A 144,179-nucleotide genomic window follows, 5' to 3' on the forward strand; every position below is an offset into this window, starting at 1 on the left:
TTATACTTCATGAGGGCTGAAGTCTTGCAGTGACAATTCACCAGGTTCAGTCTAAGCTCTGCAGTGGGAGTGGACCGGTTGCCATCACTTGGAGTGCTTGTGACTGAGCCCATCAGGTCATCGAGGAACTGGATCTTCATGCCCGTGGTTCTTTACTTAGCTCTCACACAACTTTTGTCATGAGACAAATACCTCTGTATCAGGGATTTCTCCAGGAATCCCGCTAGGCCAACACAACTTCTAATGCAACAGTAGCTCCCGTTACAGTGCCCGCCTTTCTGCACGGGACAGCTCTGAAGGCCTAGAAACGAGCACTCTGGAGGCGTGTGAAAATAGTCTGCCTGTGAGTGTCTGGGTCACCCAGCTGCTGAAGGACCAGGACTGGGGGCTTTGTCTTCTTAACCAAGGGGTGAGATGCCAAAGCCAACACTGGTTAGAAGCCCTAGGAGGTGAAAATACTCACCCACCAACGTTCTGTTACAGTTTGAGTTATTCCCCCATGGTGTATCTTAGAGTAGAGCATCCACCGATGTTCTGTTACAGTTGGGTCATTTTCCTGCCATGGTGTATCTTACAGTATCTACTGATGTTCTGTTACAGTTGGGTCATCCCCCCCACCATGGTGTATCTTAGAGTGCAAGCTTTTAATACTGGAGACTGAGGGCTCTGCAGGCACCAGGCAGCCATCCAAGCTCTCGCTGGCTCCATGCTTAGCAGCGGATTCACATCATCTCCTTGGATGCACACTGCTCACTGAATGGATTCCGATAGGTAAATGGACTTGGGCCAATCCTCGTGTGCCTTCACATTGCATAGCTTGTCATTTCACCACTGACTAACAGCACGGACGTCTGCCAAGTCTTTCCCGAGGACTTAATTCTTTCTGTGCTTGGCCCTGGGTTAAACATCAGCTCGATGTTTATGAGCCACTGGTTTCTTCGTTGGAAGTTGAGAATTCCTTCCCAGGCCAATGGAGCTGGGTAGTTCTTTGCACGCCTGCCCCTTCATCCCAAACAATTACCTGCAAATGACTAGACTTAAGGCTGCCATGGTTGAAGACGGTTGAGAGTTCAGTATGACTGTAACTCCCTGCGCAAGGAAAGTTGCTTGTGTTGTTGCATACGGATTTTATGAGATGGGTCTTGCCATGCTGTCCAGGATGACCAGAGCTCCTGGCCTCAGTTGGTTTTCCTGCCCCAACCTCGTGATTGGCTAGGACTCTGGGGAGGCCACGGGCCTGCCGCTTGCATATCACACTTAAAGGTAACAAGTAGAGGCTGGGTGCTGGCACAGCTGGTGGAGGACTTGGGGGCACACACCGTCCTGAGGTCATCCCTAGCACAAATGCCTGTAAGGTACCTGCACTCAGGAGGTAGAGGGCAGTAGACTCAGAACCTCAAGATTATCCTCAGCTGCACATGGAGTTCAAAGCCGCCCCGGGATACATGACCCTGCTTCAAATAGCAGAGGAACGATTAGAATTGCGACAAGTGTTATACTCATGATCTCAATATTTCTATGGATGTCGCCCGATCTCTGAAACACTCGTTAGTAGCACACCATCTGTATATAACTTATTTTGCATTTCTTATTATGTCATCAGATTTCTCATATACTTGAATGTGTCATTCGTATACATTTTGCATTTATTATTTCATCATGCTTCTCGTATACTTTAATGTATTAAATAAACTAATAGATATGAGTTTAATATCTCTATTCTTATAAAAAGACATATCCTTTGGACATGTTCCAAGGACCCATCTAGAGAGTTGTTAACTTAATCCAATATGTAGAAAAATATTTATTTCATTTGATTGGGAGAAATTTATAAAAAAAGAAGCAGTGATGATTTTGAAAATCTGATCAAAATAAATTGATTCAGGGAAACCGCAGTCTTTAATTTACCAAAGTGACATCAGCATGTCAAAGGCAAATACAGAGAAAGACACTATGCTTTTGTTTTAAGACAAGGTCTCTCTATGCAGTCCCAAGTGGCCTGGACACTCTTATCCTTCTGACCCAGAAAACAGAGGTTTGGGGTAAAATGTGTGACCTCAAGTCACCAAAAACCTAATAAGGACATCACAGAGCACAGGAAGATGCCATGGTAAATCTCAGGGGTTTTATTTCCTATAATAATTACCCCAAATGGCAAAGAAAAGTCCTCACAATATCCTGAACAATATTGTACAAATACAATAGAAATTGTGTATGTGTCTGTGATATGGGTGTGTATGGGTGGGTGTGTGATATGGGTGTGTGTCTGCGTGTCTGCGATGTGTGTGTGTGTGTGTGTGTGTGTGTGACGTGTGTGCAGGTGCCAGAAGGGAGGTATCAGGTCTTTTGGGGCTGTAGTTACTGGTGGTTGTGAGCACCAGATGTGGATGCTGGGAACAGAACCCTTGTCCTGTTGAGCAACAGTCAGCACTCTTGCACACTGAGCTGTCTCCCCTGACCCTGATTCCGTTCATTGTCTGATTTTTTAACAGGAAAAACCACACCTGTTAAACTGTACTTTACGTTGTAATGCTCATTTTTCAGGAAAACTTGGACATAACTCCCTTTTCTTTCTAGCAAAGTACTCACACATAAACTTTATTTCACCAAGTTCATCTGCGATAAGACCGCACCTCCTGCAATGTTTTAGGTTTGGGGTTTGGTCTTTGTTGCCATTGTCATTAGGTAAGGTGTCAGACTCCCGGTTTGTTTTGAATTCAGTACCGAGCTCCGTGGATGTCCTTGCACTCTGATCCTCCGCCCCTCCCTCTCTAAGGTTGAAATTGCAGGTCTGAATCACTGGGAAATCTCTGAATTGTTATCTCTAGATGCCCAGGCCTTTTGAGATTAAACCAACAGCAGCGCCCTATGACCCAAACACCACCCAAGACACACGAGTCTGGAAAGAACATGGATTCCTTCTTCTTCCCCTCCTCCCTCCTCCCTCCTTCCCTTCCTGCCCCTCCTCCTCCCTCCTCCTTCCTCCTCCCTCCTCCTTCCCCTTCTCCCTCCTCCTTCCCCTTCTCCTGCTTCCTCCTCCTCATTACTCCTCCCCCTTCCCCCTTATCCCTCCCCTCCCTCCTCTCCTCTCCCTCCTCCCTCCTCCCTCCTCTCCCCCTCCTTCCTCCTCCTATTCCTCCTCCTTCCTCCTTCTCCATCCTTCCTCTTCCCTCCTCCCTCCTTCTCCCTCATCCCTCCTCCCCTCCTCCCCTCCTCCCCTCCTCCCCTCCTCCCCCCTCCTCCCCCCTCCTCCTCCCTCCTCTTTCCTCTTCTTCCAATGCTTCACTCACACAAGCCTGTGCCCTCTCTGCCTATGACTCTCAGGAGTGCTAGGACCATAGTGACCACATCCGCCTCTGCATTTAGAGACAGAAAAATCTCTTACAAGTTAGCAAGATCAGAGAAAATGGAAAAACAGACTATAAGAAGACATTGAAGAGTCTTCTCTTTTTACATGGGTGCTCATGGGAAGGGCCAATAGCTCGTTTGGATTTTATTTTCCCACTATTTGTTTGGGCTCACTGCCACCAGCCCCTGGTGGCCTGGCTCTTCTGGCCTGAGCCTCTCTGACACATGGTCACACTGTCTCTGCACCACGCACAGTGTTCGGGACACGCCCTGGCCACCCCATGTCACTCCTCGAAGACCTCCCCATACTGCCACTTCTGAGGGAGCAGCAAACACTGGGGACCACTCCTGGGGTTCCCGCCCCTCCTGGGTACCTCAGTGAACGCAGCACACCGATTTTAAAGCACTGGGCTCATCAATGACCTTCTCAAGAGAGTGATGTCGTCTAAGTGAAGGCATCCCCGTTCCAGCCAGTGTAGTTCTAAGGCGTCCTAATAAAGTTAATTTATTCCTGCCCAGCCCCCAAATGCACACGGGGTCTGCGCTCTTAACTTTCTGACGATAATAAGCAAGTGTCCGAGAAATCAGGCTCCCTGCAGGAGCCCATTCCAAAAGTGCTCTCTATTTGGTGGCCCAGAGTAGCTATGCAGAGGGCCGTATACAAATCGGTAGAGCTCAGATCAAGGCGGCAACCTGTAGTGACCTCGGCTGCTGTGCTGAGGTCAATGGGCATGAGAGACTCTGGCTGATACGTTGGCACGATCATTTAATGCTGACACCATTACTGAACATCTCTTTCCCACTATATATATATATATATATATATATATATATATATATATATATATATGATGCTAAACTCTTTAATCTGGAGAGATGGTTCAGCAATGAAGAGCTGCCTACTTCTCCAGAGTACCTGAGTTCGATTCCCAGCACCACAGTGTGGCTGGCACTTTTCTATAGCTCCAATTCCCAGGGATCTAGCTTCTGAGGGCTCTGCAGTCGTTCCCAGTGAATGCAGGAAAACCATTCACTAAACATTTTTTAATGAAAGTTTTAAAGGTGGGTGGTGTCTGTCCGTGTGTATTTCCAGTGCTTCAGAGGTGGAGACAGGGATTCCATTGACTTGAACAGGCGCAAATACCTCCAATATTCACACCCTTTTGCTTCATTTTGAGACAGGGTATGGCTATGTAACCCATGTTGACTTCTAAATAGTCGCTCTCTTGCCTTAGTATCCCAAATGCTGGGAAGACTGGCCTGCAGGGCACATTTTCCCTCCTCAGCCCCGAAGCTGCACTTCCAAACTTCTCCGCCACGCGGCACCCGTCAGTCGCCCGGTGTCTGCCGCTCCGACAGGTGACAGGCTGGCAGGAAAGCCACCCGCGGTCTCCAGGGAACCCAGCTGTTTCCAGCTGGAGACTCCGCCCTCGCTGGCTGGAGCCGCCTTTTCGTCACGTGATGGCTCAGGCTTGTGCAAGATGGGACTGGGCTGTCTTCCTCTTGCAACACAGTCGTGTACGAAGTCCAAGTTTCCCTGGCCTGGCTCTGAACGGTCCCTGGGGGAAGGTGACAGACACTGGGCGGAACCTCGGGGCCGGCCGGGAAGGACGCGAGCTCCAGAGGGATCTGCCCCAAAGCTTGGCAGCAGCGGCGAAACCAGTCGCCTGGGGTGGCCAAGCTGGAGATGGAAGTGGAATTCCGTGGGTTTGGGGCCCCGGCTGCCGCACAGCGGCTCCTCCAGGCCGAGACCCCGACGCAGAATGAACAGAAGGCGGCGACCTCCCGGAGGAGCGGCCGGGCCAGGAGCGAGCTGCGCTGGTTCTCCACCGCGGTCCTGTATGCCGCCTTCCTGGGGCTGGTGAGAGCTGAGGCTGCACCCTCCCAGGCTGGGGCGTGAGCCTCCCGCAGGGGACCTGCCCTCCCCAGCTGGACTCACCTTCGCCCCCTGCACGTGCTGTGACTCTGGGCACTTCGGGCCCATCAGCTATCTCCTGGGCGCTAATTTAATCACTGCGGGTTACTGTCCGCTTGGAAATTGATTGTGCTATTTTCCAATTGCACCAAACTTCCCTGGCTTTGCCTGGGTGTGTAGCCACTGCACTCTGAACTATAAATTACTACACAATAAACTGGCTTTTCTAGCCTTTCCCCGTCTCGGTGGCCATCCACTTGGTTTTGCAAATAGGAAATGAGGCCCACAAGGAAAGGAGCTTTTTCCTGGTCTCCAGGACAGTGTTTTAGTGGTTGAGCTGGGACGTGGCTCTCTCTGCCCACGATACTATTGAACCCAGAGCTGCAGCACCTTTAATGTTACCGTAGAGCAAAATGAAGCGCTTTGGCCAAAGCCTGGAAGCTGAAATTTCCTGTTACTTGGAAATTGGGACCTGGGGGAGCTGTGGGTTGGGTTCCCCCTCTTTGAGAGACTGGCTGAAAGCGTAAGTAAGCACTGAAAAGCTCTCTGTCACCACCATAATGGATGGGTCTACACCAGTCTCCATTCACTGCACGGTTCTGCTTCTTTGTTCTTGTTTACTGTTTAAACTACAAAGGATGGCTGGATAGGGACACCCGTGCCCCACTTTGGGAGGGAAGAGCCTTGCTATATAGCTCAGGCTGGTTTCAAATTCTTCATTCTCCTGCCTCACCCTCCTGGGACTAGAATTATATTTGTGCACCACCGTGCCTGGCCCTGCTTGCATCTCCTAAGGGCTATGACACAATGGGAAAAAGAACATGATGCTATCAAGAAAATAATACCATGAAACTCAGCACAGTCCTTATGGCTGTCTCTGTGAACCAAACTGAACATAATCAAATAACCCAAACATTACATTAAAAGAGAGTTCAAATGTTTCCTATGGGTCAGAATTGCAGTTTGGGTTGTCATGGTGACTAAGAATGACAGCAGGTTGTGAAACCCACTGATGTAAAGTCTTTTTGTCATTGTTCTGGTAACACACATGGGAACCTAGAAACTCTTAGCTAGCATAACAAGAAAGTCTTTGGACAGCCAGGCTTGCAATCCACCATCCTGGGCATCTTCAAAGCATCTTAGCTGCTCCCACAGTCACTCAGCCTTTCCTTCCTCTGAGCTGTCTCCTCTGGCATTCATTCATTCATTCAGCAACAGCACCATCAGCTATTTTATTGACTCATCATCATCATCATCGCTATAAACTGAAGCCGGGGCCTTGTCCACCTGACATGCGTGTTCTCCCTGCTGAGCTTCCCAGTTCCTCGGCCTCCCTTTTCATTACTTTGTCCCTACTGGCTCTCACTATATAGCCCTGCCTGATGGAACTGGCTGTGTACACCAGGCTTGCCTCAAACTCACAGTCACCCCTGCCCCATGAGTTGTGGGATTACAGGTGCCACCACACTCAGCTTCACTACTCTTGTATAGTAGTGGTGTCAAGGGGATGTTAGGTACAGCATTCCGGTTTACTCAGCACCACCCGCAAGCCCACAACACTGGCAAGAAGATGCGAAGCTAAATTCTGTTCACTAATGGATGCCATGAATGCTCTCATCCACCGAGTGCTTCCCGCCCTTCTGATTTCCTAAAGCACACCTTCCATTTCCCCAACTTAAATCTTAGCTGGAAGTGCTACAACAGCACCACCTGGTGTCCAGAGTGAGTACAGTCCGGGAATCAGGTTAGGATTTTTCTTCAGTGGAAGCCATCCTGTTTGCCCAACTGTTGGAACTAATTTTGGACGCTGGCCGCTTTGGTGTGATTGTGGGAAAATGGAAAACAGCTCAGAAGGCAGGAGAGAGCCAGGTCAAACAGCAAGTTCTCAGCGATGCAAAGGCTGGGGAGAGTGGAGAAATCCCCATAGACCAGTCTTGGGCCTTGGAGTTTGGAAATCCTGGGGCATCTGAGCAGAACCCAGTTAAATTTGTTGGCTTCTAGGCTTATGTAGCTCTCGAACATGGCCCAGTGGAAAACATATTTAATGCTCCTGTAGCGTGAAGTAACGCTCCATATTTAGTGGAAAGACAACTTCCTGGACTTGGTGGTCACAGAGATCATTCGTGGCCCTGGGTGCTTGAGATCTACCTCCTGCCTCACTCTCCTGCTCACTTAGGACTACATATGTGGCCGATGTCCCAGGCTCTTTCATACACTTAAAGATTCAAACATGATTACGACTTATAGTTGGACTGTTACATCCCTGTGAATCTCTGTGACTTCTGAAATATTAACACATTGACACAAATGCAACTCAAAGAGATTTTAACATTGCCTGTTTGACCATGATCCCCATGTTATTTATCAAACACAACCAATTAGCTATTTCTCTATTTTTAGCAATAAAGCACATGTTTTTGAGATGAACCAGGAGAATTACTGAAAGACCCCAAATTAATTCAGGGTAAAGGAAAAATATCATTTAATTTGAATAAGGTCATAAAATATCAAAAGTTTAACACATTTGATCAACATATAATTGTGGGTGATAGTGAAAAATACTCTTCTATTAACCAAAGTGGTATTAGTGGTCAATCTAATTTTTAAACATTCTGTAAAAGTGCACTATCTCCCGGTAGTAAAGAACTCAGTTTCTTAAGTGGTTTTTACAATCATCACGAGCACAGCATGAAACACAGGAAATTGTGTTGGACGTTTCCTATGACTCTGTTCCATGGGCCCAATCACCTCAAATGTAACAATAACAAAATATCTTTCACATTTCCCATTGAGCACCATCTAACACACCAGGAAACGAGAAGACCAAATTCTAGTTTTACAGTTTGCCTTACTTAGAGCTAATGCTCAGTTTCTAGAAAATCTTAAAAACTGTTCCTCTGCTGTCGGCCAGTTTGTCCACACGGAAAGTTGTTTTCCCAAGCTCTTCTATCACAGGCCTTCCTACAATGTTCTTTCTCTTTCTACTTTGGCCATCTTGTTCGCAGTTTAGAATAATAGACCTACTTGAGGACAAAAGGGAATTCATTTTCCTTCTTCCCACTTTTCAGTGTTCCTTCCTGTCCTGGTGACATTTCTATTGCCATGACCATGACCAAGGCAGCTTATAAAAGTGTGTGTGCAGGGCTTACAGTTTCAGAGAGCTGGAGTCCCTGACCATTGGCCAAGAGAGCATGGCAGCAGTCAGACGAGCATGGGCATAGAGCAGTTGCTAAGAGAGAGAGAGAGAGAGAGAGAGAGAGAGAGAGAGAGAGGGAGAGGGAGAGAGAGAGAGAACACCAGGAATGCCTTAGGCTTATAAAACCCAAGGGACAGTCAACATCACCTGCTGTGCTTTTCTAGTGGAGTTTCCACCCCAGAGATGACACTACAGGCTTCACGCACCTGTATCCATGGCACCAATGGCAGCCCCAAACTCAGACATGGTCATGATCAGTAAGACTGCTGTCTTGCAGAAAGGGATGAGATGAAGGCCCACTGCCGTGGCCACCATTGACACTCCTGGAGAAAGGTAAAAGCATCAGCTGTAGGAGCAGGGAACATTCACTGCCTTGCAGTGGTTGGGTCCCAGCTGCCACAGTGGGCAGCTCACAACAGCCTAAAACTCCAGCTCTGGAGGAATCTTACACCCCAGGCCTCCTCAGGCAACGGCACTCATGTGCACATGCCCACACATGCATACACAGAGATGCAATTATAAACAACTTCAAAATTAAATTTTAAATAATGCATGACATGAACTTTTAAAACCGAGACCCTTACAAGACAATATGTGTCTTAGAAAGGTTAACCTCAGAACACAGTGATACTTCTTTATAGGGAAAATGGGGTAGTTTTTGTGCTAAAGCCTATGATCAGTTCAAAAACGGGATGAGGAAATAGGACAAACCTGAACAGAAGAGAGCTCTGTGGAAGGCTGCGGACACATGACCATGTTTGCTGAGATTAGAGAGGAGCTAACCACAAATTTTCCTAAAAATTGAGCAGTGGTATCTAAAGTTCACCAGAACACTACAATTTCATTCCTGCTGTTAAAACATTAATAAGGTTTTCTTAGCATGCTGCCTGGCCCTTTCGGTGTTTGGAACATGAGCAAGTTAGTTCTAGGCCATACAGCCTCCTTTCCCCTGTCAGCATGGCTGGGGCTTAACAGGATCCTGTGGAGGATTTAATTTAAACTCGGGGTCCTTGGCCTAGAAAACAGGGAACCTGTTCTCACTGTGCTCACACTTTCCCTATTAAGATGTTGTTCACATGAAGAACCCCAGTCCTCTGTAAAAGAGCTAAGTTAAGGCAACACCTTGAGTATTTGCATTTGCCTTTGAAGTGCTAAGGTCACTGGGCTGAAGAGACAGTCTGTCACCTGTGATATGATCTTCAATATGTGTTTTAAGCCTTTGAAACTTTGCTGGATTTCCCCAAATCAAATCAGAGTAAATATTTTTTCTGTTAAATTTTAAGTGCATGTGTGTTTTGCCTGCATATATGTCTGTGTACCACATACATGTCTGGTGCTCTCAGAGGCCAGAAGACAGTGCTAGATCACCTGGAACTGGAGTTACAGACGTGTAAGTCTGACATGTAACATGTATCACATCTGAGCTGCCTGTGGACATGAAATCAAATACAGGCAGTGCTCCTAACTTGGGGCCACCTCTCCAGTCCCCACATATGTTTCTAGACCATGAATTAAACAATTTTCAGGTTTCCCCAATGGATCCTTGGAACATTTCAAAACGACAATTCTCTTTTTAAAAGAAGGCAAATTAGATTAATTGGGCTTGTTATACTAAATTACATGGAAAACATTGCTAAAAGTAAGTTATGCTATAATTTTCAGTTATTTTTATAGGGGTGTGTTATTGTCAATGTGTCTCAGAAATCATATAACATTCATAAAAATAACAGTCCTAGTAGAACAGCATCAATCATATTCCTAACTTATTTCTAAGTGTTATATGCAAGACTCAGACAGAAAGGCCCAGTCTATGTCCTAGCTAACCAGGAGGCTGATGGGAGGATCAATCCAGAGCTCAAGGTTTGGTCATCATTGGCAACAAAAGATCCACCTCCTAAAAGTTGTAGGTCATGAACATAAACAACCTTTCTTGCCAAGTGCATCACTGTTTCAGCTCTGATCAGGTCTTTGCCCAAGGTCATACAAGCCAGAGCCTCTGTCAAGTTCAGGATTCTGTGACTTTAAGACCCTTCCATTGGCCTTCATAGGAATTCTCAGACTTCTCGTGAAGAAGCCAGTGGCTCATAAACAGCAAGCTGATGTTTAACCCAGCAGTAAGCACAATAAGAACTAAGTACCCAGGAAATGACTTGGCAGATTTTCATGCTAAGTAGCCAGTGGTGAAATTATTAAACTATGTGGTTTGAATGATCTCCACAAGGTTGATCCAAGTCTAATCACCCACCATAATCAATTTAATGAACAATTTCAGGCACCTGACGTGGAATAGCAAAGCTGGTGTTTGGGGATGGAAATCCATTGTGAAGTTTGGGTTGGGGAGCTTGGATGTCTGCCTGGCACTCGCTGAGTCTTTAAAGCTTGCAACAGCAAGAGCCCTGCACGCTAAGACCCATCGAGTAGAGTGCAATGACCCAAACATAACCACGCATAACCAAGCTTCGGTGGGTGGGTATGAAAGAGGGCTCCTAAGCAATGTCTGGTTTGTCAAACCCTCCCTTAATTTTGGTTGAGACAATAAAAGCCATAAGTGATATGTTCCCTGAAGCTTTATGCTTTAAACCGTGTGGGTGGATTTGTCCACTTGATGCCCACAGATGGTAATTTCTGGAACAATCTTTTCCCACACAGCAAGGCTGGAGTGTTATAGCTGTGATTATTAGAAAATTTACTTTCCATAAACCTGGTGTGATGATACAGTCCTAGGATCTTGCATTTGGGAGGTGGAGGTAAGAGATCAAACACTGAGTGTCATTGTTGGCTACAGAGTGAACGGGAGCCAGCCTGGGCCATGTTAACCTGTCTCAAAAGGAAAATGTGCTCTTGAACCAAATCCATAACTTCAGTCCTAGTTATACCAATTGGTGGCAACTGTATCTACTCCCACTGAACAGCATAGACCAAGCCCTTGTGAAAAATCACTTCAAGGGGGTATCTGTTGGGACTGGAAAGATTAAGGGTCAAGTGCTTGATGCCCTTGCAGAGGACCTAGGTTCAGTTCTCAGCACCCACACAGGATGGGTCATTGTTTCCTGTAACTCCAGTTCCCAGAGATGTGACACCCTCTTCTGGACTCCAAGGAGCCCCTGCATACATGATATACATAAATGCTTAGAACAAGAAAAATAAATGGTGTTTTTAAAAAGACAACTGTACCCTACTGATAGAAACTCACGTAATTCCACGAGGTTTTTTTATTTTTGTTTTTATTTGTTTGTTTTTATCTGCAGCAAAACTTTCAGGCTGCCAGGCTTTTACCTGTGTCTCTTAATAGAAGGGACTGTACCTGTCTGCTCAAATTGTGCCTGTGCTGGGGACCCTAAGAAAGAGCTGATCAGGGACATTTCTTCCCAAAAACAGACACCAATGTAATTATGGGTCACTTCACTAAGATCATGGAGAGATCTTCTCTGTCAATGCAAAAGCCTTATCATTTTTCCTTTTCTCCTAGTACCTGGTGTCCCTGTCCCTCCCTTTCCTGGGAGGGAAATTCCTGGTCCCATAGTGTGTGGATACAGCAAAAGCTAATGCTGCTGTGTTAGAAACCAGAGCGATGCTGGGGTGGGAGCTAGGGGCTCCCCCAGCAGGGGACAACATTACCATTGCCAGTGCTGTCCTCATGTCCAGGGAGCCCTCATCACCCTGCAAAGGGCGGGAAGCTCTCCTGACTGCTGGAAAGCCCTTGCTTCCTGCACTCTCTGGAATGACAACACCACCTTCTCAATGAGTAACCTAGTCCCTTCAAAAGCAGAGAACGGGGCTGGAGGGAGGCCCTGGCAGTTAAGAGCACTTGCTGCTGTGAAGGGAACTTAGACCCGGGTCCCAGCACCCACATGGTGACTCACAATGGTCTGTGACCCAGGCTCTTCTGGTCCCAGTGGGCACCTAGCAGGGACCAGCTAGCTCTTATCTGCAAGCTCCAGCATTGAGGGTGTCGAGCTTTTGAGTGTTTCTATTTACTGGTTGTCTAAGTTCATGTGGCTCCTGTTACCAGACCACCTGAGAAAATGGAGACCTCTGTGTCCCCACCAGCGCAGAGCAGCAAGGAGCTGCTGTGGTTCTAGAGTGATTCTCTGACTGCCGAGCCTGGGGTCCACACTCAGCCCTCACGATATTCGTTATGGTGAACCGTGTTCCACTGCTGAGAACTTTCTACAGTCCCCTGCTTGCCCTGGAGTGGGGTGTAGGAGCTGTTGAAGGTGCAAAAACAATTTAATGTTTGTGCAAGGAGAATATCAAAAGTTACAGCTCACCCAACAAATGCTGTTCAATGATTAAGTGCATGTTTCCAGGCTAGTTACGGCCATGGTGCAATCCCATACCATGTCAGAACAGAGAAGGCGTGGCCCTGTGCTGATGACCCGTGCTGTGTGCTTTCCCATGTAAATTAAAAGAGTTTGGAGTAGACTCTCAAACAAGAGAGATTTCTGACGCTATGTCCTGATTTTTCCAGATCAGAGAGATGGCTCAGCAGGGGCCTGAATTCAGTCCCCGGAACCCACAAAGTAGAAGGGATTGGACACCCTAATGTTGTCCTCTGACCTCCAGGAGCACACTGTGGTGCAAGCACACACACACACACACACACACTAAATTATAAACTGTATCCTAAAATCTAGGCCTGTGGATGCCTTTCTGTTTCCTTAAAGGATGAGCCAATCTGGGGGAATCAGACCTTATCCCAGAAACAACGGGCTGTTGCTTGTTGGTGTAGCATCCCAGACCTTTGCTCCAGAGTGTGCAGGGCTCAGCATGGAGGGGCATAAACAGTACGAGGGGCAGGCCTTTGCCTACTGCTTAGCTTCTTACGCCCAGAGTGTGGGTCAGCAGCCAGACCGTGCTTCGCGCTTCAGTGAACTTCCCATAGATTTGGACACTTTTGGAAACTTTAGGGCTCTTGAACCATAAGCACAGTGAAGATGCAGATGCCTGTGAAGCAGCCAATGCTGCCTGTCAGCTAATGGGAGCTTTGAGGCTGGAGTAGATCATTTTAGATTTAAAGGAAAGATAGCTTGCCAACTTTGAATGACTTTCAAAAGTTATTGGGAGATATTCAGTGGCTACGGCCCTATTTAAAATTGTCTGTGGGAGATCTTGATCCCTTCCGTGAGAGTCTCAAGGGGAGTAGTAATCCTAACTACCCCAGGGATCTCACAGTTGCTGTCAGACAAGCGCTGGCTCCGGCCGAATGTGCCCGTGGCTCCTTGAAAACATGCCTTCAAAAAAATAAATAAGAGGGAATGATATCCCCAATCACCACATAACGCATTAAGTCACACACTCTCCATTTCACGTGTTTTGAATACGGATGCCCAAAAGCAATCTGCTGCAGATAGATTTCGGCACTAGAGTGACTTTTCCACAAGCAAAATGGAAAGAATCTTGCAACGGATTGTGGAAGGCACCCAGCCTGTTTTAATATGGGGTCGAGGGCATGCTTGTGGGTTTTTACAGGAAGACAATGAGGCTCCGTGGCTGCCTGAATGTTTGGTGTGGTGTGTGGAGCAAGGAGTCTCAGGCCTGATGATCCGCTGCAGGCTGGTGCTCCCCCAGATGATTAGGAGTGAGGTTTGCTGAAGCTATGTTCCTGACCCTCTGATGTCATCTCTCTGCAGTCTGAGAAGGGGAGAATGACGATGGCTAACGATTCCCAACTTCATCATAAAGCTGCTGCACCAACTCCCCAGGCCTCTGTGAATTTTAATTATTCTGGATCCTGGATCCGGGTAAGGATGAAATGTCTGGCACTTTATTCACATTATATCTTGGGACATGGAACTCATTTTTGCCAGTATAGTATTCATCTGTTTTTGAAAATAGAAGGCCTGGAAAACAGGTGCCTCAGAGACTTCCCTTCTATGGAAAGAGACTCATTGGACCATCAAACACTATTATGAAGGCCATATGTAGCTAAAGCTTCTCTTCAATATATTATCACTGGAATTCAGAACGAGGTGCTAGACTGGTCAAGAAAACAAATCGGAGGTACTGAAGGGACCCCCCCCCAAACTGATGGGGAGGGAAGGGGATAAAAGTTGTGCTGCTGGTATTGGTCACTCAGGGACGGTAGCAGCTCAAATTTGTCTTTGGAAGTGAGAAGCAGCAATGCATTGGACGTTGAGAAAAAGAAAAAGTTCAATAGTGTGGAATTACTCACACCTCACCCACCACAACCCTTTGATTGGATCAAAGTTATTGAAGGGACCAGACCCTCACCTGGCCCCTGCTTTAGCAGCCATGACAGGCTGCAGAAAAGACCCAGCAAGATGTCGGCCTCTAACTCAGCAACACGTGCTGAGTTTCCTGACCTTGCCCAAGATAGCCTCCATGTGCCAAGGAACCAATCAGAAGTTAGCTGGCGGCTTTGGATGTGCTTTATAGCAACAGTGGCATAAGGAGCATAGCAACCGCCCTGGGAGGGCCTAGGGGCCATAGCAACCAGCTGACCAATCAACACAAGACAGGTGGCCCAAGTCCGGAAGTGCACCAATCCTGAGACTGTTGCGGACTCCAGACACACCCCTTGCTCCACCCCAATAAATTCCCTGCCCCACAATCCCTCCTGGTCCTTCTGGCTCCACCAGCTGTGTGGGATGGACTGAGGAACTGAGTTAATACAGTTAACTCAGTTATTTGGTTGAAGAAACCTTTGCTTTTGCGTCTGGGAGTCGTCGAACTTGGCTTAACCGTTATGAGAATTGTAATCTAGCCAATTATGTGCCCGTTGTTGATAATCATGCTAGAACTGGAGTATTCACCATTTAATATGTGTAACCACTATTGTTCATATTGAAAGTATTAATGGATGGGGGAAAAAGCCAGAGCTCAATCTGGGAGGAACGTGGCATGATGCAGTCTTTTGATTTTTATTCAGCTAAAACTGCTGGAGACATTCTGGACCAATTTTAAAAGGACATTCCATTTTGTTCATCCTTTACTCTTTTATTAGGGGGTATTGTGGCCATAGGGGCATGTTATTGCTTAGCATTCTCCAGTCGCTTGCAAGCTCTCAGTGGAAAGTTGTCTCGGAGGTATATGGTGTCAAGCTATGTACCTTCCCTTGACCCTTAATAAGCAGAGGCTGGTAGTGAAAGACAAGTAAGATCTTTTTGCCTCATGCCAACTTAAGATAAGGCATACATGATACATGGCAGAGTGTGTGTATCAACAACAGTTAAGTCTGGAAGGTTGGAAAGGACAACCTAGACAGACACAGTTGTCTGTCCTGTGGCAGAGACGTGCCATTACTAATCAGATTGAGAAGGGAAACTGGAGGTCCCCAGAAGTGGCCCCGCTCCATCTTGACTTAAGGTCAGAGAGATAGAGTTCATTATTGCTCCTTCAAGGGTAAACCACAGTGTGTTTGACCTAAGGTGTGGCTATTCTATGTCTTGCCTACATCAGGATATTTGGCCTAAGGTGTAGCCAATGGATGCCTTACCTAAAGAACAGGATATTTGGTTCAGGGTGTAGTTACTCATATTCTGGGTGTGAAGGAGGTGATTACATTTGTCTGTTCCTTGTGTCACGGTAAGGAAGCCTCTTGTTTCCCCCTCCCCTTTTGATTGGCGTACATAAGAACTTGGAGCAATAAACTTGGGACTGATCACAGTATTTCCTGAATGCCCTCCCAACTCTATCTTCTGATTCTTGTCTATTTCTTTCCTTTATCCCCATTCCTCCTCAAGCACAGACCAGATAAATTGGCTGTACAGAACAAGAATGAATTCAGGACCTGGCCGGGGGTAGGGGGTGGGGGGTGTCTTTTAGCTTTTTTATTAAGGCAGGAATAGTTTGTTTAGACTTTTCCTTGTCATTAAGGGACCACAACAGGGCAAAAGAAGTCAATTTGTAAGAAGTTTTTCTCGTCTGGAAGTTAAACTAAAAACTAAGGAATTAAATCTTACAAATCTTGGGAAATTTTTGTAACGGTGTTAATTTCAAGGCATCAATCAAGTACCTGTTAATTTTTTAAATATTTATTTCTTAATTATGTGTATGGATGTGTTGCAGAGAGGGGATGTACATATGCCCAAAGATGTCAGGCAGTGTTGGAGGCCAGCTAGTCTACAGAGTGAGTTCCAGGGCAGCCAGGGCTACACAGACAGGTCCTGTCTTGGGGGCGGGGATTGCCTGATGTAAAGAAGTATCCCAGTTTGGTGAGGTGGTACACACCTGTAATCCCAGCATTTTGAGAGTGAGGCAGAAAGATCATGGATTTAGGGTCATCCTCAGCTACATGTCGAGTTTGAGGCCAGCCTGAGCTACATGGGGCTCTACCTCAAAAAACAAAACAAAATCCTCTGTTTTCCTGAGGAAAATTACTAATTTGGTAAGTTCCACAGGGAGCACAGCCCCATCAACACTGAATTTCACCCGAAGTCCTACATGCATTAGGATTAAGAACTGGCCTGAAGCATGGCAGAGGATACCAGCACTGAGTCTGAAGCCCACACTAAGACACAAAACCAAACTAGAGTATAAGTGCTTCAAAAAGAGAAGGGACTTTTAAAGTTTTTGACAGCAAACTGAAAATTAGCACTAAGTTTTTACCAAATGTCGACACTATTGTGGTATCATCTAATTAAACTTTCAAAATACAGTTCATTGGACTGCAATGGCCAGAAATGGGCAAAGGAAGTAGACGAGCAATGATAAAAATGCCCCTCCCACACGTGACGCCCATAGCTACTGATGCAGACGCTCCTGCAACTTTACTTTGTATAAAGGAAGTACAAAAATGGACTCTTCCAGGCTCTTCTTTTCAATAGGTATTGCAAGAGCTAAATGCTAACAAGCTGGCATTTAGAAGACATTCCTTGGACTCTTTAATCAAGTTTCTACTTTATTTACATTTGGAAGTGCTGATCTAAACGGTTCTACTATTTATAAAATTCCAGGAGTCATTGGGACATTGGGATAAAAACCCGACAGATCAAGAAGGCAGCAGAGGCATGAACAGCTGACCCTCTCTCTCCACACTTCCCAGATGCAAAGGGTCCCAGGCTCTCGCTAAGCCCCTTCCCTCTGCTTGCCTGTGCCCCTCTGTCATACTGAGCCCTCCAAAGTCTCTGCAACATGAACATATTGAAAGATTTTAGTTTGCAGAGCAAGAATGTGGGAAAGGGGAATAGTTCTTGTAAGCAGAATATAGAAAATCACAAAGAATGGGCGTGGACATGGGTGGAAAGATCAGGAATTATGAGAACAAGAAAGGTTACTATGGTGATGGGGCTAATGGTTATATGCTAGGCTGATCTTGTTAAATAGGGCTAGTTACTGAATCATCAAACCTTTGTGGAATAACTGAAGGCTCTAAATGTACAGCCAAGAGAAAGCCAGAGTATGAAAGAAGTTTCTCACAGGTCTTGGCCTACAACAAGCAAATAGGCCCCCAACCCTGGAACAAATGATTCCAGATGAACAGCCCTGTCTGGGTCACTCATGGCCAATGGACAGTCTAGGGACTTTCCAAGTCATTCTATGGTTTATCCTTGAAGAAGAACAGGTCACACCTGGGTGATCTCTCAAACATGAGATCATACTTTGTAATCAATCACCATGCATGTATGCTGATCTGTGGTTTGTCTCTATAAAAAGAACCTGGACCCTTTGGGGTGTGTGCAGCTTTCCCCCGAGATTGCTGACACCCGAGTGCAGACGTTCAGTAAACACCTCTTGCTTGTTGTATCTCCTGGTTTTGGTGTTTGTGTTGCGGGGCTCTCCCATCGGCCCATCAGGACCCCGGAATTAGGGTCTCACAATATGAGAGTTTTATCCTTTATGAGGTGACTGACCATTAATTTGCATGTCTTAAAAAATTATCTTCAACAGCTTATACTAAGTTAGTAGTTTTTATAAGATTAGAATTTTACAGCTTTATCTCCGTTTGAGCCTTTAAAAACTAAGTTTCCGAGTTGTAGCTCTTTTGGTATTAAAAACAAAACTTTAAATCATGACTACAGTCCATATGGAGACTGGCAACTGTGCTTTCCTGAACCTTTCACGGTGCGTTAACAGAATATCAGAGTTCCTTATGTGATTCATTTTTCAAAATAGCCAAAGCTTAAAAGGCAATGGCATTCAGTCTTAAATCAGTCTCTGTTAGCCCAAATAGACCTTAGGTAAGGGAGACCTTTGGACCTTTGCCAGACCGCTTGGGGCGCTGTCTTGAGGAGCCCCCACTTTCAAGGGTTAACTGTTTGATGCTCAAAGCTGTGGCCCTAAGTTTTGCCTCTTATTAATGTATTTTAAGATGACATATCAATAAAGACATCATAATAAAATATCTTGTAAGTTTAAAGTGTCCCATTGCCTTATAAGTTTAAATATTTTTAAAAGCTGTTCTGTAAAAATACCCAGTTTTTCACTTAAATTTTTTTGTAAAACTCCAAATTTTCTATTTAAGAAGTTTAAAATCTCTCAACTGTGTGCCCCTGAAATGACAAAATAAAGGACCTTTTTATTTCATGATGGAAGACAGAGGACACAAACCACAGTCTGCACAGGGCAAAGCCAAGTTCCAACAGTGCAAACAACTCACTGTTCAATATCTGGGATTCATTCACAATCCTTTGGGTTTTCCCTAGAGTCATGGATCACCTCTCTGGCCCCGCCCCTCAGCAGCAATTGGGGCTGCCATTTGGTCCCAGCTGGCTCCATTTCATTGTGGCAGGTGTTTCTGCTGACTATCACGAGGTACCAGCATGTCCAAAACTGCTAGGGTTCCCCATTGCAACTGGGCTCTCCTCAGGAATGCTAGCCCTGCTATACAGTGCCAAGATAAGACCCTGTCACGCCGTTAAAACAAATACCAGCCAGTTACATTATAAATTCCAGCTGCCAACAAGGTTCGTTCTTGTATATGAACTCTTGGAAGCAGCTTTAATACCTTATTAAACAAGCATTACTGTGCCTAAGAGTAAAACATTAAACAAAATGCCTCTAGCTGTAAGCTCCTTGCCTGAGGACAGATAATTCCTGAAATGCTGGAGGCTGCTGTTTATGGAACATAACAAGCCATGTTTTTTCACTCCCTAAACACGTTTATTTGACCCGTCTGCACCAGAGGTACTTGAACATATGTAGGCAGGATGTAGGAGGAGGCCAACAGCTGGCTAAAACCGGCTATGACTGCCCAAGAGGAAACTATGTCCTGGAGCCCATAGTATTTGTGGTGATCTCAGCTGTCAATAACAAAACGCCCTTTAATGGCTCACAGTGTCCATCAATCTGGTTTTCCTCATGTCCTCTAATGCAGCCTTTGTCTCAAGGAGGAATGAGTAATTACATTACTGTGTTCCTGTAGCACTCAAACTGGATCTTCCTGCCCCCATGTGTCACAGCCTCCTTAGCCACACTGTCGGAGGCAATATTTGGAAATAAAACTATTTCCGAATTCAAGCAGTTCAGTGGTAGAATACTCCCTGGTTATCATAGGTTCCCGACTGCCAGATAGCAGCCAGGCTACAGGGAAGCAAACCGCAGACACTGTGACTTGTCTCCACGTGGGAAGAGGACCTACTGGTGTTCGTGGACATGAAAGAAACAAGCCAGCACAGGTGGCGCTTTTAATCCATGCAATTATGAAGTGGCCACGAGCTGAGAGAAACCCTCAAAAGAGCTCAGTTTGTCAGAGACGTAACTGATGTGTTTTTGTAGTCCTGCTGTTGAGCCATTAAGTTGGGAAATGCAAGGCTGGGGGAGTCAAGAAAGAGGGGCTATGCCAGCATACAGTTAGGAGCTGTGGCCAGCAGAGTATGGAGGGGTTCAAAACGGAGGTGTCTGGCTGGGCACAGTAGTACAAGCTTGTATTCCCAGCGTCTCCCATTCTGAGGCAGGATACTCAGAGATAGAGCCCACGAGCATCGCAGGGAAAACCTGTCTCAAAACAGCAACCCTACCCCAGAGGGATGTGTGTCAAAAGTTAGGTTCTGATGCAATCCCAATCTTCAGATGATCGTGATACAGGAAAGGAGGCCTGAAACCAGGAGAACCAGGTAGGTTTGGAGTTTTGGAAGCCTGATTGACAGGTGAAGAGTTGATCCAAGGGACCACATGCTGCTGTGCCCAAATTCTGAACCCCAAAACCATCCCCAAGAGACCTGTTCCGATGCAAAAGCAAAGAGTCTTTTATCATTTAATGAGTTAACTGTCTTTAACTAGGGGCCCTTCCTCACTGTGGATGGTGTGAGAAGTGCTCTAAGGGACCTCGAGGTGGAGGAGGGGGTTTATGGGGCAGAATAAGGGAAGTGTTTAGGTGTCTGCAACAGTCTCAGGACTGGTCAGCTTCTGGTCTTGGGCAACCTGTGCTTTGTTGATTGGTCAACTGGTTGTTATGGCCTTTAGGCCCTCCCAAGACGGTTGCTATGCTCTGCCCTGTTACCATAAAGCACATCCGGAACCGCCAGCTAATTCTGATTGTTTCCTTGCCACATGGAAGGTATCTGACCTCCTAGTGACTGGGGCAGGTCCTGCAAGGTCAGAAGGCGGGAAATTCAGAACACGTGCTGAGTCGGGGGTCTATGTCTTGCTGGTCTTTTCTGCAGCCTGCCATGGCTGCTAAAGCAGGGGCTGAGTGAGGGTCTGGTCCCCTCACGTGCTACTCCCTGGAATAAGTGCTGGGATTGGGCGCAGCCAGGGGCGCACTGCTTAGCATGGGCAAAATCCTCAGCACTTACACCTTTCAACATTTAGACCGCATTGAGGCCTTTCCCTCCCCCCGGAAAATGGCAATATCCAAACACACTAGGAAAACACAGCATAAAACAGACTGTTCATCTCCTCCTGCCCCTGGGAATTCCATAAATACAATCACAAGGTCTTAAAGGAATTTGCTAAAAAACTTTATTGCATTTACTGAGAATATCACAATTCCCCATAGTAAAATGACTGTATCCTCCAAATTACAAAGTATTCTTCATTGAAAAGGTTTTTGTTAACTATATATTAAATATATAAATCACATTTTAAAAAATCAGTTATAAAGTATATGATTTTAAAAGAAACAGAATTTTTCAAAAGTAGGAAAATACCCATGCTGGTCAATCCCAGAGTGACACTTTTACCCAGTTAGCTATACGTGTACACCTATGGGAAAACTGATACCTTCTGCTGGGGGAGGGGGAGGGGGAGGGGAAGGAGGGAGGGGGAAGTGAAAGGGGTCCAGGGGTCCAGGAGAGTCCTGCTCCCAAGGAACACTAGGTTCATATGGAATATTTGGTTTTGCTAGGAGAGTTTTGACTTTCAAAACATATAAAATAATTAAAGTTTTCAGATAAACATTAAGATAAAATAAGTAGACAAGAGAATGCCAGATGCCAAGAAATACTTAAAACACGAGAGCTTCTTCTCAGTACTGCAAAGTCAATCTGTTGTAGCTATAACCTCCAAGCTGAAATAAATCGATGGGAGAAGCTGGTAGGATGCAAAGCTATTTAGCGCAGTATGGTACCTTTAAATCATGGGTCCTCTGACTATCCTAGCTAGACTCTACATCAGAGGCTGCTGCTGGAGCAACTCTGGAGGTGATGAGCAAGGCGCCAGCCTTCCTTGCACTCATAACCCAAGACCATTAACAGTGGACCCAGCATGCGACGCTGGGAGTGGAGAGCACGGCCTTTCTGGGCAAAACCGCAACGGTGGCGGTGAGAAGTTTCTCATTCTTATCGGACAGTCTGTGAAAGCAATCAAGACTACAGGAACCCAGACACTGTCGTCACAAGCATGGCACTGGCCCAGGTTCAATGTTAGAGTCTGGGTTGTGTCTAAGAGATGAGCAATGATTCCTTCTTTCTCTCCTCCTCCCTTCCTTTCTTTCCTTAAAGGATCAATTTATTTTTATTTTAAGTATATTGCTGTTTTGCCTGCATGGATGTCTGTGTGAGGATGTCAGATCCCCTGGAACTGGAGTTACGGGAGGTTGTAAATCACCATGTGAGAGCTGGGAAGAGGACTCTGGTCCTTTGCAAGAGCACTAAGTTCTCTTAACCACTGAGCCATCTTTCCAGCCCCTGAAAAATGAGGTTCCCCCCCCCCAATTACAAAACAGAAAAACAAAACAAACTGAGAAATTAACTCATTATCCAAATTTCTATGACTCAAGAACCTGACTTTAGGCTGGAAAACAGATAAAAAGCTTAAATGTTCAAAATATCTCCTTAATCAAATCCAACTGAAGTTATGCATGCCTTTTTCCTTTTCGTTTTTACTTCTTGACTTGAGTCTGGGGCTTTGGCATGCCAGGCAAGCACTCTAACACTGGGCAGTATCCCTAATCCACAAGTGTTTAAAATAGCTCGCTCTGTGCTAACCCTGATGGGGATTTCTCTATAACATTATTCTCTTGTGAGACCATGTTCACTACAAAGGCCTAATTTGGCAATCATTTTCTTGTGAATAAAACTTAAATCACTGTTAACAGAAGTCAGATACTTCCACGTATTTGAACTCAGTGATAGCTTCATAGGCAAAATTTCTCATCTGTACGTACAAAATACGTGTATGAGTTTGCTGGGTGTACACATTCTCATTGTCTTATGTGTATTTAGAAAGAAAAAAATATATATTTTGGAGCTGGAGATGTGGCTAGACAGTTAAGAGCACTTGGTTGCAAAGGACCTGAGCTCTGTTCCCAGCCCTCACAGGGTGGTTCACAACCTCCTGTAACTCCAGTTCTGGGAGGATACAGTGCCCTCTCCTAACCTCTGCAAGCACTACATGCATGTGGAACACACATCCGTGCAGGAAAAACACCCATACAAAAAATAAATAAATCTTTTTACTTAAAAAAAACTATTTAAAAAGGAATAAGAAGTTTAATAGCAACCCTGATCTAATTTTTAGTAGAGGCACCAGTACAGTCCTGTGCATTGAGAGGGGTTAAAATGTAACACAAGAACAAATGCTAGGTCCTTAAGGCAGCGTTGCAGCACAGACCATTATGAAAGTCACCTTCACCCAGTAGGGCAGGTCACAAGAAGTCTTATGTGTTCAACAGAGAACCTGAGAGAGAACGCAGTTAGGCGTGGTGGCATATGCCAGCATTAAGAAGGCAGAGGCCAGTCTGGTCTACACAGTGATTTCTATGGCATCCAGAGCTACACAGGGAGACCATGTACCAGAGGAGAGATAGCATTCACTCCTCTACCAGAGGTCTGGAGCTCAGATCCCAGCACCCACATGGAAGCTACTCACAGCGCCAAGAACTCTAGCTCCCAGGGATGCCATGGCCCACTCTGGCCTCTGTGGGTACAAACACATACATGCATGCACACATAAATCTTTACAAGTAATTTAACGAGTTGTCCAGAGTTACTGATCTGCTGGAAAATGACATACTGTAGAATAATTAACCTTCCCACTGGCTTCACAGCTCTATCTAACATGGCTTCTCGACATTACTTTGTGTTGAGAGTCCCTATCATATGCAAGCAGCTTCATGACTGTCCCGTCAAGGCACTCTTCTTCCAGAACTCGCTGAAACTAAAAGACATCTAAATTAGACTTATTTAGAAACCTCAGAAGTTAGGGTTGGGGCTTTCAGGTAACACCTACGCTGTTAGACTTGGTGGAAGTGTTTTGTAAACCTCGAGCAAGACAAATCCATGTGCTGCTTGGGAAAGCACCTCTCCTCTCCCATGTGTTAACTTCCCGTGCCTGAACTCAACACTCAAGGAGACGGAGGCCCGAGTACAGTACACAGCACTAACCCAGCAGTGGGGAGCCACAGGCAGGTGGCCTCAGCGAGTTCAAGGCCAGCCTGGTCTACACAGTGAGTTCTAGGACAGCCAAGGCTACACACAGAAACACTGTCTCCAAAAACAAAAACAAAAACAAAAAAACCCCTAAAAAACAAAAAGCAAACAAGCAACAACAGAAACCACTCAAGGAGACAGACAGGAGGGTAGTGAGCTCTAGGCCACCCTGATCCAAATAGTGAGACCCTGCTTCAAAAATAAAACAGCAACCAAGTTTGAAAGGCAAACATTTTTCAGATTTTTACAGTGTGAGCTTTCCATTTTAGAGCAACTTTCTGCAAAATTACAGGCAGATTGATGCCTGTCTTAGCCCCTGTGATGAGGATACAGCTTAGAGGGCCACCCTTACATAAGACCCTATAATTGTTCTTTCAAAACTCAAAGCAACAAATCCTGCTTGGATGTTTTATACGGGCAGGCTTAATTACCTTAGTTGTGTGTTTTTATTAACTTTTAACGATTTCTTCTTAACCATGTGTGTGTATATGCCTGCGTGTATGTATGTGCTCCACGTGCACGCAGGAGCTCAGGAAAGCTCAGTAGGTCTCCTGGAACTGGAGTTGCACGCAGCTGTGAGCAGGCATGTGGTTGCTTGGAACTGAACTTGGGTAGTCTCCGAGAGCAGTAAATACTCTCAAATGTGAGCCAACTCTCGAGCACCTTAGCTTTTACAAGTCCTGATAACGAAGTATTTCAGGCAGCTGAGGGGGAATAAGTAAAAGGCATGGTAATCAGCGTGCTTAAGTTATTTCTAAATGTTTAATATAAGGACATGAAAGACAACCCAGCACTTGGGAGGCTGAGGCTGGCACGTCTTTGTGAGCTCCGTGTGTGCATCCCCTCCTAAAAGAGAACATTTTAAAAACAAATTGCCAAAGTTCCTTCAATTTAAAACAAAAAAGCAACAGGTAGTAAGGTAGTAGCGAGCCGAACCCAGGCACAGCTGCACACATCCATGACTCCCCCACTTAGGAAGCTGAAGCAGGAGGACCTCAAGTTCCTCCTGGGCCACACAGCAAGACTGTTTCCAAAAAACCTAAAGGAGCTCTGTGAGTTCAAGGCCAGCTTAGGCTTCTTAGAGAAACCTTGTCTTAAAAAATAAAATTTTTTTTTTTTTTTTTTTTTTTTTTTTTTTTGGCTGCATTATGGCGACACACCCGTGTGACCTCCACGTCTGAATCAACAGAACAGAGCTGAAGGCAAGTCTGATCTACTTAGACTCCATGACATAATAAATAAATAATAAATAAATTACCCGCATGAAATAAATTGTACACTTAGCATGTAGGCTGTTATCTTCTACCACAGGGAGAAGGCTGCTACTAAGAGCAAAATTCACTGGATTTTCCAGCTTTCAGGTGATGACCTCTCTGCCCTTTGCCCTCTGCCCTCCACTTACAAGTTTGTATTCTCTCCAGGTAGCCCCATGCCCAGCTAGATGGAGAGAGGAAGGACTGCCTTTTCAAACGGCATGAGAGGGAGAGCCGGGTAGTGAGACAGTAAAATTGTTTCTCACCTTCCAGATAACTTAGAGGGACCCTGGACGTGCTTAGGGGAAGATTCACTCTTCACATGAACAAGCAAGTTACATTCGACTATGACTTAATATCATCGAAGCTAATGATCTAAAGACACTTCGCGTTTTAGCCTTCAAAGTTCTAAAATATAATTTCAAAGACATAGGAATGTGTTCCTGTTTCTACAAATGAGTAATGGGTCATGGCCCGGCTTTGGCTTTAATTTTAGGTCTTCAGAGCTAATACCTTGCTTCCTACAGTCTAGACATGACTGGGGGAGGGTGGGGAGATTAATAAGGAGCGTACGGCAGATAAATACCACATTGATGTTTTTGTCAAAGAACTGTGCCAACAAGATCCTATCGGTTGATTACAATGGCGTCTCCTCAGTCCGCTCGAGTCGAGTCTGCGATGTCTAGACAATGAAAGCACCGGCCACCATGCTTTGCAATGTGGCCGTGTCACTGGGACGTGTAAACACACAAGTGTAAACTTTTGCTAAAAACTTTTTTGAAAATTTAGGAATTGTTTCCTTTTGTATTTAACCTTTTAGAACAATTAATTCCACAAGTCAGTTTGAACAATTACTTCTACCAGACATCTTTCTAATGGAGAAAAGAGTCCTGTACTACTTCCAGTCTGTGCCCATTATGACAGCTGACAACATACTGAGTAAGACACTTACAATACAGTGCTGATAGATCCAGAAGTCAGAAAAGCTCGTTAAAATTGCCAGGGTACCTTTTATACATTCTATTTTACTTTATTGTTTACACAAAATCAGAAATTTGGGGTGTTTCTGGCTATTGGAGTAAAACGCACTACAAACCAAAGGGAGAAAGGTTAGTAGAGGAAATGCCCGCTGGCTGCCTGTGAGAAGGGCCTTCATCTCCATCCTGGCTGTTTACCCGCGTCTGCTCCCAGCAGGTCCTTGGTACAGGTGCATGTCAGAATCTCCCAATTTTATAGCTTAAATCACTTAACAGACTTGAGGTTTACATCGGCCTGCTGTTATCAGGATCCAGGCTTAACTTTTGCAAAAAGTTCCAAAATGCATGAAAAACTAAAACACTGAAACTAAAAACACCAAATGGAGCAACCAACAAAGTACTTCAGGTACACTACATGTGTCTGCGCCAGCCACACGGCATCCAGTATCCACGGCATCCAGAATCCACGGCATCCACGGCTGCCTGTTACTGAGATAGCTTTGAATGCTCAAGTTTGACTTCCAGGTACATTTGCCTGTAACAGTCTCTTCCCCATCCCTAGAAATATCAAAGCTATTTGGGGAGAGAAAATGGTTCTGGTAGTAATAAAGGTTCCATTTTCTATTTGTGCTGTTCCAAGGATGATTAAAAAAATAAGAAATTTGCCATTCATATAAAAGAGAAACTTCAAAAGCAAATCCAGTCAGGTAGAGGTACACACGGCATTAAATAATAGAGTCAGATTGTTTTTTGTAGATCCCAGAGGAGCTCGAGAGTAGCGAGTTCTGTTTCTCCAGCATCTTCTCCCCTCCAGTATTCTTACTGGCCTCCCTTTGCTTCTTGCTATGGATCCAGGGGATTAAACAAAGCACAGCGCCGCCAAGAAAGGGAGGGATTCCAGCAAGGTAGAAGGCCACATTATAGGAGCCCAGCTTGTCATGAAGTAACCCTGGAAAGGGAGACAGCAGCTATCACAAGGGGAGAACATGTCTGGCTCCCAGCTCAGTCACGCTGACGGAGGCCCAGCTCAGATAACAGATTTGAAACGTAAACCTTTTGCTGATATGAGAAAGGAAAAAATATCTATCTAAAATGTTACCACAGAACACAAGTCATACCAAAATATTACATGTGGAAAGTATTTGCAGCTAAGCTTTGGCATTCCCAAAGCCCCTCAGAGGCCACCTAGGATATGCAAATGCATGGCTCTTGTCTCAGCTGAGGGTGGGCCAGAGCATCCAGATCCATCGCCTCTAAAATATCTATACCTCCATTAGATCTTATTAGACTTAAACAAGAAGCTACTTTAAACTGTAATACAATACATGAAAAGTTATAAACCCAAGAGTTGGGATAAAAAAGGGAAGAAAAAAAGCAACTGATAGATTATGTGTGTGTATATTCATGCATGTCTGCTGGGTAGTGGTGGCACACACCTACCTTTAATCCCATCACACAGAAGACAGAGAAAGGCAGGCAGATCTCTGAGTTCAAGGCCAGCCTGGTCTATAGAGTAAGTTCCAAGGCAGCCAGGACTACACAGAGAGTTCTAAGATACATGGAAAGACCCTATCTCAAAATAAAAAGAAAGCTCTAAAGTATATGTTTGGTATTTGATGGATCCTTAGGCTCTGCTTCTGGAAAATATTATTTTACTTCTAAATTTTTAAAAGTCTAGGACTCCGAGCTCTCAGTTTCTTTTTTGCTTTGTTTTATGTGTGTGTTTGAACTCTTATTGTGCAATGTCAAATTATCTAAAATATTCAGGGAACATATTGAACTGAACATATAAGCAACTTCATTTAATGCATTGCTAAGGATGTCTCCAGTGACACACCAACGTATGTACATATAAATGAATATGTACACTTATTTTGGATCTAAACATAAAATACACAGCATCTCTAAATATGCAATGTTCCTGTCTTCAGAAACCAAATGTCTCACATTTCATCCTGTGGATACTGACAGACAGGTTTTACTGTAATACTATACTGACCTCTGAGCCACTGAGGAAGTGTGGGTGGTAATTCTCCTGGCAGTTGCTCTGTGTAGCTACAGTAATTTCCTGCACCCTACCCCTTACCCCTGGTCTGTGAGCAGTTACTAAAATGCTTTCATCAATTGCCTGTATGTCCGGGGCCTCCCAAACAAAGCCAAGTGAACAACCTGAGAAGAGAGGAAGGAACGGAGACTTCTACCGCGATGTGGTTCCAGAGATAAGAATGAATTAGGCTGAATTTCCACTGAGCTTCTTATATCAAACACAGATGATTGTATGTAATGGAAATTTTATCCTAATTGTATTGAAAACTGATCTTCCCCCACTAGTGCCCAAGTAAGGCATCACACCATCATTTATAAGGCTCCCAAAGGTAGGATCCACTTAACACGGAGGTAGCCATTTAAAAGTGAACAGTAGGGTGGCACTTAGCTGAACTTACAGTGCTCTGTGACCATTACACGGCTATATTTACTTCCAAACATTCCATCATGCTGAGAAGAAACGCCATCCCTACTGAGTGGCCACTGTCCGACCCTCCCCTTCAGGCTCTGGCAATCACTAATCTGCTCTCTGTGTCTACGGAGATGTCGGCTACTTCATACAAATGGAATCATACAATCTGTGACCTTTTATATTTGGCTTTGGTCACTTAGCATAATGTTTGTGACATCTGTTCACCTGAGAGCATGTATCAGTCAGTGTTCCTATCATATATGTGTCCCTAGCATGTAACAGTCAGTGTCCCTAACATGTAACAGTCAGTGTCCCTGTCATGTATGTGTCCCTGTCATATATGTGTCCCTGTCATGTAACAGTCAGTGTTCCTATCATATATGTGTCCCTAGCATGTATCAGTCAGTGTTCCTATCATATATGTGTCCCTAGCATGTAACAGTGTCCCTAGCATGTAACAGTCGGTGTCCCTGTCATGTATGTGTCCCTGTCATGTATGTGTCCCTGTCATATATGTGTCCCTGTCATGTATGTGTCCCTGTCATGTATCAGTCGGTGTCCCTGTCATGTATGTGTCCCTGTCATGTATGTGTCCCTGTCATATATGTGTCCCTGTCATGTATGTGTCCCTGTCATGTATGTGTCCCTGTCATGTATCAGTCGGTGTCCCTGTCATGTATGTGTCCCTGTCATATATGTGTCCCTGTCATGTAACAGCCGGTGTTCCTATCATATATGTGTCCCTGTCATGTATAAGTGTCACTATCTCATTACTTTTATGTCTGAATAATATTCATCCCTGCCTATCACATGGGTAATATATTTTGTTTGTGTCTACTTTTTGGTTATTGACTGACTGTGGTCAGTCTCATTATGTAGCCCCAGGTGCCCTGGAACTCACCATGGTAGAGTGATGTCTTGAACTTGCAGCTCTTCTCCTACCTCAGCCTCCTGAGTACTGCGATTACAGGTGCGCACCACCATGCCCAATCACATTGTTTTTACATTCATGGACTGCTATGATCCTTCCACTAAATGTAATTTTTCTTCAGCCATTTCTCAGGGGATATGCTTTTTATGTAAAAGTAGTATATGCTTAGAAATCTATCAAAATCTTCATTTTTATGTTTACATTTGTGTAACATATACTAACAGAGCTGAAAAAGTAGAGGCTAAATGCATAGCTCAATGGGAGGGTACATACTTAGTGCATCCCATGCTCAAGTTCAATGTCCAGTACTCCCCAACAAGTAGTATTTGTGGGGACTGTAGCTCAGTAGTAAATGATTGCTTAGCAGGTACAAGGCCCTGGACTTAATAACCGCTTTATTTACCTGCGACTGGAGGACCTACAGTCATGGGAATAGACATGAATCCAAGTAAAAATCCAATTGCTTGGGAGGCATCCTGCGGGCCGACCAGTTCAAAGGCAATGGGAGCCATGATAGAAATGAAGCATCCATCAAAGAGACCCATGATGAGGCAGACAGCAATGAGCCCCACAAAGGCGTTGCACAGGGGGATCATCATGGACATCAGACCGATGAAGAAAAAGGACAGCACCTAGGACAGAAGACTCCATGTCAGCATCGCTCTGAGGACGCTTACTCTCCCTTCCTCGTGATCACATGGGATCAGGTCCCCGAGAGCACCTTGTATTCTCTTACTATTTTCATTAGGGAACAAGTACGTAACCATTTTATACAGCGATTTTCCTTCCCAGCCTACACATTCTTTAGTGTATTCCTTTGCTCTAGATAGTATAAGGGTTGGAGATTTTTGCACCTGGGTCAATGTTGTTAGCCCACATTCACTCATCAAGTCCTTGATGATTTTTTTAATGAAGCCATTACCCTTTGTAATACTGCAGATTGTATGAGAGCACTTAGGTACCAAGGTTCAGAAATCTACTTTGAGCCATCAAACATCTTATGCTTAGGGCAGCTCATTCAACCAAACTCCCTATTTTGCCTTCCACTTAATAAGTATTGTGCTATACAGAGATTTTCACGATGAATGAGGCATGATTCTTCCTCTTAGGTTCTGGAGAGGAGGACATTTAAATAAAAAGTATAAATGAAATGTTTTAGAGGATGCCATCGTCATATATGTAAAACAGAGTGGGCGCAAAAATGGGGAGAGAAGGATCAGTGACGTCTAAGGAAATAATTAACGCTGTCTGACTGGCTGGGTGTGGGGGGATACTCATAGCTAACTCCAGGAAATGGAGGCTGGACAATCGACAGTTTAAGGCCAGCCTGGGCTCTATAGTGAAAGCCTGTCTCAAAACTAAAATAGAGAGACAGACAGGTCAGTGAGTACATGTTCTTGCCACCAAAGCTCAGAACCCAAGTTCCAGGCCCAGGACCCTATGGTAAAAGGAGAGAAACAATTCCTGAAAGTTGTCTTCAGCTCTGGAGAACCCTGAATGAGAAGAAAGTTCATGCGAACAGCTGCTCCCACTGCTATGCTTAGAACTCTGGAAGGACAACGTTATCCCTGTTTTACACGCAGGAAATAGTGATGGGAAAAGTTAAATAACACATTCAAGGCACACAGACAGAGCTAGCCTAGAACTCGTGATCCTCACGAGCAGCTGCTCGGAGGGACAGATGTTCCTGCCGGGTGCCCTCCAGTGACACGGTGGGTCAGCCAGCAGAGATGAGAAACAAGCAGAAGCCGTGGGCATTACTGTGTCTATCTTGTGGTCTCTCTGGGCCCTCCTGGAATGCTTCTGGAAACAGCTGTCCTGATTTGCTTCTCTATTGCTGTGATAAACACCATGACAAAAGCAACCTGGGAGGGAAAGTCCTTCTAGCTTACACTCCAGGTAACACCAATGTGTGCATTTAAAGCTCCTCGACGAGCTACAGAAAAGCAGGAGGCACTGGACCTTCTGGCCCCTAGGTACCGCCAGCTTGACTTAGCACGCTCAGAGCTGGAAAGTTGCAGGCAGTGTGCTATGTGGCTGAGCCCCAAAATCTTCACTAGCTACGGCTCTGAGTCCTGAACCTTCAGGATGGAGAGCTTGGGAAAGGGTGCATGCTAGAAGAATGTGAGATTGTGGGTCTAAGTCTCGAGCTCAGGGGCTTTAAAAGACTGGCTTACACCAGTCTGCACACCAGCCACTTCTGTCTTTCTCTGCGGTCCCCTTTCGGGGACTCAGCGGCTTCATTTCCACTAGATTCCTCTGGATTTGTTGTTATAAGCAGGGCCTTGTTTCCTGTACTAAGAGAAGCCAAGCAGGAGCTCAGGCATGCACCTGGAGGCAGGACCAGAGCTGGGGACGGCTGAATGCTGCTTGCTGGCCTGCTCTCCTCCAGCTTGCTTAGCCCAAGCCCAGCGGCCTAGGTATGGCGCCTCCCACAGGGGACTGGGCCCTCCTGCATCAATCACTAATCAAGAAAATGCGCCACAGGCCATTCTGATGATGGCAATTACCTCAGCTGAGGCCCCTTCTTCCCAGGCAACATCATCGCACCAAACTTGTTAGTGTGTATCCGAGAATGTACTCACAAGCTAGGGGCTACCAGGGTGCACACTGCGGGAGTGGGGTGGGACTCGGGAATGGAAGTCTTCAGGTGGGTAAAATGCCACGTGAGCAGTCAGGCCCTTTGCAGCCTCGTGAACACTGGTGTGCTGAGCAGGTGAAGGGTTAATCAAAAACGCGGACAGTTTCTGAAGACGCCCGAACCTGACCTTCGGAACAGCAGCTGTCAGCTTCAGCAGAAGTTGTCCATGGACACAGCAGTAAGGAACGCACTTGAAAATGGTCACAAGCCAGGTCGGCTACTTCTCCGACACCATTGTGTCATATAGCCGAGTATGTTTTTTCAGCACTAAAATTGGGCTTTATAGTAAAATTATGATTGGTTTAAGACTATGAGCTGGCTGTTTGAAAAAAAATCTGGTACTTCATACTGAAATTTGGGGTGGGAGGGGCTAGTGTGGTGGGTCACTATGTAGTCTTGATGCTATCATAATTGTATATCTAAAGTGTCATGGGTACCAAAATGGCCGAGAATAGATTTTTCTGGCCCTGAACACGCAGTCTTCCTGCCTCCATCTCCAAGGGTGGAGACTGTAGGCACCACCACACCTGGGTCCACACTAACTCTCTGACAGGATAAGGTCTTCCATTTTCCTGTTTTTAAAACGTTGAAAAATCTTTTTTCCCTCTGACCCAGCTTCAGTGAAAGCACAAGTGTAATTTCACAGGCTTGAGTAATGATTGGGCTTGAAGGAACCAGTGTTAAGTAGGAGGCTGGGTCCATCTTAGTTAGGGTTCTATTACAGTGGTGAAACACCATGACCAAAAGCAACGTGGGGAGGAGAGGATTCATTGCAGCTTACAGTTCGTCATCAAAGTCAGAGCAGGAGCTGAAGCACAGGCCATGGAAGGAGCTGCCTACTGCCATGGCTTGCTCAGCCTGCTTTCTTATTCAACCCAGAACCACCAGCCCAGGCGTGGGACGGCTCACATCAATCATTAACCAAGGAAACGCCTGAAAGATGTACCTATAGGTCAAGACACAGGGCATATTCTCAACTGAGAGTCCTCTTCCCTCAATGACCTAGCTTGTATCAAGTCACCAAAACTAAGCAACACAACCAGCCTCTAGCCCTCTAGGACCCTGAACAAGCAGAAGATTTTCTGATGCTCCAGGCAAAAAGGCCAAAATGTCATCAAAATGTGGAAATGGAGATGTCTAAAAGGTATCAAGAGAGCAAAGAGTTAAGGAGATTTTTAATCAAAAGGATAACCATGCTCTGTCACCCTGTGATGCCTCTTCTATATTAAGACGTACTGAGAAAGGGCACCAGAAGCCATAGTTACACTCTTGGACTTCGCATCCCCCAGAAGAGTGGGCTAAATTAAACCTCTAGTCTCTGCTTAAGAAGGGGGAGGCAGAGGTAAAGGGCTGGGGAAGACAAAACCTGCTAGACGTGATTACAGATATATTTTTGTCCTGTCCTTAACTCTGAAAGGAGATAAACATAAACAGCCTTAGAAACATTTGCAATCAGACAAACTCCAGGAAATCTAAACCACCCTAATTAAATCGTGGTTTTTTTGTGCTTGGCCTGACTGAAAAAGACCACGCCATATCTCCCAGGCTGATCTTGAACTCATTCTTAGATGCTTTCATCTCCTGAGTGATAGGGGTCATACATGACAACTGTCATGCCTGGTTCAAATCCAGTGCCCTTGTGGTAAAATCACAGACCAAATTTCCAGCCACCTCACCATAGTTATAAAAGAAATCACTCCCTCCCTCCCTCCCTCCCTCTCCCCCCCCCCCACACACACCTTATTTCTCTTCCTATTTTGTCCCATACTAGTTTCTATCAGGAAAACCAGCTCTGGGGTTTAAACTTGCCACACTGACAGCCAGTGGGTACCTGGCACTTAACAGCCTCATTCAGTATTTGGCACTAACTCAATTTTGCTTAATTGCAAATGTTTCATGGAACAATTAATGCAATGAGATCCAGACACTTTAATTTTAGCAGTTTCCCTGATTTCTCTACTTTTCACCTCCTCAAAACTTTTGTTCTTTATCAGTTTTTCATTTGTTTGCTTGTTTTTTTTTTTTTTTTTTTTTTTTTTGAAGAATCTCTGTTTTGTACCCACCGTAACTACAATAACAAGTTGGTCAGAACATAACTGCTGTGAGGAATAAATGCTTGTCCCTTATGAATTGGAATACCTGGATCACTGCCTCCTCCTGTATCAGACATAAAGACCGCATACTGATCTGTCAGGACCAGAACCCAGTTTGAAGGAGAAATAATTTTCCATTACACAACCTTTTTCTCTTTTCTGGGGAGATAACACAGGCCCAGCCTACTCAAGACATTGGACTCAAGAGGGAAGCTAAGCTACACATGAATAAACATAAGGAATTCTTGGAGGCAGAAATATAACTGGGCACAGTTAAATTCAAATGCTGCCTTTAATACACTTACTCAACATTTCCAGGGTTCTCAGCCTCCAGCCAGGACCTAGGGCAGACAGCAGCTCTGTCCTGTGCACCCTGCTCTGACTGACTGGGACGATGACCTGCGGTCAGGAGAGCAGCATTCGTTCCTACAGTGGCCTCACAGGACATGGACAGAACTGGACACACCACAGTGCCAGTCTAAAGGAGACTGTGGGGCCTCTGATCCCTTATTCAGGCTGGGGTACGGCTAAGTGTTTGGTCACTGTCTTAAAATATTCAGTAAGGTCCACACCTTCATGTAAAGTACTAGCAGTAAGAAGATGAGACAGAGCTCAGTATCACTGAGAGTTCAGTCTCTTTCAACAGAAAAGAACGTTCACACATGAAGAGGGCATGAACACCACCTTTTTTCCTTAATTGTATGTGTAACCCACGAACACATTCCTCTAGCAATTCACATTTTGGAGAATGTCCACAGTAATACACGACAGGTTCCCTTCAATCCTCCGCCCTCAGCCTGTATTGTACTCCAGTCCCGGGCATTTTTGCCCACACATATGTGGGAGCTGTCTCTACACACAGACATGATGTCCATGTGAGGGGCTAGAAGGCGGACAGATGGGAGAGGAATCCTATCTGGGTAATGATGGTGTTGAACATCCAAGACGGCTGGACTCTTCCTCAGCCTCCAGAGCTGAGACAAAAGCCTGGCATCTTAAAAACAAAGACTCGATGGCTTTTTTTCCTCCTCCCTGGAGGGCCCTCAGCTGGTGGACTGGCTTAACAAGTACACAGCAGATCAGGACATGTTTACACAACACTTGTGGGCCAATCAGCCATCAATCATAAATTAGGGAAGGAAGACCCTTCACAAACTTAAAAACCCCAGGCCTGGTTAGAGAGAGAAGTTAGTGGCCCCTAACAGCCACAGGATACACCAAAGTATGTTCTTGACTCTTCACTGGCTTCGCTGAAACAGTCACCTCTTCTGTCACTGAGCAGGTGCTACTGGGCGTCACAGACATCTCTACGTCCGCATGAACAAGCTCAGGCACCAGTCATCGTGCTTCACAACTGTAATCCCAGTACCAGCAAGTCTAAGGCAGGAGGGTTACATACAGTGAGCTTGAGGCTAGCTTGAGCTCCATAGTAAATTGAAGTCTACATAGCAAGGTCCTGCCTCAAAAATAACAAGCTGTCATCACAGCCAACAAGATCAGAAAGGAACCAGAAAACAAGAAGCATAGGACAGCAGCGGCTCTCTCCCACACTTTTATGTCCTTCCCTGTGACTGATCACACACACACATACACGCACACACGCACACACACACACACACACACACACACACACACACACACACACACACCATAAAAACATGCCAATCTTCTCCAGCACAGGAAATCCATCCCTTGGCTCTGAAGCCCTGGATAATTGGCTCTCTCAGCTTCTTCCACACCAGTCTTCCTTGTCCACGTCCAAATGCATCAAGATTTTCCCAGCTACAAAGTGTTCTGGAACTCAGGGGCCTTGTCTATCCAGTTTGTGGCCCTCCCCCTGGGCTCTAGCACCGAAGAAGTATTCAGTTGTTTTGACAATCTGAAAGCCGAAGGGCATCAATACAACAGATATCCACCAGAGGGCACCTTGACATTAGAAAACAAAACTAAATATCTAAATGGTCAGTGTATTTACAAGGAGGTATCATAAAGGACAGAATGATTATCACATAATAAACAAATACTTCCATTGTTGTATGTGACACAGGGTCTCACTCTGAAGCCCAGGCTGGGCTCATGCTTATGGCAACCCTACCTTATAAGTACTGGATTACAGGTGTGAGCTACCATGCCCAGGGGTGATCGTGTGTGTGGGGGGGGGGGGGGGCACAGAACACATGTGGACAGCTTAGAGTATGGTTCTTTCCTTCTACCTTTCCGGTTCTGGGTATGAAACTCAGTTCATCAGGCTTCTCAGGCACACAGCTTTGCTCAGTGAACTACTTTGAAGGCCCTGCATACCTACATGTTGTTTTCAAGACACAGTTTCTCTATGTAGCCATGGCTGTCTTGGAATTCACTACATAGACCAGGCTGGCCTCGAATTCAGATACCTGCCTGCCTCTGCCTTCTGAGTGCTGGGAGTAAGGAGTGTACCACTGTGCCTAGCTTGGCTCTACATGTTAAAAAGGAGTACATAAATAGCAGCAAGGGTCTCGATCTTACTCGCAGCACTGGTGGGAGGAGAATGAAGCATGCTGGGGCAGCATTCACTTCTAGCTGTGTAACAGGCTCTGGCCGTGACTGTCGCCCTGGACCCCACGGCCTGTGTGTGGAAGCAAAGAACTATTCCTTCCTTGAAGGGCCGGGCCAGGACTGGAGATGGTACACGCGGAGCAGGTAGCTCATCAAAGTGTTCGGTAGATGGTGCTTGTCGTTACCTGCAGCCACTAATAGACACCTGTTCCTCGCAGTTTCGTCAAATCCACCCTTCAAGAGTCGGCTCACACAGCCTCCCATGATTTATCTCCAAATCTTCCCCCTACCATCCTTTTGGATAGAGCTGTCTACACTCCCATTTACTAGTCTGTGTCATCACCTCACTCACTAGCTCCTGGTGTAGCTGGCCCTGCTGGCCCAGAAGCACTCCATCCCCAGGGTTCCCACCAACCATGTCACTTCCTTTCAGCACAGGAACGCTTTACCCAAGCTCAACCTGCACGTTTTACAGGCACCACTAGTGTGGCAGAGACAGGGTTTGTCTTCCGTGGATTGACTGAGTTACTGATCTCATGAGCTAATGAAACCAGCTCCACCATTAGCCAAGCAACAGATCTCAGGCACAAACGGCCCCACCTGGCACCTGTTCTCTGTGTCTCTACTGTTTGGTCCCCACGCCTTGGCCTGGACATCAGCAGTTTCCAGCCAGCATCAGCTCAGCCTAGCACTGTCTCTAAAGAACGTCTCAGTTTAGGACACTTTCACCACCCCAGAAAGAAACCATCACCTTTCCCCAAACCCGACACCCGCGGACTTACCTTCCTGATGACTGTCCTACTCTAGAAAATTTAGAAACCATTCTAGAAAATGGAAACCATTCAACATGTGGCCTTTTGTGACTGCCTCTTTACCCCAGTCTCTCCTTCCCATTACCAATCTGACATTTATAAAACCCTGCTCATTTCAGTCCGTCCCTTGCTTAAAACCTCCAATGACTTGGGGGAGACCGAAGAGTAAACTCACGCCTTTCATCTTTCTGTTCACTGTTGGGTTTTTGGAAAGGGAGTGTTTCTCTGTAGCCCCATCTAGGCTGGAACTTGCCCTGTAGAGCAGGCTGGCCTTGAACTTGTGCTGACAGTCTTGCCTCTATGGTGTGAGGATCATAGGCATATCCCACAATGTGTGGGAGCTCATCGTCTTTTGTGTCCATTCCGTCTCTTCCTAACCCGGCCCCTCCCGCTGCCATCCCCCGCTGCCATCCCCCATTCCTCCTTAATGTCAGACAGCCAGCGTCCCCAGCCCATGAGCTTCCCCTGCTTAGCACAGTCTTCTGTTTCTTCCTTTTGTCTGTCTCTCTGCATCCAGCCATCTACCTACCCATTTTTAGAAACCTGCCAGTTTTTGTGATGCTGGGGAAAGATAGGGCCTTGTTCATGTAAGGCAAGCTGTCCGTTCCTGAGTGACGCCGGCTCCTGTCTCTAGACTCTTTAGACCCTCACTCGTGATTCCGATCTTCCCCAAGGGACAGTTATTTCACTGTCCCTTGGTGTGGTGTGGTGTGATACGTACCATCCATGCCCCCACAGCACCTTCAGCTACTAACTCAGGGCCACAGACTGCGTTGAACTCTGCAGCATCTAGCAAGCTACAGAGCTCTGGCATGAAATACCCACTCACCTGCCTGTTGATGGCCAACAGTAACCTTTAATTAGCATCGGTTTAAGCACACTCCATGACACCTAGTAGACACTTTGCAACGAAGCAGCTCAAAAGTTAAAAACATACACCCAAATTTCAAAACAGAGTGTAAATGGCATTAGATCTGTACTTGACTGATAACTCTCCCAAAAATACAGATGTTTGAGGAAACACAACAGGAACAAACATTCTGGTTTAGTAGCGTTGCCTAACAAAACAGAAAAGATTACTATTTGACTGTCAGTCCCTAATATTTAAGACTCAACTTCATAACTGATTACTTTGTATTAAAAACCCGTCTGCAGAGGTTATATTCTAGAAAGCACTTCACACTTTTATAGCATATATGCATATAGTGCATTTGGGCAAGTACACAACCAGGGGCAAGGAACCAGGCCTGCTAGGGAAAGAACGTGAGTGTGTGTCCCTGCAGGGAAGCCTCCGTCTGTGGGGAGGGAGGCCTAGAGTCCCTGCAGGGAGCCTCTGTCTGTGGGGAGGAGAGCCTAGAGTCCCTGCAGGAAGCCTCCGTCTGTGGGGAGGGGAGCCTAGAGTCCCTGCAGGGAAGCCTCCGTCTGTGGGGAGGAAGGCCTAGAGTCCCTGCAGGAAGCCTCCGTCTGTGGGGAGGGGAGCCTAGAGTCCCTGCAGGGAAGCCTCCGTCTGTGGGGAGGAAGGCCTAGAGTCCCTGCAGGGAAGCCTCCGTCTGTGGGGAGGAGAGCCTAGAGTCCCTGCAGGGAAGCCTCCGTCTGTGGGGAGGAGAGCCTAGAGTCCCTGCAGGGAAGCCTCCGTCTGTGGGGAGGAGAGCCTAGAGTCCCTGCAGGGAAGCCTCCGTCTGTGGGGAGGGAGGCCTAGAGTCCCTGCAGGGAAGCCTCCGTCTGTGGGGAGGGGAGCCTACAGTCCCTGCAGGGAAGACTCCGTCTGTGGGAGGAGAGCCTACAGTACCTGCAGGTAAACCTTCTTCATTCCGGGCACGTAGTCTGCGATGCGGCCAAAGAGCAGGCGCCCGACCCCAGAAGTGATGCCAATGCACATGAAGAGGACCTCCTTGTTGCTTTCATCCTGAAACCTCTCCTTCACGTAGTTCATCTGCAGGTGGAGAAAAAGGAAACCACGCTGAACATGGCAGGGACATCTCACAAGGTTTGACACAGGCACCATTAAAGGTCCAGTGTGTTCTGTCTACACTGTCACTCCAATGCCCCTTCAGGACTAACACTTAAAAACTCCCGCTGCAACAATGTTCTAGGAGAACAGAGAAGAACTCTATCTTAATTTAACTTACACCGAAGGGGTTTTGTGAGTGGTGGCGGCACACACCTCTAATCCCAGCCCTGGAAGAAACAGGGCAGGGTTGAGATTGCAAGGGCAGCCTGGGCTACATAGTCCATTCCAGGGAAGCCTAGATAACGCAGCAAGACCTTGACTCAGAAAATCCTATAATTGTTTTTTCAGTAAACAGGTCACATTAACAATGAGCCATTCATCAGATAAGAACAGAGACCTGGAAGACGACTAACGGTCATCTTTGGAGGTTTATCTAATGGGGGACCCTTGAAATAAGTCCCAGAGCTTCCTGAGCGGCACTGCAAGGCTCCTGGGTGGCATGCCAACACATATAGATACACAAAGAGCTTACAGTGGTCAAATCGCTTAGCCCTCCACATCCAAGTACTGTTTCTAACCTATCAACCCTAGGGCTGAGTTACTTTTTCTATCTCAGGGACCGTTGTAAGGTTAAGGAAAGTGTCTACATAGAGAACTAAGAGTTAGGCAGGTCCCAAAGCACCTGCCAAGCATGTGTGATGCCCCAGGTTCAACCACCCCCTCAGAAAAACGACTTGCAGGCAGTTAAGGATCAGATACTATCGCTGGCCATCCTTTTTACAATGAGCTTTTTGAATGCTGGCTGTGTTGAAGTAGAAGATGGGTGACAGGAATAAAGGGTCTTTGCCTCCCCTTAAAGTCCTGTGAAAACAGTGTCCTCAGTTACCTCTGGGCCACATAGCTTGTTTGACTTTCCCATAATGATCCTAGCATCCAGTGGACTTTTATGAGACTGCAAGCAAACTTTCCACCACGCTCCATACCCCAAATACCTAGCGTGGGAGGGGGGGGGGCCTCTTTAGGAGGCAGATCCCTCCTTAAGTTACTTCCTTTTAACTTTCTTTTCTCTGCTTTCCATTTCTTAAAACCCAGTTGTATATTTTTACAACATCTCATCTCTTTTCATTAAAAATTGGCTACTGGGGCTGGAGGAATGGCTGAGCAGTTACGGGTGCTGCCTGCTCTTGCGGAGGACTTGGGTTTGACTTCCAGCACTCACATGGCAGCTCACAGCTGTGTCTAACCCCAGTCCCAGGTGGTTCACCCCCTCTTCTGGCCTCTGTAGGCATGCAGATAGTACACAGACACACATGCAGGCAAGACACCCACACACGTAACAATAACTAAAATGTTTAATTTAAAATGGTAATTTTTCTAACTTCTGTTTTCACGATGCTTCAGAATAACTTTCCTAGGTAGGACTTAAATCTCACAAATCCTGTCTTCAAAAGTTGCTTATTACTGCATTTTATACCCTGTCTGGTATTGAAAGGTCTCCATAATCTGTTACTAATCTATCTTTTTATGTTGATTAACTACTGGTCCTTGGCTCTGAAGTAGAAAATTCAAATGTTTACTGAGCCTGTAAAAAGAGAGGCAGATGTAGGCACACATTCCAGAAGACTGTTACTACCCATGTTGTTGACCCTCCCTCCCCGCCTTGCTTTAAAAAAAAATTAAAATTTAGAAGAAATATGAGATCTGGATGTTGTGTAGAAATGTTGGCACCTAACGTGAATTCCGGTGCCACACAAGCCAAACAGAATATGCTGCAAACTGCATTAGGCCAGCTTTGATCTCAGCCCTAATCCCATCCAGCTCCGCAGGGAAGCGGTGTTCACAGGGTGCACCCTCTTAGGCTCTGCAGCTTCTCGGTATGGCTGAACAGCGTCGTCGTTGGCACCTTCGGTTTTGCATGGGTTCTACCCAGCCTTGTTAAGTTCTCTGGGTATTCTTTTCCACGTCAAACCAACCATCACCCATTTGCCTATTTCAAAGGCACCTCAAGGTCAACGCAGCTCGCACCGCCTGGATTCATCTACTCTTTAATTTGCCCTCCTACATTTTGGCTAACAATACTAATGGCTCACCAACCGCAGTAAAAACCCAGTAACTGACTTAGATTACTGGTTCCTCTCTTCAAATCAGATTGCCGCCAAACTGTAAGATTTTCTGGCTAAGTGATTCATACATATTTCCTTTGGTCTGTGTTCAGATTCTTGTCTCTCCTTACCTGGGCCACTATAGCAAGCTTCTAACACACTTCTTGTTTGAGACCCAGACTCCTAAATCTCCCAAATTCAAGATTAACTCCCTTCTAGGCTGACTTCCTCCTTAGGGTTCATCGCCTTTATACTTAAAGTTCAAACTTCTACTTTGCTAGTGTAGCTGACCTCCAGCTGCCCTTTAGATACACCATACTCACACTGTAACAGCAACTGAGCCCTAAAATGACAGGTCTAAGCTGAGATGCACTGTGAGTACAAACATGCAGAGAACCAGAAGACATCGAGGAGCACAAGGCACGCGAAGAGGCCTGATATTTAGTGCCTGTTACAACGATAATTCAGCTATATAGCTAAGTACTAACTTCATCTCTTTTTTTGCTTTTTTCCTTTACAATAGCCAACAAACTTTTGTGGTTTTAAAGTACAAAGTGGCTTGAACTGTGTTTCCTGATGAATTCACTGATAGTGGCAAGCCCAGTCAACCACTGCCGAACAGACCAGGAACTTCCAGGTAACGCTGAAGGAGCTCACCCTGGAGGAGAATGGCCACTCAAGATAAATGTGCTATGGCCCTGTGTGTCGAAGCATTCTCTAGAACTGAAAGCATCCAGGGGAGCTCTGCCTTCTCCACCCCATGTAAAGGGCAAAGCCAGGGCCTCTGGGTGCCAAGCAAATGGTGTATCCAGCTGCATGGCCAGCTGTCACTGTAGCTTTCACAGAAACACCCTTTAGTACCTGGAAGACTGAATTTATCAGTTGTGCTTTTAAAGAAACTAAGAACACTAGCCTGACAAATTTATATTTCTATCATTCTTTGAGTTTTGTCCCTTTCCCAATCTGTTTTGTAATCTTTATAAGAAATAATACAATGAAATATTTGAGTTTTTTTTTCAAGAGGCTAGATAATATGAGTGTGAATGTGCTAGAAGGTACACAAAATAAGTTCATGACGATGCCAGGATGAAACACACTGTTTTGTACAATGAATACACACTAATAACTTTAAATTGGTGAAACTAAAATCATGCTTTAATTGGAAAGTTAATTCTTTAATAATAAAGGACACTATTTCATCAAATTTGTGTCACTGTCACTTAAATAAAGCCAGAGCATCAGCTTCTAGAACTTACCTCCACATGCTCCATCACAACTTGACAACAAAGGTATGTTTGGTTATTAGGTGAGGGAGCGTGCAGGACAGGTGATCCCGCTCTGCCTGCCTGGTCTCAGAGCCCTCCCTCACTGAGGCTGCAGTACCAGGTAGGTTTGGCTTGAACCTCCAGGGTGACTGCTGTCTGGCTTATGACCTTCTGCCATCTCCCAGCCTCTGGATACCAGCACGTGCTGCTTAATACAAAGCATGGCATGGGGCCAGACTGGTTATTTCTAATACTCATGTAGGCAGAGACAGGAAAATGGGGCAGATACTTTCATATTTAACCTCACTCATTTATTAAACAAACAGCCTACTGTTTATCAGGGGACATTATTTTTAGATCAGTTGTTTAAAATGAACTTCATTGGGACGAAGAGGTGAAATAGATAGAATAGACTTAATCAGTGATGCCAATAAGCAAACCTTCTTTCTGAAAAGGGGTCTCACTATCTGGTGCAACCAGGGTTTCAAGTTTCTAACCCTGCTACCTTCCACACTTGGCCCAAAACAAAAACAAAAACAAAACAAACCCAACAACAACAACACTTATTTATTGTGTGTGCATGTACGGGGGTGTGAACACATAGCACTGCATATGTGTGGAGGTCCGAGGACAACTTTCAATAGTAAGTTGTCTCCTGCCACCATGTGGGTTGTGGGATGGAATTCAGGTCATCAGGCTTGGTGACAAGTCCCTTTATCTGGTGAGTCGTCCCCTGGACTCCACACTGGTTTTTTTCCTGTAGACTTTACCAGAAAGCCTAAGTATCTTTAGGGCAGAAACATATCTTTTCTTGAGATCTCAAGTTTAATTTGGACCTGAATACCTCTGGAAATATCTTGAACATCACCTGCTCATACACATTGTTCCATCACTCAAACAACAGCAGCTTTTGCTGACCACAGAGGTTGTTTTTACAGTGTATGAAACTTACTGTTTGATAGCCAGAGATAAGCGAGAACTCGCGGCCTAGAATATGGGCTCACTCTACATCAGTGTACCAACAGGGCTGCCCACTCCAGTTTCCCTCCCCTTCGCCTGCCACCGCCATCTTAACTGAATGGTGGGCATTTTTCTCATCAGACAATCTACCTTTTTTTTTCCCTGAAGGGGACAATGGCAGCAACCTATGAAAGCCACTCATCTACAGTCATTACACCTCTCCTGCAAGAGATGGGGACAGAGGGCGCCCTCCTCGGAGAAAACACGGTCGAGGGCTTTGGTTCTGAGATTCAGTCAATGAAAGCCATGTACAACCCGGCGGCGCTACAGTGACATACAGAAGTTGCAGATATCTGCAAACACCCATGCCACGGGTCGGAAAGGTCCAAACAATTTCCTTATTTGTGTTGTTTAGCTATTAGACAAGATCACTAGCTATCGCTGACCCCCTACACACACACACACACACACACACACACACACACGCGCGCGCGCACACACACGCGCGCGCACACACGCACTTACACGCACACACGCACACACGCACACACACGCACACACGCGCGCGCACACACACGCGCGCACACACACACGTGTGCACACACGCACACGCACACACACGCACACACACACACATGCATGTAAGGCAGTGAGTGCCTTTCTCTTGCCTACACTCTCCCATATAATGGTTACAGAGCGTGCCGTGCAAAGAACAAAGGAATTTTTAGGGTCTATGAGCTAGACCACGCACTGATGAAGAAGGGAGTGGCTGGAGGCCTTCAAGACAGAAAAAGCAATCTGGACAGTGGACTTGGATAACAACTGACTGACTGTGGAGTAGGAGGTAAGGAGACAGGACAGGAGACGCTCCAGTGAGACACTTCAGGGTGTGAGCGGTGAAAGAATCGCCACTGAAAAATACAGCACAAAGATAAAACCCAAATTCTCCAGTCTTTATCATCTACAGCTGATGCTCCTCACTGCGATCTCTGCAGAGATAAAGAAGATTCTGGCCACCTGTCACCTTCTGCCATTTTTGTGCAATTGTGATTCCTTGAACATCTATTTTGCCCTTGATCTTGAGATACCATCAAACTAGAGAGAATGGGTAAGCATGTGCAGCCCTTAATTCCTAAACTAAGTTCTTCGCTGGGCAGGGCCTGTGTCTGTAGTTTGCACAGCATTAAAACTTGGCTAACAAATGCTATGTAATTCTGGGGGTGATTCTGGAATTTAAATTGGCTTTGACCTCCTATCTTCTTCTAATAGGGTTCCCATTTCTCCTCACTTCTATCCACACCAGACAGCAGCATCATGAGCCTGCTGCTTCTTGCTTGCGTGTAGTTGAGAGTAATTTCTAAAAATATACCCATCCTGCCGGATGGTGGCACAGGCCTCTATCTCAGCCCGAGGGAAAGACAGAGGCAACAGAACAGACACCACTTGGAGGCCAGCTTTGTCTCCTTAGTGAATTTCAGCCGGTTGTGGGTGTCGTCCCCGTATTAAAAACCCAGAACGTAGAGCTGAAGACGTGTCATCCCCGTATTAAAAACCCAGAATGTAGAGCTGAAGACATGGCTCGGGGTTTAAGAGCACTTGTTGCTCTTGCAGAAGACCTGAGTCCAGGCCTCAGCACCCACACAATGGCTCACAACTCAGTAACTCCAGTCCCAGGGGATCTGACATCGTCTTCTGACCTCTCAGGTAGCAGGGTATACAAGCGGTGCCTAACACACATGCAAGAAAGACACTCATACACATAAAATGAGCGAATCTAACAAATAGACAAATTTTAAACTAAAAAACATTAACATATGTGTGTTTATCTCCACCCAAAATGTTAAAAAGCTAGCTCATAACTCTAGAAGACCAATCAGTATAAATAAATATATTTTCTTTTTAACTGAATTAGGCAGGGAGGGAGACAGGATTCTATTACATGGTCCAAGCTAACCTCAAACTCGAATTCTTCTGCTTCCCAATTTTCAGGCCCCTTTAACAGGCAAAGCCCAGGAGAGAACCTGGCCCCTTTAAAACACAAAACAAAACTAATCAAAACGTGCATCTTCAAAAGGGCGTAGAGAGCCTGGTGAAGCTGTTAATAGTTAATCTCAGAATTGGTCACAAAGCAAAACTTCACGCTACCCTTTGACTTCAAGCCTGGATCATCGGGGACCTGGATGGAAAAGCTTAGCGTTTCCTTTTACAAACGTGTTTTCTCTGCCTCTGGTTTTGCCTTTTTGAAAGGGAACTTTAACAGTAAATGAGAAAGGAAGTTTGGCAAGACCAGTACATACCAGCTAGCCTTGTGAAGTGGTTACAAAGGTGGGGCTCGGTAAATTGCAGGGTTCTACGCTGACAAAACTAAGCCTTTTATACCAAAACATAGAACATCATGGGCAGAATAGAGCCACGGATCTGATAAGTCACAAAATGTCATTTCAGTCTGTTAAATCAGATCCACCATACTTTGAGATTCATACACAGAGGAGCTGGGAGGGAAAGCCGTCTGTCCGCACTGGCTGGCTGTGTGTTTGAGGACTAACATCTTTGGTTGCCCAGGAGGGGCTTTCAGGTTCAGGGTACCTAAGTGCTTCCTCAGCAGCTGGCTGGGACGGAAGCTGACCTTTGGCCTACCGGACTCTAGGAGGCATCACTGCTGATTGTGTTTGTTTTCTTAAACAACCACACTTTCCATTTCATTAAGATGGGTTTCCATGGTATTGATAAGGACACAGCACCATTAAGACAGGAAAAACAAATGGAGAAAAAAAAAAAAAAGAACCTTTCTGGAATACAGATTACTTAGTAGACACCAACGGGTAAAAAACAAAAAAAAGAGAGTTGGTTTTTTTTTTCTTTTAAGTCTAATTTTGAAAACATTTTCTGCCTAAAAATTCTCCTAAAAGCATTTGCTATTTTCCTCCTGCTAATCTTTAAAAACTAACTTCCTGTGGGTTAAAATATATATATATATATATATATATATATATATATATATATATATATATAATTTGACAGCATCATTTAGATAAGATCAAGATTTTGTAAACTTTCTGGTTGAATTACTTACTGAAACCAGTTGGTATTCATAAGTTGCTAGCCTCTATTTTGAGGTATCGCTCATTGGGGTCTGCTTGCTTAGCATTTGAAATGCTCAAGGGCCCATCTCCAGCACTGCCGGTAAATGATAAATACTTTTCTCTGATGTCAGAGGTTCAGCATTTTTATTTTTTAACCTTGTGTAGTGCCTGGGAGTGTAGCTCATTTGGTAGAGTATTTCCTGGCCTGCATGAGGCCTTGAGCTCTATTCCCAGCACCTGTAATCCTAGCACTTGGGAGGTAGAGCGACCAGTAGGTTGGGGATTGGAGGGCATCTCCTGCTACACAGTCCCAGACCAGGTTGAGATACAGGAGACCTTGTCTCAGTAATAACATGAAAAAATGCAGTATGTGTAAAGGCAATTAATTCGGGAAAGGAAGGGAGGCCGCACGTCCCAACATCACAGTCACAGGACTGCTGTGAAGATGAGCGTGGTGTATGGTTAGACAGTAGAGGAGAAGGGTGGGACCAGGCACCATGTGACCCTAGTCCTGAGCAGTCCTAACCCCGGGGTCAGAGAAGACCCTGGAGCCGAAGAGTGGAGTGGGGAAAGGAAACCCTGAGAAACACAGTTAGGCTTGAGACATCAACAAGAAGCTAACAATTTTCCTGAGGAAAATCTGTAAGGACAAAGCCAGGGTTTGTGAAAAACCCTAACAGCAGCGTCTTGGAAAGACAACCAGTGCTCACACAGACACAAAATAATCAGGTAGGCTGGAGACCTAGATTCACTGAAGACATTACAATGAGCACAAATTCAATCATTAATGAACAGTAGCGTTCTGTTATTTGGGGGCTGTGGGGCTTTTTAAAGATTCAGATTTCCTATGTGGCTTTGAACCCATGACTCCCATCTTAACCTCCTGAGTACCGAAATCCCAGCTGTGTGCCAAAATGTCTGGCTATGTGGAAACTCCATTTTTTCTCAAGACAGGGTTTCCTCTGTATAACAAAGGAACGAGTTGTCTACAAAGTGAGTCCCTGGTGTCCTTTGCAAGCAAGGCTGGCCTTGCATTTACAGGGATCTGCCTGCATCTACAACCCAAGTCCAGGAATAAAGGCGTGCAGCTCCACCACCCAGCAATGGCAACATTTTCAATTGCACGGTTGTGTGCTTGGGGCAAGAAGAACACAGACATCTTAGGCTACTTGATGGTCTGCAGTCACGCTGGTTCTTCTGGAAGAACTGGGAACAGGTACAAGGCCCATATATCTTTTGCCATCTTTTTTTAAAAAGACATGCATTCGTTTTGGTGTTGCTGTGTGTTGTGTGCACACGCTGCAGCACACATGTAGCAGTCATAGCACTACTTTGAAGTAGTATTTTTCTCTGCTCACCTTTCTGTATGGTCTGGGGAGCAAATCCAGGTCAGTGGGTTTGTGTAGCAAGCACACTTACTCTCTGATCCGTCTCACTGGTCCCATTTGTATATCTTTAAAATGCTCTAAATTTAGAACTAATCTAGACCTTACTAACTTCCTTCTCTATAAGATAGAGGTAAAAACTTTAACACCTTCGGAGAGGGTGTGGGTTATATATCAAAGACTAAAGAAAAACTTGTGAAAAAAAAAACCTGGAGTATTATTAAAATGTAAAATCATCCTAAGTAGAGGTATTCATAGGCCTTGTATTTTAGCAGTGCAAAGAGCCTATGTATAAGCTCGACCTTTTTAATTAGTACCAGGCACATATTAGGCGGCGTCTGCAGCAACAAACGGGAGAGTTTGACCTACTGCTGTGGGCATCCATCGTCCCTTGCTGAGCCTTCTTCCCACGGCCCCACAAAAGTCCCCGGGATATTTGTGCAGACAAACCCAGTCTTCACCAGCCTTTCCCAGACTTACATTAAATACACTAGACAATTCAAGGGTTGAACAGAATTACTCTACTGCAGTGTTTCAATTTAAGACCAATCAGTTTAAAACACTTGCACATTTCTTTTTCCCCTACAAATTTTTAATCTTTTAGAGATCAGAACCTACTTCCTACAGATAATCTCATACCAGAGTAATCTAAGTAATATCTCTAATAACTTCTGTAGAAATAGCTGCATGTGTGTGTATATATATATATATATATATATATATCATATCAACCATAATTTGGAGCACATGACAAACTTCTCCTGCCTTTCCAATAGTAGCCAGTCTGTTTTAATTTTTACATTTACTTATTTTTGTTTATTTAAGACAGGGTCTGATGTGGCCTTGAATTGCTGACCCCTGATTCCACCTCCCAGATGCTGGGATAACAGGCATGTTCAATCACACCTGGTAACAGCTTTCATCTGTAAGCAATGTTTTCTAGAGTCCTCCTTTATTAATCAATCATGCCTTCCCTTCCTACCAATTTCCTTTTCTGTACATTATTTTATTTTCAAAAATAATCCTTTTTGCTGTTTGTTTGTTTTTCAAGACACAGTTTCTGTGTGTAGCCCTAGCTGTCTTAGATTCTCTCTGTAGACCAGGCTGGCCTCAAACTCACAGAAATCCTCCTGCCTCTGCCTCCCGAGTGCTGGGATTAAAGGTGTGTGCCACCACACTTGGCCAAAATGCTCTTTTTAAAAATACCTAGCCTAACTTGTTGTGATGAATGTTTTGTGAATACGTAAGTTCACCACAGAAGCCAAGGAGTAAGACCCTGACTCTTCCGGGAGGAGAGTCCTGGTGAGTGCCGTCAGCGTCATTACACCAAAAGACACAGGCAAAGTAGCACTGACCTGGAAAGCCAACTGCGGCAGAGGCCGAGATCTGGAGGAAAATAAATGCAAGGTTAGGAGAGCCGGGAGGCAAAGGAGGCACAGACAGCACTGAGGACTGAGGAACGCAGGGCAAAGCAAGGAGCCATTCGTGTAATAAGCAACAGGCAATGAGCAGTCCCAGCGCATTTTTAGCAGAGCTGGCACTCACGGAGAAAGACGCGATGCTTGGATCCTGGAGCTAATGTAGGTAAGACCAGAATCTCAACATTCAGGTTTATAATACACCAGGAAAAAAAATTAAGTTGGATAAAAGTTTTTGACCAGTGGCTGGCTTTAAAGACAGACTTCAGAAATTCTATGTCCTAGGCTTCCCAAGTCCGCCATCTGCTAACACCACACACTCAAGAGATGTCTCTGAGCAACACTAGAGCTACCTCCATTAGAGGCACTGCATCCGTTCACGCTCCATATCCCCACACCTGGAATGCTGTGGCACACGGCAGGCACTCGGCATTTGTTCAACGCATGAGTGCTTGAATCTGTTGAACCAAATTGTGATTAAAAACAAGTCACATGAGAACAAGACAAATGGCACTGACAGAATGGGAAACGTAATCTAAGGCTATTTAAACCCATTCTAGTACAGGACAGAACCTGCAACCTGTGATAAACCCGTTCTAGTGTAGGATGGAACCTGCACCCTGTGAGTAAAGGGAACCGTTCTCTGTGCCTCAAGGCCCTCATCATTAGTGAGAAAAACAGGGGAAGCATGCAGCCCTCAGAAGGCTACTTCCTGGGCGGGGCCAAGGCAGGGCCAGAAAATGTAACCACAGCCAGGCTTAAGAGCAGGTACACAACTTTAATCCCAGAAGTAAGGGGGAGGCATGGGGGACCTCTGTGAGTTGGAGGCTACCCTCGGCTACTCAGTGAGTTGCAGGACAGCCAGAAATTCATACAGATATTGTCTCACAAAAAACAAGGGAGGGAGGAAGGGAGAGAGGGAGGGAGGAAGGGAGAGAGGGAGGGAGGAAGGGAGAGAGGGAGGGAGGGAGGGAGGGAGGGAGGGAGGGAGGGAGGGAGGGAGGGAGGGAGGGAGGGAGGGAGAAGGAAGTGGAGAAGACAGGAGAGGGGGCCTTACAACTGTCCCTGATGTGCAGGAACCATTAGTTTAAAGGATTGTGCTAGGCTAGCAAGATGGCTAGTGGTTTTAAAAAAAGTGCTTGTCTGATGACAAGAGCTTGGTCCCCAGAACCCACAGCGGAAAGAGAAAACTAACTCCCAAAAGATGTGCTCTGACCTGCACATGCATGGATGCATGATGCGAGCATGCAACAGACACCCAATGATGAAGGAACAAAGCAAGCAACTAAAATAGATGAGTCCTACTGTGGGCCTTCTTTCTCTGGAAAGATCTGTCACACAACAACTGAGTCCTGAATAAATCCAGGGGAGAAGAAGGAGGCAACAGCTCAACCCTGAAGAGCAGGACTCTGACCGTGCTAGCCAGGACAGGACGAACGGACAACTCCATCCCTTACAACCCTGCACATTTAAACTTTAGGCTATAAAAAGGTTCAGTTTCTCCCCACAGATTAAAAAAAAAATACATTTGGTCCCATTCTTGTACGAGACTTTTGGCAAGTAGTTTAGCTTTCGGTGCCTGTGTTCCTTTCCTGCCTTACACACACACTCGTATGGCCTGTACAATTCCTATATCACTGTTATGCATTTCTGACAAGCATTTATATGTCATTTAAGTGCCACACTTCAGAATGCTTAGCTTAATTCTTGGCTCCTCACACCCAGTGTGGCAACCCTGAGCACATCGCCTAACCAACCCCGTTCTCCTCTGGTCACCAGGGAAGCCCTGGTGCTGTGCACACATTTCAACAGGGTGGAAACGCTAACAAAAACACAGACTTAAAAGACAAATGTGGAAAAACAGTATCAATCAGGGCTACGTTTGTTTGAAGAGACCATCGGCTTAAAGCAAATCCTTGCATGGCTCTGAGAACAGACACGCAGAATTAACGAAATTGTGCTCTGAAGCCTGCACGCTGCAGCTGCTCTTGCCATGTTATGCCAAGAATCCAGTCAACTGATGTGGCTGCAGACAGCTGGCTTGCATGGCTCCGAATTGAGCTCTTTTCCAGTCTGTTAGGAGAGAATGTAAAGTCCTGTGATAAGGGAGCAGCCAAGGAGAGCAGGATGGAGAGGGACAAACCATAAACATATGGCTGGGGCTAGCAGCGTTTAAACCGCCCTTGGGTGTCAGTGTGGCTCACTGTGGTGTCAGTGTGGCTCACTGTGGCTCAAACCCCTTCGGCTCTGTACTCCTCAGAGTTAGTGATGCTGACTGCAAGAGCTTCTCAGAAAGTCTGTCCTGCAGCTTGGAAGATAAGGGTAAACTGGTATAAGCATGTCTCAGCTTAAGCAACCTTAGCCTCCTGTACATCAGGCAAAAGCCAGTCATCAAGCAGAGCCTTGCAAAGGAGAGATGCTTCAAATTAGGATTTCTATCCCTGTTAACCCTGTACCATAAAAATCCATTTTCAGCTTAAATAAAAAGATATCAAAGGATCCTTACCTTATAAGCACAATTTAGGTTCATAAGACTTAAACAAACCAATGGAAGGGTTTGAGGGATGAACACATATCTATATTACAGTTGAAATCTGTTACTATCCAGACGCATGGTACATTTTACCAAACGAAGTTAAATGCAGATAAAGAAAATAAAACCCTGGTGAAATCACTGATTAGCACGGGGTAGAGAAGTTATTTTCCCAGCTAACTCTACACTAATTCCATATGGGCCTTGGGTAAATGTATGTGACTCCAAACTGAGGCCATTTACTGTTTTTCATTTTTTACAATAGTTACTTGTTAATCAAATGCAGGCTATGTATCTTACTATAAACTTGTACTGCCCACTTTTGTTTTGTTATGGTCAATATTTTTGTAGCTCACAAAAGAACAGGAAGTGCTATGGTTCATATTCTGCTTATCATGGCTATGAACAGTAACTTTTATATGGACCTAATTTTCTCATATTCAAAAGAACTGCCCATCAGAGGAGAAAATCCAGGGGTTAGGAGTAAGGTCACAGGTCCTCTTACTCCTGTCACTTTAGACATGAGAGGGCAGGCGTCTGCAAGGCAAATAAAGCAGCGTCAGGCTAGTGTGGCTGGAAAGGGAGGGAACATGGGTCTTGCCAGTGTGTGACCTCAGTCTGAGCATAACTCCGTCAATGTCCCCAGAGAAGTGCAGCTTTACAGGCCCACCCACTTCCTCAGCTCTATGCTGATTGTGTGTTCATTGTGCTTGCTGTATGCTTTATGAAAATGTCTCATACAATCCATTCTTTGTGACCCGAATCTCCCTCTAGGGAACCATGAAAAGATGAAAGATTGCGTGTTTCTCCTGCTTGCATGGCTCCGCCATACATGATCTGGCTGCAGCTGAGTGGGCAGAATTTCTGGGCTCCTCAAGTCTCCCGGTCATGCAACACCCATGGCACACCCTGGTAACATCTGGCACCATCACAATCAGAAAGGCGTCTTTTGAAGAACCTCGTGCCCCACTTATGGGCTTGTTTGCCTTGAAAGTTGGTTCTAGTTTGAAAGTACAACTTGTTTATTCCCAATTACACGTGGACTTGGGAATCTATTTAATTGCCTGAGCAGGCAAATGATCTACAATTTATCTTGCAGCACACAAATGGGCTATCTCCACCAGGTCAAAGTTTCTGTTGGAACTATCTGCCTCAAACCAATCCAATTATATATTAACACACATTTTTCTTTAAAAAAAAAAAAAAAGACAAATGCTGGTTACCCATGATGCATGCCTATAACCCCGGTATTTGGAAGGATGAATGAAGATTAAGAATTTGAAACCAAGTCAGGCGTGGTGGCACACAAGTTGAATCCCAGCACTGGGGAGGCAGAGGCAGGCAGATCACTGTGAGTTGGAAGTCAGCCTGGTCAACAGAGTGAGTTCCAGGACAGCCAAGGCTCTGTAAAGAGACCCTGCCTCTAACAAACAAACAAACCACCTGAAACCAGCCAGTAAGATCTTGTCTCAAAACACTGTGTAAAATAGCTAGTGAATGATATACATGATATATTGCAGATTTTCTACATATAAGTCAATCATCTTGATAAAGAATTTTGTGAGTTCAAAGCCTAAAAATAACTCAACCCGATGACCAGCATTTTAGAGCGAAGGGAACTGGTACTGAATCGCTGGGTTTCAAAGTGAGGAGAATGAGAGATGATGACAGCAACTGATAATGACAACTAAATTGTTGTCTTCATACTTAGGATGGACCAGCTCATGCCAGTAAGAAAAGTCACACGTGAAGAGTCATCAGTCTAACATAGCCCAAGTGAGGCTGGTCTGTGCCATGCTACAATTCCACACCCAAGATCTATTCTTACTGACACCATCTTGGACTCTGTGAGAGTTTTAACGGTCTGAAGACACAGCTCCTTTAGAGACAGAAATGCCTTGCATTGTCTTGTAGTTGCAGCCTAGACATATAAAGTGAGGGTCAGAGAAACAGGCATCACCTCTGCCCTCCCATGAACTGGGTAGGGAAGAAATCTTCACCTGTGGCCAAGGTAGGAAGTGGTAGATGAAGGAAGTCATGAACCTGGCAGGCAGGTCAGCAGAGACTCCAGTGGTAGGCAAAGCCAGATCACGGAGAACCTTGGAAGCCACACTAAGGTCATTAGATGTTTTTATTCCTTTTAGGATTATATATGACATATATTTTTAATCAAAAAAGAAAACTAAGTGAGAAAGTTATAGGCATACCAAAACCATCCCTTGGAGGTAAATGCTAAAAGGGATTTTGATCAAAAATCCCTCATTTAAACCACTGCATCAGAATGAACTTCTTATAAATTCTCTCCGAAGTTAACTACAGAGAGTAGGAAGTACAGCTATTAACACGTACACAGTGGAGGAAAGTGTTAATCCTGCAACTACTGCCCTCATGGGCATCGACAGCACTTGCTAATTCTCCTATAATAACATCAAGAGCCATTCTCAAAGTTGCTATTAGCATTCTGCTATGAAAAGCACAGCCAAGCTAATGTCAACTCACAAATATAACCCAGTACCTATAAAACAAAAAATACCATTAGTGGCAGCTTATTGCCTTATACAAGGCAACCATGACAAAGGAATTAAAACATTTTTAGGACCTATGTGGCAGACCATACAGTTTAAACACAATAATAGTTTAAGAATAATCTGTGTGTGCATCGTATAGCAACTCAGCAAGTGGTGGAAAACCCTGATGAAAGAAACGGAAGGATGGGGCCATCAAGATGCCAGCAGCAAAGATGCCTGCAGCATGGGTGACAGTGTGAGTTCAATCCCAGGGACCCACAGATAGAAGAGCTAATTCCGCCAAGTTATCCTTTGACCTCTACACAAAGGTGGCCTGGGCAAGAGTGTTGATACTGATGATAGTGAGGAGTGGTCAGATTCCGGATGTGCTGACTCTATCCCGGGCGGGATGGGCAAGGAGGAGGAGCTAAGGAACAATGGAGATCTGAGGCCTGACTCTCTGGAAGGACAGATGAGGACAGTCGGGAGCAGAGCAAGTTTGGGGCAGTGAGTTCAGGACTGCGTGGCTATTCACAGTATGTCTGAAACAGGCAGCAGCTGCGCAAATGCCGATACTTAAGTGAGCGTTTGCACAAACAGCTCTGGTGAAAACTCAGTAAAGGGTGTAGGCTAGAGATGCCAGAGTCATGTGTATTGTATGACTTCAGGAGACTAGATGAAACTCCCAGGGGACACACACCAAAAGGATCAGAGGACAGGGCTTGGGACATGCTCATGATAGGAGGAGGGCGGGGGGGAGCCCAGCAAAGAAACCATGAAATGGCAAGGTTCCCGTGTTGCCATTTGGGGAGCGTGAGGTTCACACACCTCTAACTCTGGAGGCAAGGAAGGAAGATTGGCAAAGGTCAACCTGAGCTACAGACTGTCTCAAAGCAGGGGAGTGTCCTCCAGTAAGAGCCAAACGCAGGTTGGCAAAGCCGATTAACAGACTCATATTCCAACAAGAACTAATTCGGTGCCTTTCCAGACACCCTGAAAAGGGGCTGTCAGGTCAGGGCTATCTGCTACTAGTGCAGGCCTAGTCCTTCCCCAGACCTGCTCACCTCCAGCCCAGCTGCCCCCTCAACTGGGCTGGAAAGGGAGCAATACAAAGAATTCAGAAACCAAAGTTTTCTTAAATCCAGGCATGCTGCCTACTCCTCATCACCATTCCTTGGCTCAATTACTTTCTGAACTGCGCACAGGAGCCCAAAAAGGACTTGTGGTGTACTTATTAGCTGACCCTCTAGGCTGCTGTTACTTTCACCAAAACTTTTAACTAAAGACAAATTACAGATATCCCTACACGGACCAAAAGGTTTATTAAAAAAAAAAAAAAAAAAGCAAGTGGCAAGTGCACACAAAAGAAGATCCGAGCAAATGTCACTTTTGTTTGTCACTGAAACGTAATGAGAAAGCGGAGGAAACAGGCAGCACCTTTGAGTACATTTCGCTAAAGACAAGTCCCTTGATGATGCGCTTTCTCATTTCGGTATACACAGGCTGCATTTCGACATTTAAGAAAACAATATAAACTGCTTGGGCCCTGGAACCCTAATTTCCCATAAAACTTTAAGGGCCGTCTCTCATTTAAAACTTCCCTATCATTTCTCACACTCTTCTCCAAAGAGAATTCCTGTTTCTCCAGAAGTAGCCCACAACTAGATACAATGTTTCTTTGTTAACCACGTAATTGCTGCGTCCTCTGTTGAGAATTATTACACCGTCATTACACTAGCTTTTCCCTGAATACGATCAGCAAGCGGCTTCTAGAAGTGACCCATCCCACCTTCTCTACTGCGAAAGGGTTCGCAGATGCTGACTGAAGGGCAGAGTACAGCCCCTCCCCTCCCACATGTGGGATCCAGGCATCCAACGCAGCCGTCAGGCATGGCGGCAAGTGCCTTTCTCCACTGAGTCATGTCACCCACACCACAAATCTTACCTTGATCCAATGTGTTCCGAGACTTTAGTCATTCTTTTAGAAAGTGCTTTTGTTCAGGGTTTTTAAAATGCTGACACATGCCATCATGTGTGTTTAACAGTTCTTGTTTGAAAGACCTTTAATTCCCGGAGTCTGTGTGAGGCGGAAGTCGACCTGACCTGCCTTGCTCTTGTAGCCCCCCTGTGTGGTCTGATGACACGTATTACAAACAGAGCATACTCACCAAGTGGACGTAAGGCACAAAGTATCCAAAAAGTGCAAGCGGTATCCCTGCAGCCCACACTGCATAAGCTGTCACCTTGAAGATGGCAAGATTGAAAAATTTTTTTGGAGGACTAAACTTTCTCCTGGAGAAGAAGGAGAATCTGCTGCTCCCGCTCTCTGTCTCTTTGGCAGTGGGAACAAGAGGTCGGTAAGTAAAGCCAGCCAGAAAGAGAACGAACATGAAGACGCAGAGGACCCTCAGGGTGAAAAAGAGGCCCACCCTGTTGGTCAGACTCCCTAAGAGCCAAGGGAGCAGGATTGTGAAGGCGCTGCTGCCTGCCGTGACGATGCCGTTAACTAGTCCGAGGCGCTTCTTGAAGTAGTGTCCCAAAATAACCAGTGAGGGCTGGTACGCAAAGGAGCAGCCGCAGGCAAATATGATCCCATAGGTAAGGTACAGAGGCTCGATGGAGCTGCATAAAGACGAAAGAGACAGAAAGCAGCTTTAATCTTCCTTACGGTACTTAGTAAAATAAAACCCGAGTAGGGGGTGGAGAGACAGCTCAAGGGTTAGGAGCATCCGCTGCTCTCCCAGAGGACCCAGACTTGGTTCCCAGCACCCACATGGCAGCTCACAACCACTGTAACTCCAATCCCGGAGGATCTCACGGCCTCTGTGGGCACTAGGCATGTACATGCTGCACATACACACATGTATTTAAACATACATACACATGAAATAACATTAAATAACTCTTAAAAGGAACTCCCTTAGTAAAAATACATCTTGTCAACGTGTTTTCTGAAAATAAAAATGGGGGAGGTTTTAATAAATCAAGAATATAGCAGTAAAATATTTTAATTTAGTCTGAATGTACCAAAATACGACCATTAAGGTTATCAGTGGCTCTGCTACCCTTTGCCTACCAAGGACTTCTGGTGAACCATACACACACAGCTCAGAAATAAAGACTGCTGCCAGGAAGGCACAATAAAATCTTGTTCAACAGTACTTTTAAATTACAGTTTAACTATGCACACACATTATTTTTATGGCACTTCTCCAGGTGCTTACTAAGCAATATAGTCAGAGAAAAGGCTACGTCTGCCTGGTGCTGTCTTCTCGGTGTTGTATCGAGGACACTTGAATTCCAGGGCAGCTGTGCCCCCACTGTCCCACAGCTGTCAACCAACCTTCGCCCCTACTGCGTTCTTCCCAGCACTGTGCAGGGGAAGAAGAAATCATATTCAGATTGCACTAAGACTGAATTAAGTGTGTTCAGCAGTGAGTCCAGTCTGCAAGCCTTTAAAGTAACATATTACTGATGTTTCAGAAGAACACACGCATTTTTAATTTAATCAAATAGCTGTACATCTCTTAGGAAGGTGAAGGGCCGTGTGCTTGGAAACAAGTAAGGTAAGGGCTAAAAGAAAACAAGTTAAAAGCTCTCTTCTTGTTCTTTCTTCTTTTTTTCAAAGTCCAATTCAAAAGGCTATTTATCAGCAGATAAAGCTGGCTAATAATTAAATTTTGGACAATAGTGATCACTTACCAATATACTGAGGGAATCACAAGGAACTCGACCCTGATAAAATGAGGACCGTTGGCATCCTCTGAGCCGCCCTTCCCCCCACTAAGCCACACGGAGCCCGACTTCCCGTGTCACTCCCAGACTCCCAGAACTCCCATCTCACTAGTCACTGCATCCTACTCTTGTTGTTTGTTTGTTTGTTTGTGTTTGCTTTGCTTTGCTTTTTCAAGACAGGGTCTCTCTGTGTAGCCCTGGCTGTCTTGGAACCCGCTCTGTAGCCCAGGTTGGCCTTGAACTCACAGAGATCCTCCTGCCTCTGCCTCCTGAGTGCTGGGGTTAAAGCATATGCCACCACAGCCTGCTCAAATCTCCATTCAACAGACACATTAAACAGAAACTTGGTGGGAAAGTATTGAAAAATATTTGTATTTCAAATTACTCACAGTATGCATAAAGTAATACTTCCATCCCTATCCCCAGTAAGAACTACATAGAACAAATAATGCTTTGTTTCAAAATACGCTTCAATTGTAATCATTTTACATGATGTTATGGGTTCTTTTCCTGTGTGGACATCTGTGCATCATGTGTGTCCCTGGTGCCCATGGATCCCTGGGACTGGAATCACAGACAGTTGTGAACCATCATGTGGGTGCTGGGACTTGAACCCAGGTCCTCTGGAAGAGCAGCCAGTGCTCTGAATCGCTGAGCCATGGCTCCAGCCGGTGCTTCATTCTTTTGAGTTGGAGGAAGTTGCCTGTCCTGGTTTTAGGTCTCTCGCTGTATGGCAGAGATTAACCTTGAGTTCACTCTGTACCACATTCTCCACATAAGCAGTTTCCTAAATAACTGCAAGTTCTCAAATTCTCAAAATTTAAAAAAAAAAATGTGATATTTATGTACTTTTCTCTACCTCCCTCAAAATATATATTAAAAATAGTTTTGATGACATTATTATCACACACATCAGGTGCTACAGTTACTCCTCAATGTGGAGACAATAAACCAGACAGCCATGAACATAAATCAGAAGCATTCTTTTGACATGATTTGAAATCTCACGTACTGGGCGTGAGTGGTTTCACGTCTATCTGTCACTGTCCTCGCAGAACTTCTGCCCTCATGACAACAGCTGGTTTCAGTGGCTGACATCTAACTGCAGTGGAAGGCAGTGAGGCTGCACGATCATCATCATGTGCACAAGGATTCCGAGCGGGGGCGCTGATGGGCATGACCCAGTGGGCCAGAGAGAGAAGGCTTCCTAAGAAGGCCCAACTGGAATCACTAGAAAGCCGGGCCCGCTACCTCACGCTGGTAACTTACACCAGCTTTCTCCATGTGTTGTGTGACAGCCTTCGAGTGGCAGGTTAAAGAAACTGAGTCATGTGACGCTGGTATGTATGTATGTATGTATGTATGTATGTATGTATGTCAATGTGGCCTCAAGAATTGCTTTTCCTGGACTCTGAGATGTGGAGGTGGGCGAAAGAGAGGGACAAACTAGGTTACAATATAAAATTTCTTTCACTAGCCAAAAAAGTTTGAAACACAAATGCTTGGAGAGAGAGAGAGGGAGAGAGAGAGAGAGTGTGCGTGTGCGCGTGCGCGTGCGTGTGTGCGCGTGTGTGTGTGTGCGTGCGTGTGCGTGTGCGTGTGATTTCCTACTAAAACACAAAACGGGCTCTGTGGTGCCTCAGTTCCTCTCTGGGCCTCAGCAAGGGGCAGAGCCATGGGTTCAGCTAAGCAGTACCTGGAGAATTCCAAACAAACTCCTTTCCTTTTTAAGTCAATAGTCTGGAAGCGATCAGAAAGGCTCTTTAAACATGAAAACCTGTTTGCTAGTGAGAAGTGCAACTTGAAAGAACTTGAATAAAATTTTAAGTGGAGAAGTACAGAAGCTAAGTGCCTACTTCACATGGAGGAAGGGGCGTGCGGGCGTGCGTGCGGGCGTGCGTGTGTGTGTGTGTGTGTGTAGGAAGTGAAGTGCAAATGGCTAAGGATTCTGCTGACTAAATATAAAAAAAAAAATCTTAAAATAAACAGGGCCGATATTACAAGCTAGGTGTCTTCTTAACCCGACCCATGGCTAAACCCTGTTTTTCGTAAGGAAGCATGAGGGCAGGCAGGGAAGTGCCCGAGGTGGGAAGTGAGCACTAGCCACTCTCCAAGGTCTTGGGGCATCTGCCTGCCTGCTCCCTCCTGCGACCCACCCCAACGGGACACCTGTGTTCCTCTAACTGGAGGGCCGCAGCTGCTTCCCACTGCCCTGTGTCCTTGGGCGGCACAGGGCTTTGGAGGCCTGCATCTCTTCTAACAGAAGGCACATATGACATTAAGTCTTAAAGTGGACACTGTTGACAGTACGCTTAGTCTCTCAAGCCACCGGGAGTGTTCTCTCAAACATGGACACTTTAGACTTTGATGTTTTCTTTAGGTCCCATAATTCTGTGTCTATGAAAGACAATCATTGGCAATTCAGGAAATGGATTTCTATCTTGGATGCTAAAACCATCTATAAGAGAGGAATAGGATTAAAAATTAAAAGACGGAACTTAATTTAAAAAAAGTTTTAAAGTGTATTTAACCACTTCATCTTGCCATTAAATAGTTTAATATGTTCTTTTCATTTTTTATTATTTTTTTAAAGCACAGACTGGAGATCTCTATTTGGGTTGGCACTGATTTAGAAGATCTTATTCTCATCAATAAAATAATTTTCCTATTAAGCTTATTAATTAAAATTTTCACTTAGATATTACTTAGAAATCAGTTACTCCTTAAAAACATCACTTAGACCAGGTAGTGGTGGCCCACACCTTTAATCCCAGCATTCAGGAGGCAGAGGCAGGTGGATCTCTGTGAGTTCAAGGCCAGCCTGGTCTACAGAGCGAGTTCCAGGACAGCTAGAGCTACACAGAGAAACCCTGTCTCAGAAAAAAAATATATATGTACATACACATGTATGTATGTATATATGTATGTATATGTGTGTGTCTGTATTTGTGTGTAGTATATGCATGTGTGTATATGTGTATGTGTATGTATATGTGTGTATATGCATGTGTATGTATGTGTGTATGTGTGTATATATATGCATATATGTATGTATATGTATGTGTGTATGTGTATATATGTATGTATATGTATATGCATGTATGTACATATATGTGTGTATGTATAATGCATGTGTGTATATGCATGTGGGTATGTATATGTATGCATATGTATATGCATGTGTGTGTATGTGTGTGTATATGCATGTGTGTGTGCGCACATGTGTGTCTATGTATGTCATTTAGAACCCTTGAGATCTGAGACGGTAGTGACTTTAAACTGAAGCCACAGCTTTAGATAACTCATAGCTATAACTTGATTCCTTTAGGAGTTTTATGTAACTCCTAAACTGGCCACTGCGAGCAAATACGTTTCAGTGTCCCGTCTCAGCTGTGCTGCCATGAGCGACAATTCTGATCTCCAATTGACGGCGTTTTAAACAGCAAAGACTCTGGAAAGTATTTAACAGCTCTTCAAGAGCAGTGGGAAGCAGCCACATCCTTACCTTACGAAAGAACTGGACATGAGTCCGATGAACCCCACGGCAGCACCCACGACAGCTGTTTTCCGGCAGCCAAACATGTCTGTGAAGACGCTGGCTATGGGGCAGCAGAAGAAGATCATGCCCATGGACAGCGAGCCAACCCACGCTGGAAAAGAAGAGACAGCCTTACAACACGGCAAACTAACTCAGCCCACCCGTTTAGTCGGGGAGAGCACTGGTACACGGATAACCAGAGGGCATGCCACAGCAGCTGCAGTCCTCAGCCAGCGGTGACTCATAACACAGCTATGCTTAATTGAATTCTTGAAAGGTGTGTGCTTTTCAATTAATTAGACATTCCTCTATGGCCTTGTCTAATTCATATCTGTGGTCGTAAGCAATTTCTAATCTCTGAAACAAATTGCATTAGATAAAAAAAATTAAAAATTAAAAAAAAAGTTGAGCTTAGTAGAGCAAACCTATGCTTCTAGCACTTAGGAAGCAAACACAGAAGAAAAATGAGCTTAAGTCTGCTTGGGTGACATAATAAGACACACAACATACACACACACACATATGCACATACACACTCACACACATACACACACACATATCCACATACACACTCATATGTGTGTCAAATGCAAAAGAAAATGGCTGCTGAAATCAGGGTAGTGGTTATAACTCTTCACTTTAGAATGTCCTTTTCTTTTTTTAAGACAGGTTCTCACGCACCCCAATTCTGCAGTCTCAACAAGCCTTCCAGACTCCTGGAACTACAGATGTGAGCAGCATGTCGGCTGTGATGAATTCGAGTAGATCACTATCCTTCTGTTACAAACAGTTAAGGGACAGTTAAGCAGTGTGTGATTGTCTGTATAGCGTCTGGGCTAGGTTTTTGGCTTTTGTCCTAGAGACTGACTTATGTATCGCAGATTATTTCTGACCTGGACAGTCACTACAGGACATTTGTTTTACCTATGATTTATAAAGCTGTTATTTTCTTTTCTTCTCTGCAAGTATGTTATTTTCTAAACTTTAAAAAAAAAAAGGTAGTGGCTATGAAAAGTCATAGTTTCTGCTTCTGATTCTGTAAAAAAACAAAAGCAGAAAGCATTAGCATTAGGTACAAATACTCCTAACAGTATATCAGAGAACTAAGTGATCTGTCATCAAGCCTGGACACTCTTCTAAAAACAAGCTAATAGGACCTACACGAATGCAGCTATACAACAAGCCCTTTAATAAAGTTGTCCCTGAGAGGTCACGCCCCTTCTGAGTTGGTTTAAATATCTTGGAAACTGACTGGACAGACACCTTCCCAGAATTACTGAGGATTGGGAAAAGTGTAAGTGAACCTCAGTGCCCAGGCACCACACTTCCTAATCTAGAAGCTCTTGCAATGGTAAGACTAGGTGATCCATGAGAACACGGCCCACAGAATCAACCACGAAGGGCCTGTAGTGGCTCACAGACTGGAAGCAACAAACATGGGCCCTGAGCTATTCCTTTCGGTTGTGGACTCCCAACAGCAGGAGCAGGACTGTCTCTGACCCTCCCTCCTGCTGGGTTTCCTCATCCACCCTTGACATGCGGGTTGATTGTCTTGCTGTAACTTGTTAGACTGTGTTCAGTAGAAATCCCCGGGAGGTGGTGGAGGAGGAGTGGGTCTGGGGAAGAGAGGAGGTTACGGAGTGGAGGGAGGGGAAACTGAGGCAGAGACGTAATGTATGAGAGAGAGAAAGAATGGAGGTGATCTCTAGCTCCATCCAGCTCTGAAAATTCCCTGCCTGTGTTTCTCTATTTCCTTAACAGAGGCATGAAAACCAAATCCTGTAAAAGACCCTTTCTTAGTACTAGGTCTAAATGAAGCTTGGCCATATTGATAACTTCACCCTTTTTTATTTCATGCACTTTAAGTCATCCTTAAGTTATGTGCTTAATATACTTAAATAGCCAGAAAGAAGAGCGCAGTCCCACAAGGACACAAGTGTTCTTTCTAACCCACAGACCATCTCTCCAGCCTGGGCTGTATCCTTGCAGCCATCAGCACTATGCTGAAGAGAACATCTCCAGAGGATACGGAGAGCAACCAACACGAATCCAAACTAACCGAACAGGACATCACAGGACAGTCTGCCAGACTGTCGGTGAACCTGCCCATCCAAGCCAAGGCCTAAACCAAGAAAGACATCTGCTAAGGATGAGCCTAGAGCGGCCATTAGCAGAGGCTCTGCCGGAGGGAAGCCGCTGGCTGGAAAGATGGGAATGGTGGCTCACCTGCAGTCTAACCCTTAGGTGGCTGAAGAAGGACTGCTGTGAGTTCAAGTTCAGCCAGAGCTACATAGATGCTGTCTTTAAAAAAAAAAAAAACTCATCAGTAATAATTTAACCCCATTCAAAATATCTTGGTAATCCACACTTGAGAAATTTACTGGCTAGATGTGGTGGTGCTCGCCTTTAATTCCAGCACACAGGAGGCTGAAGCAGGAGGATCACTATGAGTGTGTGGCTAGCCTGATTTACACAGTAAGTTCAAAGACAATGTCTGAAAAAGCAAGTAAATAAGACAACAACAAAAGAAACAATATACTATCAAAGCCCAGCAGAATAGGACACTACCATCCATTCCCAGATAAGGCGCCTAGATAATCAAGGTACTACCATCAAATAGTACAGCACACCAAGAAATCTAAGTGTATACGTTACATGTAGTGCTCACTAGTAAAAATGCAACCTGCCCCCAAAAAACTAAATGAAAACAACATAACCACAAACAAAATCTGGCAAAAGTCTTTGACTACTGTGGATTTGGGGGGGAAATACATAGTTTTATCTTTTCTAAAAATATATATTATCTTTCACAATAGAAAATTTTTTTTTGAAAATTAGAAAGCATACCTTCCAGCTGATTCTGCAAGAATACATTCAAAAGAAAGCCAAAAACTGAAAAAATAAGTATTAAATAGTCCTAACAGTCATTATTTTGCACTAAAGGAATGAGTCATCTGAAAGGACATGGTGTCTCTGCCAAACATGAAAACTTACAGGCTTACACATTTATGAAATAGCACCCACGCAAGATATAATTGTATAGTCTGCTGAGCACCCTCTTAGCGCCCGTCTGTGGAGGAAACGGTTTCCTCTGTCACTGGATGAGCACTTGAGCAGATCCCTGTGGTCTTTTTGTCCGTGCTAAGACAACAGAAAGCCTGCAGCCAAGCCAGCTGACACGCCAGTCTCTGTTTAGTAACTGAATATTTTCTAGGCACGGGGACGACAGGCAGAACTGGGACCAGCTGCTTCCCATCCCTTCCCATCCTGAGTTCCCTCCAAGGCGGGAGCGATGAGGCTGGGGGAAGGAGAGCAAGGAAGGACATGATGCTTCAATAGTGCTACCCAAGGACAGTGGATGCTGCTGGGAGTCTGTGTGGGCTCTGCCTCTGGGCGCCTCTTGGCTGGAGCATTCCTGGCAGCTTTCAGCTGTCGTAAACAAGATTGTGGTGGTCTCACTGCCCCTCTAGGCGTCTATTTGGGCTGGAGTCACGACTGTTAAGGAGCTACCTCTCACCTACTCAGCCTCCTCTGACCTGTGGGAAGCACACAAATCCTTTCAAATCCCAAGCCAGCCACCTCCTGTACAGCTCTTGCATTGGGGCTGCTGGCCAGCAATAGCTCTCTCCTTGCTGGATATTTTTAATTGATTTATTCCTTGTGTGTGGGCATCTTACCTGTGTGTGTGTTTGTACCTCATGTACATCCCGTGCCTGAGGAGGCCGGAAGAGAGATACCCTTGGGCTGGAGTTACAGTCAGTTGTGAGCTGCCTTGTGGTTGCCGGGAATCAAACTTGTGTCCTTTGGAAGAGCAGCCAGTGAGTGCTCTTACCCACGGAGGCCTCTCTGCAGCCCCTCCTTGTTGGGGTTTCCAGGGGCTGTCTCAGCCCTCTGTGCCCTCTCCCCTCCCTCCAGGGACGGAGCTACATTTCACCCTAAAGACTGTGCCATATGTCGGTACAAGAGCATGTCCCTGTTCTTCCACGCGTGAGGTAAAAGCCTCAGCACGGAGTTCAGACGAGCCTCGCGAAATGCTTTTCCTCTCAAGAATCCTTCTACGGGTTTTCAGTACTATTTTAAAGCTTCCCCCCAACCCCTGACCACCTACCAAATGGAATAGGCGCTGCCAGAATTTCAGTACAATGTTCAGTTGAAACAATAACTGGCAATTGATGATGTTATGGCAATCTAATCAAATTGAAGAACAATTAAATATTTGAGTGAATAACCATTTGCTATCGGAAACTCATAAAATGTCCATTTTCTGTGAAGTTCCAACGTGTTGGCTGAAGAGTCCAAGCACTGGGTCTCGCAATGCAGCTCAGTGGGTAAAGTGCTTTCCTGTCATGGACCAGGCCCTGGATTCGAACCCCAGGACTGCGTAAACCAGACACCAGTGGTGGTGTCTGTATTAGATTCTAGCCCTCAGTATGTAGCTAGTGTGAGACCCACCCGAGCAACCTAAGGAAGGCTCTGTCTCAACAAAATAAAGCAGAGCTCTAGGTCAGGAGCTGGGGCGTGGGGGGAGGGTGGCACCAGCATCTCGGCCAGCCTGGTCTACAAAGTCCCAGAGCAGCCAGAGCTACAGAGAGAGACCCTGTCTCAAAACAGAGAGAGATTTCTGCCGTTTCCTTGATTTTATAGGGTTTGGCATTTTCTCCTCACATTTTGCATTGTTTTTTTGTAGTTTATTCTTTCCTGTGGTTTTGTGGATGGATCTGTTTTTTTGTTTTTTTGTTTTGTTTTGTTTTGTTTCCCTCTCTTTAGTCTGAAAGATTCTTCAAGTATTTTCTGTAGCGCTTACTTTGTTGTCATTAGTTTCTTTAGTCTAATTTTAGTCTATTAAAATGAAAAGGCTTTATTTTTCCTTCAATTATCACTGAGATCAACAATTAATAAATGGGACCTCCCTGAAACCGAGAAGCTTCTGTAAGGCAAAAGACACAGTCAATAAGACAAAACGACAGCCCACAGAATGGGAAAAGATCTGACAGAGGGCTGATTCCAAAATATATAAAGAACTCAAAAAACTAGTCACCAAAACACCAAATAATTCAATTAAAAAGTGGGGCACAGAACTAAACAGCAAGACCTTGTCTCAAAGGAGGGAGGCAGGGAGGGAGGGAGGGAGAAGGGGAAAGAATTATAAAAGCAAAGTGTGACTTAGGTATGAAATAACAACCACAATGTTTTGTCCATAATATCAAGATTCTGTAAGTAGTTAACTTCAAAGTAATACTGGCCCTGTTCAAATCTCAACAGCTGTCATTGTTGCAGTGGTTGGGGAGGGACCTGAGGCTGTGTCACCTAAGCAAGTGTGGTGTCACCAGACTACATCCTCAGGCCCTTTTCCTTCTGAAACAAGACCTGGCCCAAAACTTGCAATATAGGCCAGAAAGGCCTCAAATTTACAATCCATGCCAAGTAGCTGGGGTTGCAGCAGGCATGTGTACCACGGTCACCTTTAAAATGAACTGAAGTTTTAGTTTGCAGTGGTTTTGATCACACGCAGATGTGAGTGCTCCCGGCTGGAGGTGATGGCTCCTTGCCTGAGGAGGGCCACCAGGAGAACTGGAGGACTAACATTTCCGCTACTTTATAACCATTCACATCCCAGGGAAGGTGCTGGGCTAGAGCAACATTGCTCTAAGTATAGATTTCTGAACGTATATATTACCCCAAAAATATGAATAACAAGGTTTGAGGTTTTAAAAAGAGAAATCACACTACATCAAACCTCCACCAACTCCCAAGCCTCTATGGCTCATATTTATACATCAGTACACATAGTCTTGTTTGGGGGAAATTTTTTTCACTTGTAATCTAGATCTACAGTCCAGACTTCTGCAAACCTCATTTATTTATTAAGATTCATTCCTCTAAGAGAAACAAATGGTTTAACCCTATGACTGCATACAGCGGAAGCGACACTCCCTCAGTACTCTTCTGTGAGGTCAGGGAGTTAAGTCACAGTTGGGTCCCATTACAGGCGCCACCCTCACAATATGCTCACTTCATTGTAATAGAGACCAGCCAGTGTGGTTCAACAACAGAGTATTCACAGCGCAGGGCCGAAATCTGCACAGAGCTCTACCAAGAAGCTCACACTCATGTGCCGAGCCTCCTCCTCAGGCATTATTGTATGTATGTTGCCTCTTTAAATTAAAAAAAAAAAAAAAGGTTCCACTGAAGACACAGACACTGATATCTGAAGACGGCTCAGCCACTGAGAGCTCTTGCAGAGGACATGGGTTCAGTTCCCAGCACCGCACTGGGGCAGCTCACAAGCACCTGTGACTCCAAATCCAGGGGAGTCATTGCACATATTTGATACGATACAGGAAAACGGGCACACACACACACGAATAAAAATGAGTTTTTAAAAATCTTAAGATGATTTTTTTAATGTGCTAGAGATATAGTTCAACAGTTAAGAGCACCCACCGGCTGCTCTTGCAGAGAACCTGAGTTTAATTCCCAGCACCCTCATGGTAAGTGGCTCACAACCATCTGTAACTTCTGCTCCAGGGAACCCCATGTCCTCTCCTGACCTGCCTGGGAACCAAGCACATACATGATATATACAGATAGACTGATTGACTGACTGACTTAATAAAATAAATTACATAAAGCTGATTTAAAAACTGAAAAAGTACAAAGCATTGTGTTCAGTCATGTGTGGACTTTTGGTATGGTGCCCTCACTTCAGTCAGGTGACAGGAGCCTGCGCACTCAGGTGCTGTGTGACCCTGCCCTCCCCTCCCCCACCCCCACCCCCACCCCCACGCCCCACTCCCAGTGTTCTGAGCATGCTGTGGGCTGCTGCGTCCTGAGCATGCTGTCTGGGCGTCACTGGCAGACACCACAGCTGCGGGATGGACTCCACTGCTGCTTCTGCCACAAGGACAATCACAAGTTCACTGTCCCTCATTCCTTCCTATACGCGAAGGAGATAGCACCTTACTTCCTTAGGGGATTGGGGCTCTCGCCTGTAACCCTCTCCTCTATTATTCTATTATATGTCTGTTGTCAGTGGTTTATAATAACCACATGGCACGATGGTCTGTCTGCACTAAAGGTTATTTCCACCTGGTTTGAACATCACATTCCAGATCTTATTTTTGATTGTTTTGGGATGTGTTTTCTGATACTGAAAACCACATCAAATCCCTGTGGAATAAGGTAACAGATTAATACACATATAGTCTTATTACTACATATACTTAATTTTTGAAATAGTAACTGGACTGATGTCCATACAGTGAGTGGGAAATACACAATTTTTGCTGAACATCATTTCTTCGGATGACTCTGAGACTTACTTTAAACTGTCCACTATCGAGAAAAGGCCCTCCGTGCCATGACGCGGTGTCTAAAGCACGAGTGAAAGCCTAACTGATAGAGATCAGAACGCTAAAAACATACTCGGGGCGTACTCGTAAGGGAAATGAAATCCAACATTAAGAGAGACCCTGCCACATTGGCAGATGCCGTGTGGTGCCACCCTCAGCCTTCAACAGCCCCGGGTGAAGTAGCCATGGCTTGGTGATTAAGCAATTTGCCTAAGCGTGCTCAAAAGTGTAAGCAGAAGCCTCTGATTTACTACCTGGCCCAAAGCCCTGCTCTGTGCATTCCGGCACTCCTCATAAACAACTGTGTTGCTTTTATAACTTCTGGTCAGCACACCTCAGCTGACAACTAGAAAGCAGTATAAATAAATACACACATAATCCTTTTAATATCAGGCTTTAATCTTTGAAATTACAACAGGATTGATGACTAAGAGTGGGAAAGTGGTTAACGGGAAATTTTTCAACTGAGTTTTTACATAAGCACTGAAAAACATTCTCCAAACGGAATAGTCCATTGCTCTCCCACTAAATGCTCATTTCTCTATCGCTTTAAGAAGTATTTTAAATTCTCAAACATCAAGATAAACAGCTGCTGGGCCAGCAAGAAGGAAGAGCTGTCAAGCCTGACTGCCTGCCTGATTCCAATCCCCAAGACCCTCCCCTGTGGTGGAAGGGAGACCCAACTCCTGCAGGTTGTCCTCTGACCTCCACACGCACACCGTGGCTCATCCAGGGCTCCTGCACGTGTATGCGCACGTGCGCGCGCGCACGCACACACACACACACACACACACACACACACACACACAACACGTGCGCACGCACACACTGGCAGGAATGGGGAGAGGGGGCTGACAACTTATCTCTCCAAATTCTCCAAATCTAACATTTTTAATGCTACACTACACCTTAAATATATCTCTCTGTATTATTCTTCACATCCTCTGTGAATACAAAAAGTATCAACCCTAACTAACTCTTCAATCTTTGAAAGGGAAGCTACACTGGATTCCTAATGCCTTACTGCCCTACCTTTCTCAAAGAGGGCTAAATCTAAACCGTTTCCTTTGTCCAAGGTACAATGCACCTCCTTCCCTCCAAAAACATGCTCTGCAAAGACACACACATACCACACACACTCACACACACCACACACACACACACACTGATACACACTCACCACACACTGATACACACTCACCACACACACTGATACACACATACACACACACAAAGTTAGTACACATAAAACTGAAAACACTTAACAGCAAGTTATTAATCATTAGAAATTCAAATACAATGAAAAGCCTTAATTCCACAGAAGTTTTCTTTAAACTTTTCAATATAGCCTTATTCTGCTTTGTGACTTACAAAATAAGGTCATATGTAGTGATGAAAATTTTCTAAATTATGTCTAATAAAAAATATTGGATGGAATGGAGCTAAGGCTAAGAGCTGAAAAACAGCAAAAGTCCCACTTGCCAGATTTTGAGCCACCACCTTCATCCCCTTGGCAAGTATAGAATGACTACAGTGTGTGTACCAGCACTCATCCAGCTCTCAGAAGATAGAGGAGATAACATGGATGCCAAGCTTTGCCCACAAAGAGGTGTATTCTATGGAGGGACAAAAGCTAAGAATAAAAATGATACCATGGTTGACAAAGCTGATACCCAAACCCCATTATACACAAAAGGCTGAAATTGATTAAATAAATAAATAAGCTTCAAAAGTAAAAGACTAGATTGTTACATTCAGAATTCAGTGAACTCAATGGACAGTTATAAATGGGAAGGGAATATTTCACGATGTTGGTCATGCGAGAAACATGACCCCGCTGGGTACTGGGGTCTTAAATGCCTAATCTCATACATCTCTAGTCAGGAAAAGCAAGCAGGACAGCGAGCAGTGTGGTAACCGTGTTACGGGACTCTTAGGAAGGGCGCAGCCCAGCCGTGGGAAGACAGGGGCAGCCAGATACTCTTTCCTCTGGGTACCACCCAAACTGTCTTGAAGGATAAACAGACTTCCTCAGGCAAAGAATGGAGGGAAGAAGACCGGAAGGAGGCTGTCGTTGAGAGAAGGGAACAGCCTGCCTGCAAGTGGTCTAACGTTGTGTCAGAGTCACAAGCACAGCCATGCTTGGTCAACCTGGGAATGGCGTGATCAAGTGGGAACTTGACTCTGGTTTTGGAGAACAGAGTATTCACATGGGAAACTGGGGGGATCGGAAGGCCCCATCAAGTGATAGGTAGTGACAATGATCCAAATTCAGAATCAGTAAGGTGCCAAGAGCCTGGACTCATCGGTAAGAGAGCCGAGAGCTCTGAAGATTCACTAGGAAGAAGCACATGATGAACAGTCAGGGAACGTGGCAATGGCAGTGACAGGCAGAGTCTAAGAACAAAGGAAACAAGCAGACCCAGGCATGGGGTAAGGGGAGATGTGCTCTGTTTGCAAATAAAGGCGACTGACTCGGTACCCTGAACATAAAGCAGACATCTCTTCCTAAAACTGGCTCAGAGCAAGATTCCTAGGTGCTGGGAGCACACCCTGCAGAAGTATGAAGAGTTGGCACAAATCCCCACCATATACAGAAAGCCAGGAATAGCCACGCATACCTGCAACCCCAGTGTGATGGGTGGAGGCTGTGGCAGAGGGCGGCACAGGGCAAAGACATGAGCATCAACTATCTGGGGCTTGCTGGCTGTTAGCCCAGCCACAGATTCAGTGAAAGACTGTCTCGGGGGGACACAGCAGAGAATTAACAACAGACACTGGATAGCCTCCTCTCTCCAGTTCCCATGTGCCCAGAGGCAGACAGATGTGCAGACAGACAACATAAACACATACATAATTAAAATAATTCTAATGCTAAAGATATCTTCAGTTAATAAAGTACCAGAGTTGGATCCCAAGACCAATGTAAAGAAGGCATGTGGGATGACAGACGCATGCTTTTATAGTCTCAGTACTAAGTAAGTGGACGCAGATGGCTCCCCAAGCTCACCGGTGACCCAGCCTAGTCTAGGAGGTGAGCGGCAGGCTCAAAACAAGGCAAAATCCTAAAGAATGATATCTGAAGTTACACACACACACACACACACACACACACACACACACACGTACGTACGTACGTGCACACGCATTCAAATTCTTGCTTAATTTTTTAAACTTTTATACGTACAGGTGTTCTGTCTGCATGCATGCCTGTGTACCATGTGCATGCAAATGCCTACAGTGACCAGGAGAGGGCGTTAGAGTCTCTGGAACTGTGAGTCACCAAGTGGGTGTCAGGAACTGAACCTGGGTCCTCTCCAAGAGCAGTAAGTGTTCTTAACCCCAGTGCCACCTCTCTGACCCTTCAAAGGTTATATATACGTGTGCGTGTGTTTGTGCGCGCGCGCGCGTGTGTGTGTGTGTGTGTGTGTGTGTGTACATGAGAATTTTATGAATTCCTGTATTTTGAGTGGCTGCTGTTGTTCAGCTAGGTTGTGTGCTATTTTTAACTAATTCCTCATCTATTTGATGTATATGGATGCTTTGTCTTCACGTATGTCTGTGTACCATGCCCATGCCTGGTACCCGTACAGGCCAGAAAAGGGCATCAGAACCCTGAAACTAGAGTTATGGACAGCTGTGAGCTGCCTTGTGAGTACTGGGAATTGAACCTGTGTCCTCAGAAAAAGCAGCCAGTGGTCCTAACCACTAAGCCATCTCTCCAGCCCCTTGTCTTGCTTTGGGCCTGGAAGTCACCATGCAGACAGGGTGGCCTTGAACTTGTGCTGCTCCCCTGCCTCTCTCTGCCTTGCAAGGGCTAGAATACAGGTGTGGTTACCATGCCCAGAGAATTTCTCTATTCTAAACAAATTTGAGCAGAAGTCAGCCAGAAACAGTCTGAGTGTTGCCGGGTTTGGCTACTACTTGCTGGGAGGAACCCCTTTCAAAGGAGGCAGAGAAATGCAACACAGATAATTTTCCTGAAAAAAGTATAGTTTGGGGTATTATAAATTTTTAGAGGCAGCACAATCAGTTCCTATGTTGTGGAAAAGCACAATTTGAGCCAGGAAAACAACTATCCTGATATTGTGCGAGTAGAGATCTGTAACACGGAACCTCCCTCATTGGCTGGCCTCTGACCCAGTCAGGGACTTCCCATCAGAGCCAATGCAGCCGCTACCCCACAGTCTAGTGACTGCTCTGGGGTAAAGGACCTGGCTTACTGGTGCCTTTGGTAGAAGAAGCTGAGTCTGCTTACCCAGCTTCTCTTACTGGGCTTCTCTTGTCTCTCACAGTGGCCTGTCCTTTGGGGGTTCAAATTCCGTTCTTCCCCATATCACAAGCATGCTGGGCAAGGCCTGGGAGGAAGGGTTACAGTTGGCCAGCTCACCATTAACTGTCACACCAGCCTCTTCCATAGGATGAAGAAGGAGATACTGATGTCCCCAGACAAAGCTGGTGATGGCAATTGGAATTTATTTAAAATACTATGTCAGGCAGAGTCTAGATGCTTCCTATTAAGTGCCTTAGCCTGTTTTGTGCTCCAATAATAGGACAACATGGACTGGCAGCCAGGGCCATCCCAGAGAGACAGTATCTAAAACCCCAGAAGAGTGTAATAGATGAGCTTTAGGGAAATAAATCAACCATAGCATTAAGTCACCCCCCCCCCCGTCCAGGTGAGGAAACTTAGGAACTAAGATTTTAAACCATTCACCAAGTGCTGCGTGTAGGAAGGCTTCTATGTGATGTGAGCGCCTCACTGGGTGTGCAGCAGCCTTTTGACTGCTTTAATCCAACAGTCACTAGCCTGCTGTGAGGGCGGGGAAAGAGTGCACAAGAGTCAGCGCTTCGTCCCATTCAAGGGCGGCTGTACAAGTCCAAGTTCAAAATTCAAAATATAGACATATTGGCATACTATTTTAAAATATAAAGATACGAAGTAGGAAGATACCCATGAGAAACAAATGAGTTAAAAAGCCATTGCCTCTCTGACAGGGATGCCAAAGAGGTGGAGCCTGGCAGGGGAACGGCACTCTTGCGTTACAAGCACTCCAGAAAGCTGATCTTTACACTACAGGGGTATGCAAACCAATAACCATGGAACGTAACTCTAGCGGGCAGGAGAGACAGAGCTCAGAGGTCAAGGGCACTTAGTGCTCTCAAAGGATCCAGACCCACAATGAGTGGTCCTCAAACGCTTCCAGCTCCAAGGAGTCCAACCCCACCTTCTGGATTCCATGAGCATCAGCATGCGCACGCGCACACACACACACACACACACAAAGACACACACATATGCATCACACTAAGTAAAATTAATTTTATAAGAAAACGGACACAAACATTAGTGTAATTGATCAAGGTATACGGTAACCAAGTCTTTAAAACCGCATGAACACAGCCATGACTACCTAGCAAATAGCAATAGGGAACATGACTGCTAAGGGCCATAGAAATCTGTCTCAAGATTGGAAACTATGATCACAATTCCTAGGAACAGACTGAATTTGTAGATACAAGACACAGGCAGATGTCCTAAGGCAAGTTAGCGCATAGCTTCTCAGACGGCAGGTGTGGGAGGCAGCAGAAATTTCATGCTCATAACTAGTCTGTCTTAGCCATAATCATAGTTTAATTACTACCTGGCCAGAACACTAGAGAGCCAAAAGGAATTATCCCTGTAGTAATGAGGGTATTTACAAGGCTAAATTAGTAGCACGGGAAACTAGAAAAAGCCTGACTGTAATGATAGACTGCTTTGTGCCATTTCAGAAAACCGTAAAGCTTTATTTTTCTGTTCCTTCATAACAGCACGTGCTACTTAAAATTTCAGAGGGAATATTACACCTTACAGGGCTCAGGGGGCTAACGAGGTTGCTCAAGGCAGCTACAATGTTCTCCCTTCAAGAGGGTGGGGAGGGCCACTTACTTTCAAAGGGTTTACCAGAGTACAAGTAATGGCAATAGGGTTAGGACAAAATCCAAGATAAACTTTCTGTTAATCTCAAACCACTGTCCTTCCGTACCCCGACACAGAGCCCAGTAACATTTCTTAAGTGCTAGTTATGTTCCAAACACTATTTCAGGGCTGTAAATGCACTTGTTGTCAAAGGCAGTGCAGCTTATAACATCTGAACATCCCTGCAGCCCCACAATGCTTTCTCGATAGAGTTGTTCACAATCACTTATGCCCCTATGCATTCCTGCACATGCATACGTTTTATACCGCGCTCTACGTACACGGTAGGATGATAAATTACCATTGCTTGTGAGCCTGACAGACACCATTAACAGCTCCTAAACTTGGTGTGAAGCGGGAGAGCGGATCCGTGAACTCACTCTGAACTGCTTTTTATTTTCCTTTCCTTTTTGGCTTTCTGAGAAATCCTCCTGCCTCAACTCCCATGGGCTGAAGTAGTAATGGGCAGGCAGGCAGGCCTGAAACCAAGCCCATCGGAAACGCTCACTTTGCTTACAGGTGGCTTTTCAGAGATTTGTGGCAGGCAAAGCTCCTGGATTCCTCCCTGAGGCAACTCGAAAGGGAGAGGAGGACAATGGATTTAATGCCAGTGTTGTCAGATCTTAAAGAAACCCAAGAAAAAGATATCCAAAAGGAAAACACCTAAGGACCAGGCACACAGCCATCGGCTCTACACATACAGCTGTCGCTAAGTGTTTGCAGCGACCCTGCAAACAAGGAGAAATGGCTACACCTCACCGGCAAGATAGGCAAGGTTCACAGCGATTGAATAATTCTCCAAATAGCCGCAGAGCTAGTTAGTAAGAGACCAGGCGCAGTCAGGTCTCTGAAGATACACTCACCAAATAGATAAATGTACTGATTTATCGGTTGCCGAGGAAAGAATTTTTCCTAAGCAAACAATCCCAGTGAAGAAAACAACTACGTTAGTGGTTCAAGACCAGAAATTACAGTCTTAGTTCTAATATCATGCTTCCCAGGACAAAATGCTCCTGCCACCCCCACAAAGGCAACCATTCACTCACTGCAATTCTTACTAACCACAATTGTCTGAGTTCTACACATACTTAACAATGTATTACTTTTATTATTAGACAAAACGTCTGCAGTGTCTTGGGCGTCACCATAAGCAGGTGGAGCTTTCTTTGCATATTCCTGGGATAGCGTTATCAGGGTCCTTCTTTGCTTAGAGAAACCACGATGAGAGAAAGCAACTGATAAGCAACCCTGTCAGGGTGCAAAGACAGCCGTAATCCAGACTGTCTTCTTAGCTGCTTACATTTCCAACTCTCTATTCTATACCCTGAGCTGGAATCAGGGTGCTGTGAAGCGTGAGCACCTGCAGTCAGAACAACCCCAAAACCCATGTAAAAAGCCAGGTGTGGCCACATGCACACCTGTAAGCCCAGCTGTGGGTGGAGCGTGAGGACCTGCAGTCAGAACAATCCCCCAAACCCATGTAAAAGCCAGGTGTGGCCACATGCACACCTGTAAGCCCAGCTGTGGGTGGAGCGTGAGGACCTGCAGTCAGAACAATCCCCCAAACCCATGTAAAAGCCAGGTGTGGCCACATGCACACCTGTAAGCCCAGCTGTGGGTGGAGCGTGAGGACCTGCAGTCAGAACAACCCCCAAACCCATGTAAAAGCCAGGTGTGGCCACATGCACACCTGTAAGCCCAGCTGTGGGTGGGGGAATGGGAACAGGAGAGCCACTGGGACTCCAGGTCCAGTGAGAGACCCTGTCTCCTGGGAACAAGGTGGAGCAATAGGGCAGGACATGTGCATGTATACATGTATAGGTGTGCACACTCACACATGCTCACGGCAGGAAAAACGAGTCCATTATCACAGCAGGTCTGTTCAGAGAAAAACAGCAGGTGAGGACAGCTAAACAGAGCCCTGCTCTAAGGCACAGAGTGGCCTGTACGCACTGGGAAGTAGCAGTAGTTAAAGTAAGGGCCCTTTCTGTATGGTGAGCCTGCAGCCTTCCCAGCCAGGTTAATACCTCAAGGCCACTCTACCCACAGCACCAAAGAGACTGGTACTAAGGATACCAGTGGTCATCCAATAGTGGTCATCCAACTGGAGCTCCCCGAAAACATACAGGTCATCCCCATCCCTAGTAAGCATTTTTACACGAAAACACATAGGAGATGGCAATGGTAGAAGACAGATTCACTGAAGACAACGAAAGCAACATCTTCCGGGGTCACATGCATAATGACTACGATTGCTTTGAGGTCTGCAGATACAGCAGAATACAGCCCTGAGTACATCATGCCCTGGGTTTCACCCCAACTCACACACACACACACACACCAGCACAAACCCTGACTTTTACTGGTGTTGTACAGAATTAACAAGATTTCTACTGTCTTCCTGCTTTTCGCTGGTTACCCTGTCATATCCAAAGGCCCAGGAGAAAAAGTTGGAATTGGAACCAGGCAAAATGGCGCATCAGATGGAGGAAGGCACAGCCACCAAACCTGACCACCCAGTTCCACCCATGGAGCCCACAGAGAAGCGACTCAGTGACATATCATACATGCACATGCATGTGTTCATGCTACATACACACATACATACACACTTTAAATATTAAGAAAAACAAACTTAGAGATAGTGTGGATAAGGGAAGCTGTCAGTGACGTCCTGAACACGGGATCTCATGCGAAGGGTCCCATCACGGAAGCATTTGAATCCTTTGTGGCCAGTACACAATGGGTCTGTTTGAAACTCTAAAACCACCATTAGCTAAACTAAATTTACATGCAGAGTAACCATTTTGGCACAATATAGTATTTATTGACAAGCATTCTGTTCTTGCACCCTGATAAAATTATTAAGCATAAAGCCATTGACAAGACCAAACTGCTGATAATTCTGAGAAGCTGTGTAGCTTTGCCTGTTGTTAAAGTTTAACCACAATTAAAACATGCTCCGGGGGACCTGCCTCCTCTTCTCTAAGAACCCACCAGCCCGTTAGTAACACACTCAATCACTGTATTTTTCCATTTCCCTCGGCTGTCCTGGAAGCCTGACAGACTGTCTGGCAAGATGAACGTTCCAGTGTCCAAATACACAGCTGTTCCTTCCAAGGCCACATCCAAAACTGACGTGGGCTGCCTGTGAGCATCACCCAATCAATTATTAATGCCTTGTAACCTTTGCATAGCCCAATCTTTTCCTTTGCACCGGAGACTGCTTAACTCCAAAGTCTGTTATCTTAAAAAAATGCCAAATGGAAAATAAGTAGCTATCTCATGACCACTTATAAATGACAGACATACAGGCAAAGGGGAACTGGAAATGAATATTTAAGATGTCACGGTAAAGATTTTTCTTGATTCGAAGATCTACTACTGTTAATAAAAACAAAACAAAACTGAAGAGGGTAACCACGGTTTGTCATCTCAAAGGCCCTACTACAATAGACAACACACTTGCTGTGAGGAAGGCAAATACAGTTCCCTGCTGGACAGACAGCCTTCTGTAATGCTTCAGCTCTGTGGCCTACAGGCAACCCTCAGAACGTATGTGTACAGTGTGTTGCTATAGAATTTACTTCTATATTTCTTCTATTTATCGATTCAGAAATGTTTTGTGGAGAGGGAGTGGCTTCGAGGCAGGATTTCTCTGTGTAGCTCTGTAGAGCAGGCTGTCCTTGAACTCACAGAGATCCACCCACCTCTGTCTCCCAAAGAGTGCTGGGATTAAAGGCGTGCACCACCAACACCCGCCTCAAAAGTATTTTTAAGGGGCTACAGTTATGGCTCTGTTAAGAGCATTACATGTTCTTGCATAGGGTTCAGTTCCCAGCAACTCCGGCGTTTATGACCACCCATAACTCCAGTCCCAGGGGATCAGATCGAGCGCCCTCTTCCAGCCTCCCCGGCTACCCGCTCCCCGGCTACCCGCTCCCCGGCTACCCGCTCCCCGGCTACCCGCTCCCTGGCTACCCGCTCCCCGGCTACCCGCTCCCCGGCTACCCGCTCCCCGGCTACCCGCTCCTCGACTATCCGGCACATGTGCCATACACTTACTACACAAGCAGGCAAAACATTCACATATAACAGAAATAAAAGTAAGTAATTCTTTAACGTCTTAAACTTTATCTATTATTATTGTGTGAGTGGGGAACAGGCATGGCATGGCAGGCCTGCACAGGTCAGAGGACAAGTGTCAATCAGCTCTCTACTTCCAGGCATCAACTCATTTCTTCACGCTTCCATTCCCCTGCTAAGCCATCTCAGCAGCCATCGTCACCATCATTATTTTTAAGACAGTCCCATGTCCTCATGTAACCCAGACTCACTCTGCAGCCAGGGAGACTCTGAACCCCTGGCCTCCCCTCACCCGGCATGCACGTTGTGGGATTAAAGGCTGGCGTGCAGAAGCTGATGTTTCCTCAAATAAGCCAGCTGTTACTCCATCAGGCAGGCTTCCTTCTCCACAAGGGAGAACATCATTCCTCCTTATCAGATCATTAAGTAACCAATAAAAGTTATTGAACATATGATTGTGAAGAACAACTAAGAACATGTCCTCTAATAGACGGTTAAACAGTTTTGAAGGCGGCTATCACTGACCAGCTGTCAGACCTAAGAAAGATGAATCCACCTTGCTTTCTTTATTGTTAAGTGGGAACCGATAGATGGGAGAATAATGGGTTACAAGAGCTTAGAACCAACGCATAGTAAGCACTCAGTAAATTCTTGTTACTGTAATAATTGCACAAACCATTGCCAGGTGAATTGGTGGATTCTAATGTCTAAACTTACAGGGTGATTCAAAGACGCAAACTTCTAAGAGAACTCATGGTGTCCTGTCCCTCGCACATCTGGCGGAGATGGGAAAGCCTCAGAGCAAAGGCGGCGGCAGGACACCCTGCGTATGTGCACCTGGTGGTCAAGGAGAGACGCGCATGGTCCAGCCGCCACTGGCCTTGAGCAGCTGGGAGTCATGGGGTCAACTGTGACCCTTGTCTTCATATACTAAGTGATCTTGCTTTTTCCTGTCACTCCCCTACTACCTAATCCCTATTTTGTAATCAAGGTTCAGATATTGTCTGTTTACCTCCCCACCCTAGGCCACTTTATGCGGAGAGAGCAAACAGATCCATTCACAGATAGTAAGAGCCTTAAGTTATTTCACACATGACTATTGAGAATGCGTGGTAACTATCATCGATTATCAGATCAGTGCGCAAGCAGACAAGCAGGAATGCTGAGCTCGTGCTAACTGTTGATCAGGCACACACGGACGCCTCTGCACGGCATCAGAAGAAACATGCCTGCTGTGTGTTTGCTCCTTCACCGCCCCAGGCCTAGTGTCTGCTCAACTGGGGCTCAAAATGATCGTGCAGAAGAAAGCCCAACTTCCTACTGTAGCCGAGAAGCCCCACACCATCTAGTCTCTACTCTTAACTGCTGAGCTATTTTACATGCCCCTGTTTCCACCATAAAGTCCTCTTTATTCTTCACCATTGTTTCAATCCCAGGATTGGAGCTACAGCTCAGTTGGCAGAGTACCTGCCCTACAAACATGAGAACTCAGCATAGTGGCAGAACTGGGCATGGTGGCAGATGCTTGTAATCTCAGCACTGTGGAAGCAGAAGCCAGCAGATCCGTGGGGTCCACTTGCCAACCAGCCAAGACTAATGAGTAAGCCCCGGGGTAGGATAGGGCTGCAGGGATGGCTCGGGAGTTAAGAGCACCCAGGTTTGGTTCCCAGGACCACGTGGTGGCCCCTGACGCATTCTTCTGGCCTCTGCACCAGACACACATTAGAAAATAAACAAGTCATAGCCAGTAAGTGTCTCAGAAGTAAAGGTGTTTGCACCAAGCCCGGACTCAATCCCCCAGACCCACCCACGCGATGGGCAGAATTGACTCTTAGGAGTTGTTGCCTCCTGACGTTCACACCTGTGCAGTGGCACACACAGCACTCACACACACACAGAACTTAGATAAAAGTGCTCAGGGCTGCTGGTCATTGGTGGAGCTGGGCTGGGGACAGGGATGGGCACCTCAACCCCCCACACACACACTCAGGAGAGGAGCCAGGAGAATCGAAAGGTCACGGTGGGCCTTAACTACACAGCAAGTTGGAGGATTGCCTGGGTTATATGAGACCCTGTGTCTCAAAGAAGCAAAACAAAACAAAAACTCGGTAGAGCTCATCTTACAGTCTGGTTCATATAATCCCTATAAAATACAACATGTATTCCCAATCACACTGTTATACTACCTCCAAGTCTGCTTTCTTCATGTGACACAAAAACAACCATGTCATCTCACTCGACGGGTTTATTACGAGAAGCATATATGTAAAAACAAATTGGAAAGTGCTATGTAGATGTATTACAACATCCTAAAATAGCCGCAGACTGCCTACCATGAATCTAAGTAGGTCAAGAAGAAATGTGGTAATCAACAAATTTATCTCGTGCCTCATCTCCGGCACGGCTGTCAGCAATGGCATTAATCTGACACTCCTATACATATTTCAGCTAAGTTACTATGTATTCTTCCCACCCACCCTTCACCTGCAACTGTGTAAGTCCACAGTGGATCAGCACCCACTAGAAAGAAGCCCCACCAGGCATGGTGATGCACGCCTTTATTACCAGCACTACAAAGACAGAGGCAGGCAGATCTCTGTGAGTTTGGGACCAGCTTAGTCTACATTGTGAATTCAGGACAGCCAGGGCAACACAGTAAAACCTGTAAGGGGAAGGAAGAGGAAGAGGAGGAGGCCAGGGACCACTGAGCACCATCCCCAGCACACACACAAAAGTAGACATGGTAGTAGTACATGTCTGTTCACAGCATCACACACACACACACACACACACACACACGCACGCACGCACACACATACTCACACGCGTGCGTGCGCGCGTGTGCGCACACACACACATGCATGCACTAAATACAGAGAAAGGACTTCCTGCTGGTAAAGTCAAGCTCACCTGTGCAGGGTACATCGCCCGGCTTGCTCCCCATTCTTCACATGCACAGTCTTCAAAAGTCTCAAACCATTTCCCTAAGACTTTATTATCAGTAAAACAGGTAAGTGATCCCCAACCGCAAGTCTAAATAATGCACGGGTGCTTTTAACCCTGACGTTCAGGGCAAACACCTCAAACACACAAGCACACGGCATGAAATGCATCTGTGTCTGAGTGAAGTCAGCACTAACTCACGCTTCTCGCCGCCGCTACGCCTGTCGTCTCTAAGAGCTAAGGTGAGCACAACAGACCAGCATCACCACAGCAGAAGGCAGGATCCTGTGGAAGTGAAGGCTTGCCTCCTAACTTCTCTAAAGATCTGTTTCACCTAGTCAATCTGAACCTTAGCTTCCGCATGTTTACAGAAAATAATGACTTTAATATCACAAAAGATAATTTAGCAGGATAAAGTACAAAGACTTCTTTTTTTATTAAGCAACTGAGTCAGTTCTAACAAATATTCAGTACACATAATAGCTGATATTCAAGAAGGTTGTAAAGGACACTTACAAATGTCAAGAAGATCACATTCTTAATAGCTAGAGAAACCTAGAGCTGGAGGGATCTCAAGACCACTGTGATGAGACACAGAGAACAGTCTGCTGGTGAAAGAATCCTCCTGAACACATTTTCATAATTTAATAGCAAACATGTCATTTTTCTGCAAACTTCACCAACACACGTCTATTAAAACCTGCTACCACTTCTAAAGAGGTTTATTCCCAAATATCCCCATCACTGATAGAGAGAGGCTAAGCACTTACCGGTAATTTAATAACATTGTTCATAAAGTTGGCTATGTTTAAGGACAGAAGAAGAACTTCAGGTTAAAACAAGTTTCTTAACAGATTTCGCGTATTAGTCACTGGAACTAAAAATTAGACTTGCAGTTAAAATTAATTTTATTGACAAAATTTAAGCTATTTTAATAAAATCCTTTCCTGATTAAATTATTTTCGCAACTGTATTTACAATCCTAGCACACCTGTATTGAGGCTGAGTTTAGCCATGTTTAAAGATGTGCCATTCATGGAAAGAACGTCGCCCAAATTCCCAAATATTGTGTATAAATGTTTGTTTTAATTTAATTGGACTTTGTTATATAAAATTAAATAAACAAAAGTTAAAAAAAAAAAAAAAAAAAAAAAAAAAAAAGATGTGCCATTCAGCCATGAGCACCTGATTCAGTCTTACTATCAAACCCTGGATGACAGACTCAACTCTGGCAGCTGTTAATGGACGAAGGAGTAACGAACAGTTGGTAAGCAGAACTTATAGACATTTGCTTTTCCTGTAAAATGTCTATAAAGAGCATTTCTACTTTCATAGTTTTAGAGATGTATTTTTATATCACACTAAAGACTAACTAAGCAGGTACACTACTGCTCAAGAGACTGAGGTAAGAAGAGCAAGGATTTGTGGCCAGCCTTGGCTACACAGCAAGCCTAGCTTATGAAAACTAGAATTGGTCAGTGTAGAGTGCTTGCTTAGCATGTACTGGGTTTGATCCCTAGCACCAAAAAGAGCACCCTGTCAGGAGCCAAATTGAGTGCAATTTGGCCTACATGGTGAGGCCCAGGCCAGACAGGGCTACACAGCAAGACTGTCTCAACAGAGCAAAATAAAATGATCTTTTGAAGATCACACCGAAAATTATTGTTGCCTGTCATTCCCACTCAATACCTAAGCCAGATAATGTCATAAGGACTTCACAAGGCAGAAGTGTTCTTCGGCACTCAGTAAGGGCTGAAAACACAGGGTCTATTCCATCACCCAAACCTGAGTTACTTCTAGCCAAATAAAGCCCACTATTCATCAGGGCCCACCCACCACCCTCCTCTGATATCACAGAATCACCCTGGATTTCCAGCCTCCTTCTCAGGCCTTCACAGGGTTGGCAGGCTCTATACTGCCCACTCAGCTACCCCGGGAGTACACACCTGCACCCAGCCCCCATCCTGCTTGCAGCGCTGGCTTTCTTGATCCTTCTAGGACCACCCCCCCCCAATCTGGGGATCCCTGGGGAAGGCTAAGGGAGGACTGAAAGCTATTGGCTTTCTCGTCTCTAACCCTCAGGACTTCCTGCAGAAGAGCACTCAGACTTATGCTGCCCTTCAGCAGAGCCCTTACTCAGTACTCAGAGATCTCAGTGTCTCGGTGCAGTGGACACAAAGTCAGACAGTTATAGCTGACAGGCTCAGCAACAAGCCAAACAGCAAGCGAAAGCTCTCAACCAAAGGGTTTCCCGTGGTCAGTCCTAAGTTAGACTCTGAAGAAGGCATCCCATACCAGAGCAAGACCCTTTAAGGGAGCAACCGCAGAGTTCCGCTGACACATCCTTCAGTGTGGATGTGAATTACACAGGGAAATAAATAATTGATCCGGAAAGCAATGCGAGGATGATAGGGAAAAGGTTCTTTTACACTCTACTAGACTTCTCCCAAGCTTGGAAGCAGCCTTGCTGTTAGGGTTACCGTGCACAGTTAAACATGAGTGAATTATTTCTGACCGAGAAGACGGGATGGATAAGGGCAGAAAAGCAAAAGCTCCAAAAACAGGTTCCTATTGAACACGGCAGCCATCAGCCCGATGGGATGATGGCAGATGGGCAGATAGGATAAAACAGAAAAGCTCATGAGAATAAAACCATACACAGGAAGTAATAAGATCCAGATCACACTTGGCTCCTAGATGCAGCTGATCTTTCTAAAATGAAAGTTAACAATGCAACATGCAAGACAAGTGTAAAGCCATCTTACAGAGTGGGGAATCTCACTGTCCAGATGGATGGATGGCCCTTGGTAATGAGGACAAGCGGGGGTGGGGATAAATATCAGCACAGTACCCAGTGACCGTGATGCCCACCTCTCCCACTTGACACAGTCCTCTCTAGGGAAGCAGGGAGCTGGAGCCGAGCTGAGGGAGGGAGGGACAGAGCCCTCACCTGAGCCACGGGCTGGTGTGCACAAAGGACCTCACACCCTGGCAGCTTCAATCGTCAGGACTTCGCCCTTGCCGGCCCACTGTGGAGAGAGGCGTTCTCATGGGCAGGCCAAGCCATTTTTAAAGCCTGTCCTGTCTGGAAAACCCATGACCCAGGGCCAGCCACAGTCAGGAGTCCTTTCAGAATGACAGCCACCAATGGTTCCATCCTAGTTCACTTATTTGCATTCGTGTGTGCTTGTTTGTCTGAAGGACGGTTCGTGCCAGGGTGTAGCTGAGGAAGTCAGGACAATTTTCGAGAGTCATTCTCCCCTTCCGCCATGTGGGTTCTAGGAATTGCACTCAAGGTCATCAGGTTTGGCGGCAGGAACCTTCGCTTGCTGAGCCAACTCACCAGCCACCGGCTTGGTTTGTTGCAGTACTGGAGACTAGACCCGTGGGAAGCGCTTTACCACTGAGCTGTATCCCTGGCTCTGCGGTCCATCTTTAAAATCCCAAAGCTTGTTGGTCTTTGACTATGAAGCTGTCTTAGAGTTTCTATTACTGTAATGAAACACCATGACCAAAAAACAAGTTGGGAAGGAAAGGGTTTATTTGGCTTAGACTTCCTTGTCTCTGCTCATCATCAAAGGAAGTCAGATCAGGGATTGCAACAGAGCAGGAGTCTGAAGGCAGGAGCTGATGCAGAGGCCATGGAGGGGTGCTGCTTACTGGCTTGCTCCTCATAGTTTGCTCACCCCGCTTTCTTATAGAACCCAGGACCACCAGCCCAGGGTGGCGGTGCCCACAGTGAGCTGGGCCCTCCCACATGAATCACTAAGAAATGCCCTTCAGGCTTTTGTGCAGTCTGATCTTCTGGAGGCATTTTCTTAATTGAGGTTCTTAATTGAGCCTTCCTCTCAGATGGCTTTAGCTTCTGTCAGGTGACATAAAACTGTCCAGTACAGTTCGCAGCTAAGGTGAGTTCCCAAGAAGGCCAAGAAGTAGACTAAAAGTTAATAGGGTTCCAGGCTGCCAATGAGGGGTGAACAGGATAACTGTTACAGAGGAGGGCTTTGATGGGTGGTTTTCATTGTCAATCTGACACAATCTAGAATCACAATTTAAGAGAGAGAGAGAGAGAGAGAGAGAGAGAGAGAGAGAGAGGAAGAAAGGAACCTGCCCAGAGCAAATTAGCCTGTGGGGGATTTTCTTACTGAGTTATTAACTGTGGGGCCCATCAGACTGTGAGTGGCAGCTCCCCATGGGCTAGGTCCAGGACTGAATGAAGAGGTGCAGGATTATTGATGTTTAATAAGGACCAGGAGGAACAAGTAGGCCGAACAGATGTTTATTCAGGGAGAAACAACTCACAGCATAGACAGATGAACACCAGCAGGTTCCTGGTCCCAAGGATGTCTCTGGATGCTCTCCTGTCCCTGTGCTCCCAGAGCCCCCTCCTCAGCCTTAGTCCCCCCAGGTCCCGCCCCACCTCCACCCCAATGGGCGTGGCCTATGCCACAGGTGCCGACCAGGTGAAAATCTCACTGCAGAGGATGGCATGGATCAAGGGCGCACAGCACACAGCACAATCATTGCTCTCAGGTCCTGAGTGTGGGTGTCATGTGACCAGCTCCCTCGCCTCATGACTTCCCTGTAAATTGCTGTTGTCAGGGCATTTTATCACAGCAACAGAAAAGAAACTAAAGTACTCAAAACCAACAATAGGGCTGTTTTTCAATGGGGGAGGATCAGGAGGGGCTGGCATAGTGGCGTGCACCTTTAATCCCAGCACTCCAAAGGCAGAGGCACGCAGATCTGGGTAAATTCGGGGACAGCCAGAATGACATAGTGAGATCCTGACTCAAAATAACAACAACAAAGGTTCACAGACTCCCAAAGTCAAAAACAGGGAAGTCAAAGGTCACAAGGAAAGGAAAGACACTCAGCTCTGGTTAGAAAGAAATCTTAGTGTTATGTTCTCACTTGAGAACAGCATCCTTAGGCTAAAGCAGTTCTAGAAGAAAATGCCACACACACCAGGGTTATAATATACGTGGTATGACGCCGCTGGCCAAATTGCACACAATCCATTTATCCTATATCACATTTCATGCATCTTTCCATGACCTAACTACTAAGGGAGTTTAATGAGTCATTCTGAAACACATCAATACAGCGCCTGGCAATATTGTGCAGGGGTCACAGACATAGAAAAGTGTTAATTATCAGCATAAATTCCACCATCTCCTTTGTGCTGTGCGAGCAGGTTTTATACACCACGGTAAGACCACTCGTGTGTGCAGTCACTGAAACTACAGTATACAGATCTCACTCACAGTGTGTACCTCAAACCACCCAGCAGGAAAATCTCAATGGCACTAAGATGTTGGGAGGAGGTAGAGAAGACACTTCTCAGTTTTAGCCACTGACTGGTCTATGCACTCCTTTGAATGCAAGGGTATTCCTGAGAAAAGTGTAGCTCCTCCCGGGGTTATGAGGAGTATTACATTTGTTTCTGCTGCCTTTGTTAACAAGGCAAAGATGTGTTACAGGGGTCAGGAGGCTGAATCAGCAGCTAGCTGACAGGAAGCAGTGGGGGGAACTAAGTGTAGTGAGGGTTCTTTAGTGCTAGCTGAGCAGAAGGGTGGCCCTTTTCTCGGGAGACGAGGGCTCCAGGGGCCAGCTACCCAGTCACACAACAGCCATGGAGTAAGAAGGAAGAGAGGTACATAGAATAAGTGTCTGCGCATTGACTTGGACTGGGTGGCAGTTCCCCCAAAGAGAAAAAAAAAACAAAAAACAAAACAACAAAACTCTTTCACACTGGAGCTGGGAGGGTGCATCAGTACCACAGCTACCCAGCAAGTACATGCTGAGGCAACCCACAGACCAGCCCTCCAGACCACTCTACTAAATGTACAAACACAACTGTCCACTAACACTCCCACAAGACCAAGAGGTCCTAGCATCCTTGACGGCCCCGCCCCAGAGGAAGGCGGAAGATGTCATTAGAGCACAAACTTCCTCCTCCCTCTTCACCCCATGTGGAAGGTACAGGAGACATGAGGTAGAAATTAGGAAACACCCTATAATGACATTGATGGCTTCCTTAAATGCCATTCTAGAGCCTTCATCCAGTAGCTGATGGAAGCAGAAGCAGAGATTCACAGCCAAGCACTGAGCCAAAGTCCTGGAATCCAGTTGACGACAGGGAAGAGTGATGAGCAAAGGGGTCCAGACCACAGAAACAGCTGACCTGAGCAAGTGGGAGCTCACAACAGCTGGGAAATCTGCATAACACTGAACCAAGCCCCCGAACGTGGGGATCATTTGGGGGGCTTGGGCCGTCTGTGGGGCCACTGGCAGTGGATCCAGTATTTATCCCCAGTGCATGAACTGGCTTTTTGGAGCCCATTCCCTATGGAGGGACATTCCCTTTGCCTGGATAGGAGGGGAGGGTGGGGGAGGGTCTCAGTCCTGCCCCAAATGATGTGGCAGACTTTGATGACCGCCCATGGGAGGCCTCACCCTGTCTGAGGAGTGGATGGGAGGTGAGATGGGAAGATGGTGGGGGGAGTGGGAGACTGGGAGAGAGACAAAAATAAGATTGTTTTTAATTTAAATAAAAATTAATTAAAAATAGAAAAGAAGATGACACCAGGAAGCATCAGCCAGATGGGAAACTAACACCAAAAGTCCTTCCTAAGTCGCAGGAGCACACCTACCAGCTCAGGCTCCACTGCCCCCGGGCTTTATTACACACCAAGATCAGGGATAGAGTTAATAATTGTCAGGCACGGCGGCACCTTTGATCATCCTGCCTCTGGGGAAGCAGAGGCGAGTGGATCTCTGAGAGTAGGGTCAGCCTGGTCTACATAGTGAGTACCACAAAAAAAAAAAAAAAAACAGACTCAGGGTCAAGATGTTGGGGCAAGCAAGATGTTTCAGTGGATAAAGCTTCCTCCTACTAAGCCTGATGACCAGAGTTAATTCCCAAGACCCACATGGTGGAAGGAAAAAGCCCACTCCCAAAACCTGGACTGTAGACACCATTATCATTGAGGCAACCCTACCGTGCCCGAATACTCTCCCCACCCCACCCCTCTCTCTCTCTTACACTCACACACTCACTCACACACACACTCACACACACCACACACTCACACACACCACACACTCACACACACTGACACACCACACACTCACACACACTCACACACACCACACACTCACACACCACACACTCACACACCACACACTCACACACCACACACTCACTCACACACACACACTCACACACACCACATACTCACACACCACACACTCACACACACTCACACACACTCACACACACTCACACACACACACACACACCATAAGTAAATATGGATGAAGAATTGCAAGAAGCCAGAGAAATGTCTCGGTGGTTAAAGAACACTACACATGATCTCATTTCTTACATTTCTTCTTTGGGGAACTGCTCGCAAATGTCTTGTGTCTATTTTTGTTTGGGGCAATAGTCCCTATAACTTAACTTCCTAATGGCAGCTAAAAACCATGGCCCTGAGGTTAAAGCTACTTGGCATGATCTCTCTTTCCAAAGTGCAAAAGAGGGAAGTAGAGCCGGAGTCCTGAGACAAGGCCACTAATGAGTCCCAACAAGGGCAGAGCTGGACTGGGCAAGGCAGCGAAGGTCTGCAAGTCTTCAGGGTGTTTGCTGTCTCTTCCTGTCCTCCCTCAGCTCATTACCAGCTCCCACTGCTACGGTGGTAACATGAAGCGTGGGATGTATATGCTTTGATAGTCAGAAATCAGCGCTGAACCCAAAACCAAAGCAAGAAGTTTACGAGAAATGGTACTTCGTGTCCTCAAAGTGTTCGATTTCTATAAAAATGACAAAATTAGTTAAGATTCTACCATCTCAGGGTCAGACCTTGGCTCTGTTGAGGATGATAATGGCATTATCACAAACAAATAGCTTCAAAGCAAATACCCAAATATTGACTAAAGTAGATCCAGTTCAAAAGCTTGGTTTATTTGGTAATGCAGAAGAATAAGCCAATCACGTTGGCCCTGATCCTCCCACTTTTTTACCAATCCTCTTCAATATTCTAGCTTCCCCGCAATTGTGTGAGGCCAACTCCCTTCTACAGGACAAAATTAAATAGCCAGTGTGTGCATTGCTAAATAAAGCAATTCTGGCTCTAAAGTACTTTCATTTTAACTTCAAAGGGGTCACTATTAGTTTTCCAGTACCCTCCACTCTACCAACTGCCATTTTCAAAAGGAAAAATCTGATTTATCTTTAAAAGAGCTGGCTCCCAAAAAAAAAAAAAAAAAAAAAACTAAATATAATATTTTTAAATAGTGAGGAGGGAAATCCTTCCTCTCAAACTGCTATTTAAAAATTTTCCCATAGCCCCTTTTTATGCACATTTTTAGAATTTAGTCATGTGATGTATACAGCCTGTGGTGCTACATGGCAACTTTACCATTTACAGTTACAGCACAGAACGTAAGGAAGATTGAAGATTGACCATCTCTGTATTTTAAGGCATTCAAAGAGTTTGACTTTTTATAATGGAATTGTGAACATCCTTAGGTGGTTATTTAGCCTTTTCTTTCTTACAGTTCATTAGGAAGCAAGACTGTGGACCTAATGATGTGACTACATTCAATATTTTAAAGTAGGTCTTGCCAAGCATTTTGATTAAGTACTATTAAGCAAGCTGTGATAGTTCATGACTATACTCAGCACATGGGAGGCTCAGGCAAGAGGACTGCTGTGCCTTTAAGGCAAGCCTGGGCTACAGAGTAAGACCTGTCCTTACAACAGTAACAAAGAAGCTGGAGTGATGACTACACTGTCCAGAGAACTTGCCACTCATCTAGAGGGACTGGATTCGGTGCCCAGCACCCACACGGCTGGTGTACCTATGACTCCAGTTCCAGGGAGTCCAACAACCTCTTCTGTTCTCCACAAGCATTGTACTCATCTTGTTTACCCATACACATAAAATAACAATAATAAACCACATCTATTAAGTACCTAAGTGTGAAAGCTAGAAGGATATTATGAGAATATACAAAATATTCCTTTTCCATGGGTAGAAAGTGAGGGTCCCTGAAGTACTGGTGAACAATCACCCCCTCTTCAGCTCCTTAATTCCTTGCTGCTTTAGGAATACATCGAGCATCCCCTACACCCATCAGATGGAGATAGGAAGATAGCACTGCAGACCTCTGGAGGTTTTCATAAAGGCATCAAAAGAAAGATCTGTGCTGGGCACGATGGCATGCCAATAATCGCAGCACAATGGAACTGAGGCAGGAGATGGAGCTTGAGGCCAGCCTGTTCGGTATAAAGAGCCAGGTGTGGAAGGAAGCTTTCTAATATACAATATACAGAAAGCTATAAGCAGCCACCAGCTGACCTGGCTGACTGTCCGATCTTTGCTTGGCCATGCTTGTTTTAAATTCCTTACAAAACAAAGTCCTTTGCACAGCCCTGTCCACTCTTCCCCCTTCTGTTTTCATCGAGCTAGCCACATTTGCATGCTAAATACTATTTTTATGCATGAGTCGATGCTTTTTATCCAAAGCATCAGTAGTGTACTTACTTCAGTTCTAACATTACACTTTTCATGACAGCATCACTAAAATGTGAGTTCATTTTACAATACACAGCAAGGGTTAGGTCAGTTTGTCAATCTTCCCCTTATCAGCAGTGTACAGCAGCATCTTAATGCCAGTAACCTTTTACAGTCTTTGAAATATGGCAAAATTGCCTTACATGGCGCTCTCTCTCACTCTCTCTCTCTCTCCCTCCCTCCCCCCCCTCCCTCCCTCCCTCCCTCCCTCCCTCCCTCTCTCTCTCTCTCTCTCTCTCTCTCTCTCTCTCTCTCTCTCTCTCTCTCGGATTTTTGACCAGGCTGGCCTCGAACTCACACATTCTCTCTTAACCTTACATCAACTGTACATATTAGACCATCTGATCAACTCTCAGAGCACAGCTTAAGAGAAGGCACAATTTAGGAAGTGGCTTTACTAGAGATACACGGATCTAATTGTGTTTGCATTCCCAACCCTTGTTCTTATCTCTAATCAATTGTCAAGCCTGTGCCATTCTCTTAAACTCTGCTATTCAACGCCATAGACAAATTTAAAAGACTTGCATCTCTCAGCATCCTGGTCCTCAGGAAGCCTACACACATTCTCTCTCCCTCTCCAGGGTCCTCTTGCAAACATCCAGATTATTCTAGACTCCTTAATCTCATACCTTAGTGCAATAGCCTCACAAACCTTACTCTACTAATTACCCTCATGATAACTTCACTTTATTCCTCTCTACAGTTCCTTCTCTTTGTGCTGTGAATTCCTTTTGTTTGTTTTCTATTATTGTTAGAGTCTTGCTTGAACTTTCAATCCTCCTGCCTCAGCTTCTCAAGTCGCTGGGATTATAGTCCTGCATTACCAATTCCAGATCCTGGGTCTTTAAAAAAAGTGAAATGAAATCTATGCCAGGAGTTGTGGTACAAATCTCTAATCCCAACACTCAGGAGACAAACACAAGTGGATCTCTATGAGTTGAAGCCAGTCTGGTCTTCAGACAGGCTATGTGGAGAGACCCTGTCTCAAAATAAAAAATAAAAGTATGAACTCTGGGGCCCGTGAGAAAGAAAGCTCAGTGGTAAAAGCTACCAAGCCTGACAACCTGGATCCAATCCCTGGGCCCAACTAATACAAAGAACAGACTCCTACAAGTTGTTCTCTGGCCGCCTCACATGCATCATGTCATGAGCCCATGCAGCCATGTGTGCACACTTGAGTATGCATACACACACAATAGATAGATGATAGATAGGTAGATGATAGATAGAGATCGATAGATAGATAGGTGGTAGATAGAAGATAGATAGATGATAGATAGATAGATAGATAGATAGATAGATAGATAGATAGATGATAGATAGAAGATAGATAGACAGACAGACAAACAGACAGACAGACAGACAGACAGACAGAAGATAGCTAGATAGATAGAAGATAGATACATAGATAGATGATAGTTGGGTGGATAGGTAGGTAGGATGTAACTTTAAATTTTATCTTTGATTCTTTACATGTTTATGTGACACTGAACATTCCAGTAAGAGGCCATGAAGTGGATTTCAAGGGAAGAGGGCCAGAACGCATAAGGCATGAGTGCAGAGGAATAATGGGACAGAAGGGGCTGATGGGATTGGGAATGGGGGCAGGGTAGATGCTGAGTGAGAGCAAGCTCAGCTTGTCTGCATGAGCGGCACATGCCCAATCTGCTAAACCACGCCTCTAGCCTATAAATTCTGCCATATTTCCTGAACCCTTATCAAAGCACCCTTGGGCAGATAAAGTATTATCAAAATAGTACTGTGATTGTGATTGTGTGAGTGGGCCTGTAATTCTACTTGCATGGCAGTTTTATATACTCTGAGGTACAAAGGTTTTTAAGAGACTGGAGAGATAGCTCAAGAGTTAAGAGCATTTGGTGTTGCAGAGGACCTGGGTTCGATCCTCAGCACCCACATGACAGCTAACAACCATCTGTAACTCCAGTTCCTAGGGATCTGGTGCCCTCTTCTGACCTTAGTGGCTATCAAGCACATATGGTGTACACAGACATACATGCAGGCAAACACACATAATATAAAATGAATACACCTATTTTTAAGTAGTGAGAGTTTTTAGTAACCGGCTGTATGGAGACCTCAAACCCTAAAGCATGCCGGTCTTCTTTTGAGAAGCTGTACCCCACGGGAAGACCGGGGCAAGGGCTTTCTCCTTAATTTCCTTTATGACTGGATGGTATTCTTCCCTTGACTCCCATTCTGACCCTGGCATAAACAAACACAGTATTTAAACAAAAGTGACTCCAAAATTAATGTGCAAATAAGCAGAATTACTGCCGAAAAAACTTCCAATCTATAGCTAAGTGAAGTATTAACTTTTCTAATTTACTGAGATAGTGTCTCTCTATAACCCAGGCTTGCCTGAAACTCACTATATAGTCCAGTCTGGTACGGAATGTATAATCTTTTAGGCCCTGCCTCCCACTGGGATTACATGTGTGCTGCCATGTGTAGTCATGGATCTGGGCAGGGTGGCAGAAGTTTATAATCCCAGCACTTGGCAAGATGAGGCAGGATGATTACCAACAATTTGAGCCCAATCCAGGTCAGTATAAGCTACACTACATAGTGAGAAGCTCTCTCTAAAACATAACAAACAAAATAGTAAGCCTCACACCCTCTACCCTGAGAGCAGCTTTGTTAACCCTAAACTAGAGGTAAGCCTCTGACTCTGGTTAAGCCCCACAATCTCACACATTAATGTACTTCTGTTAGCACTCCAGTTTCCAGAGTAAAGGAACGGCCATGCTATGAGGCAGGAAGGAAGGGAAAGCTGAAGGGGAAATTATTTCTAGTCACTTACTATTAGGTTTAGGAAAGATGATCAATTCTGACAGCTCTACTAGCTCACTGACTTGCTTTCCAAAAAAAAAAAAAAAGAGAGAGAGAGGAATATTTCCAGGTCAGTGGAATAAGTATCTCAAGATTAGTGGCCAATGATTAATTTATCCTCTTAAGTGACCATAAATAATGGGGATTACATCGCTTTGACATTTTCCCATTATCCGTTCTTAGTTGCCACCAGACACCCAAAGCCATCATGATGAATTAAGAGGAAAGGGACATACTAATTTCATTAAAGATTACTTCTACCAAAATTTCTTGCAAAATTAGTCTGCATTTTAAATAGGTCAGTATTTGTTTCCCAATCAAAGATGAGAGAGAGAGAGAGAGAGAGAGAAATCTACTACATAACAAACTAATTATGATAGCAGTCACCTAACAGTTAGCACTAAAATCTTAGCCACTGACTTTTGCTATCTCTCTGTAAAAAAGGAACCCACAGCCCCTCCGTCTGTCTGACTCCAGAGGAAAATGCTTTAAGCTGGCTTCCCATACGCACTAGAGTTTATATTTACTAGTCAGAAAACCTCGCCTTCATCCCTCCCAGCAAGCACAGTAGTGGAGGGACATGAACACTGCCGAATGCCGATATTTGCCTTCATACAGACTCACTCAATGATGGAAATGACGGACAGGGGGCATCGCCACTTACAAAATGCGGACAAGGGAAATGGTGGGGTGGCTTTGTGGGTAATGGCCAAACCTGATGGCCTGAGTTTGGTCCCTGGAACCCCCGAAGCGGAAGGAGAGAATCAGCTCCCACGGGCTGCCCTCTGACTCCCACATGCACAAACAAGGTGACGTGTGCACACCCACACACAGACACAAAAAGAATAAATTTAATTTTAAAAAAGGCAAATGTTCTGGTTGCACAACTCCCAAGTCCCTCCATGCGCCCCGCTGTGACTTCCTCCAGGGCCACTGTACTTCCAGCACCTTCCGTTCAGCTACAGTCACAAGAGAGCAACTCAGGACTTGAGTCCAAGAGATTACAACACAACATGAGTCAACACTCTTCACCCAATGCCGGGTGCCAGGCCAGTGTGCTCAGTCACACAAGCGCTGGGCATATCGTCAAGCATCTCCAAGTGCTCTGAGTCTAGGTCTGCTTTGCCTCCCTGCTCACTGTCTGACAGGAAACTAAGTCAGAATTTATGGGAATGTAGCCAAGCAACCAGTTACTATCTCAGTTACAACTGGTACATTCTCAGCCAGAAATTTACACCTTCTTCCCATTCAAGTTCCAGTGTCTGCATGAGCAGATGCAAATTGTGCTCGCTTGCTTGCTTGCTTGCTTGCTTGCTTGCTTGCTTGCTTGCTTGCTTGCTTGCTTGCTTGCTTGCGGGTGTCTGTTCCGTTGGGTTTGGGTTGTGGCTTTGGCTTTGGTTTTGGAAGACAGGAGCACAGGCCCCGTCTATAACGGAACTCTTCATCCCTGATTTTCGGTCTCTACTGCTGGCCTCAGCTTCACTCTCCAGCTCGAAAACTGCATTTCCGGCCGTCTCAGGGCTCTGTTGTGCTTTTCAGACACTGCAAACTTATGACCTTTTGCTTAAAACCCTCCTGCCTCACCTCAGGGTTTTAGGATTAGACGGTTAAGCAACCATGCCCAGCCTCATTTATAGCTCTCTGTAACATCACCTCCTTAAATCCCTCTGCCCTTTAATGGTATTCCACGTGGCAAATATTCAAGCCAGTGCCAGACGCGGTAACACAGCAAAGCGAGGCAGAGGCAGGGGGATCTCTGCGAGTTCAAGCCTAGCCTGGTCTACAAAGCAAGTTCCAGGACAGCCAGGGCTGTTACATACAGAAACTCTGTCTCAAAAACCTAAAAGAAAAAAATTGAAACCAGCCCTTTCCCTGGCAACTGCCCCTCCTCATTCCCAGTCCCTCCCCAGGTCCCCTCCCTCCTACTAATAGTTCCTCTAGTCTTGCTGACATAATCTAGGGATCCCAGTACAGAATAGAATTGTGGAATCCTTTCAAAAATTACTCAGACACAGTTCAACACATAACATTAACATTTCTCTAAAAAAAAAAAAGTTTTAATGTTTTTGAGCAGGCATGGTGTGCACACCTTTGATCCCAGCACTCGGGAGGCAGAGGCAGGCGGATTTCTGTGCGTCTGAGGTCAGTCTGGTCCACAAAGTGAATTCTGGGACAGCCAGGGATGTTACACAAAGAAACCCGGCCTCAAAAAGAAGAAGCTTTTGAGACAGGTTCTTACTGTGTAGCTTAAACTACATAGATCAAGCTGGCCTTGAATTCACAGACATCAAATTGCATCTACTTCCCAAGTACTGGGATTATAGGTGCACACCCCCTTGCCTGGCTAATCTTTTTTCAAAGGCACATACATATAGAGCTAAAGAGATGGTTCAGTGATTAACAGAAAGTACTACTATTCCAGAGGACTGAGTTCAGTCCCGGCACCCAGGTCGGGTGGCTCACAACTTCCTTTAACTCCAGCTCCAAGAGGATCACATCTTTGACCCCCAACATGACCTCACACGCACATACCTACAGACAAGCGCGCACGCACACGCGCGCGCGCGCGCACACACACACACAACATTAAAAATAAAATCCCAAAAAACTTCACATACACCGAAATCTTAGATTTTACAACACTATACCTTTTCAATAGACTATGGCCACTGTCTAATCTAGAGGCCATATGGATTTTAGACATAAAGCAAAGGATCACCAGCCTATAATTCACACCACCAAGGAAACTAGGATACAAGGAGGATTCTAAGAGATTCACACAAGGTCCCTCACAGAAGGGGAAAGGGACAAGATCTCCTGAGCACATGGGGAGTGGGGGGGAGGGGCAGTGAGTGGAGAGGGAACTAGGAGAAAGAGAAGGGGAGGAGAGGAAAGCATGTAAGACCAGGAAGATTGAGTCAGGAGAGAAATAGACAAGAGGAGAGAGAGAGAGAGAGAGAGAGAGAGAGAGAGAGAGAGAGAGAGAGAGAGAGAGAGAGAGAGCATAAAAGAGGGAGCCATTATAGGTCTGAAGAGAAAACTGAACCTAAAGAAATGTCCAGAGACCTACAAGACTGACTCCAACTAACAATTTGAGCAACAATGGAAAGTCTACCATTAATGCCCTTCCCTGATAATGAGATCAACCACTAACTTACCCACTATCATGGATCCCGCATCTAGTAGCTGTTGGAAACAGAAGCAAACACCTACAACTAAACACTGAGTTGAACTGGAATCCAGATGCAGAGAGAGGACAAGACCACACTGCAGAAACACATAGAGACAGCTGACCTGGACAAGGAGGAGCTAACGGGCTCCCATACTGATAGCTGGGAATCCAGCATGGGACTCCCCTGAACATGAGTCTCAGTTAGGAGGCCTGGGCAGTCTAAGGGACCTCAGACAGTGGAACCAGGATGTATTCCTGGTGTACTTTGGGAGCGCATTCCCCATTAAAGGTTACTCCCTTAACCTAGAGGCAGGAGGGAGGGCCTAGTCCCTACTCCAAATGACTTGACAGATTTTTTGATCCCTCTAGGAAGACATCACCCTCCCTGTGGAGTGGGGGGGGGGGATGGAGGAGGGTGGGGGGGCATGGGAGAGTGGGAGAGAGGGAGGGAGGGAGAGGGAACTGGGATCGATATGTAAAATAAGAAAAATAAATAAAAAGAAAAAAAGTGATGCCTTCGTGAAGCCTTCGTCAGTCGGCTCAAGAAACCCCATACCTTGCATTGTTCTTGGAATGAGCAGCACAGGTATTCTCATCACTTCTCAGAGGCCTGGGACCAAGCACACTCACTTTGGCTTTGCATCATACAAGTGCATCGCTCCTATCATAAAGTGGGCAAGGGCGCCAAAATCAAGTAAGTGAATAAAGACATTTTCACAGAGTCCCAGGGGAAGCTGAAGAAAAGCTAACAGCTCGGAGGGCAGAGACACAGCAGCTCCTGCAGACCTGAGCTTCTCAAGCCCCACAGTCTTCAGGAAGACATAAAGTCTTCAGGACCAGGTCTCTAAAGGGTTAACTCTCATCCCTATGCTCAGCTCCAAGAAAGGTCTTGTCAAGGCGTCTGGGCAGACAGAGCTGAGAAAAGAGAATGAGGAGGAGGAGTAACACGTGCCTGCAACTCAAACAGCCTGGAGAGGCCTAGTTTAACAACCTCAGGGTACAGTACCACCCTGAATGGAGCTATTAACCTCTGGAACAGACAAATACCTACCTAAGGAAGATGTGCTGACCAACAATTCAAAAGAAGAAAGTAAACACACATATATTTGTGTTTCTTTTTGTGTGTTTTTGTTCTTTTTTAATTCTAAATTCTGGGGTTGAGGATTCAGCTCTAACAAGCATGGGCATTGGGCTTGGACCCATGTAACAAAGTGGGGAATCACATGCATGGAGGGAGGGAGGGAGGGAGGGAGGGAGGGAGGGAGGGAGGGAGGGAGGGAGGGAGGGAAAGGAAAAGGAAACTAAATCTCTAATTTATCATCTACAATTTTGAAATTCTAAATTTAAAGTTTCTAAAATGAGCTGGTGCTAGAAAGATAGCTCAGCAAGTGAGAGCTTACTGTTCTTGCAAAGGACCTGGGCTGAGTTCCCAGCACCCACAGACACAGAGTTTGAGGCCAGCCTGGGCTGCATGAAATTATGATTGAAACACACACGCGTGCGCACACGCACACACACACGCTCTCACACACGCACGCGCACACACACACACGCTCTCACACATGCACGCACACACACACACACACACGCTCTCACACACGCACGCGCGCACACACACACACGGGGAGGAGGGTGCACAAATGAGCCACTCATTTCATTCCAGCACTTTCAAGGCAGAGGCTGACAGATTTCTGTGAGTTCCAGAACAGCCTGGTCTACAGAGTTCCAAGACAACAAGGACTAAATAAAAATGCCCTGTCTCAAAAAACAAACAAAAAATATAAAACTAACTAAACAAATTTAGTTCCTTTACCAGTTCCAACCTATTGCGCAATGAACAATTCTCTAGCAAGAGGCAAAATACTTAAACATTTCATTAAATCATAGCCCCATGGATTAGTCTTTTATGCAGTCCTACAAAGCAGCTTTTCCTTAAAGCAAGCTCACTGTCATTAATAACCAAAGGGCTGGGCGGAGAACAGTAACTTTCTACACCATTTGTACAAAAACAATTAAGCTTTCCAGATGCCGTCATTAGAAATCCCACATGAAACTTATATGATGCCATCATTAGAAATCCCACATGAAACTTAAATAAAAGTCAAAACTAAGTAAAAATAATATAGCACATGAAAAGGTTTTACTATTAGAAGTCATAGCCTGGGGCCTAGAATACACAGTTCAGTGGTGGACACCGGACCTGGAAACACACTCTACACAATGAGTTCAATCCACAGCAAGAAGAAAAGTCACCTGGATGATTCAACTAGGTGTTAATGCTTATCTGTTCAGAAACTCAACATTAACAAACGGTTTTCTGTGTTTGTGTTTGTTTGAGACAGGGTTTCTCTGTGTAGCCTTGGCTGTTCTAGAACTCACTCTGTAGACCAGGCTGGCCTTGAATTCAGAGATCTGCCCGCCTCTACCTCCCAAGTGCTGGGATTAAAGGCGTGCACCACCACTTCCTGAACTGTGGTTTTCTGTTTTTGTTTTCTTTTCTTTTTTGAGACAAAGCCTCAGCACATAACCCTAGCTGGCCTGAGACTGTCCACACAGACCAGGTTAGCCTCGAACTTGTGGCACTTCTGCCTTGGTCCCTGGCATGCTGTGGTTATAGGCTGGAGCCGACCACTTCTGCCATAACTAACTGTTGTTAATTATTTTTTCAACCTTTGTTTTTATTTTACGTGTTTTAAGTGTGTTGCCCGTTTGTATGTGTGTACACTATGTGCATGCAGTGCCTACAGAGACCAGGAGAGGCGTGGGGTCTCCTGGGACCGGAGCTCTGATGGGCGTGAGCAGCTCCGGTCCTCTGCAAGAGCAACAAGACCTCTTAGCGTCTGAGCCACCACTCCAGGCCCTGCTTTTCTTTTTTGTAGGAGATAACAGAACTGGAGTTTAAATCCAACCTCTGTGTGTAACAGAAATAAACTTCAGCTCTCCGGACTGTTGGAGAACATTGCTGAAGTAATGTTCTTGGCGGCGGGAGGAAGGGAGGTACTAGCTGAAGTGTGATCACATTAGAACATTTCCCTGACCTTTTTGGGAGAATGGGGAGGAGGCGGTGTCTCATGCTCTAACCCTGAATTTGCTATGTAGTCCATGCTAACCTGAGGCTAGCCTCAAACTCAAAGTAGCCTGCTTCTCTCTCCCAAGTGCTGGAATTAATGATGTAAACTGCCAGACTTGATTCATTTCCATGACTTTTTACATAATGTAGCTAATTATCTTTTGCTTAGATTTAACTACCCAGGGCATACCTTGACAGTTTTTACTAATCTGCTGTTGTTGCTGTTGCCGAGTTGCAGGGGGTAGAAGCCAGAGTGCCAGGACCTCCCGCACACTGAGCAAACGCTATAGGGTGTTACCGGGCTACATTCCCAGGCCTGCCAATTAACGGCCAACTCCACGATAGTCTCGAGTCGGGAGACTATAGTAAGATACATCAACATTCCAGAGAGACACAAAGACTGAATTCAATATTGCATTCTGTAGTTACAGGAAAATGAAAGGAGAATCCGAATTGTTTCCATAACACAGCCGGGAATGAAGCCTGACAGAGCTGTGCCTGTGCCATGCAGAGGCAGGGCTTCCACGCCCGAGTCCCAGGGGTGCTCACAAGTGAGGTAAGGGAACTGCCTTGGAAGGCGAGCACAGACATTTTCAAGAGCGTGAGATGTTTATGTCTACTGAAAGGAAGAAGGTGGACAGACACACGGCTTTAGTCTGTATTATATCAAACCTGTAGCTCACAAATATTCCTGTGATTAAAACCAGTGAGAGGAAGCCGGGCAGCGCTGGCGCACGCCTTTAATCCCAGCACTCGGGAAACAGTTGGGTCTCTGTGAGTTCGAGGCCAGCCTGGTCTACAGTGCTACAGAGAAACCCTGTCTTGAAACAAAATTTTAAAAAATAAAACAGTGAAATCAAGAAGACTTTTGACTTGGGAATGAGGCGGTCACTGCCTCCGTTCCTTAGTTCTGGTTTCTCCATGCAAGGGAGAAGTGACTTTTGCTGTTAATAAAGACACTGTGTGCTCAGCGGTGTCTGGGGCCCTCTCCCCATCACTGCAGGCTCTGACAGGCTGCCTCTTATGTGTGCTAGGTCTGCACAGTTCTCAGGTGTACTGGAGTTGCCCATTCTGACTCTGCCAAATAAAACACCCAGAGTTCCTGCGTGGGTGGTACCAGGCTAGGCAGGTGCAAGCTGACTTTTCCAGTTATGTTCAGAGCTTAGTTTGTTTTTGTTGAGATTTGTTTAATTTGAATATGAGGTCAGATTTTTTTTGGGGGGGATGAGCTATCATGACTCTGGGTGGAATTCTCTTCCAAAAACGGCTTCAAGGGCTTCTGATGTTGAAGCAGAAAACACTATTGAGGATTTTGATAAAAATACAAGTAAATATGTAGAAAACAGTATTGAAAAGGGGGGGGGGGATAACTATATAAGTACAAAAAAAAAAAAGCCAGTAGTTAAAATGATACTCTTAATTCCAACTTAGCAGACATGAACACTGCTGCCCAACCCAAACCCTGCGGCCTGCGGCCCCCTTATCTATAGACTGACACGGGACAGGTCTATTCCAAGAAAGTAAGCCAGAGGTGGTGACACATGTATAGTTGAGATATGAAAGAAATCCAAACAGCAGGATCATGGGCCAGGAGTTTGAGATCAGCCTGGGTAACACCACAAGGTCCTGTCAGAAAATAAATGACAATCTGAAAGAAGGTAGCACATAAAAGCCTTGTCTTTGTGGCAAAGGGCTATACAAATTATCACTGAAATAAATTTGGACTATCTTTAAAATGCCTTTCATATTCTAAGCATGGTAGTACATGCCTGTAATCTTGCCACTCAGGAGTCAGAGGCAGAACAACACAAGGCCTTGTCACAATAATAATAATAATAACAATAACAATAATAATAATAATTTAATTCCTTTTGCAGATTGCTAGTTAACTTTGAATAAGGTGAAATTGGCTTCCTGAAATCTGTCTTCTACTTCAAGTTTAATTCATAATTCGCTTGAATTTAATCTCAAATCTCCAAAATGCAGTAGCCCCTGCCATCCCAAGTGCTTAAAATGTAACCACGGTTGCACAAAGTTGCAGGGTTGTGCATAAAGAATGAAGGCACACTAAGGAGAGGAGCAGAGCACACACTGGGACAGAGACAAAGGTGACGTGCAAGACTTCCAACTTAGCAGAACACGGGAGCAAGAACGGAGGGCTGAGTCAGGCATGGAGGCAGAAGAGGCAGGTGGGTCTCTGCATTTGAGACAAGCCAGCCCTACACAGTGAGTTAGTTCTAAGCCAGCCAGGGCTACACAGGGAGAGCCTTCCTCAAAAATATCAGCAAGAAAGGAGGCAGGCAAGGGCAGAGGGTCAGGCAAGGGCCGTAACCTGCAGACGTCGTCAGGAATCAGGATTGTTTCTCTACAAGTGAAGTGCGCCTCTAATGATGGCATTTCAGCAGGAAAACTTCTACACTCCATGAAGGGACTCTGACAAAGACGTGAAGGCATGGGATGGAGGCAAAGGGGGGAATTTAGAAAGGAAGGGTATAAAATACAAGTGGAAGGGAGCCGCATGAAGTCTGGGTGTCAGACTCCTGTGTCACCGTGACCTAATCCCTGAGAAAAAGAACCTAAAGGAGGATTCAGGTTGGCTTGTGGTTATAGAGGTGTTAACCCATGGTGGGGAGTCTGGAGGAGCCCAGCAGTACACGACACAGAGGCCAGAAAGCAAAGAAATGGGGTAGAGGGAGGGACTGAAGGCAGGGAGCCACCCTCAAGGGCACACCCCTAGAGACCTACTTACCACAGGGGCCAACACCCTTCACCACCCCCAACTATGCCTCAATACGACCCGTCATAGAGTAATCCTCCATTATGCCGGAGCTCCCATGATCTTAGGGACACAATCACGCCATGCATGTCTGACTTAAGGGCTAGAAGTGCTCTACACTATGAGAATTCATGTCTGTGTGCAAAAGCTCTGGTTTTTCTGGGCTAAGTTTTTCTGGGCTGGCTAAAAGGCAGATTCACTTTAGTTGAGTGTGACATACCTTTGTACCCAAATGGAACTGTCCAGAAATTGTAAATATTCATCTTAACTTTAGAAATAATGGTCCCAACAAAGTAACTGGAGTCATAGAGTGTGTAAAACACCCAGGCAGTCAGGAAGAGTGAAGTACATAGCTGTAGATTTAGTCTCAAGAAATGGCAGCATGCTCAACAAGGGCAAACGTAAAGACACAGCAAGCCACGTCAAGACCTCAGAGCTAGAGCTGTAAGTGCAGCAGCAGAACCTTCCGCAGCATGTGCACAGCCCGGGTTTCATCTCCAGCACTGAGCCCAGAACACAACTTATTCTAAGGGAACCTCAAACCTCTCCTAAAATAAGTCGGTTTGCTTTCAGTTTGGCAGTTAAAATGGAAGAAATGAAATGACATATATGTATGTACATGTATGTGTATGTATGTAGTGTCTCACTACATGGGCCTGGCTTACCTTAACCCTTCCTTCTGCCTCTACCCCCAAGCACCAGGGCCATAGGTGTCCACTATCAGGATTAGCCCCATAGTCATCATCTCTTTCCGGAGTCACGTTTGCGCTCTGCTGACTTATGCACTAATACTTCAGATGAACTGTCGCCACAGTGAGTCTTCTACATCATAGAACATGAACATGGAAACCATGGACCGCTGTTACAGCAAGAGACTACAGGAACACAAACGGGGCCCTTTTTACTGTAATCAGCTCATCAAAGCAGCCATACTTCCTTTGGTATGATAGCAGCGTTTGGTCATACAGGCAGCGTCCCTCACCACAGCAGCAGGATTAACTCTGACTCCCTCAGTCAAAGGCTTTGACAGTCTAAGTGCCTAGTAATTAGGTGTAACACAAACTACTGTGGCTCTGGGCCCTAGGAAACCAACCCGAGGAGAGCTCCAAGGCAGGTCCTCTCTGGCTTTCCAGTGTCTCACGCTTTCCCCTAAGGCTAACTATTACAGCTTGAATTCTCTCCCTCAATTGAAGCGCTTTTCCTCAAAGCCAGCCACAAAAGCAGAAAAACTAATCCTCTAACAGCCGCCACCAGTCACAGGTTCTGTATAAGAGCCCTCTGTAGGGAACTTCTTGGACCTATCATGCTTGGTCCCTGCGCTGCAACTGAAGAATGGAGAGCCATGTGGCCAGACAAGCCGGCAGGTTTCCCTTTCAGTCTGCCACCCTTAGACTGGCGATCCCCCTATTGTTCACAGTGTTTGTACACAGTTGATCAGGCTTCGCCAATCCTAAGAATTAAAATGGCACAGTCAACTTTGGGTGGCAATCTGAAGGCTTCCACGCCACATGAATCTATGACCAAATAAATGTGCTTTTCTCTGGTTACTCGGTGTACTGTCAGTTCAATTCAGTAAATTTTGGAAGGGAAAGTATAGACTCTGTAGAACACACCAATGTAAGTGTAAATGTGAAAACTTGGGGTTTGGCCCTAACTAGCTCGAAGTTCCAGACAGCAACGTGGGTAATGGGGTGATGTAACATGTTTCACCTCTAAATGCTACCCAAGTCCCACTCAGTGGTGCAACTGCCTAAAGAATACACTTTTACCGTAAAGGGAAGGTGATGAAACATTAAAGGATACAGACAGAGAGCCACCCTTTCCACATCTTTTTGACAGCTGTTCTTAAATAACTTAATGTTGACTTACATTTTAAATAACCTAGAGAGAAGCATAAGGTGTGGTGTTTCCCAGCCTTAGACACAGACCTCCACTTTCAAGAAAGGCCACTGAAGAGCATGTTTGTGAGGCCATGGAAATGGCTCCATGGGTAAAAGCACTTGTTGCTCAAGCCTGAAGACCTAAGCTCAGATCACTGGGACCCATGTAAACACTGATAGTGAGAGCCAACACCAGAGACACACCTTGGCATGAGTCCACTCATATACACACACACATACACACCCACTCACTCACATGCACATACACTCACACAGACACACACATACTCACACACACACATACTCACCACACACACTCACACATACACACACACATACACGCACGCTCACTCACATGCACATACACTCACACAGACACACACAATCACACACATACACATACTCACCACACACACTCACACATACACATACATACACGCACGCTCACTCACATGCACATACACACACACTCACACAGACACACACACATACACATATTCACCACACACACTCACACATATACATACACACACATACACACACACACATACATGCACACCCACTCACTCACATGCACATACACATACACTCACACAGACACACACACTCACACACACATACACATACTCACCACACACACTCACACACACACACATACACACCCACTCACTCACATGCACATACACATACACTCACACAGACACACACACACATACTCACCACACACTCACACATACACACACATACACACACATACACACACTCACACATACACACACTCACACACACATACACATACTCACCACACACACTCACACATACACTCACACACACACATACACACCCACTCACTCACATGCACATACACATACACTCACACAGACACACACACATACTCACCACACACTCACACATACACACACATACACACACACTCACACATACACACACTCACACACACATACACATACTCACCACACACACTCACACATACACTCACACACACACATACACACCCACTCACTCACATGCACATACACATACACTCACACACTCACACACACATACACATACTCACCACACACACTCACGCATACACTCACACAGACACACACACTCACACACACATACACATACTCACCACACACACTCACACATACACACACTCACGCACACTCACACATACACATACACACACTCACACATACACATACTCACACACACACACATGCACACTCACACACACACCCTCCAACCTGCACAGACATACCATGGCATGTATGTACACTTGTACATACATGTACTCACTCTCACACACACACACATTCCCAAGAATACTTAAAACACACACATTGGGGGAATTATTGAAAGAAGCCAAACCTTTGGTTCAAAAACAGTAATTTCTTCAAAAGGTTAGCATTGATGCTAGCCTAAATACAAATTCTAAAAACATATCTATTTTTAGTAGTTTTAAAAAGCAATCAAGTACACCACTAAAATATCTGCCTTTCCCCAGGAAGAAAACAGCAGGAAAGATTAATACCCTTGCTTGATTCCAAAGAGCGTCCCATGTTACCACATGAGAAGACAGAGTGCTAGACTTAGCAGGTCCATGGTTTTCCAGAGCCCAACAGTTAAAACAATAGTCCGGACAACTGTGGTACCCACCTTCCTTTTCAGAGTGTCTGACTCCCTTCCACCCATGGACACAGGTAACCTTGCCATGGAAAAGACATCTCAAGCTGTGAGTCCTACCAGGACCCCTTCCGACAAGCACTGAATATGAAACATTGTCATCAGCACCTGGGCATCAGCACGCTGTATGTTTTATTGACTTACTGCCCTACTTGGAGCTCAGCTAGCATCCCCATTCCAATGCCTCAGTTTCACAGAGACTTTGATAACCAGAGAGAAAGACTATCAGTTGAATTCCCCAGTTCCTACCATGTACTTAAATTCCCTTAGAACCTCAGGCTTGAGAATAGGATTGAGGGTCTCCGCGGTGCATACGTCTCAGGGGAGAGTCCTAACACTTTCCCTGGCATGCTCATTTGTATTTCAACAGATCCTAGACTCTGAGGATAGCTGGCATGGTTTCTTCCTGGGTCACTAGCTCCAAAACATTTGCACAACAGTACAAGAAAAGGGAGCCGGGGTGAGCCGGAGGAGGGTAGGGCAGCGGGGTAGGGGGTTACAACCAAACAAGTGTGAAACTCGCGTATATGTTATTGGGAGTAAATCTCATCAGGCCCTTTTGTGAGGATTTTGGCTAGGTCACACACTATTTAAGAATTAAGAGCTGGCCATGGGGGTGCACACCTTTAATCCCAGCACTCAGAAGGGAGGGGGTGTCTCTGAGTTTGAAGCCAGCCTGGTCTCCAGAATGAGTCCCATTGCAGCCAGGGCTACACAGAAAAACCCTGTCTCAAAACAAAACAAAACAAACAACAACTCCCCTCCCAAAAAAAAAAAAAAAAAAAAGAAAGAAAGAAAAGAATTAAGGTAGTCTTGAAGAGGCGGAGCATTCTGGAGGCAGAGGTAGAGACTACCCCGAGCTACACAGTGAGATCCTTCCTCAAAAAGACAAAACAAGATACTCTTAAGGAGAGGGTCGCACAGCCAGGAAGAGCTTCCCTGCTACGGTTCAGTCTAAGCAGAAATTTACATGAATGCCACTTAAAAAGTAGATTTTTCTGTGGAAGTGCATTTCAAAAATCATTTGACAAGACATAAACAATGGCCACTGTTTACTGTCTGAAAAGAAACAAGAGTCTTTTTTATTTTAAGACAGGGTCTCTTGTAGACCATGGAGGCTTCAAACTTGCTTGGAAGCTGAAGGTCATATGACCTTGTCCTCCTGATCCTCCTGCCCATGCTTCAGAGTGCTGGCAGATGCCACCAGGCCTGACTTCATGCAACGCTGTGCTGTACACTGCCTGAGTACTGCTCCACCAACCCAGCTAAGTCCCTAGCCTTTCAGAAGCACCGTATAGACAGGGAAAGGTCAAATTCACTAAGTGCTATCTCGCCGGTGCAGTATATCTACAGTTTGTCCTAAAGTCAGACAAACCTGACGTTGACATCTTGCTTTAGCTGAAACCCTTGTGAGCCCAAGTCTGAAAAGAAAGCCCAACTCTTGGGGCTGCCAAAAGATGAAAAAAGAAATGGGATGCATGAAGCTCTTGGACACAGACATGCAAAACAGTTTGTGTTTGCTATGTGCCTTCATATCTATCCTGCTGTAGTGTACAGGGTTACCTTCTGAAATTTCAGTTAAAACTAAGAACTTTTTTTTTTTTTTTTTTTTTTTTTTGGGTCTGGCTTTTAGAGACAGTGTTTCTCTGTGTAGCCATGCTGTTCTGGAACTAACTCTTGTAAATCAGGGGAGCTTTATATACACAGAGATCCACCTGCCTCTGCCTCCCAAGTGCTGGGATTAAAGTCCTTTGCCACCACTACCTGGCTTAAGACTAAGAAAGTTTTTTAACATACTGTTCCTAACTGGTTGACCTGCCCAACACAGTGACTTCAACAGCCACTTAAGGAACAGAATTGCCCCATTAATATGAGACATCATTATTCACACAGAAAGAGTGTACAATACTCAGTGCATCAGCTTTTAAAGTATTTTTCTAAATTTGAAAAGCAGTCTGGATGTCTGTTAAGGGACGAGAGCATAAAGCACAATGTGTTCACATAATGAAAACCTCCTTAACCTTAGAGGGTCATGCCCAGAACCCTGAGTCCCACCTAGCAAAGGAGAATGAAAGAAAAAGTGATTTCAAAAACTTCCACACCACCTGTCCTTACAATTTGTAGTAATTACAATTCTGCTTATAGTCTTTGTGTGCACACCGAAAATCTAAGCAATATGCACTCTAAAAGCAGAAACTAACAAAAAACAAAAAACAACTATTGTGTGAGGCAGTGGTGGAAGCCCTATAATCCCATCACTTGGGAGGCAGAGGCAAGTGGATCTCTGAGTTTGAGGACAGTCTGGTCTATGTATTAAGTTCTAGGCCAGCCAGGACTACATAGTGAGACCGAGTTGTTGTTTTAAAAGACAGAATGTTCTTGTAACTCCAACTGAGGCAAGAGGGTCTTGAGTCCAAGGCCAGGCTGAGCAGAGAGAAACACAGAAATTATCGATCTTTTGAAATTTCCCAAAAGGCCGTACGTAGTAGCCTGATTTAGCAATGAGTATCACTCAGTCTTGAAGTCGGGTGGTGAGTTCTATCGTCACCCTGCTCCTCACCACGACACTTCATTTCACCGACTTTCCGTTTTCTCACCCAAACAGAGCTGACAGCACCTGCCTTGCAGCATGAGATGAAATAATGAAAAAAAAAAAAAAATCTTAAGCGGAAGACCGTAGACTTGGGTATTGCATAATCAGTCAAGAACTCGGGCAAAAGCACTTGGTGAAAATGCGGAGTCTGCACCTTTTGCATTTTATTTTCACGAGATAGAATAAAGAAAAAGAACAACACCACAACACCGCAGGAGGTGCAACCCTTTATCTTCCTAACCCCACGTGGCTGCCTCCTGTACCTTCTATATTTAGAACACAGTGTAGAGACACATCCGACTATCACTTTTGATGAGCTGCCTTTTGGGGCTTCCCTGCGTGACCTTGGGATCCACTTTTCCACCTTGCCAATCTCCCGCGCCTGGCCGCGCCGCACCCACCCGAACACACACATCCTTCTGCAGCAGCACAGTAAGCGGATAACCACGCCACCGTGGCGGTCACACACACACACGCACACACACGCACGCACGCACGCAAGCAGCCTGTAAAAACGACAGTGCAGTGTTGTTGGTGCCGGAACGTTCCGTTTGCTTTCCAACACTTAGAGGAAAGTACTGTGGCTTCTTGGCGCCCACTACGCCGAAAGAAGCCTAGGGCTGGTACAAGTCTGCAACTCGCTTCCAAACGCGCGATCCTTGCACGCTGCATACAAAGCCCAGCACACGCGGAAGCCCCAAGCTGCAGGCTGCAAGTGCCAGGGGTCAGACGCACGGCTCGCACCCGGCCCCCACCCCCTGCACCAGGGACGCACCAAGCTCCCGCGCTGTGTGTCCCCGCCCCGCGTGTCCCCTCGGCCCGCCGCAGCGCCCCACCTGTCTTGAAGGCCATGTTGTCGCTGTCCTTGGCCCGGAAGGTGTCCTGCATGGACACGAAGAGCACCCCGTAGGCGTTCTGGATGCCGAACACCGACCCGTTGCACCACATGGCCGCCAGCATCACCAGCCAGCCCCAGCCGCCCTCGGGGGGCACGGGGGGCTCCTCGCCCGTTGACCTCGCCAGCTCCACCTCCACCTTCTCTGCGGACGCGTCGGGGCCGTCCGAGGGTCCCGGGCCGGGCAGCGGAGCGTCATCCGAGGGCGCGGGCTCGGGCGGCTGCGCCTGGCTCGTCCCCCGTGCGGCGGCGGCCACGGGCTCCTCCTGGGACGGCACCATGGCCGCAGGCGGCCCCGTCGGGCGGGCGCAAGGTCCCCGGGGTGGCTCGCGGAGGCTGCGAGGGCCGGCCGGGAGCACGACGGAGGCCGAGGCGGGCGGGCGGGCGGGCGGGCGGGCGGGCGGGCGGGCGGGCGGGCGGGCGGGCGGCGGGAGGACCTGGCTCGCCGGCCGCCCCGCACACCTGACAGTGGGCCGCCCGCCGCCGCGTCTTAAAAGCGCCCCGCCCGCGCCGCGCCGGCCGGGGGCGTGGCCAGAGGCGGGCCGCAGCCCCCGAGCCCGCCGGTGATTGGGCCTCGGAGGGCAGGGGCCCCGCCCCGCGGCCCAGCCCACCGAGTGCGCGCGCACGCGCGCGTTTGCGGCGGTCAGACGAGCTACCTGGTGTCTGTCCGCCCCTGCCCCCGAACTTGGGAATCGTCTCCTCCTCCACGTGGGCTGTGAGGGTCGTGGGTCGCCCGCCCTGGGCCTTTAGAGCCACTGGCACACAGTCACAGGTGACACTTGCTAGACTTTTTGTTTGCTGTCCTTCCTGGGCTAACTATAATGTAGGAGAGTCCTTACACCGCACACCTACCGAAAAGAAAGGCAATTCGAGAATCAGAGGACTTGTTTAGTTACTTACTTAAGTTCCATTCTCTTCCGTGAAAATACAGTTTGTTTTGAACACTTGGCACGCTGAAGATGCTCACTTTGGAACACAGACAGACTGTGATTCTAAATTTTTCAGCTAGCGAATATTTTTGACAGGCAGCTAGAAAGCAATGCTTTTCAACTACACAAGCTGTTCTCTCTCTCTCTCTTTCTCTGCCCCTCTCCCTTTCCCTCTCTCTGCCTCTCTCTTTGTTTCTCTCCCTCTCTCTCTCTGCCCCCTCTCTCACACACACAGTGAACTGGCCCTCATACTCCACTCCTCTGGCCCCCTGAAACATGGCATGCCAACATATCCTCTTAATTCCTCTGATATTTATATTCCTCACACCAAACAAAACCAAAATATGCTAGTTACTTAGGTGCCTACCAGTTGTGGTGGGATTCACAGTAACTTCAACAATCACGTGCGTGCTTCTCTCCATCCTAAACAAAGTGGGGTGCAGCGGTGTTAAAATTCAGGGGCCTCGCAATCTATTCTTCAAAACACTAAAGAATAGTGTCTACAGAAAACATGTCTGAGCTGACCTCTGTATTAGTCACAAGATTTCAGTGGACAAGGACAAGCAGAGAGCATGCCGAACAGAACCGGGGTGGGGGTGGGGGAGGGGGGGCGGAAGACCAAGCAAAGCATAGTTATGAGGAGTCTGGGAATGTAAGCCCACATGTGGGTTGCTTTGGAGAGTAAGTTAGAATAGTGCAATAGCTCAGATATATAAAAACCCATCTTTGGTGTCTCTGTCGCTGTCCTGTTGCCAAGGAGAGACACAATGGCCAAGGCAATGCGGGTGGAGTATAAGCTCTGTAATAGAAGGCTGACTAACATAAATAGCAAACGGAGAGACAGGTATGGTGTTGCTCACCCATCATCCCAGCACCTAGAGGTGAAAGCAGAAAGATCAGTACTTCAAGTTACTAATTGGGAGCTTGCTGACAGTTTCAGAGGCTCAGTCCGTTGTCGTCATGGGGGGGGGGGCACAGGGACACACATGGTTCTGGAGCAGTAGCTGAGGGCTACACTCTGATCACTGGCTTTTGAAACCTCAAAGACCACCCTCAGGGACACACCTCCTCCAACAAGGCCACACCTCCTAACCCTTCTAACCATTTCAAGCCATTTACTCCCTAGATCAAGCGTTCAATGAGCCTTTGGGTGCCGTTCTTACCAAATCACCACATTTGGTAAGGTTTAATACTCACTGTAAGAATTAGTGGCTCTGATGGGAAGTGTGGAAATGTTAAAAGGTGGGGCCTTGCTCTGGTAATTTTGTCAATGTATCGCAAGCCAGGGTCATCTGGGAAAGGACATTTCAGTAGAGAAAAGGCTCCCACCGTATTAGCCAGTCTGTGAATATTGTCTTCACTGGTAACTGATGTGGGAGGGGAGGGCTCAGGTCCCTGTGGGTGGGGGCACCCTGGGCAGGGGCTCCTGGATGATATAAGAAAGCAGGATGAAAGCTGGGTGGTGGTGGCCCACGTCTTTAGTCCCAGCACTGGGAAGGCAGAGGCAGGTGAATCTCTGTGAGTTCAAGACCAGCCTGGTCTACAGAGAAAGTTCCAGGACAGGCTCCAAAGCAATACAGAGAAACCCTGTCTTGGAAGAGAAAGAGAGAGAGGAAGAAGGAAGAGAGAGAGAGAGTAAGTGGAAAGGAAGGAAGGAAGGCATGGCTTCTGCTTCAGTCCCTGCCTCCAGACACCTGCCTTGAGTTCCTGCTCTTGACTCCCCTTCATGATGAAGCTAAGCTGTAAAATAAAATAAAATGATTCCTCTGCAAATTGCTTTTGATCACAGCGTTTATCACACAATAGAAAACAAACTAGAACAGGACTAGTGGCGGATCTTGGGTGATTGGAGACTTGCTCTCTGAGAAGACTGAGGATCTGGTCTCTTCTCTTCCCGAGTTCACTCCGGGCCACAGACAGATGGAGTTCCTCTGCCACACCTACCCATCATAACGCACTGCCTTGCCAAAGACATAGAAGTACTGTGACCACCCAACCATGGACTGACGTTTATAGACCTGTGAGCCGAATAATCCTTTCTCCTTTTAAACTTGATCCTCTTCGGTATTTGCTGCTATAATAGAAAGCTAACTAACATAAATAGTAAAGGAGAGCCAGGTATGGTATTGCACACTCATCATCCCAGTGCCTGGAGGTAGAAGCAGAAAGGTCAGTACTTCAAGGTCATCCATAACTGCTTTGCAAGTTTGAGACTACCCTGGGCTACATGAGACCCAGTATCAAAGAAAAAGTAAGCTAAGGAATAGTCACATCAGTTCACAAGAAGAATGTGAAGGTTGTTATAGCAGGACTGCCAAAAATAAGGAAGCAAAATGTAGTGGCACACACCTATAATTCCAGCACTTGAGAAACTGAGGCAGGAAGATCACAAGTTCAAGACCAACCTAGAGTAACAGCCAGGCCTTATCTCAAAATAAGATACACACACATACACACACACACACACACACACACACACACACACACACACACACATTGATTAAGCTGTCTACCAACCCTAAAAGTTAAGTTTCAGTCATGTTACACAATACAGGCTGTTTTGATGCTCTTTTAATGACTATTTTAAATCAAAAAGCCAAATGTGGCCTTGAGCTTCTTCAATGTCTATGGAGAAGTTTCTAAATCAGTCTTTCCATGATGCACTCTATAAATCATAACATCAGAATACCACTGTAATGGTGATTCTTTGGTAAGAGTGAGTGATCCTGAACATCTGTGAAGTAATATAATTTACACACACACACACACACACACATACACACAAACACACTACCCAGAAGCCTTACAGTAAACAACTTGGTTAAAAACAGGTGCATGAAGTCCATGGGTGGTGGCTCACACCTTTGATCCCAGTACTTCAGGAACAGAGGCAGACATATCTCTATAAGTTCAAAGTCAGCCTGGTCTACATAATGAGTTCCCGGACAGACAGACAGAGCTATGTAGAGAAACCCTGTCTTAAAATTGAGTGGTTGATTAATTAACTAGTTAAAGCATGCTTGGGGCTGAGGCTAGAGCCCCAGCTTAGTTGGAGAGCACCTGCCTAGTATATGTGAGATCCTGAAGAACCACAGAGACAAAAAGATCTTGAAAAATAAGCAAGTACAAAACAAAACAAGTCCACAGAAGGGACCGGGTATGTGGAGTATTTGCTTTGCTTGTGTAAAGCTCTGGGTTCAAGCAAAACAAAACAAAATGCACAGAGTTCTTGAACATTGGTATTGCACAAAGGATAAATGTGGTATTTGTACCAAAAAAAAAAAAAATCCTTGTTTCAGAAACAAAACTGAATTAACTCTGGTTTCTATTTCCTTGATCTTATCCCAAAATCCCCTCAACCTGCCAATCTTTTAGTGTACCCCTCAGCTTCCCGAAGTTCCAACTAATCCATTGAGGCCTGTCTTTCATATGCCTCTTTGCTGCCTCTCCCAAATACATCCCTGCGGATGCTAGCTCTAGAAGATCATTTAACTAACCCTTTGTTCTCCATCCTAGAAGCTGGCTCCTGATGATTCCTCTTCTCATGGACCATCATGCTCTCCTAACTCGCCAAGCTGCCAGCAAACGGCGATTCCACCAACCCATCCTCCATCCTGTGCCTCCTCCAATCCTCTTCTCCAGCCTGAAGGCTTGCTCCTCACTTGGAGCCCTGTATACACACCGCCAAGCCTTCTGAAGACCCTGTCTCTAAAACGGCCCCATGCTATGGTTTGGGGGTGTCTCCTAAAGTTTACACGTTATAAACATCATCCTCAGTTCAAGAATGCAGAGAAGTGGGACCTTCAAGAAGTAATTAGATCGGCCTTAACCAGAGGGTTCGCGCCTGTTGTGGGGGAGGACCCTGATAGCAGGCTGACTCATGTCCCTCCCCTCCCCATCTCTCAGGTGATGCAAGGGTAAACAAGCACTATCTTGCGCTTTTGTCCTCTGCCAAGGGATGAAAGGGCAAGAAGATTCACACTAGACGCTGGCTCCTCGGTCTAGGACTTCCCAACTTATAGCACTATAAATAAATTTCTGTTCTTTACAACTGAATACGCTTTTATAGAATTATAAAATAATTAAGTTGCTTCCTTTCCCCTTTGTCTGAATGATGAAACTTTTTTCCCAGCGTGAGGGTTGAACCTAGGGCCTGGCATATTCTAGGCAAGTGCTAAGCCGTATGGCCAGTCTTTTAAAAGACTCCTTTCCTGTTCTGAAACAGGGTCCTGATAAGTGTCCCAGTCAGTGTTCTGATGCTGTGAAGAGACACCGTGATCACCAGTGTCATCGTAGCGGGGAGCACAGGCATGCAGGCAGACATGATGCCAGAGAAGTAGCTGAGCAGTCTATCTAGATCTGCAGACACCACCACCTCCCATGACACACTTCCTCCAACAAGGCCACACCTACTCTAACTAGGCCACTCCTCCTAATTCCTCTCAAGTAGTGCCACTCTCTGGTGACCACATATTCAAATCTGTGAGACTATAGGGGCCATTCTTGTTCCAAGCCACAGTAAGTTTCCCAGAGTGACTTTGGATTTTCAACTTTCTTTACTTGGACTCCCAAGTAGTTGAGATTACAGGCCTGTGCCATCACACCTGACTTAGATAACGAAGTCCTCACCTCAGAAGTTCAATTTTAAAATAGAATCCACCACTCTGCAAACTTCATGGACCCTTTCTTCTAGGCTTCCATACTTTGCTTATAGAAATCTTCTGTTAGGGCTGGAGAAATGGCTCGGAGGTTAAGAGCACTGGCTGTTCTTTCAAAGGTCCTAAGTTCAATTCCCAGCAACCATATGGTGGCTCACAACCATCCATAATGAGATCTAGTGCCCTCTTCCGACATGCAGGCAGGCAGAATGCTGTATGTATAATTAATAAATAAATCTTTAAAAAAAAAAAAAGAAAGAAAAAGAAATCTTCTGTTAGCAGAGTGGTATTCAACTCCCTTAACAAGAACAGAAATTTTCAGATAGGGCAGATCATATCCTGGAAACCTTACAAAGTATAAATTCTCCACAGTCAAACAAACTGGATGGGGTTGAAGAATAACCTGAAGAACTTCAAGAGTCCCCTGGAAGTGTAGATCTATGGTGGCGTACTTGTCTAGCGTTGCCAGGCTCTGGATTCTTCCCCTATTGTTAAAATGGAAACGAATACCAAACATGGTAGCACAGTCTTTAAGCCCAGCACTTGGGCGGCAAAGGCAGATGAGTCTAAGGCCAACCTGATCAACTCAGCAAGTTCCAAGACAGCCAGGGCTACACAGAAAGACCTGTCTCAAACAAAAAGAGAGAGAAATATATATATAAAGATAATATATACAAATTTATATGAAACTGAAGGCAATCCACATCTTCAGATGGAATACTCTCAATAGTTTTCACCAACATAAGTTTTTTGTTTTTGTTTTTGTTTTAGTTTTTGAGGCAGGGTCATACTATATATAGTCCTGGAACTCATTGTGTGGAGCAGGGTGGTGTCAAACTCACAGAGATCTGCTTGCCTCTGCCTTCCAAGTACTGTAATTAGAGGTGTTTACTACATGGACTGGATATGTTAGTTTTATAGTTACAAAAGTGACCCAGTGTATTGTAGCAGATAACGTAAAAAGCAATAGAGGTAAACAGGTCTATCACAGAGCCACTCAAGTATCCTTACTTCACCTTCTGTTGTTGTTGTTTTAAAACAGGGTTTCTCTGGGCAACAGCCCTGGATGTAGAAAAAAGTTTCTGTCCCGCCGGGCCCTGCTGCCCTTTAGCCCCAAATAAGCACCAAGAGACTTATTAATTATTAAACTGTTGGCTGATAACTTAGGCTTCTTATTGGCTAGCTCTGTCTTAATTATTGACCCATTTTTATTAGTCAGTGTATTGCCACGAGGCTGTGGCTTACCCATAATGCAGCATGTTACTCCTTCGGCAGCATGGCGTCTCTCTCTCTCTCTCTTCACCTCGTAGCCCTGCCTATATTTTCTACCTCACTACTGACCAATCAGTGCTTTATTCATCAACCTATAAGAGAAACATATATACAGAAGGGCATTCCCCATCACCTAGATTTCCTGGAACTTACTTTGTAGAGCAGACTGGCCTCAAACTCACAGAGATCCACCTGCCTCTGCCTCCTGAGTGCTGACATTAAAGGTATGTGCCGTTCACTTCTGCCCAGCCATCTTGTGAGTATTATTTAACCTCTTAAAAAATTAGTGTGTATTCATAAGAAATACAGCAGCCATTTTTTAAGTAGCCCAGTAATGTGCATCCCCTATAACCCTGTGTAGTGTTGGTACAAAAATTGACTCTTGATTCCAAATTACAACTGCTGTATTCAGGTGGGCAGTGGTGGTACACACATTTAATCCCAGCACTCAAGAGACAGAGGCAGAGGCAGGTGGATCTCTGAGTTTGAGGCCAGCCTGGTCTACAGAGCGAGTTCCAGGACAGCCAATGCTGTCCAGGACAGAGAAACCCTTTCTAGAAAAAAAAAAAATACTGTATTCAAATGAAAGAAAGAAACATAAAGAAGCCTGATGGGTTGAGACTGTAGCTCGGTTGGTAAATAGCTTTCGTATCAAGCATGAAGCCCCGGCTCGGTCCCCAGCACACTACACAAAGCGGGTGCAATGATGGGCGCCCATCATCCCAGCACGTGGAATGCAGAGTCAAAGGTCATCCTCGGGTATGCTAGAAGTTCAAGGCCAGCCTGGGGTACCTTCAATGTCTTCCCGAGACCCCTGCCTACCAAGTGTGGGGTCTGTCAGGTGCATCACCATGACCAGCTTTCTTTCACTGTAACACAAGAGCAGAATCCTACTTTTACAGATTTGATTGTGTGCCTACACACCGCAAACTCTCACGTCGGAAGTCGACGTGACTTTAGACTGTGAAAGTATTTGGAGGGAAGGCCTTGGAAGGGGTAGGTTAAAATGAGATTCTTGAGGTAGACCACTACACAGTAAGATTGATATCAGTATAAATACAAGCGGTAAGGACGTCGAGACGATGAAGCACCACGGGACAGCAAAGGACAGCAAAGGACAGAAGCCTTAGAAGAAACCACTCTGCCAACACCTGCATTTTGACCTTTGAACCTCTAGAACCGTGAGAAAATACATTTCTGTGGTATTTCGTTACAACAGATGACTACTTTTCATGGTCAGCTTGACTAAGTTTAGGACCAATCAGGAGAGACTGTGAGGGTGTGTCCAGAGTGGTTTTCCCGAGGAGGGAAGATGGTCCCTGGCTGTGGGCGGTACCATCTCATGGGCTGGTACCTCCGACTGAAAAAATAGTGTTGAAGGAGAGGGCAACCTGAGCATGCTTTCTTCCTGGCCCGTGAAGTTACGAGGAGTATCCTACACTCCCACCAGGTGAACTCTGCCAAGCCTTCCACACCATGATGATTCACACACACTCAGATTGTGAGCTGAAAGGAACCTCTGCTGCCCTTATGTTCTTCTTCTAAGTCAGACACAACTATTAGAAAGTAACTGATGGTTGGAGAGACGGCTCAGAGGATAAGAACACTAGCTGCTCTTCCAGAGGTCCTGAGTTCAATTCCCAGCAACCACATGGTGGCTCACAGCCATCTATAATGAGATCTGGTGCCCTCTTCTGGCCTGCAGGCAATGCAGGCAGAACACTGTACAAATAATAAATAAATAAAATCTTTATAGGAAAAAAAAAGTAACTGAGCCGGGCAGTGGTGGCACATGCCTTAAACCCCAGCACTTGTGTGTTCAAAGCCAGCCTGGTCTACAGAATGAGTTCCAGGACAGCCAAGACTGTTACACAGAGATACCCTGTCTTTAAAAACCAAAAACAGCTGGGTGATGGTGGCGCACACCTTTAATCCCAGCACTCGGGAGGCAGAGGCAGGCGGACCTCTGTGAGTTCTAGGTCAGCCTGGTCTACAGAGCTAGTTCCAGGACAGGCTCCAAAGCCACAGAGAAGCCCTGTCTCGAAAAACCAAAAAATCTGTCTACAGGCACGTGGGAGGCAGGGCTGTGTGATGTTTCTGGGAATGCAGGTGTCCACATGCCACGGCACCTGTGTGGAGGTAAGGGGACAACCTTTGGAATCAATTCTCACTGTCCATTTTCTTCTGACACAGCTTCTCTCTTGTTCCTACCACTTTTCTCTGTGTTCCAAGCTGCCAGGCCTGTGAGCTCCCAGGTAATTCTGAGCAGTGGGATCACAGACCTGTGCAACAGTGTCCAGCTTTTTCTGAGGGTTCCAGGGATCTGAACTCAGGTCATCCGGCTTGGCAGCAAGTGCCCTTACCCCCTGAACTGCTCAGTGATAAAGGCACCCCACTCCCCAGTTATCAGCTTGATGGCTATTCTCTACATTCTGCAACAGAAAAATCATTTTGTTTGATTTTTTGTTGATACATTATCTTGCTAAGTTCTCCAGGCTATGGGATCTTCTTGTTTCTGTCTCCTGAATGCTAAAGTTACAGGCATGTGCCAACTCAACTGGATTTGAGAAAAATTTTTTTGCTTGCTTGCTGGTTTGCAACAGGCTTTCAGTAGCCAGGCTGGCCTTGAACTCTCCACATAATACCAAAAATTAACTGGAACTTACGGTCCTCCTGTCTCTACCTCTGGGGTGCTCATATTACAGATGTGAGGCATCGTACCCAGTTTATTTGGTGTTGAGGACCAACCAAACCCGGAGTGTGTTCACGCCAGGCAACCCTCTGTCAAGCAAACTACACCACCCTCCCAAGAGTCTTTTCATGGATAGCTAAATGGACCAGACCTGATGCTTCAGCTGCCAATCTTCTCCAATAGCGACAGAAGAGTCCTGGAGATCCCAGGAGCCTGCTCCAGGTCCTGCTCGGATCACACAAACACACAGGGGACCTTCTGGTCCTTACACAGTGGTGGGAAGTTCAAGATGCTCTCCAGGCTTCAGCATCTCCACCCTCAGTGAACTCAGGTTGCCCTTGGTGAGGGTTTGGCAACCTTACTGGCTACTCTCTGAGGCTCCGTGACTGAACAAGACCCAACAGTTTCTTGCTGTGCTGGGCTTGGTAAGGGGATGGGCCTTTGGCTTTACCTTAGCGACGGTCATGGCTGATGTCAGAAAAGAAGCGGAAATGCTACCCGTAAAACTCCTGCAGAGATTAAAGTGTTCAGCTATGTCTAAGGCCGCTCATTCACATAGGCCCCATCATACCCTGAGAGGGTTATCACCGGGCGTTTGGGACTGAAGCTCTTTCCCATTGTCTACGCTGTCCTCTGTTGGGAGGAATGAGATTTTTCTTACTATATGAACTTCTAATTGGTTATTGCTACCAAGCAGGAAAACAATGATGTTTCATGTGTTTATATGATTCCATCAGGATACCATATTATGTTTTTCATACAATCTGAACAAATTAAAACACAGTGCTTTGATTATAATTAAGTGGTTTTTAAAAACTAGTCTGGTATTGCCAGTAAAGTCTGTTTTACAAAATTAAGATAATTAACACAAGCCTTTAAAGGCTCTTTTTTTTATATATATACATACCAATCCCAGTCCACCTCGCTCTCCTCCTCCGATCCCCCCCTTCCCTCACCCCACCCCTATCTGCTCCTCAGAGAGAGAAAGGGAAGTAAATGAAGTCTGTTCCTTCACCACCACGTTGAGGCAGGACCGAGGCCCTCCCCGCCGTGTCTAGGATGAGCAAGATGTCCCTGCATAGGCAATGGACTCCAAAAAGCCAGTTCATGCCCTAGAGATAGACCCCGGTCCCACTGCCGGTGGCCCCAGAGACTGCCCGAGCCACACAGGTGTCACCCGCAGTCAGAGGGTCTTGTTCAGTCCTATGCAGGTTTGCCCAGCTGTCAGTCCAGTCAGTGAGCTCCTGCTAGCTCAGGTCAGCTGTTTCTATGCATTTCCCCACCCTGGTCTTCATCCCTTTGCTCAGCTCTCTTCTAGAATCCAGGTGCTTTGCCCAGTGGTTAATTGTGGATCTCTGCATCTGTTTCCATCCAACTGGAGGAAGGCTCTATGCTGACAATTACACTAGTCCTCAATCTGATCACAGGGGAAGGCCAGTTCAGGCACCCTCTCCACTACTGCTTAGAGTTTTATCTGGGGTTATCCTCGTGTATTCCTGGGAATTGCCTGGTGCCAGGTTTCTTACTAATCCCATAATGGCTTCTTCTATCAAGGTATTTCTTTCCTTGCTCTCCCTCTCTGTCCTTCCCCCAACTCAACCATCCTGTTCCCTAATGTTCTCCTGCCCACTCCCCTTTATTCCTCTTCTCTCCCCTTCTACCCCCCCCCATGCTCCCAATTTATTCAAGAGATCTTGCCTTAGGCAGAATCATGTTAATTCTCTCTTGGGCTCCTCTTTGTTTCCTAGCTTCTCTAGGGTTATGGGTTGGTCTAATATCGACTTATGAGTAAGTACAGAACATGTGTGTCTTTCTGTGTCTGGGTTACCTCACTCAGGATGTTTTTTTTCTGGTTCCATCCATTTGCCTGCAAATTTCAAGGTGCCATTGTTTTTTACCACTAGGTAGTACTCCATTATGTAAATGCACCACATTTCCTTTATCTATTCTTTGGTTGAGGGGCGTCTAAGTTGTTTCTAGGTTCTGACTATTATGAATAATGCTGCTATAAACATAGTTAAGCAAATATCCTTGTGGTATGAGTTTGTCTCCTTTGGGTATATGCCCAAAAGTGGTATTGCTGGGTCTTGAGGTAGACTGACTCCCAATTTCCTGAGAAACCACCATACTGATCTCCAAAACTGCTGTACAAGTTTGCAGTCCCCTTGCTCCACATCCTCTCCAGCATAAGCTGTCCTCGGTGTTGTTTTGTTTTGTTTTGTTTTGCCATTCTGATAGAAGTAAGATAGTACTTCAGAGTGGTTTTGATCTGCATTTCCCTGACATTAAGGATATTGAGCAAATCCTTAAATGTCTTTCCACCATTTGAGATTGTTCTACTGAGAATTCTGTTTAGATCTGTGTACCATTTTTTAATTGGATTATTTGGTAGTTTGATGTCTAGTTTCTTGAGTTCTTCGTATATTTGGCAGATCAGCTCTCTGTCAGGTATGGAGCTGATAAGGTCTTTTTCCCATTCTGTGCCTTTTTGTCTCGTTGACTGTGTCCTTTGAGCCTCACAAAAGTTTCTCAGTTTCAGGAGGTCCCATTTATTGGTTGTTGCTCTCAGAGTCTGTGTTACTGGTGTTCTGTTTAGGAAGTGTTCTATGCCAATACATTCAAGGCTACTTCCCACTTACTCTTCTATGAGGTTCAGTGTGGTTGGATTTACGTTGAGGTCTTTGATCCATTTGGACTTGTGTTTTGTGAATGGTGATAGATATGGATCTATCTGAAGTCTTCTACAAGTCAGCATCCAGTTAAGCCAGCACCATTTTTTGGAGATACTTTCTTTTTTTTCATTGTATAATTTTAGCTTCTTTGTCAAAAACCATGGTCTTCAGTTCAATTCCATTGGTCTACCTGTCTGTTTTTATGCCAATACCAAGCTGTTTTCTTTACTGTAGCTCTGTAACAGAGCTTGAAATCAGGGCTGTTGATGCCTCCCACAGTTCCTTTATTTTACAGGATTGTTTTGGAAATCCTGGGTTTTTTGTTTTTCCATATAAAGTTGAGTATTGTTCTTTTGAAGTCTGTGCAGAATTGTGTTGGGATTTTGATGGGTATTGCATTGAATCTGTGGATTGCTTTTGGCAAGATTGCCATTTTTACTATGTTGATCCTACCTATCCAAGAGCATGGGAGATCTTTCCATTCTCTGATATCTTCTTCGTTTTTGTTGTTCAGGGACTTAAAGTTCTTGTCATACAGGTCTTTCACTCGTTCAGCTAGAGTTACTCCCAAGATACTTTATGTTGTTTGTGGCTATTGTAAAGGGTGATGTTTCTCTGATTTCTTTCTCAGCCAATTTATCATCTGTATATAGGAGGACTATGGTTTTTTCATTTTGTTTTCTTTTGTTTTAGTTAATCTCGTATCCTGCTAAAGGCTCTTTTTAAAAATCAATTTTAAAGTTTAGATTAGACCCAAAATATCCTATAACTTGATTCTATTGTTTAAATAGATAAATTTTTAACTGTGAGCACACATTTTCCCATTTTATGTTTCTTTTTGTATGGTTGGGGGTTTGACATCGTGTGTGTGTGTGTGTGTGTGTGTGTGTGTGTGTGTGTATCCCTGAAGTTGATATCAGATGTCTTCTTTAGTTGCTATCCACTTTAGCTACTGAGTCAAGTTCTCTCCCTGAACCCAAAAATTGGCAGTTCCAGAGAATCTTCCTAAGCAGCTTGTCCTGGGGACCCCTGTCTCTTCCTAAGGTTACATGTGACTGCCAAGCCTACTGCTCTCACATGGGTCCTCGGGATCCAAACGCCAGTACTCACGCCTACCCTGAAGATGCTCTATCCACGGAAGCATCCCCCAGCTTTACATTTCTAGTGGTAATGACTCCAACATTTCCTTTGTTCTAATCCAACAACTCCCACCAGTGTCTTGTGTCTGTAAACACTTTGATTTCTATCTAAAATGTCTGCAAGAATAAAATGCTGTAAGCCAGGCCTTCTGCAATTGACCACTTCCCTCAGGCTTCCAGACCCTGGTGCTGTGGCCTGCTAATGGACAGAGAGCGCCCCCGGCTCCCTGAACTCAGCACAGGCTACGCTCTGTCCACCTGCACTGGCGAGCATGACGTGGGCCAGGAGTCTGGTCTCCAGCTCTTTGTGTTCCAGAATCTAATGACTTCCCCGAATCAGGGCCATGTGGCCTCAGGGGGATAATTCAGTTGAAGCAAATTCACATGAAGCGAATTGAAAACTTGCATTACGGTCTGTGAGCATAATTTCATGTACTGTCAAGCCGACTTGAATATTCTGTTGTCTTATGCAGGGCCTCCCTTTCCCAGAGGGAAATGTCTGTGCGTCTATTACTATCAAAAGGCTAAGAAAACTGGAAAAATCAGAAGATGTCCCCATCCATGATACCACGATGCTCTCCACCCCAGACCTGTCCCATCTATAGAAGACACAAAAGTGCCAGGCCATGAGCTCTAAGCCAGCTCAGTCAAATGCGGGTCTGTAAACACAGTACATGAGGCTGCAAGAAAGGACTCTAAGTTCCGGGCCAACCTGGGCTATAAAGCAAGGCCTTGTCTCAGGAGAAGAAAGGAAGGACTCTAAGTTCCGGGCCAACCTGGGCTATAAAGCAAGGCCTTGTCTCAGGAGAAGAAAGGAAGGACTCTAAGTTCCAGGCCAACCTGGGCTATAAAGCAAGGCCTTGTCTCAGGAGAAGAAAGATGAAAGGAAGGGACGGAAGAATGAAGGAGGGAGTGGAAAAAAGGAGAAAGGGAGGAGGTGGGGCCTGGAGGAGTCAGTTTCTGCCGGTTCCCGTGGTCACATTTGTGTGACCGCGACCGAGTCACTTGCTTCCACGTGCTCAGTGCTGACGGCCATTACAGTTCTTCAGTATCTGTTTTTCTCTGCTTACTTTCAGAGTGTGAGTCTGCCAAGTCACACATGCTAGTCAAGCTCTCTTCCACTGAGCCTCACCCACAGCACAGCCCCCCCTCCTTTTTGCAAGCTGTTTTACTTTAAGAAGGGGTCTCATTATGTTATCCAGGTTGACATTGAGCTCACTCTGTAGTCTGGGCAAACTCTGAAATTGACATCCTCCTGTGCCTCCCAAGTAGTTGGGATGACAAGCTCATAGCACGAGGTCTAGCCAACGCCATATCTTTACTCCTCCTTGGCCTGGATGAGTGTTAAGTATGTATTTTTCAAATGTCAGCATTCCAGTAATAATGGCACTATCTTATACACGCAATGATATACAAGCCAGCATTAGCTGGCCATTTAAAGGAACCAGCAAAACAGATATGGAAACAACATTGAGTTTTCTCTTTGTGTTTCTGCAAACATACTTCTAAACACGAGGTAGAAGGCTGTAGAGACAAGATGGAGGAGAGGATTTACGAGCCGGAGGGGATTGTTTTCTCTGCATAGAAAAAGAATGTGCAATTGCTATAAAGAGCTATGGTTTCTTCTTCCTTTCAGCTCCACACTACTCCCCTCACTTGAGCATGGAGCTGAGGATGCAAAGCAAAACCCCACCGCTTGCACACAGGAGCACAGTGCAGTCGGTACCTGAGCGCACAACACGTCTTGTGCATCTGTCTCTTCAGAACCTAGCGCGCTCCTCTCTGACACTTGGTGGGTGCTCTGTGCATGCTTGGGATTACAGCTACAGAAATTAACTCCAGACTTCACAGTCGGCAGAGAGGCCCGGGCGAGGTAAAGAGCACCCATGTGCCCAAGGCAGATTTAAGGACAACAGAAAAACCACAAGACTCTAAACTTGTTTTCTGAGGGGGTGGTGAGTAGGAGGAGGAGGCAGGAGGAGAAGCCAAGGGTAGTGGTGGCATTTTCTGTAAACCCAGCACGTAGGAAACTGAGTCTGAGACCAGTCCAGGCTACTTAGTTAGATGTTATCTTGAGAAGATGCCCCACCACCCACAAAGGAAGGAGAGGAGGGAGGGAGAGAGGGGGGAGGGGGAGGGAGGGAAAGAGGGGGAGGGGGAGGGAAAGAGGGGGAGGGGGAGGGAGGGAGAGGGGAGGGGGAGGGGGAGGGAGGGGGAGGGAAGAAGGAAGGAATGAAGAAACAGAAAACATTTTCTTTATGTGCCAAGCATCCTTGGACGACAAACGATGGTGGGTTGGCTGAGTAAGGAAGCCTGGAGAGGTGGCTCGGCAGTTAAGAGCACTTGCTGCTCATCTAGAACACCACCGTTTGTTTCTCAGTACTCACATAGTGGCTCACAACTGTGTAACTCCAGTGCCAGGGAATCCAGCATCCTCTTTGGGCACCAGGAGCACACACAGAGCACATACACATAAGCAAAATACTCACATACATTAAATAAAAGTTAATCTGTTTTAGGCAGTGTAGGAGGTACAGGGGTCCTCGTGCTCACAGATAAGTACCAGGGGCACCAAGATCGGTAAACACACGGGGCTATCCCTCCAAAGGAAGGAACGCATAACCTGTTACAGGACTATCCCTCCAAAGGAAGGAATGCATAACCTGTTACAGGGCTATCCCTCCAAAGGAAGGAACGCATAACCTGTTACAGGACTATTCCTCCAAAGGAAGGAACGCATAACCTGTTACAGGACTATTCCTCCAAAGGAAGGAACGCATAACCTGTTACAGGACTATCCATCCAAAGGAAGGAACGCATAACCTGTTACAGGACTATTCCTCCAAAGGAAGGAACGCATAACCTGTTATCTGCCCAGGAGGCTGGGGGCTGAAGTGGTTAACACATTGGTGACTTTTTGCACTATTTGTGTGACCAGAGACCACACTGGACCTCTGCCCATGAGCTTCTCAGTCTATAGAACCCATCTTTATGGAAGATGTCACATGTGCTTTACAAAGATGTAGCCACATCTTAAGCTTTATGTGCCAATGGGATTGAGTTAATTATCACCAGGAATATTTTCACCAAATTGGGCTGTGCATAAACACCTAAAATAATCTACCGGGGTCGGACTCCCAGAAGTCATATTAAACCAATTTAAACCATATTAAACCTTCTTGCTTTCTGCTAATTGTTACTCTGCTAGGCATAGCGGTTGCAGAGACCCCCACAAGACAGGGTTTCTCTTTGTGTCTCTGGCTAGCCTTGAACTCACAGTATCTACCTGCCTATGGTCCTAAGTGATGGGATCAGAGGTGTTCACCACTATGCCCAGCAAGGTGAATAAAAGTTTTGAATATTAAGTAATATTCTTAAAGATATAATATCTAAAACTGTGTTCCTGGTGTAATAGCCATTAACCACAAGCAGCTATTTAAGAATGAAATAATTGAAGGTAAGTAAATTCTCATTCATTCTCATTAGCCACGTTCAATGCCTGATAACCACATGTGGCCAACAGCTGCCGTACTGGAGAGTTATGGTGTAGATACTGGCATCACCACAGAAGTTCTACCGGACAGCACTGGCCTCAGGAGCAAGGCCATAGTACCTTTCTGCCCTCGGCTAATCAGTGAATCCTGCATGCCACTTTTTAGATGAAGCATAGACAAGCAAAATGACTCAGAGAGGGTAATCACAAGGCTAAAAGATGCAGTTCATGCAGAGGTACAGGACTGGGACTAGTTAGCCCCCAAAGAGGAAAACCCAGTCTGTGAGGAAGACTGTGATTTCAAATAAAAAGGGCTGTCATAGGCATACGGAATCAGTATTGCCTCATGTAACTTAAAGTGCCAAGGATGCACCTGTCTCCATCACCCCACTGCTAGGGTTATGAGCATGTGCCACTGAGCTGGCTTAGGAAGAACTTCTTCATCAAAACTGGCAGAGGGAATAATCTCCATGCTGGGAAAGCAAGATCTGAGGACCGACTGTGTGTGAGGCACTGGGCTGAGCCCTTTCCACCACACATGGTCCCTCAAGTATGTATAGTAGGAGATGCTAAGATTTGAGGGGACAGTCATAAAATAAAAAGATGCTATTCAGGTAGGACTTTGATCTCAGACACAGGCAGGATGTTCTCCTGAAGTGACTTAAGGCCTGATTCACAAATAGAAACCACACCTGACACTGCTTGGGTAACAAAGAACCAGAGACCAGATAGCCAGATAGCCCAGGGACCTAGGGTAAAACCAAATACTATTGATCTAAAAAAAAAAAGTAGTGGCAAAATAATTCCTAATGGCATTCTATTATACTCCTAAATCAGTGCCTTGCTCAGCCACCAGAGAAGTCTCCTCCTGTAGCAGGAGTGAACAGAGACCCACAGCCAGACACTGTGCAAAGAGTAGACATTGGGACACAGTAGGAACAGTCAACCCTAAATTTGACGTCTGTCAAATCCCTCCCCTCAGAGCTCAGGGAACCCTGTGGAGGAGGCGGCAGCAAGTGTAAGAGCCTGAGGACACCGAGGACATGACCTGACCGATGCACACGTGCACGCACAGACGCTGCAGCTCTGGGCACAGGACCTGCACGTGTCTGCACCATGACCTGACCGATGCACACGTGCACGCACAGACGCTGCAGCTCTGGGCACAGGACCTGCGCGCGTCTGCACCATGACCTGACTGATGCACACGTGCACGCACAGACGCTGCAGCTCTGAGCACAGGGCCTGCGCGCGTCTGCACCAGGCCCTCTGCACAGGTATTACGGCTTCCAGTTCAGGGTTTTTATGGGACTCCTGAGTGCAAACCAGTGGCTCTCTGGTTCTAGTGCCTTCTCTTAGGTTCTTATCCTTCTGTTTGTCTTGTCCGACCCAAATATAACAGCTTTGTTTTATCTTATTATATCTTATTTTGTTACATTTTATTATTATCCCTTAAAAGTCTGTTCCTCTCTAATGGAAGGAGTGGACCCAGATGGGAAGGGCAGTGGGGAGGGCCTGGGAGAAGGGGAGAGAGGAAACCACAGTCAGAATTATTGTATCAGAGAAGAATCTATCTTCAATAAAAGGGGGGAAGTAAACACATAAGTAAATAAATAACCTGCCAACTTGGCACAGCCTGGAATCACCTGAAAGGTGTCTCTGTTGAGTGATCTTCTTTATAAGGTTGCTCCTTGGACAGGGTAGCCTGGCCCACTGTTCCTAGGCAGGTGGTCTTGGGCTGTGTAAGAAAGTTAACTAAGCATGAAGTCTGTGAGCCATCCAGAGAGCAAACCAGCAAGCAGTGGTCCTCGTCGGTTCCAGCCTCCAGGTTCCTCCCTCAAGTTCTTACCCTGATCTCTCTCAGTGGTGCATTGTGAGATGAAATACACCCTTCTTTACCCCCGCCCCACAAAAACAAGCAAGCAAACAAACAAAAAGCAATACTTACGTTGCTCTATATTCACAATTCAGAGGTGTTGGATGAAGAAAACTGGGAAACAAAGCCAGAAAATGCTAACCTTATTCAAATCCCCACTGTTAGGATCCATATACATAGCCGAGGTATGTTTCTTCCTATTCACTATTAGGCTTATAGCTGGCTTGCAAATGTTTCCCCGTGTTGTTATTCTTAGACATCATGCTTTGCAATGATTAGCAATAATTCTACTAAATGCATATGCAGAACTTACCTAACTGAGCCAGTGCTAGGCACACAGAAGTTATTTCCATGTGACCTTGTTTGTTACACTCGGTGCATGCCACATGGACACAAACCCTCACATTTGTAATCTTAGGCCCTGAAGGTTGTTCCCTTGGAACAAATATCACAATGAACTGGGGGGAGGGTTGTTTTTTTGTTTGTTTTTGTTTTTACAAAACAGAGACCTGTTACAGAAGATCCCTAACGCCTTCGCCTCTGAAGGCATCTCACAGGGATGCAGCACACCAGCACCTGGGGGCCTCCTACGGGTGAGCAACACAAAGGAAGCTACTGCTCTTTTATCAGAGCCAACAGTTTCACAGGATGTGGTTTCATCCCCATCTACGCCACAGGCAAGGACCGTGAGGGAGTCCAGCAGCCACAGTCAGCACCTGAATTCAGTTCCGGCTCCTGCCAAGGCCAAAATCACGTCTGTTTAGTCCTCCTGACTTTACAAAGACTAAAAATCCATGCGACTCCAAATACGCCATGAGTTCCTTAAGGCCCTGAAACTTTCCTTGCATCCACCATCAAAATATTTTTGGCCCATGGTGGTGGAGAAGGAATTATTCGGTTTCCGTTGCTGCTCATTTATTTACGTGGGGGAGGAACACACACATCACTGTACACAACGAACAATGTACAGGGGTTGGTTCTCTGCTTGTACTATCTGAGTGTTGGAGAGAGAACCCAGGTCGGCAGGCTTTGTGACACTCAATGCACGAACTCATCTCTTGCTTTTCTTTTTTCTTTCTTTTTACTCTTTATTTTTTAGACAGTCCTCCCTGTACAACACTGTCTGACCTGGAATTCACTATGTGTAGACCAGGCTCTTACAGATCCTCCTGCCTCTGCCTCCTGGGTACAGGAATTAAAAGCACGTGCCTCCCACTCCAACTCCGGGAGCTGTCACTCAACCCATACTTCTTCCACAGCTTCTGAGTGGGTGTCAGCTTCAACTCCATTTAGGAAAATAAGAACAGAAAACTTGATCCCAAGTTTATAAATGGCATTATCGCTCCTTCCTGCGTGTGTGTGTGTGTGTGTGTGTGTGTGTGTGTGTGTGTGTGTGAGAGAGAGAAAGAGAGAGATTGGATCTAGGGTCTTACACATGCTGACAAACATTCTATCACTTATCTGTATCTCCAGCCTTCTATCTCTCACTTTTGTAAGTATGTGTATGTGGTTGGGATGATACATTGTTATTTCACCCCTTTATTTACTTATACTTTCCAATTTTCCCATAATGAACCCTCATTTATTAATATCATATGATAATCTACATAGAAATACTTCAATGCAAAATAGACCCTTAACTCACATATAATTATTTTATCCTCAAAGGAATCTCTCTGTGGGAAAACTGCTATTAATTTCTGCATATCTTACCACCTGACAGTTTTGACTAATAATTACAGTCATAAAACAGTGCTGATATTTCATGGAGACCGAACCCAAGGTCTTATATTTACTAGGTAGCTCTACTACTGAGCTACATCCCCCAACCATTTATCAATGTATACCTTTACCTGTTACTGTGTGTGCATGCCGTGGCTGGACTGTGGAGGTAAGAAGAAAACTTTTGGGAGTAGATTCTCTCTTTCTATCACATGAGTTGCAGGGATCAAACTCAAGTCATCAAGGCTTGGCAGCCATCACCTTTGCCCACTGAGCCATCGTGCTGGTCCCGTGGTAAAATGTTTCAGGCTGAAGTTGACTTCTTTCCTACTCTGTCTTGGAAACTGGAGAGAACTGTTGAGTTTCTTTGCATTGTAGTTACTGGTCATGTTTCAGTTGAAGATTTCTTCTGTGACCTGGCTCAAATTGGAAATGATTGGGGATTTGGGGGATTTGTTAGTCAAACAATCTTTGAAAACTGTTATTTATCTAGCCACTGTCCTGGTTAGGTTTTACGCCAAATTAACACAAGCTAGAGTCACCTGGGAAGAAGGAACCAAGAAAATGCCTCCATAAGATGAGGCCTGCAGGGCATTTTCTTAATTTGCAATTAATGGGATCCCCAGCCCATTATGGGTAGAGATACCTTTGGCTGGTGATCCTGGGTGTTATAAAATAAGCAGCACAAGCCGTGATGATCAAGCCAGAAAGGAGCATTCCTCCACAGCCTCTGCATCAGCTCCTGCCTCCAGGTTCCTGCCCTGTTTGAATCTCAGCCCTGACTGCCTTTGAGAGTGGACCGTGATACAGAAGTATAAGCAAAACCCTTGCCTTCCCAAGTTGCTTTTGGTGGTAGTGTTTCAATTCAGCAATAGAAACCATAACCAAGGCATTCACTAATAAGCACATCTGGATTTTTAAAATGTGAGGGAGTTAGTTTGGCACGTTTACTAAAAGCCTCTCCAAACAACCTTCAAACCTTGACAACCTGATTAATTTCCCAATTCTGCACGAAATCGTCATTGTAGCTGCCTGGAGGTCACCTGGAGAAAAGAGTGGCTCACGCAAGCGTAAGCATAAGGTTATCATTTAACCAGTGAAGCCCATGTGAGGTGACCACATCCCTACACAGAAAACAAAGTGTTTGTTCAACACGTTTCATCTGGTTTCTTCTTTGAGATACAAACAGATTTGCAATTGAGTAATAATGAATTGCTTCAACTCTAGCCTCTTTCTTAAGCTTTAGAACGGATCCCAAATCATGGGCAACAGCTTGATGAAACGCCACAGTCATGACTGCCCAGTCCTTTAGCCAGATGGATGGGGCAGGTCATCCAGAGTCACATGCTTATGGAAAAAGCAAGGTCTTAGAACATCAAGGATTTAGAACATCTCTAGATTCATGAAGGACCCAGGGGAGGGGGGTGGGGGGGGCTTTTCAGTCACACCGATCCCTTGTTGCAGTTTCCGGTTCTCGCCTCTCCTTACCCCTCCCCTTCCTCACACTTTCAGTCTAGCACCTGATCCATGCTGGCCTGTACTAAGTACGAGCAAAACAACACCTGTGGCCGTGTGGCCTTCACAAGTCACTGTCACCAGCACTACAAGCTGCGTCACATTGTCTGCCTGCTCGCTGCACGCACGGGCGGTGCACGCACGGTGAGTGGACTGGCGGTGCACCGAAGGATGAACGGGAGAATGTACAAACCCTCACGCCCTGCCGATGTGACTTTTTATAGAGGCTGATGAACATCTTAGCCATGTTTCCCGTTAATGTGTTTTGCCTGAAAAAGCTTTGCAGTCCCTACTCATCCCTTTCTCCTGTGTAGAGTAACACTGATGGAGGCCAGAAGGAACAGCCCACCTCCCCCTGGGAGCCCCGGTGGCCTCTGCTCTTCTGCTGAGACTGTGTTGACGAAGGGGCAATCTCTGTGTGAGGCGATACCGTCTCAGCCCTTCTCTGCACCAATTTGTGAGGAGTTTGGCAAATGGACCGTGCTGCAAAGTTCATCACTCCTAGCGCTGCTGTTAGAGAATAATTTTAAGTGATTTAAATTTAAGTGATTAAAATGGTATTTAAGTAGGTTTTCCTTTTACATTTGAAACCAAGAAGCTGAGAAGCCAACAAGCCCCAGAGACAGCTGGGCAAACCACAAGGTTTCTGGTGTTCTTTTGGTGCTTAGTGGAGCCTGGCAGGCAGCACTGGAGATGAACTACATCCACAAACTGCTAAAAGTACGTCAGTGCTTCCGACTAGCCCTGCAGACACACACGAGCATGTGCTGAGCCTGAACCTGGCATTGCAGGTGTACTGAGCATGCTCTGTGCGATGAACTAGACACCCAACCCTCCCCCAAATATTTTCCCAAACTTTTCTCTTAACAAAATTATGCATACCTCCTAGATCATCCCAATATTAAAACCTTGCAGAGAATCACTTTGAAAGACCCCTATAGACAAATAAAATACCCCTAAAACAAAAATCCCTCTTTCCAACCTTGACAGACTCATAATTTTCACTCATTTTTAGTAAGGATGGTTCAGGTTTTGCCTAAACTGTCACATTAAGCCATCACAGGTGTGTGTCTGTCTGTCTGTCTGTGTATCTATCTGTGTGTGGGGGGGGGTGTTTGTCTGTCTGTGTTCTTTGTGTGTGTGTGTGTGTGTGTGTGTGCACGCTCACGTGTATGTGCTTGTCTGTGTGTGTCTATTTTTGTCTGTCTGTCTGTCTGTGCGACACTGAGACTTGAACACAGAGCCTTGCTGGGCTAATGTTGTATCACTGAGCTACAGTCCCAGCCATGAAAATGTTCTTGGTGAAAATTACCAAAATTATTTGCCCTCTTACTTTATTTTACATGTATGAGTGTTTTGCCTGCATATATGTGTGTGTACCATGTGCGTGTCTGGTGTCCAAGAAGGCCGGAAGAGGGTGTCAGATCCCCTGGAACTGGAGTTACAGAGGTGATGAGCTGCCGTGTGAGTGCCGGGAACCAAACCCGAGACCTTAAGACCTCTGCAAGAGCAGCCGGCGCTCCTAACCGCTGAGTCATCTCTCTCCAGTCCCAGTGCGTGTAATTTTCTGACCTCAGACTTCATCGAGCTTCCAAGTGCATTGCATGTGCTGCATTGCTCATCTCAGAATAGTATTCCCACAATGCTCACAGTGGGGAGGGGTGGGGGCAGGACCTGTACTGGTTGCCTCTAGATTGTTCTCACAGAGGCAGACAGCTGTAGATGTGAAACCTTTGATCAGCACACCACGCTCACAGGTGCTAGAGATATGATATGAAAACACCCATAGCCTAACCCATCCTTAGTCAAGCTAGGCGGACTCTGGCAAGAGCTTAAATCTGTCACTCCCTTTCTAATCGACCTTAGATACCTTCCCCTGGCCACCCCCCCACCCCAAACACACACACACACACACACACACACACACACACATACACACACGCACGCGCACACACGTACACACACATGCACACACTCACACATGCGCGCACGCGCACGCACACACCCTGTTATAGTTAGTTGGTAGGTCACATAAGAGAGGGGAATAGGACTAGTATGTTGAGAATTAAGAAGCACACTGACCATGCTGGCATGTGGTGGGCTACGCGGGGTTATGTTCACAGTGTGGGCTGTGAACCTCAGGCCTGAGGAAGCGCACTGCTCCTCGGCAGTCATGTGGTCAGCACAAGATAGTCCATCTCGCTGTAAAATGGGAGGCTAGGGCTATCTGGCCGCGTTGTCACAACTACAGAAAGTAGGCAGAGCCTGCAACTGTAACCCAGTTCTGTTCAGGTCCTTAGAGGCTGGCAAGTTGTAAATATTTGTGGCGCGGTTTAAATAAGAAATGTTCACTCATTGTGTTTCAATGGATTGTGTGTGTGTGAGAGAAAGTGTGTGTATGTGTGTGCACGTGCGCACGCGCACATGGGTGCATGTGTGTGTACATGTGAATATGTGTGTGTTTTATTTTTTAATTCTGGTTTGCTGTCTGTTTGCCTGTTTTTCTCTTTATATATATTTTTATGTGTATGGATGTTTTGCCTGCATGCATGTCTGCACACACCACGTACATGCAGTGCCCAAGAAAGCCAGAAGAGGGCATGAGATCCCCTAGACCTGGCATTACAGACAATTGTGAGCTGCCTATGGGTGCTGGGAACTGAGCCTTGGGTCCTCTCCAAGAACAGCAAATGCTCTTAGCCCTGAGCCATCTCTTCAGCCCTATTTGTTTTCTAAAGAAAGGAAGAAAGGGTGTGACGTTGGGATGGTGTACCCCTGAGTCTGCACAGCAGTGAACCGGAAGTGGGAAGGGGGGTCAGAGGAAAGGCCTGTGCCCTGAGTGGGGTGCTTAGAAGCAAGGCCTTCTGCGACCAGGGTATATTTCAGGGTAGAGTGTGCGTGGCCAAACTGGGTTCAACCCCAAGTACCACAGCAAAGGAAAAAAGAATCTGGGCATTTCAACCCAGCAGCTCCCCCGATGCGCTTGCATTACCAGGTTCCAGGTGACGTTTCCCGTCCTGTCCCCAATTTGCTCAGGTGGCCTTATCAATTGCCACAGGAGCATCAGAAGGCATTACCTTTGGATGTCCCGGGCTGGGGCCTCCTCTGGTCAATAGGGGCTGCAACCCAAGGAACGTGGTTTGACCATGCTCGCCTGTCTCTGGATCATGGTCATGGCTCGTCCTAACTCTACCTATGCCAAGAACCATCTCCAGAGGGGTTGTCACACTCTGACAGCAGCTTGCAATTGTTGTTGTTGTTGTTGTTTTGTTATTTTTTTCTTAGTGTGACCTTTTGCCCTGCATCCTTGGCACAGACACAAAAACTTGTTAAAGCTAATGCCTTGTTTAATGGAGCCTTGAAGATCAAAGCCAGAAGATCAGGCAGGCAAGTCTCTTCCAAGACCCTGAGAGGCGTTTTTTCCTCCTGCAAAGTTTTGATGTTCTGCCTCCCTGTTTGTTCAAGCTATCCTGAGCTGTAATAGAACCCTCTTGCTCTAATTGCAGCCCAACGAGGAAGGACAATGAATGCTTATTTATTAAACTCTACAAATACCGCAATGAAAGTTAAGAACAGAATCAAATCAAAGACTTAGATACTTTTATCATGCATACCATCATCCACATAGCACAGGTTTGCCGACCGGTCAAAGAAAAAGAACAAAAGCGTGGGAAGAGGCGGCGGGAAGGCGTGAAGGAGAGCTTTCTTTGCTGCGGTGAGCCTCGTCTGAACTCCGCTGGCAATATCCGAAGACAGCAGAGCACAGAAGAAATGCACATCTCAGGGATGGCCAGGTGGCTCAGTGGTAAGGGACTCACTGCAAAAGCCTAGTGACCAGAGTTCAGTCCCTAAAATCCATGTAAAGGTGGGTGATGAGCACTGACTCCACAAAGGTGTCCTGTGACCTCCATGCATGCACTTCTACATACGTGTCGTATGCGCACGCGCGCGCGCGCACACACACACACACACACACACACACAATGATAAATTTTAAGTACATCATCCATTCATCAATGTATTGCGCACCTACCTATTGTACAAGGAGAGGGTTCTGGGGTTATAAAGAGAGGAAAATAAAGCCATTGCTCTTAGATAGTGACAAAGATTAAAAATGAAAGCCTCTTGGTGATTAAGGGCATTGTCTGCTCTTCCAGGGGACCTGGGTTCAACTTCCAGCACCCTCATGGCAGCTCACAACTGTCTGTGATTCCTGTTCCAGGGGACATAAATAAAAGTAAACAAATTTAAAAATATAAAGCCTTTACAAAGTTCACAGAGGAGGACGCTGGAGAGAATGCCTGGGGAAGAAGGGAGGTCCCAGGCAACCTGCAAACGAGTCATTAAGATGAAAAACAGGGTGTGCCAAGGCAGGGATCTGTAGAGGCTATACTCTGTTGAAGGAGTAGGAAGAAGCTGCAAGGCAGCCAGGCAGTGGCAGTGGTGGCGCACGCCTTTAATCCCGGCACTCAGGAGGCAGAGGCAGGCGGATCTCTGTGAGTTCGAGAGCAGCCTGACCTATAGAGTGAGTTCCAGGACAGCCAGAGCTACACAGAGAAACCCTGTCTCAAAGAGCAAAACAGAAACAGAAAAAGGTAGGAGAGGAGGCCGGGAGGCCGAGGAGGCCGGGAGGCCGAGGGTGAGGGGGAATTGGGAGAAGACACCAGGGTTGCTGCCAGACAGAGGGAGGGAGAGAGGAGGCGAGGGCAGGCAAGGGGGCAGGGTAGACCGCAATCCCAGGTGGGGTGGCCAGGTGGGTGGTGCCCCATTAACGGAGACGGAGTACAAAATGGACAGTGGGTTTGGCAGGGGCCTCACATTCGCTGCAGACTGTTTGATGTCGCTGGGCGCTTGCCAGCAGATACCAGCAAGGCAGTTTCTGTTCGATGGGACCCAAGACTCTCCCACACTCTGAAAGAACCCTGCCTCTGAGCTGTACTCACTGGCGGAGACTATAGAACAGGAGGTAGAGGCCAACTCAGGACATTTGGCGCAGGTGGGGACCCACCCGGAGGTGAAGAAAACCCAACAGTCACCAGCAGACAGTGTGTGAGAGAGTACAGCATTTTAACCCTGCCAATTAGAAAGAACCAGGAAGACTGGGTTAGCCAAGAACTAGGCAGAGACTAGATGGAGAAATCCTTAAAGAGGAATAGCTTCTCAGGAACAGCCAGCTCTCCCACAAAACACAAACACCCGTGGCGAAGCTGGAGCAGCCTGGAAAGCAGCCACCATCCTTCCTGAGCCTTCCCTGTTGGCTCACACAACACAGTTCCTTTCCTACTCTGGAGACCTTCTCTTCTAGGAAGTTTGCTTGCTGTGACCCAGTAAAGAAGGTGACACGTTTTAACATATAAGTCTTAGGGTTTCTATCGCTGGGAAGAGACACCATGACCACGGCAACTCTTATAAAGGAAAACATTTAAATGGGGCTGACTTACAGTTTCAGAGGTCGTCCTTTGCCAAGGCACGAAACGATGCCGCACTCAAGAACACACCGCCACTCTAGGGGAGGAACAGGGAAGGAATTCTACCTTCCGATCTGAAGGCAAGAGGAAAAGGCAACCACACCCGACATGGCTGGAAAATCAGAGACCTCAAGGCCTCCCCCAACCACCACCGCCAGTGACACACCTACTCCAACAAGGCCACACCTCCTAATACCTAATAGTGCCTCTCCTTGTGGACCTAAGGGACCCCTTTTATTCAAATTACTACAAGCTCATTTTCCAGGGCTGGGGAGATGGCTCAGCAGTTAAGAGCACTAGCTGCGTTTCCAGAAAACTAGAGTTCAGTTCCTAGCACCCAATGGCAGCTCGCAATCATCTTTAACCCCAGTTCCAAGGGGATCTGACCCCTCTTTTGGCTGCTGTGGGCACTGCACACGTGTGAAGCACAGACAGACATCCAAGTGTATAAAACCTGTCCGCATAAAAATATTGTTTAAAAAAAGGATACTTTTCGCTATTACAAAATTAAACATATAAAAGAATTTGGAAAATAATGTTTAAAAAAAAAATAGGAGCTCAAACAAAGCCATCTAAAGCCAGGCATGATGATTCACACCTATAATCCCAACACTCGCTAGACTGAGGCAGGACTGCTGTCGTAAATTCCAGACCAGCCTGAGCTACAGTGTGAGACACCCCTCAAAACAGACTACTATAGGTATAGTCTCCAAAACAAACATTTTCCTTTTGGTATAGCTCCCCCCAGTCTGCGTTCCCACATGTGTGAAGGTCAGAGGTCACCATTAGCCATTCCTCTATCACTAACACACACACACACACACCCCACAGTGCCTGTGTACAGGTAGGAGGATGAAACTCAGGAGTTGGTTCTTTCCTTCCTGTGTACAGGTTTCGGGGATTGAACTCAGGTCAAGTATGGTGGCAAGCGCCCTTACCTGCCAAGCCATCCCCTCTGGTCCTCTCCCTAAGTTACACAGACTGGCCCCGACCCCACATTATAGCCCAGGCCCCCTTCAAACTTGTAATTTCAGTTTCCCCAAGTAGCTGGGATTACAAACCTGCACTACCAGGCCCAGCTCATAAATCGTCTTTTTGGGAAATGTAACTTATTAGAGCGCAATACAGCATGGTACGATGCAAACCTATAATGAAAAGTGTGAAGAGGCACACCCCTGCAGTCCCAGAGGCTCTGTAGGCTGCTGTAGAACGGCTTGAGCCCAGAAGATCAAGATCAACCTAGACAGCATAGCAAGAACTTGTTTAAAAAGAAAGAAGGTCATGCCTGGCCCCTTACCTATTCTCAAGCATATCGCTTCATGTTTTCTAGTCTGCTGTCCTTCTAGGGACGGTCAGTGTATCTTTAGCATGCATTTACAAAGACGCATTCTTGATTGTGCACGCCTTTAATCCGCTGGGATTCTCCAGAGGCAGAAGCGGGCAGATCTCTGTGAGTTGGAGGCCAGCCTGGTCTACAGATCGAGTTCCATGACAGCCATCATGAAACCCTGTCTCAAAAGCCAAAGCAAATCAAAACAAAACAAACTTAACCCCCAAAACAAGGAAGTATAATTTTTTCTTCCCCTACTGGGTTTGGTCTTTTGCTTTTGAGGTTTTCTTGGGCTTTTGATACAGGGCTGATTCATTTCAGGCTCGTCTCTCTCAGACGAGGGAAGAAACTGCTTCTGCCTCTCCTTGTCTGTAACGAGCACGGTGTAAAAGCGCCTGCTGCGGCCACCGTCTCTTCATCCCTGTTTGCCTTGACCTTGGCAGATTTGGGCTCCTTCCCCCCCCCCCTCCACGGCTGTAAGAGCAAGTCGGTTGCCTCCGTTTTCCGACCATCATCACCCCAAAAGCAAAGAGGACAGAAGAAAAGCCCTAGCGGGATTTTTGTTCCTTTTTTTTTTCTTCTTTTTTTTTTTTTTCCTTTCACATTTTTGTGTTTGCTCTTTGTTTGTTTGCTTTTGCATACCTGCATGTTGGAACCTATTTCAGATTGCCAAATGGATGCTGCCTGTTCCTTATTATCTATTATATTACCTAATGAATTGCTATTGAGGGACACACGTTCCAAGGCTTTCAAGAAGGAGACAACTTCATGGGGTCGGCTCTCTCCTTCCACCTTTCCACGGGCCCCTGGGATCAATCTGAAGGCCTCAGGCTTGTGTGCCAAGCCCCTTTACCCATAAGGCATCTGGCTTGCCCTTATTTTATCTTTGAAGCTCAAGAAAATTGTATTAGAGTTTAAAAGGTCCAGTAGGTAAGCAAACATTTTTTTGGAAGGTAGGAAGGGACAGCCATTCTTTCATTCACTCACTCACTCCTTCATTCATTCATTCATTCATTCATCCAAACAGGGTCTTGCTGTGTATCCTGGATGGCCTGGAATTCACAGTGTTTATAAAACACTTGTTCTTTAGCCTCAGACTCATAGAGATCCACCTGCCTCTGCATCCCGAGTGCTGGGATTCAAGGCGTTCCTTATTATCTATAATCCATGCCTGGCTTGTTTTAATTTTTGAGAAACAAGTAGCCAAGGTTTATTTTAGCAAGCAAAGGATTTTTGATGGGTGAGGGAGCAAAGGCAGAAAGCAAGTGTGTCTTGGGGAATATGGTGGGCAGCCAGAGCCACGCAACGATGGTCTTATTCCTTTATAAGCAAAACTGTTTTCTTAGCAGGCAACAAATAGTCTCTCTCAGGGAAGCCAGACCCTCCCATGAACCATAGCTCGGCAGGCTAGGGGCTTGCCAGAGCTGCGGGAGAGGCAAAAGAGTCAGCCATGGGAGTCCCGCTTCCACTGCGGGGCAGGGTCTCCGCCTGGGAGGGAAATGGGAACCAAGGTTCTTTCTGGCTCGGTTACTCACTGGTACAGTCACCTGCTCTGAAAACCCATCCAGTCCTGAAGTCTCTTCAGTGCTTCTAACGCAGATGGCTTCATCCACCCCGCCAATAAACATCCACCTGCCTCCCCCCCCCCTAGGCTTCCTGGCGTGGACTGTTTTTTCCTCAAGTTTTTCTTGGTCTATACTGCCGGCATTTGGGAGTACATGACCTAGCAAGCTCAACTAATCCATACACTGAATACCCAGAAAGGCCTCATAAATTTAATATTTGAGAAAAAGATGGAGGGTCCCTGCAAGGTGCAGCAACCTACTGGTTTCCTGTTTCTCCAGTTCAGGTAGACAAACTCCAGCAGGATTACATCCCAGGATGCTCCACCAGTGCCTGGAGGTCCCCCAGCAGATCCAGCCAGCCCAAGAAACGTAGGCCCCCAAATTCCCCAAGCCCCTTCCCCCTGCATCCAAATTTCCAAATATCGTCATGGGTACCCTTGGTAACAAGTGCCTCAAGACCCTGCCTGCACAGAACCTGTCTCTAAGGTACCCTAGAGCCCCTAGAATTCCAATGCAATCAAGTCTTCAAAGGCAGCCAAATTCTGAAAGGTACCTAGGTCCCCATGTGTATCCCAGACCATCAATGAGACCAGCCAGGTGCTTTAAAATACCCAGATCTCCCAACACCCATGACCTGCCCAGTGCACCCATCTCCAGGTGTCCTCGCTCCTTGGTGAGTTCAGTTTGTGGGTTCTCTAGGCCCTTCGGTGCCCTTAGACTAGTACAGCGAGTTCGCCCGGTACTCCAAAGAGGCAGCAAAAGGAACGCACCTTGTATACCTAGGAACAAAATCTGCTGCTGCATGATTTTCATTAGCGCTTGTACCGGAGCCTGAAGCAACAGGTGCAGCTGACTAAGGTCCAGCCTGGTCTACAAGAGTTAGTTCTAGGACAGCCTCCAAAGCCACAGAGAAAAGCTGCCTAAAAAAAAAAAAAAGAACCTGCTGGGTATTCAAGCCCCAGCTGCCGCAGCCTACCCAGGTCAACCCACAGCAGTTGAGGCTGCAACTGTGGCAGCTGAAGATCCAGCCTCAGCCGAGGCTCCAGTTCCCATGGCAGAGCCCCAGGGACAGAGGATGCTCAGGACTGAGGTCCATCTGCAGAGGGGCTCTGGCAACGAGTCCTTGAGGATCTGCAAACACCCGAGGACTCCTACACTTGAACTTACATCCTGACTCCACTCAATCTCTCTCACCCATGGAACAAGAAACCTTGGTCCGCAGGGTCGCGGTGGCTTTGCAGACAAGCCAGGACATTTCTGAATCTGTGGGGATGGGGGATGGGTGCTCCTGTGTCCTGAGGACCACAGTTATATCCTGGTGTTGTGGAGCCCAACAGCTCACTCAGGCTTTAGGGTTTGCTCACCTGCCAACTTAATCGTGCCCTGGCTGAGGTTTTATTTATTTAGCCTTTTATATGGGAGGGGCTGCCCTTCCAGAGTGTAGGGGTTACAGGCACTAACTGCCACCTCACCTACATCAGTGTGCTTTTTGAATGCTGGCTCTCACTCTGTGTCACCAAGGATGACCCAAACGTTTCTGTGAACAGCCTGCTTTTTGTACCCTGAATGCTGGGATTCCAGCTGGTGAGTGAGATTTGGACAGGAATTAGACATTCCTCAGGTAGTTTTCTTTTCCCAACTTAATTGACTCAGGTTTTTTGCATCTAAATAATCATAGAAATACATCTATATATTGAGCTAGTTTTTCCATATGTAGCCCAGGCTGGCCCCCGGGTTCCGGCTCTACACCTGCTTCCTGAGCTGTTGAGCTCCGAGGAGCGTGCTAAATGCCTTGTTTACTACGAACGTCTTTGTGACCAAAAGAGCACCTAATGTCCTAAAAAAGTTATCCTAATGTTGCATTTATCCTTTTTCTATAAATAAAGTGTTTGGAGGTAAAAAAGTTAAGATGTGATATCATCATCTTTTTCCCCCTAGGTATTGAGCCTGAGGGTGTACCAGGCAAGCACTCTGTCACCGAGCTATGATCAATGCAGGGCCCTGAGACGGGCTAGAGCGATGACTCAGTGCCTAAGAGGGCTCAGTGGCCTTCCACCTGCCTGTAACTCCAATTCCAGGAAATCCAACACCCCTGGCCTCTCTGCACACCTGCACTTGTGTGCACATGTCCACACACCTACACACATAATTAAAATAAAATAAAATATTTTTAACAGCATCTTGGGAAAAAAAGCTATGAAGGAAGAGAAATGTGAACAGCAGCCTAGAGCGTTTGAAGCAAAATGACCCTGTTTGTCTAAACTCCTAAAACTGTGCTGACCCCAGACTGTGGGAAGTACAGGTCGTGTATGAATAGCATTGGGAGACAGCCCACCATGGATGGAGGTAAATGAGGAAGGGATTGGGGGTGGGGCAGGGGAGGGCTGGGAGAGGAGGAGGGAGGGAGGCTGTGATCAGGATGTAAAATGATAAATTTTAAAAAAGAAGTCCATCGTGGCAGCCAGCTGGAAGTTGGGGAGGGTCTTTACTCCCAAAGCCTTCCCCCAGTGATGGACTTCTCCCAGCCAAGCTGTACCAGCTAACGCTCCCCACGCAGCGCCACCAACGGCAGGCAGGCCAGTGT

At 45.9% G+C, this 144,179-nt stretch overlaps 1 protein-coding gene across 1 annotated transcript; it reads right to left on the reverse strand.

The window, feature by feature from the left end:
• Positions 1 to 26,490: 26,490 nt before the first annotated feature.
• On the reverse strand, positions 26,491 to 111,568 carry Slc16a10 (solute carrier family 16 member 10). Its single transcript, XM_051175555.1, has 6 exons — positions 111,206 to 111,568; positions 62,377 to 62,521; positions 57,305 to 57,758; positions 39,722 to 39,865; positions 30,255 to 30,483; positions 26,491 to 27,411 (listed from the first exon to the last, which is right to left on the reverse strand). The coding sequence occupies exons 1-6, from the start codon at positions 111,543 to 111,545 to the stop codon at positions 27,188 to 27,190; spliced, it is 1,536 nt and encodes a 511-aa protein (XP_051031512.1). The 5' UTR covers positions 111,546 to 111,568; the 3' UTR covers positions 26,491 to 27,187.
• Positions 111,569 to 144,179: the final 32,611 nt, after the last annotated feature.

The sequence above is a fragment of the Phodopus roborovskii genome, unplaced genomic scaffold (genome assembly GCF_943737965.1).
Source record: "Phodopus roborovskii unplaced genomic scaffold, PHOROB, whole genome shotgun sequence".
Lineage (NCBI taxonomy): Eukaryota > Metazoa > Chordata > Mammalia > Rodentia > Cricetidae > Phodopus > Phodopus roborovskii.

Coding starts and splice junctions, on each gene's coding strand:
- Slc16a10 (XM_051175555.1), bottom strand. CDS start 111,545: ATGGTGCCGTCCCAGGAGGAGCCCGTGGCCGCCGCCGCACGGGGGACG. Junction 62,522..111,205: donor CAACATGGCCTTCAAGACAG/GTGGGGCGCTGC, acceptor CTTCTTTTCCAG/CGTGGGTTGGCTCGCTGTCC. Junction 39,866..57,304: donor TTGTGCCTTACGTCCACTTG/GTGAGTATGCTC, acceptor CTCCACCTGCAG/ATGAACTACGTGAAGGAGAG.